This window comes from Hyla sarda, chromosome 9, assembly GCF_029499605.1.
Source record: "Hyla sarda isolate aHylSar1 chromosome 9, aHylSar1.hap1, whole genome shotgun sequence".
Lineage (NCBI taxonomy): Eukaryota > Metazoa > Chordata > Amphibia > Anura > Hylidae > Hyla > Hyla sarda.
The window spans coordinates 21442214-21573684 of NC_079197.1; the positions used below are offsets into that span (position 1 = coordinate 21442214).

Sequence of the window (131471 nt, forward strand, 5' to 3'; positions counted from 1 at the left end):
CCAAGTTGGGTGTGCTTCCGCAGCTGAGTTCCAAAGCCAAGTTGTAATACCACACACAACCTGGGACAGACGTTAGCTGTTTTTCTATTCCTGGATAACCCCTTTAATTCTCCAATGTTCCCACTCTCAGCTCAATTTAAAGGAAAAAGGTCACCCATTCACCCGCACTATAACCCGATATACCGGGTTATGGTGCGGTTAAAAAGGAGACCGATGTGGGGTCTCGGACTGCTATACCTAGCTGCAGTCCGGAGCCCCGATCCCCTGAAGGTCCCCCTCTTCCAGCACTGACTTGCGCTTTGAGGCGGGCCCACCAGCTAGATTTAAATATTCATAAGCGCAGGTCACGTGAGCGCTCAGTAGGCTTATGAATATTTAAAGGGTACCTCTCATCAAAAAAACTTTTGATATATTATAGATTAATGTATGCAGAATAACTTTACAATTGCATGTTATTAAAACATATGCTTCTTTCTATTTAATTTTCCACTTTGAAGAAATGACCACTAGGGGTCTCCCTACCAGTCCTGGCAGCAAGCATTTCAGACTCATGCTGGAGTCCTAAACACTACGAGCTGCCAGTCTGCTTTGTTCACAAAGGAGAACACTCAGAGCTGCCAGCCTGCTTTGTTCACAGCCTGTTTGGCTGTGAACAAAGCAGGCTGGCAGCTCTGAGTGTTTAGGACTCCAGCATGAGTCAGAAATGCTTGCTGACAGGACTGATCGGGAAAAATACAATAGAAAGAAGCATATTTTTCATTAACATGCTATTGGAAAGTTATTCAACATTCATTAATCTAAAATATATCAAAAGTTTATTTGATGAGAGGTACCCTTTAAATATTCATTCTGAGGTTTATGAGGGGTACCTTGACAGTGTATTTAAGGCCTGCTGTGCTACATATAGAACTGTAATTAAAATTTTCCCTTTTACTTTGTTGTGTTTTTTATGGGCTACATTTTTGGGTTTTTGTTTGATTTTTTTTGGGGGGAGGAATAACACACAACACAGAAAAGAACCCAAAAGGAGACAAGTACAGAAGGTTAGGGTTAGGTGTAACAATGGTGCCACAACTAGGAAAAGCGTTCAGCATATTTATTAATGTGTTACAAAGCAGTTGTGTTTGGAACAGTTACTTCAGTTTTGTTTAACAATACTAACTTCAGATAAAACATTTATCGACGTTGTTTTTACCCATCAAAATCTACACACAAATATAAAATTTTTAACACCACAGTTTTAACGGACTAGCAAGGAATTCAATGTCTTAAAACAAAATCAAAATAGGTTTTCTTTTTTTTCTTCTTTTTTTTGCTATTTTTTTGTTTTGTTTTTTGTTTTCCACTTAAAGGGAGTAATAACCTTGAGAGAGAGAGAGAGAGAGAGAGCGCGGGAAATTTAGGGAAAGAAAAACAAAAACAGGCACTAAGTTTGATACACATGGTAACAGCAGAACTGTACAGAGAAAGCACTCGGCATACATTGAATTAACAGTCCTCGTATATTTGGTCATATGATGTTCACTACAGATTTTTGAAGCAACGTCTGTTCTGTGCGGCTGTTATCGGAAGCTGTGAAGAACGGATCCCTGTGTCAACCGGGTGGAAGCCACCGGTAAGGAACAGATCCCATTTTGCACTTCTCAGTTGGCTCTCTTAACACTGTTCTATGGCCTAGTACTTCAACGTAAATATAGACAGAAAAAATAAACATGAAGACTATGAGAAGTCAAGGTATGATCAACCAAATAAGGAAAAATCCAGGTCATCTAATCCTTTAGGGAAGATTTAAAATAATCTGGTAAAGACAAGGAAAAACTCTGGTGAAGATAAAATTGTATATTGGAAAGTTGTACCGTTCATCTGTTCCCTTTACTGATATTAGGAAGAATAATTGTATATGCAATCCCCTTATATACAAGTATATGCTCCCTGAAGGTTGTCTTACAAACTCACGCTATTAGGACACATGGAGCCTGAGCAGACAGCTGCTCCCACTATGGCGGACACAGCATATCAGTGCGTGTTAGATGGATGCCATGTAATACAACTTTTCCCCAGCAGGTGTAATGAAGAAAACTGTGTCCCTGTAGTGGATTGTGACCCTCCGCACAGGGACACAGTTTTCTGCTTTACAGCCTGATCCCTCACTCCATCCCGTTACCCTCTCTCACGGGGACACAGTTTCTCCGCACATCTCCCAGTCTTCCTCCCACCCGCCAGTGCCGCACACATCCACCATCCTTCTGCTAGCTGTTCCAAGACTACAAACCCCAACATTTCCTCACTGTATGGGCATGCTGTGGGAGGTGTTGTCTTGCAACAGGTAGCGGGCGATGGTAGATATGCACTGCGGGTGTCACGATGCCGGCTGGCAGGTAGTGGATCCTCTGTGCCAGAGAGGGATTGGCGAGGACCGCGCTAGTGGACCGGTTCTAAGTCACTACTGGTTTTCACCAGAGCCCGCCGCAAAGCGGGATGGTCTTGCTGCGGCGGTAGTGACCAGGTCGTATCCACTAGCAACGGCTCACCTCTCTGACTGCTGATGATAGGCGAGGTACAAGGGAGTAGACAGAAGCAAGGTCGGACGTAGCAGAAGGTTGGGGGCAGGCGGCAAGGTTCGTAGTCAGGGTGGATAGCAGAAGTTCTGGTACACAGGCTTTAGACACACAAAACGCTTTCACTAGGCACAAGGGCAACAAGATCCGGCAAGGGAGTGCATGGGAGGAGGTTAGATATAGTCAGGGACCAGGTGGAAGCCAATTAAGCTGATTGGGCCAGGCACCAATCATTGGTGCACTGGCCCTTTAAGTCTCAGGGAGCTGGCGCGCGCGCGCCCTAGAGAGCGGAGCCGCGCGCGCCAGCACATGACAGCAGGGGACGGGAACGGGTAAGTGACCTGGGATGCGACTCGCGAGCGGGCGCGTCCCGCTGTGCGAATCGCATCCCCAACGGCCATGACAGTGCAGCGCTCCCGGTCAGCGGGACTGACCGGGGAGCTGCAGGGAGAAAGACGCCGTGAGCGCTCCGGGGAGGAGCGGGGACCCGGAGCGCTAGGCGTAACAGTACCCCCCCCCTTAGGTCTCCCCTTTTTTTTGTCCGGTGACTGCCTCCCCTGGGATGAGGACACCGGGAAGGAATGGATGGTTTCCTCAATGACAGGCAGTACAGCAGGAGTAGGAATGGGGAGGGAGGGCAGAGGGTGAAGCTTGGCACGGGGCAGGGAGACACAAGGACGGGAGCCATGAGGGGACACAGAGGCTTGCCTGAAGGGACTGGGAGGGGGGGAGAGGCATTTTCTGTGGCAGGCAGAGTCCCTAACGACCTTAGGGGGACCGGATACAGGAGGAACCACAGGGTCACGGCAGGGAGTACTGGGAACTGGTTTAAGGCAGTCCTTGGAACAAGAGGGACCCCAACTCTTGATCTCCCCAGTGGACCAGTCCAGGGTTGGGGAATGGTGTAGAAGCCAGGGTAGTCCAAGGAGAATTTCGGAAGTGCAATTGGGAAGGACCAAAAATTCAATTTTCTCGTGATGAGGTCCGATGCACATTAGGAGGGGCTCCGTGCGGTAACGCACGGTGCAATCCAACCTGGCTCCGTTGACCGCGGAAATGTGGAGTGGCTTGACAAGACGGGTCACCGGAATGCGGAATTTATTCACCAAGGACTCCCGAATAAAATTCCCAGAAGCACCAGAGTCCAGGCAGGCCACGGCTGAGAGGGAAGAGCTGGCTGAAGTAGAAATCCGTACAGGCACCGTGAGACGTGGAGAAGCCGACTTAGCATCAAGAGACGCCACACCCACGAGAGCTGGGTGCGAGCGTGCGTTTCCCAGACGTGGAGGACGGATAGGGCAATCCACCAAAAAATGTTCGGTACTGGCACAGTACAGACAAAGATTCTCTTCCTTACGGCGATTCCTCTCTTCCAGGGTCAGGCGAGACCGATCCACTTGCATGGCTTCCTCGGCGGGAGGCCTAGGCGCAGATTGCAGTGGAGACTGTGGGAGAGGTGTCCAGAGATCTAAGTCTTTTTCCTGGCGGAGCTCTTGATGTCTCTCAGAAAAACGCATGTCAATGCGAGTGGCTAGATGAATGAGTTCATGCAGGTTAGCAGGAGTTTCTCGTGCGGCCAGAACATCTTTAATGTTGCTGGATAGGCCTTTTTTAAAGGTCGCGCAGAGGGCCTCATTATTCCAGGATAGTTCAGAAGCAAGAGTACGGAATTGTATGGCGTACTCGCCAACGGAAGAATTACCCTGGACCAGGTTCAGCAGGGCAGTTTCAGCAGAAGAGGCTCGGGCAGGTTCCTCAAAGACACTTCGAATTTCCGAGAAGAAGGAGTGTACAGAGGCAGTGACGGGGTCATTGCGGTCCCAGAGCGGTGTGGCCCATGACAGGGCTTTTCCAGACAGAAGGCTGACTACGAAAGCCACCTTAGACCTTTCAGTAGGAAACTGGTCCGACATCATCTCCATGTGCAGGGAACATTGCGAAAGGAAGCCACGGCAAAACTTAGAGTCCCCATTAAATTTGTCCGGCAAGGACAGGCGGAGGCTAGGAGTGGCCACTCGCTGCGGAAGGGGTGCAGGAGCTGGCGGAGGAGATGATTGCTGCTGAAATTGCGACTGAAGTTGGTGCACAATGGTGGACATTTCCGACAGCTGGTGGGTTAGATGGGCGATCTGTCGGGATTGCTGGGCGACCACCGTGGTGATATCAGAGATATAAGGCAGAGGGACCTCAGCGGGATCCATGGCCGGATCTACTGTCACGATGCCGGCTGGCAGGTAGTGGATCCTCTGTGCCAGAGAGGGATTGGCGAGGACCGCGCTAGTGGACCGGTTCTAAGTCACTACTGGTTTTCACCAGAGCCCGCCGCAAAGCGGGATGGTCTTGCTGCGGCGGTAGTGACCAGGTCGTATCCACTAGCAACGGCTCACCTCTCTGACTGCTGATGATAGGCGAGGTACAAGGGAGTAGACAGAAGCAAGGTCGGACGTAGCAGAAGGTCGGGGGCAGGCGGCAAGGTTCGTAGTCAGGGTGGATAGCAGAAGTTCTGGTACACAGGCTTTAGACACACAAAACGCTTTCACTAGGCACAAGGGCAACAAGATCCGGCAAGGGAGTGCATGGGAGGAGGTTAGATATAGTCAGGGACCAGGTGGAAGCCAATTAAGCTGATTGGGCCAGGCACCAATCATTGGTGCACTGGCCCTTTAAGTCTCAGGGAGCTGGCGCGCGCGCGCCCTAGAGAGCGGAGCCGCGCGCGCCAGCACATGACAGCAGGGGACGCGAACGGGTAAGTGACCTGGGATGCGACTCGCGAGCGGGCGCGTCCCGCTGTGCGAATCGCATCCCCAACGGCCATGACAGTGCAGCGCTCCCGGTCAGCGGGACTGACCGGGGAGCTGCAGGGAGAAAGACGCCGTGAGCGCTCCGGGGAGGAGCGGGGACCCGGAGCGCTAGGCGTAACAGCGGGGATGGAGGGTGTAGTGGGAGAAAGGCTGTGGAGCGCACCTCTGGTTGCACTCCACAGTCTGTCTAAGGCTGGGTTCACATCGCGTTTTTGCCGTACTGTTTTCAATCAGTTTTTCTAAAGAAAACCGTATGGCAAAAAAACCTGGATGGAACAGTATGGGGAAAAAGTAAACCGTATGCGTTTTGAAACCGTATACTGTTTTTAAAAGTGCATACAGTTACGTCCATTTTTATAAAAAAAATAAAAAAACATAGGGGTGTTGGGTGGGGACATTAGGATGCAAATGTGCATGTGCAAAGTAAAAACCGTATATAGTTTCCCATAGGGAACCATATACATGTGCGTTTCCCATTGACGTGCATGTTAAAAAAAACTTATGTGTACAGTTTTTTTTTTTACATGGACATCAATGGGAAACGCACATGTATACGGTTCCATACGGGAAACTGTATACGTTTTTTACTTTGCACATGTGCATTTGCATCCTCAAGTCCCCACTCAAGGCCCCTGCCAATAAAAATGGACAAAATGTAAATTATTATTTTTTTTAAATAAAAACGGACAGAACTGTTTTTATAAAATCTGTAAAACCTCGCGCTCCCGTATGCCTTTCTATGCGCTCCCGTATGTAATTCCTTTCAATGAGCCGGCCAGAGTGAAACGTTCGGTCCGGTCGGCTCATTTTTGTGCCGTATGCGCTTTTTCCCCGGACCTAAAACTGTGGTCAACCACGGTTTTAGGTCCGGTTGTAAAAGCGCATACGGAGCAAAAATGAGCCGACCGGAACGAACGTTTCACTCCGGCCGGCTCATTGAAATGAATTACATATGGGAGCGCGCAAGGTTTTAGCTCCCCCCTGCCGTATGCGCTCCCGTATGGGTGAAAACGTGATGTGAACCCAGCCTAAGCCAGTGTTTTCCAACCAGGTTGCCTCCGGCTGTTGCAAAACTACAACTCTCAACATGCCCGGACAGCCAACGGCTGTCCGGGCATGCTGGGAGTTGTAGTTTTGCAATCGTTCGAGGCACCCTGGTTGGGAAACACTAAGCAGTCTAAGCGGTGTAGAAACGGTGTCCCCGTCCACCTGAGAGAGGGGAGCGGGGATGGAGTGAGAGGGAGTGGGCTGTAAAGCAGAAAACTGTGTCCCTGTGCAGAGGGACACAGTTTTCTCCACTACACTGGCTTCTGTTGCAAAAGGAGATGCTTTCATTACACAATGGCCCTGATTTACTATTGTAAACTCGACCTGCTTTCCTGGGTTGTGCGCCAAAATACATTGCATCGTGACACAAATTGCTTCTGCGCCAGAATTTGCAAAAATGGCAAAAATTCAAAAAAAAACAACCAACTCTTCATTCTACTTAGAAAACCACAAAAAAAGGGGCGGGATGCCAAAGAAATGGGACATGTTCCCGACATCTATAAACCAATGCTTCTTTGCCAGTTTTAAGCCCTAAAATTCAATCATTTAAGCACGGAGGGTGGAAACACAACTCTATCCACAGTTTGTGGACGCACGGTTACATTTCCTTTGTCATATTGTTTTTGTTTTTTTTTACTCTGTATTCCCAACATTATGTTCTTTTCAACTGAGAAGTGGAAAAATGAATATTGAAGCTCTAGTTCCTGTCATATGCCAGTTAACACAGCAAAGCGTTTTTCTACATATATATATATATATTTATATAGAAAGAGATATAGATAGATCGTATAAAACCAGAAAGGTTGTGGAGTTAACAGATTGGCTTTGACACACAGGCAGAGACTGGTGGGCAGTTGTAGTTACATTTCCCTTCATTTATCCTAGCGATACCAGACATATCACAAGCAGCTCGGATTATTTTAACCAAAATTTGGAAGAAAGCGGAAAGTGCACAAAAAAATGGAAGGAGTGGTGAAAAACAAACAAACATACAATATGATTAAAAAAAAGCGACAAAAACATTTTCATTTTAATGGTGCAAAAGACTAATAAACACAAAAAAGACACCAGACCCTGAAAGTGAATAATTCATTCATCCCAAAACGGTGAAGAGGTTAAAGGGGTGGAAAACATATATATATATATATTTTTTTTTTTTAATCAACTCAAATCAGAAATTTAAACAGCTTTGTAAATTACTTCTATTAAAAAATCTTTACCCGTCCAGTACTTTTTAGCAGCTGTATGCTACAGAGGAAATTTTCTTTTTGAATTTCTTTTTTTTGTCTTGTCCACAGTGCTCTCTGCTGACACCTCTGTCCGTGTCAGGAACTGTCCAGAGCAGCATAGGTTTGCTATGGGCATTTTTCTCCTGCTCTGGACAGTTCCTGATACAGGCATCAGGTGTCAGCAGAGAGCACTGTGGACAAGACAAAAAAAGAAATTCAAAAAGAAAAGAATTTCCTCTGTAGCATACAGCTGCTAAAAAGTACTGGAAGGGCAAAGATTTTTTAATAGAAGTCATTTACAAATCTGTTTAACTTTCTGGCACCAGTTGATAAAAAAAATAATGTTTTCCACCGGACTACCCCTTTAATGTCATGTATACAGTAATATATATTATCATTTACACTAGTGGTGGAAATTGTCAGATGGCAGATATTATTACAGCGTCGGAATAGAAGACTATGGTAGTCAAGCTCCAACATTTCACAAATTTCATATCGTTCATGGGAATAGTACAGGTATTGATATGATGTCAATGTTAATTCATGCTAAAGGAAACAAAGCCACTCTTGTCTATTGGCTGTATCTGAGAACACGAAGAGCTCACACTTTATAATGTAACACTAAAATACTGCTGCAAAGGAGCGGCTGTGGAAAATAATGGGTATCTGAGGACTCAATTACACCAGGATGACTTTAGTGACCACCTCTTTAGAAACAGTGATCAATGGAAAGTCTTATCATGGGCAATAACAGGATTTTCTTTTGCAAAGGTGAGGATGATTTTACAACTGTTACCATCACAAAATTCGATCAAAGAAAGAGGGAGACCACACAAGGCGCCTAGAGCATTATCCCCGATAAATCAAATAAAGCAGATGGATGGTATGTGCTCACCTGGAGCGCAAAGAATATGCGCATATAACCCATAGCAATGGGTAAAGGGCGTTCTATGGATTCCCTGGAGGAGTTGCGAAGCCGTGGGAAGGTGGATAAGGGCTGGTGTCCGTCCAAAAATGATAAGCTAAAAACAGTAAAAAAAAGTTCCCCTCTAGGCGCAAAACCCTCTCTGGATGGAATCAAGTTAGATGAAGATTTAGAATTAAAATTCTTTTTATTTAAATCTAAAACCAATGACGCGTTTCGGGTATGCACCCTTCCTCAGATTGGCATGCCAATCTGAGGAAGGGTGCATACCCGAAACGCGTCATTGGTTTTTGATTTAAATAAAAAGAATTTTAATTCTAAATCCTCATCTAACTTGATTCCATCCGGAGAGGGTTTTGCACCTAGAGGGGAACTTTTTTTTTACTGTTTTTAGCTTACCATCACAAAATTGACCCCCATATGTGTTAGATGTATTGCCAGGCCCAACATAATCAGCAGTTCTCGGCAGACATTTGACCAAGGTGTATGACCGGCTTTACAGTTAAAGGGTACCTCTCATCAAATAAACTTTTGATATATTTTAGATTAATGAATGTTGAATAACTTTCCAATAGCATGTTAATGAAAAATATGCTTCTTTCTTTCTATTGTATTTTTCCCGATCAGTCCTGTCAGCAAGCATTTCTGACTCATGCTGGAGTCCTAAACACTCAGAGCTGCCAGCCTGCTTTGTTCACAGCCAAACAGGCTGTGAACAAAGCAGGCTGGCAGCTCTGAGTGTTCTCCTTTGTGAACAAAGCAGACTGGCAGCTCGTAGTGTTTAGGACTCCAGCATGAGTCTGAAATGCTTGCTGCCAGGACTGGTAGGGAGACCCCTAGTGGTCATTTCTTCAAAGTGGAAAATTAAATAGAAAGAAGCATATTTTTTAATAACATGCAATTGTAAAGTTATTCTGCATACATTAATCTATAATATATATCAAAATTTTTTTTTGATGAGAGGTACCCTTTAAAAGACAACACTGATCTTGAACTACATTGATCCAGACAAGAGCATGTGGTAGTCTGGCCTCTGAAAGCTTTGTTCACACTTGAGACATGGCTCCTGTTTTTAAAGGATGAATGAGATATCCATATTATGGCGTATTCTATGGGTAAGTAATTTTTTTTTTTTTTTTTTTTTTTTTTTTTTGGGGGGGGGGGGGGGGGGGGGGGCGGTTATGTTGTTTTTAGTCTTTAGTATAGCGCAGTTGACTACAATGATAGAATAGAACCACTATGCCAGTGTGAATGGAGGCTTATATGGAAGAATGTATATTGTAACAAACTGTTTAATAACAAAACTATAAGAAACAAACAAACGGACCAATAAAATGCTGCCATTGCATGTCCTGTCATTCCTGTCAGTAAGTTGGATACTGTAGAGTAGCTGCTGGAAAACAAAAAGCAATTCTCAAGAAAAAGCACATACCTCAAAGAGGAGGTCACTATCATGATTAAAGGGGTACTCCGGCCCTAATACATCTTATCCCCTATCCAAAGAATAGGGGATAAGATGTATGATCACGGGGGTCCCGCCGCTGGGGACCCCCGAAATCTGTCATTCCGCACCCACCTGCCAGAGTAAAAGGAAATCCCCATAGCAAACATATGCTGTTCTGGGCAGTTCCTAAAATGGACAGATATGTCAGCAGAGAGCACTGTGCTCATGATGTCAGCAGACAGCTCTGTGTTTCAAATGGAAAATAATTCCACTGTAGTATTCAGCAGCTAATAAGTACAGGAAGGATTAAGATTTTTTAATAGAAGTAATTTACAAATCTGTTTAACTTTCTGGCACCAGTTGATTTAAAAAAAAAAAAAAAAAAAAGTTTTTCAACGGAGTACCCCTTTAACATTGCCTTTTCCACAGAGTTCCCGAGATTAAAACCAGACAATAGGAGTTCTTAAAAAAAAAAAAAAATTACCACAATGTCTTTAAAGGTATCTTATAGCAAAGAGGTATTTCAGCAATTAAAAACTTATCGATGAGGATTCGACCTCTGGGACCTGTCTATGTGAGCACCGAGTACCAGAGTATAACCATTGTCAGCTAGTAGTCTCTATATCAGTGCTTCCCAACCAGGGTGCCCCCAGCTGTTGCAAAACTACAACTCCCAGCATGCCCGGACAGCCGTTGGCTGTCCGGGCATGCTGGGAGTTGTAGCTTTGCAACAGCTGGGGGCACCCTGGTTGGGAAACACTGCTCTATATGGGGTCTATCCCTTGGTTATAAACATTTTATAGACTCGTAGTTACACACATAATGTCCCAGTCTCCAGCTGTTGGAAAACTACAACTTCAGGCATGTCTGGTGTTGTACTTTTGCAACAGCTGGAGGCACACTGTTTGGAAAACACTAATTTACACTTTAAGGGTAGGATTACATATAGCGTTTATGCAGCATATTTCACGCTGTGCAAAATTCGCTGCGCAGTTGAAAATACGCTGTGTTTTCTCTTATAAGCAGACACACAGGGCTACCTGGCACACAGAGCGTATTTCCCGCTGCGCAGCGGATTTTGCACAGCATGAAATATGCTGCGTATGTGCTATATGTGACCCTACCCTAAGTGTTGGTGTTTTTTATCTTCCAGTGCCGAGATATGACTTTTTGTTAATATACGCGGTGTTTCCCAGCACAGCAATATTTCAGAGTTAGCCAACAATCTTCTCTTATTATCCGCCTCTGTGCCCACTTGCATAAGCCTAACTTTGATTGACAGCCACTAGGCTTACTCACCACACATAGGCAGTAAATATGATAAGATGAGCTGCTTAAAGGGGTACTCCTCCCCAGACATCTTATCCCCTATCCAAAGGATAGGGGATAAGATGTCTGATCGTGGGGGTCCCGCTGCTGGGGACACACCCCCCGATCTCCCTGCGGCATTAATTTAGAGCGTCGGGTGCACGGTTGGAGGGTCGTGACGTCAGGGTCTTGCTCCACTCGTGAATTCATGGCCACGCCCCCTCAATGCAAGTCTATGGAAGGGGGCGTGACTTCAGTCACGCCCCCTCCCATAGACTTGCATTGAGGGGGTGTGGCCGTGACATCAGGAGTGGGGCATGAATGTGATGTCACAAGCCTCCGCCCGCATCGCAAGTCATCCGGCACGGAGAAAAGTTCGCTCGGTGCACCGGATGTCTGGGGACCCCCACAATCAGACATCTTATCCCCTATTCTATGGATAGGGGATAAGATGTCTAGGGGTGGAGTACCCCTTTAACTCTGGGCTCTTGCTGTGCTGGGGAAAGCCCCTGGGCACTTGAGCCTCATTTACATATTAAAAAAGAGGCTAACATTTTGGCACTGGAAAGGATTATGGAGATATAAAAGATATTACCCCTGTTTAATTGATGACAGGTCTGCTTTTCTTAGATAGCAGATAGATGGTCCTAAACCTAGAGTCTCTGAACATGTGTGACCACATACATCCAAAGGATAGGGGATAAGATGCCTAATCGCGGGGGTCCCACCGATGGGGACCCCCGTGATCTTTCACGCAGCACCCCGTTACTATAAGCCCCGTGATCGCGTCATCAGATCCGGAGCAAACATGCTCCGGGGCCTGATGGTAACAGGGTGCTGCGTGAAAGACCAAGGAGGTCCCCAGTGGTGGGACCCCCGCGATCAGGCATCTTATCCCCTATCCTTTGGATAGGGAATAAGATGTCTTAGCACTGGAGTACCCCTTTAACAGCAGAAAATCTCAATTGACCATGCAAGTGATTCGGCCTTAAATTGCAAAGCAAGCAGCAATTTCTCTTGTTTAAAGAAGAAGCATAATTTATCCATATTCATTTTTAAAAAAAATGTATAAATAATAATGCGTAATAAAAAAAAATGATCTAATTTAAAAGAAAGATAGCAAACCGGAAATACAAAGTCCTGTATGTACCCTGTGCGGTTTAGGCAGGTGAGCAAACCACAAATCTTAGCGTTCAGATACTTCCTGAGAAGTGCAGCTGCTGTGCCTGCCACTGCCTGTAATATGAATTTCAGATTAAGTCTCTATTGTTTCTTAGAAATTAATTGGTTGAAAAAATAAAATAAAATGTAGAAATATTTCAGGTAACAGTAATTCAGAATTACTGGCCGAAAGGACAAATCCTTCATGACCAGTTGTTCTGTGTATACATTTCAGGGGATGTAAAATTAAATCCAGCATGCCTGGAATTGTAGTTTTGTAACAGAATAGAGAACAGTGCTATTGAAACTATGGAGGTAAATATTGTGATATTAAAAATGGTGAAATCTTCACCATTTCATGTCCATTGCCCCCATTTCATGTCTAATCTTCCAAATCCATGTAAAATTCCCCCATTTCATCTCCAATATTCCCCTTTATGTACAATCCCCCCCATTCCATGACCAATCACCCCATTTTATGCCCCCTTTCCTGTCCATCCCCATCCTGTCCATTAAAGGGGTAATAACTTATTATTATTATTTTTTTTAAAATCAACTGGTGCCAGAACGTTAAACAGATTTGTAAATTACTTCTATTTAAAAATCTTAACCCTTCCAGTACTGTATCAGCTGCTGCATGCTCCACAGGAAGTTCTTTTCTTTTTAAATTTATTTTCTGTCTGACCACAGTGCTCTCTGCTGACACCTCTGTCTGTCTCAGGAACTGTTCAGAGCAGCATAGGTTTGCTATGGGGATTTGCTCCTGCTCTGGACAGTTCCTGAGACAGACAGAGGTGTCAGCAGAGAGCACTGTGGTCGGACTAAAGAGAAATTTAAAAAGAAAATAACTTCCTGTGGAGCATACAGCAGCTAATGAGTACTGGAAGGGTTAAAGGGGTACTCCGGTGAAAACCTTTTTTCTTTTAAATCAACTGGTGCCAGAAAGTTAAACAGATTTGTAAATTACTTCTATTAAAAAATCTTAATCCTTCCTGTACTTATTAGCTGCTGAATACTACAGAGGAAATTCTTTTCTTTTTGGAATTCTCTCTGATGACATCACGAGCACAGTGCTCTTTGCTGACGTCATTATAATAATAATAACTCATCATTTATTGTTGTCCTTAGTGGGATTTGAACCCAGCACAAGACCCCAGCACTGCAAGGCAGCAATGCTAACCACTGAGCTACCATGCTGCCCTTAGCATACATCTCTAAAATGGACAGAGATGTCAGCAGAGAGCACTGTGCTCGTGATGTCATCAGTGTTCCAAAAAGAAAGGAATTTCCTTTGTAGCATTCAGCAGCTAATAACTACTGGAAGGATTAAGATTTTTTAATAGAAGTAATTTACAAATATGTTTAACTTTCTGGCACCAGTTGATTTTAAAGAAAAAAGGTTTTCACCGGAGTACCCCTTTAAGATTTTTAAATAGAAGTAATTTACTTCTCCCGCTCAGCCAATTACTGGGCGAGACAAGACACCGCTACAGCCAGTGATGTTTCCCCCACGCCCCAGTACCATATTACACACATGGGTCGGGTGGGAGATAGCGGACGCCAGACACACGCGGGAATCAGGTCTGGGCCGCAGAAATTAAATTACAAGGTGATAATTTCAGCATTTTGCGTTGCGTACAGTTGCGTTTATCACACATGGCTAATATCGCGATTCGATTGCATTTGCGATTAATCATGCAGCCCTAGTTTGAATGCTAATATGCATTGCTACCAATGCACAGACTGGTCCTGCCACACAGTGGCAATGTAACAGACCCACAACACAGCACACTACAAGACAATGGAAACATGCAGTCCACTATCACATGCTGTCATTGTATCTGGGGGGTAGACTGGATAATGATCAAGTTGCCCACGGTTACCCACGAGTAGGTAAATATTTGTACACAATAAATTATAGGGGCTGACTAGTAGGGTTGAAAATCAAAGATCAAATTAATTAGAGCAGTGTTTCCATAGCAGCATGCCTCCAGCTGTTGAAAAACTACAACTTCCTGCATGCCCGGACAGCCTTTGGCTGTCCGGGCATGCAGGGAGTTGTAGTTTTTCAACAGCTGGAGCAACACTGGCCAGGAAACACTGTATTAAAGGAAAAAAAGGTGTTTCTGAGATTTAGAATCACTATAAACTAAACAGCATCACTTTTTAACTTAAAGTGGTACTCCGCTGAAATTTTTTTTTTTTAAATGAACAGGTGCCAGAAAGTTAAACAGATTTGTAAATGACTTCTATTTAAAAATCTTAATCATTCCAGTACTTGTCAGCTGCTGTATGCTCCACAGGAAGTTCATTTATTTTTGAATTTCCTTTCTGTCTGACCACAGTGCTCTCTGCTGACACCTCTGTCCATGTCAGGAACTATCCAGAGCAGGAGCAAATCCCCATAGAAAAACCTCTCGTGCTCTGGACAGTTCCTGACATGGACAGAGGTGGCAGCAGAGAGCACTGTGGTCAGACAGAAAAGAAATTCAAAAATAAAAGAACTTCCTCTGTAGTATACAGCAGATGATAAGTACTGGAAGGATTAAGATTTTTAAATAGAAGCAATTTACAAATCTGTTTAACTTTCTGGCACCAGTTGATGACATTTTTTTTCAGCCGAGTAACCCTTTAAGGCCATGTTTACACACTGCAAAAAAAAAAAAAAACGGTTGTGTTTTATTTACAGACTGCTGTTTTTTGTTTGTTTGTTTTTTTGAATTGTATGAACATGACCTAAAGGGGAATGTATCATCAGAAAGCATACTATTGAAATCAATCAAGTTTTTTTTAATTTTTTTATATTTTATCAAATAATCCTGAAATCTGGCCATTAAGCCTAATAATTAGTTCTCTGGAGAAATAATTTAGGCAGTCTTCTCCTTATCATCACAGACAGGATTACAGTGAAAGGCGATAACAGTGTGCCAATAAGACAGGATTGGGCCATTCGCAATAGGTAATAGTCAGAGCTTGCCTCCTCCACCATGACCTCTGCACAGGTTAGAATATTCTCTCCCACAAAAGGTCAATGGGGAGGATTTAGCATTGGTCACATTTTTGTGCAATGGTTGTAAAATTAGTAAGACTTAGGGTGCGTTCCCACACGGCGTATACGCAGCGTATTTCACGCTGCGCAAAATTTACGGCAGCAGCGGGAAATATGCTGCGTATTTCTTGCTCACTATACACACAGGGCTTTCTGGCGGCAGCCCTATGTGTGCAGTGAGTTTTGGAGGCGGAGCCGAGCGTCACAATCACGCCGACACACGGCTCCGCCTCTAAAACTCACTAAAGACATAGGGCTACCGCCGGAAAGCCCTGTGTGTATAGTGAGCAAGCAATACGCAGTGTATTTCCAGCTGCTGCCGTAAATTTTGCGCAGCGTGACATACGCTGCGTATACGCCGTGTGGGAACGCACCCTTAAGAAAACAACTTGAATGTAATGTGGCATGTTTAGCTTTTCTCTGTGGCTGGTGATTTATCAACTACAATTTTAAAAGCATAGAATGTCTCGGAAGATAAGAACCATTTGGTCATCTAAGTCTGCCCAATGAATGGTCCCTGGCCCTATCTTATGTGAAGGATAGCCTTATACCTATTTCTATCTTATATATATATATATATATATATACACACATATTTATGATGTTTTTAAAAGCTCACATTGGAAACAATAGATTGGAGCTTGGAATTTATCATTGTCTGTGTAAATTGTTCTTTTTTACCAGTTTGCCTGGTTATATGTCAGTGCCCTTTTTTAAAAGAGGTGCACATTCTTCCTCAATAGCAAAGTACCTTCTATGTAGACAAGTTTCTAAGTGTGGTCCAGGCCAGTGTGAGATTGCGCAAGAAATATTACTTTACTGAGAGAGTAGTGGATGCATGGAATAGCCTTCCTGCAGAAATGGTGGCTGCAAATACAGTGAAGGAGTGGAGGCATGGGATAGGCATAAGGCATAAGGCTATCCTTCATATATGCTGAGAAGCACAGGATGTAGATGTGCGACCATGTCTATTTTTCTCCATTGACGTTTCATGTAGCAGAAATTCTATAGTGGAAATGCTGTGTATTTCCACTGCTTCAAGATTAGAATCTGCAGCACAATTCACATGTAACATGTATTTGTGTCGAGAGCCACAATGGAAAAAATGTTTCCATGTGTCCATGTGTGTATTTCCCCTTAGGGGATGAAATACTGTAAAGATTTTCAACATGTGGAAGCGATTGGACTTAATATTTATCATAAAATGAAAGAGCCATAACAACATAAGGACAACACGCGGGTTGTTACTGTGGTGCTGTAAACGGTAAAATATATACTCCTAGGCTTCACACACAGGGCAGAGCCATGTCCACAGAGACTGTGCAGAGTGTCTGCAGCTCTATACTAAAGTAATAGGCTATGGCTTCCCCTACAACGATGTATTACAGAGCTAGCATTAACTGCAAAAAATAATTTAAGGGGGGGGTAGCTACAGTTGTAATCTGTATGCCTTGGTATGAAGATGGAGGCACATGGAAGTACAGTACGGCCCCTCGAAGGTTGTATAGGGTCATCATGTGGTAGCACAAGCTCTTACTTGCAGCAGAAATCCAGAGATTTCACACCTTGTGTATGTGGCTACACCAGTGTTTCTCACCCAGGGTGCCTCCAGCTGTTGCAAAACTACAACTATCAGAATTTCACTGGCCGTGCATGCTGGAAGATGAATTTTTGCAACAGGTTGAGATACCTTGGTTGGGAAACATTGGGCTAGACCAGTGTTTCCCAAACAAGGTGCCCCCAGCTGTTTCAAAACTACAACTCCCAGCATGCCCGAACTGCCTTTGGCTGTCCGGGCATGCTGGGAGTTGTAGTTTTGCAACAGCTGGAAGGTCCCTGGTTTGGAAACACTGGGCTAGACAGACATGTCAGAAGAATAAAACTAAAAATCACACCAGATTCTTGACCCAGATTAACATGACGCAGAGTGTTGCCCTCCTGCCTGTTCTGCAAAGTTTTCATGGAGAGAAGCCGCACATGCTGTGAGTCGACTGTAACATATATATATATATTAGTAGAAAAAGGTAGCACTCCTAGCAAAGCATGCATGGGTGCCTTCCACTGTTGATCTTGGTTAGAGATCCAAAACTGTATATTTGAAGAAAAGTCGGTGGTACTCCAATTGATGAAAAAAAGTGATGTTTATTCACATCCAAAAAGGCTATGTTTCGGCAACCCCACGCTGCCAGTCTCAGGCTTGAGAATGACAGTGTGAGGTTGCCGAAACGTAGCCTTTTTTTCACCAATTGGAGTGCCACCGACTTTTCTTCAAGTATGTATGTGTGTGTATATATAATAGCACTCATGCACAGAACATTGCCTTGGCAACCCTACCACGCAGTGCATGCAGCATCTCTGCATCCCGAACTTTGCAGAATGGTCGGAATACCAACTTTTGGTGTTACGCTTTAAATATTACAAAAAGCCCAGTTGAGGGCAACTCTTAAAGGGGTGCTCCCGTGGAATTTTTTTTTTTTTTTTTTAAATCAACTGGTGCCAGAAAGTTAAACAGATTTGTAAATCACTTCTATTAAAAAAATCTTAATCCTTCCAGTACTTTTTAGGGGCTGTATAATAAAGAGAAATCCAAAAAAGAAATGCATTTCCTCTGATGTCATGACCACAGTACTCTCTGCTGACCTCTGCTGTCCATTTTAGGAACTGTCCAGAGCAGAGGAAGATCCCCATAGCAAATATATGCTGCTCTGCACAGTTCCTAAAATGGACAGCAGAGGTCAGCAGAGAGCACTGTGGTCATGACATCAGAGGAAATGCATTTCTTTTTTGGATTTCTCTTTAGTATACAGCCACTAAAAAGTACTGGAAGGATTAAGATTTTTTAATAGAAGTGATTTACTAATCTGTTTAACTTTCTGGCACCAGTTGATTTAAAAAAAAAAAAAAAAAAAAGGTTTCCACAGGAGTGTAGTACTTTTCAAAAAAAAAAAAAACAGCAAGCATGGTGGACAAAGGAAAGAGCTATGGCCAATCTGCATTAAAAGAAACCTGTCATATTGAAAATGCAGTGCATTCAGCAGGAGGTGAAGGAAAGCAGATGATATCCTGATACATTTAGCCACAAAACGATATATTACTTTGCTTGGCTCCTCCTGCTGATTGCAGATTGGACTACATGCACAATGTGACAGGTCCCCTTTAAGGCTAGGGTTACATGGTGACTTTAGTTGCGCAACACAAATATCACACTGTCCCACTGTGAGGAGTCACATAACGTTAGTGAATGGTGTAATGTTGCGGCAAAGCACGATTGTGACGTCACCTTTGATGGATTTTAGGTCACAGGTTGCACGTTGCATGCATCTTTACCACCAAAGGCCTTGATAAAGCTGCAGCCTGCTTGTGACTTCTCTGCAATTTGGACAGTTTTTTACCCGCCAAATCCCAACTCTAATAAAGTTATGTGACAGAAAGTTGCAGACAAGTTGCACCAATATTTTTGATTAAGGTGCAATTTGTTCTCATGTGACACTTTGCTGTATGGCCCTAGCCCAAAATGACTTCCTTGGTCCCAAGAAATTGCTCTCATTTCACTTAACTAAAGAGGCGTTGACACTATTTAATACCCAGGAGATATAAGTCTTATCCCCAGCCCATACAAACCCACTTTGTTCTTAAATATTTTGCTATATTGGCATGGCGTGTATTTTTACACATCCATACAGTGGCCCCTATAGACAAAGTGTCTAAGGCTTCTCCTAACAATTGGTTTATAGCTTTAATGGGCATGGACAGATTCAAAGACTTTTTATACATTGTATATCTTGGCAAACATTAATCTTTCCAATATACTTCATACATTTCCCCCCCCCCTTTTTTATATAAAAAAAATAAAAATAAAACACCACTAGGGGGTCCCCATACCATCTAGGACATAATCCTGTCTGCCTGCAGCATCATCTTTGTCCAAGTTGAAGGACAGACAGGGACAAAGTCCAGAAAGCGAGGGCTGGACTAGTAATTCTCTGTGCTCACTCCTGTCCTATCCTGCAGCATAAAAGCAGGGAGGAAGAAGTTACAGAGCAACCTACATTAATTGGATGAAGAGTCCCAGCACAGCACACTCAGGGAGGAAGAGGAGTCATGCAGAATGAGGGCACGCCCCCTCCAAAGCACAGGATGACAAACCATGTGAGCAAAATTATAATTACCTGATATGGATTAGGTGCTAAGTAGCATATAATTTTTTTTTTTTTGGGGGGGGAGGGATATGCCTGTTTCAATGTATATACTTTTGTGGAAATGGATAGTGTAGCAGTCTACACCTTTCAATACTGTTAAGAAACATTATTCAGATATAAACCTGTCAAACACATGCCAAAATAACACTGCTTCAGCACATGTTTTGACTATAGAAACTGTATATATTACAGGATACAGGTGTATCCTTCTGACATAGACATGGGATATATACAGCCTGGGAGAATTATGATTTGGGATTGTTCGTGCTCAAGCTAAATATACAGTGTTTTTGAAGGCAAATTTTAAAGGGGTGTTCCCAAATTAAACAATATCAGATAGATGAGGGTATAACTTCTGGAACCTGCATTTATATGGAGAATGGGGGTCCCTCAAACTCACTGGTGAGGCAGCTGCATCCAGGAGGAGAATGAAGGAAGTTGTGGTCTTCCCTCACTCCTATGGGAATTATGGATACAGCCAAGAACACCTTCTCCACATTATTTAGGGCATATACTTTAGATATTATTTAAACATCTAAGTAGGGAATGCCCATTTAAGGCTATGTTCACATGGAGGTTTTCTGTGGCATATCAACAGTGCAACAACAGCAAAAGCCATGAGTTAATTACAAGCACACTGATACAAGTCCACACAAATCTGCAACAAATCTACTACATCTGAACATGGCCTACTAAGTATTAGAAGCTTTGATTACAAACTTGGTAATTTATGCAGTAGAGTTCCTATTTAAAAGGTGGGAAATAAAGTGCATTTCTTGACATCCATTAATTCAATTCAAGGGACCATAAATTCAGGAAATGCTTGTTTTTTTACAAGGTGAACTAAGAATTACACTTTGGCAGTAGGTAACTAAGGGTGCGTTCACACGCTCTTCGTTTTTGCGGGTTTTTCGCTGCGTATTTGAAAGGGTCGGGCTCTTCTCAGCTGTCCATAGCAGATTGTCCGCGGCGGAATTTACGCTGCGGAAAATCAGCCACAGTCCCTACTGACTTCAATGGGGCTTGCGGTGGATTTTCCGCAGCGTTAATTCCTCCATGGAAAATCTGCTGCGGATAGCCGAGTAGAGCCCGCCCACTTTCAAATATGCAGCGGAAAACCCACAAAAACAAAGAGCGTGTGAACGCACCCTTAGGGCCCTTTTAGACAGCCGACTGCAGGCAGATGCGCACCAATCTTGTTCGCATCACAAGGCTCGATTAATCGATACATCAAATTCATCACTGTCTGCCGCACATCCTATATACACGGGGCAATGTGCGGCCAACAGCGATAATTTAAATGGCTGCATAAAAGATCCAATCAGTTGCTTGTTCATTGGCTGATCGCCGTCCCTTCTACAAGAGCTGCTTATGGAGAATGAGTGTTCCTGTGAATATAATCAGAAATCATGATGCAATGCCAAGTCTGTCACTGACAAACATTGACAGATGAGATGGATTGTTCTGACTTATGAACTGCATTGCTATTTTTTCCATCAGAAACAATTACATTCTATTGAAGTCTTTGAAGCAAGTGTGAACATAGCCTTAGCTAAAACATTGGGGTCAACTAAGCTTAGGGCCAGTTTCCCACATGTGTACACCTATTAAATTTCTTCCTCCATAATACATTAGGCAAGTCTTGGCTGAACCGCAGGCCTCATGACCTAAAAAGACAGCACTTTAAGGGTCTATCATAGCTTTTTATGATGCTGTCAGTTTGATCATACGCCCAGCAGTCAGGACAAAACTTGTTGCCGCAATATGATTGCAGAGCTGTGATTATATTATGCTTGTTTAAATAAGGCCTAAGAATGAATATGATCCCTAACATCATACCGTCTCCAATGTGACTTTTGGTAGCACAAAGCATAAAATGAATGATCGGAGCCAGAGTTGGTTTGTGTATTTCATTAAGCAGAAATTTACACACATGATATCTGAAAGTATGGATGCAAACTCTTATCTATGATGACAGTATTCTTTGATTGACACAACTAAAGTGCTCACTATGAAAAGGCATTAGAGAAGGGCACTTGATTTTTTTTTTTTTTTACAAAGAAGTGCACATCTCTTGTTGAGCAAAAAAAAAAAAACATAAAGAAATAAAGTATCAATGTCCTGAAAATCACGTTTACTTAGCGGTCATCTGTGTTTAAACCAGGCAGCCTATGGAAGCAAAAATAAAACCTTGACAGCGTGCTCATTCCAGAGCTAGAAAATAGTCTCTAACTGTCGCTGAACTGTCAGATACGTGGTGGTAACCGGAAAATACGGAAGCAGCTTTTCTAGTTCATGGATTTCCTGCTTGTCTAAAGGATCAAACACTTTTTGATAGTGCTGAAATGAAAAAAGACAACGTGAACAGTCTGATCTGATGATGAACAACAATCCTATGTGAATTAATTCCAAAGATTTGTACAAGATAAAAGAGCAAACCGTGATACCTTGTAGTAACTGCAGAAGAGAAGATTGTGGGCACACGTGAGCACGGCCACCCTAACGCGTTTCATGCTGAGAGTCTGTAATGATCCTCAAACAATTGGACTATACACAAGGTGCTTTTTGGGTAACACATGTATGCAGTGGAATTCTCTGTAAATAATGGTATTCTTAATTTCTGAACAAACAGGTGTGGGACTTCCAAAGTTTGCCATGCCATTATAAGGATTATGTAATGAAATTATCGTATTATCAGATTTTCAATTATATTATATACATACTTTTTTTTCCTTTATATAGTATCCTCAAAAAAAATAGCTTTGGAATGAGCATGAAGAAAAACATGGTCAACACGGTCTGCCCATTGACACATACAATATTGTTTACCTATACATAAAATTCCTGTAAATTAAAATGCTGATATAATTATACACACACATACACATTATATATACATACATACATATATATGTACATATATATTATATGTATACATACAAAAGCAGCAGTTCCTAGGAGTTATGCACGTTTCTAATTGTAAAACCCATGCAAACTCACAGCGTCCTCACAAATATATATCTGATAAAAATCATTACGAAGGCCTTCACGTTACATGTTTGAAAAGAACAGAAAATAAAATTAAAATAAAGCTAGCACAAAAGTCACATTCACTCAGTTAACAGGGTCTGAGGATCTCACATATATTGCTGAAGAAGTTGTCCGCAAACTTCTAGTTGTCACTTAAGCAAGTGCTACTGTCTTTAAGTTTTTCTTTTTCTTTTTCAGTTTATTTCTGTTAAGGTGGAGTGGGAATATGGAGCTTGAGTACAGAATCCTATACTAGACAAAACAGAAATTAGTTTCTAACAGGAAGTCCTTATGAAACTGCAAAAACAAAAAACACAAAAAAGTCACAAAAATAGAAAAGTCACAAAACTTAGAGTTTCGCAGCTTCATGTAACTGACTGGATAAAAGAAAAAGAATCAAACATAATGTATTTGCATCTACATAACACATACAAAAAAGAAAAAAAATCCCTACCTTCATGCCTTTACCCTTGTCAACTCTGGTTTTGATTGTATGGATGAAAAGAGCAGTACAATATTGATTATTACTACAGAACATAAGCTACTTGTGTAACATTAACTGGAAGAACATGTCATCTAATTTTCCCATGGTATCTGAAAGTACAGATGTGTGTATGCCTAGGATACAGCTACACTGTCAGTAAAGGTTGTACGTACAGTATATACCTCATGTTCTCCTTATTTTTAATGGCTGATAGAACACCTTATTGCAGAGTTGCATCTGTAGCGTGGATTATGCAGAGAATTGGTAAGTGAGAAACTAGGGCTGTCAGAGAAAAGAAATGTCGGAAAGTTCCCGCCAATTCTCATTTAGTTCAACATGACCAGTTATGTAACCAATAGAGATAAAAATAACAACTGTGGGATGAAACCAGATGTCATAGTGAACTAAAGAGGGAAGTAATGACTTCATAAATTACTGGATAAAATACATTTTTTTTTTTTTTCTTCAAAAATTAAAAATTTTTGTATGCCCCGGCTCCAGTGCATGGGAAATGATCATTTGGCAATACTGTGGTCTACATTACGTCACCTGTCTATATGTTGATCACAGAGAGTGTAGCCGTATAAAGGTGTCAAGATGCTGTTCTGCAACAAAGTGAAGCCCACTAAAGATGGCACAGGAATTTAAATGTGCTAAACAGGAACAAAGCTTAAGTTGGCATACCTAAAAAGTTAAGGAGACAGCCCACCTTGGTCAGTAGTATGATGCAGAGTAAGCCATGATCAAAGGAGCCTATTTAGTATAAAAAAGTGCAAAGCTGCTTCTGGCTCTGTTAAAAGTCTTCACCCCTGACTGTGCTCGTCGGAATTAAAAAGATCCACATTCGACATTTACTCCCACCCCGAAGCTACGAAACTCCAAGCTACAGGAGGAAAAAATAGACTTTTCTTTACTTCATTTATAGGGAAGCTTTGTCAGAGCCCTACCCACAAGGAGAAAAAGACAACAGCTGCCTTTATATATATATATATATATTTTTTTTTTAACTGTTTTTTGTTACTCTTCTTAAAGTCAGCTAACTCTCTCCGTCACTGGTGTTCTTGTATCAACTGGTTCCTCCCTGGTCGGCCTTTGTACAGATGAAGAAACAATGTCTTTTCGTTCACCTTCCCCTCGGTTTCTGCACTTATCGGCAGGCTGCGTCTTAGGTGGCTCCTGAGCACATCCGTCACTTTCTGGTAGTTTCTCATCTTTGAAAATTTTGACACTTAAGTCCTGTGGTTCTTGGGCACTTATGCTGTCCTTAGAAGTCTCTGGCTCTGGGTTGGTAGTGGATGCTTTTGATTCGGAGTGGTGGTGGTGATGGTGGTGATGATGGTGATGATGCTGTTGTTCCTTATTCGGTAAGATGCTCCTACTTTTAGGACTACTTTCTATAGTTTTACTTTCTGGGCTTTTTGCAGGCTTCTGTATTTTAACACTTTTTTCCAGAACGGTGGAAGAATACTCCTGGGTCTCTGAGTCCATAACATCTACACTCACAGTTTCCCGTGTCTTGCGTTTCTTTATTGGTAATACGGTCTCTAAGAGTGGCCTGATGGAAGACTCTTTGATTGCTTTTTTCTTCGCAGCCTCTGCCGCAGCTACAGCAGCCGCATTGCCACTGCCTGGTTTACGGCCCCGTTTTTTGGGTGCTGCCGGTAGTGGATCAGTTTCTGATTTTCTTTTGCGGCCTGGATGTTTGATAACAAGGACCTGCTCTGATGTGGTTGCATCTGATTCTTCCTTGTTTTCTGAGAAAGGCATTTTCACCAAAAGCTTTCCTGGAGTCTTTTCTACGACCCTTTTAACCTGGACACCCTCTAACTTCACAGCTGGCTTGGCTTTCACACTTCCTTTAGGTCTCCCTCTTCCTCTACCCGTTCCAGCAGGTTTAGGAGCTTTGGGTTTTTTCGGTTGTTTTTGCTCCCTCCGAGATGGACTTCCTCTCCCCGTTACCGTGAAGTCAAAATCATTTGGATCAAGGGTTGTATCTCCTACCTTTTCGAAGTATGCTATAAGCTCAACTTTGGACCGAAAGGCTTTACCAGTTGGGCTATTAAAAAAAGAAAGAAAAGGACAACAACAACATTAATGGAAAGTTTAAAGTAGCTCTATATTGATAAAATTCTGTCAATAAAAATGAAAGTTCTAGACTGGCAGGATACATTAAAACTTCCTGGTCAATTTCACTGCAAGAAATCAGATGGATCCTTGAAAGTCTAAATCCGTAGGTCCCATACAAGTCATTGGAGTCCCGGTAATCCGTCAGAAAACGTGTGTGTCTCAAAGCAATTTTCTGGCTTCGGGATGGCCTGAGAAGTTTTAATGTATCTTGCCATCTGAGTGAATGGAGACTGACACTTTAAAGCCTATGGATGCCTTTGAATTTCTGTCTGTTTACTCTCTAGCAATCGTCTTTAAAAAAAAATCTAAGCTCAAGTCAAGTCAAATCAATTCAAATTTGAGCTTAGATACGGCAATCCATAAAAAAAAATATATATCCTTGCACTTGTGTAAACGACTGATATACATGTTCACCATGTGGTTTTATTGAATAAAAAATATTTTTTTTAGGGCCGTTCTGCTGTCTGTCCATGAGCAGGGCCAGATTAAGGCTGCCTGGAAGACGGAGCACTTCAGTATGATGGGGCCCCCAAACAACACCCCCAAGACAGTCCCCCCTCCCCTCCCACTGAGACTTGTTGCCGGCTAGCAGGGGTGGATCGACAACTTATAGGGCCCCCCCATTGCACCCGCACCCATATAGATGCCCTGCCCACATACAATAAATACATTTTTTTATTCATTAAAAAAAAAAGCTTAATAACACAATTATTGGAAAGTTTTTTGGGGTGTGTGGGTTCGTTTCTATGCAATATATTTTACGGTTGAAATTACACATTGGGGGATATTTATCAAAGCTGTCTATGTCCCGCATCAATATAGACCAAACTACAGAGGGTTAGGCCGGTATATTGTGCGCCTAATTTATCAAAGGCGCACGGCTCTTGATAAATTCTGTGCACAGACTTCGGGATCTATGCTTTAGTCTATATTTAAACCTGCTCCAACATGGTCTGACATTTCGGCGTACTTTCAGCCGATACGACTTGTCGCTGAAAAGTCGCATTTGATAAATTCAGCACCAATGCATTTTTCAATGCATTTCAGTCTAAAATTGCATGCATCATGTTCTAAAGATCCTCTAGAGTAAAAGTCGCACATATTTAGACTGCGACTTTCTGTGCGACAAATTTAGACAGGAAAAACCAGTCTAAATCCTTTGATAAATATCCCCCATTATCTTCATTCTGTAGGTCCATATGATTACAACGATACCTAATGAATGTAGGTTTTGATATATTTTACTGCATAAAATTTTCCCATTCTGAACCCTATAACACTTTTATTTTTCCATATACAAGGCCATATGAGGGTCCATTTTTTGTGCCATTTTATACATTTTTTTATGGTATAGGATGTGACCAAAAAGCAGCTATTCTAGACTTTTGTATTTTTTTTACATTTCCGGTATTCACTGTCCTCTCCTAATCTGATCACTGAGTGCTGATTGACATCACCCCCCAACATCACCACTGAGTGCTCACTGACATCAACCTCCAAGTAATGTAATGTATGTACACAGTGACCTCACCAGCAGAATAGTGAGTACAGCTCTGGAGTATAATACAGGATATAACTCAGGATCAGTACAGGATAAGTAATGTAATGTATGTACACAGTGACCTCACCAGCAGAATAGTGAGTACAGCTCTGGGGTATAATCAAGGATATAACTCAGGATCAGTACAGGATAAGTAATGTAATGTATGTACACAGTGACCTCACCAGCTGAATAGTGAGTACAGCTCTGGAGTATAATACAGGATATAACTCAGGATCAGTACAGGATAAGTAATGTAATGTATGTACACAGTGACCCCACCAGCAGAATAGTGAGTACAGCTCTGGAGTATAATACAGGATATAACTCAGGATCAGTACAGGATAAGTAATGTAATGTATGTACACAGTGACCTCACCAGCTGAATAGTGAGTACAGCTCTGGAGTATAATACAGGATATAACTCAGGATCAGTACAGGATAAGTAATGTAATGTATGTACACAGTGACCTCACCAGCAGAATAGTGAGTACAGCTCTGGAGTATAATACAGGATATAATTTAGGATCAGCTCAGGATAAGTAATGTAATGTATGTACACAGTGATCTCACCCGCAGAATAGTGAGTACAGCTCTGGGGTATAATATAGGATATAACTCAGGATCAGTACAGGATAAGTAATGTAATGTATGTACACAGTGACCTCACCAGCAGAATAGTGAGTACAGCTCTGGAGTATAATACAGGATATAACTCAGGATCAGTACAGGATAAGTAATGTAATGTATGTACACAGTGACCTTACCAGCAGAATAGTGAGTACAGCTCTGGAGTATAATACAGGATATAACTCAGGATCAGTACAGGATAAGTAATGTAATGTATGTACACAGTGACCTTACCAGCAGAATAGTGAGTACAGCTCTGGAGTATAATACAGGATATAACTCAGGATCAGTACAGGATAAGTAATGTAATGTATGTACACAGTGACCTCACCAGCAGAATAGTGAGTACAGCTCTGGAGTGGGAGCCAATCAGTTGCGGGTGTGGTTCTGCTTCAGTTCAGCTGTGTAGTGTCTGCTGTGCCTCCTGAGCTCCAGGGAATTACCACCTGTTCCACCTGGGACCTGCTTTCTCCTCCCCAGGGAGGGAGTGGGTTTCCAGGGATGAGTGAGGGAGGCGAGGCCCAGGCTTCTGCCTCCCCGAGTAGGCCGCAGGGAGGCAGGAGAGGCCAGCAAGCGGCCTGTACATCAGAAGATCTGGGGGTTAGGCGATCCACCCGGAGTCGCAGCAATGTCACTCCAACACCCCCCACAGAGGCAAGAGGCCGAAAGGTTTCTGGAAACGAGGATCACAATTTGGGAAAGCTGGGTGCTGCCAGCAGAAAGCCAAGGTCATCTGGAGGAAGGCAGAGTACTCACGGAGGTGAAGCCGACCTCAGTGAGGAAGGCTGGGGAATGCTGAGGACCCGGGAGTCTATTTCCACCTATACTACCCGGGTCGTAAGTCACCTCCGTGAGTATGAAGACGCCAGGAAAGCTGTGAGGAGGCTTCAGGAGGAACTTCGCCATGTCCGTTCTAGGCTGGAGGTTACCCCAAAGAAGAAGAAGCCTGAAGTCCAGGCACAGATAAAAGGTCTGATGGCTGAAATAAATGCTTTGGAGGAAAGAAAGGAGGAATTGCTGGAGATGAGTGGACCATTTAAAGAAAAGCTGAAAAATCAAGAGCGTTTCAGAGATATGGATGAAAAGAAACAGAGAAGGTTGATGGGGCTGCAACCTGAGAGCCAGGTGGATGATGAGGAGGAGATAGAGGGAGAACAACAGCCAGATCCACCTGGTGGCCTGTCGCAACAGCAGCAGGCCCCGTACAGTGGGCCCCCTGCACAGCAGCCAGCAGTATCACCTGCCGACTCAGGGGAAGACAGTGACAACAGCTACCAGGGAGGGGCGCTAATGGCCAAGATACGTATGCTGGAATCCCCAGTGTGTCCTCAGAATCTGGTGTTCGGAGATGAGCTGCCAGATGAGGCACCTGGGGGTAAGAAAAAGAAGACCAAGCCAAAGCAGCAAGAAGTGGTGAGTTACATCTACACCCCCCTCCCTGTAAACCCTGAGTCGGCCGCAGGGTCAGCTCATTGTGCAAGCCCCGTTACCCAGCCCAGCCCGTGTTCTGTGGTGGACTCGGTGCAAAGGAGCGGGGAGAGTACAGGTACTAAAAGGGCGCAAAACTCCATGCCTGTTTGCAGTAGCAGGGATGGAGTAGAGAAGGCACTGGCCGCAAGGCCGGACAGTGAGGGCAGCCCAGCAGTGGGCATAGAGGCAGACTCCGGGGCTGTAGTTCGCTCCCCTGTGGGAGGGGGGGGTGATTCAGTGCCTGAGGTAGTCGCGGTGACTACAGATGTAGCAGACGCTCCCAAAAGAAAAGAACAAATCTTATTTTGTATTGGCGCCGCTGATCCCATTGATCAGCGGCGCCCTGATAAGACTGGAGAAATTGCTGATGAGGCGGAGGGCACTAATAAGAACAGGGCTGGGGCCTCCTCTAGACTGGGTAAGCATGCTGCCCGGTCCCTTAAAGGGCCAGCGGAGGTTGTCCCAGCTCTAGTGCCCCGTGATGCCGAGGCAAAACGGAATGAAAATGTATCAACATCACCATCATCATTTGCCGGTTTACCTGTTGCTGGTCCAGCCAGTGTGAGTGATGGGGTAAATGGGGTTGGGGGATGTATGACTGGGAAGAGGATGGAGATTGATGTTACTGGGGAAGGTGTTTTTGGGGGAGGTGGTGACCATGTTATTGGAGTTGGTGCTAATGTTGTCATTGGGGGTGGTGGGGATGTTGTCATCGGCAGTGGTGTAGGTGCAGGGTCTGGTCCGGTTGCCCCCCCAGTGGTGACAGACCATAGGAGTTATGCCAATGTCACTGCTGGGGGAAGTAGAATACTTTCCTCGTCTCCTGACTCTAGGGACGGTTTATTGCAGCGACGTCTCCTGGAGGCTCTGAAAAAGGGGGAAAGGTCGATTAATATAGAGGGTAGAGCAGTTGATCTGTCCTTCTGGATAGAGAGACACGGTCTCTCTGCCTTCCGAGAGGAAAGAGGGGGCGATACTGTGTGGTCCCTCCCAACAGCCGGGGCAGGTAGTAACCGTAGGAATGTAGTCCGTCTTCGGTGGCAGGGCGAAGATATGTGTCCTTCAAGGACGAAAGTGGTTGAGCTCTTGCTAAAGATGGGCTTCAAGGCAGTTGATATCTTCGCCTTGATACATCCCTACGGTACTCCTGAATTCGATATCAGTTTTGTTCGGTCGGAGGGGCTTGAGCTTTTCTGGTCGAATTATGAATTGGTAAAGAATGAGCCCGGCTGGCGAGACTTTGCCATACAGGCATTGTCTCGCCAAAACGAAATCAAGAGAGTGACCGTTTTGACCCGTAACGAATCACTCTCTTGTGTTGACATCATCACCTGGTTAGGACGGTATGGCGAGGTAATGGGGGTCCCACAGAAGAACAGGGACGAGTTTGGCATCTGGTCAGGAGCCTGGACGTTTTTGGTAAAACTTAAACGTTCAGGAAATACAGTTACCCATATTCCATCCTCTGCCTTTCTCGGTAGGGATCGTATCCAGATTTTCTACCGGGGTCAGCCGAAGCTCTGTCACAGATGTGGTGACCCCACACACTTCAGTGCAAACTGTACGGTGCAGAAATGTGCCTTGTGTGGGGGTGTAGGCCATCTTGCCGCATCTTGTGCAGAGATTAGGTGTCACCTGTGTGGTGACTTAGGTCACCCATTCAGTCGTTGTCCTCGTTCTTTCGCTAATGCAGTCTTATCCCCAGCGGGTGAAGATCACGAGCCGGAATCTGCTGGGGGGGGGGACTAGCAGGGGTGGAGGAACTGAGGGGTCAGTGAGGAACAGCAAGAAAAAGACACCAGCCCAACTAAGACGTCTTGATAAACGCCAAAGGGATAGGGTGATGGGGAAAGCCCGGGTTACCGGGACAACCTCTCATTCTGTCCCAGAGGCCAACCTTGCTGCTGAGACCCTGAGGGATGGCGAGCTGAATGAGGAGGTCAGGAGGATCCAGAATGAGGAAGGTGCCATCTCCTCAGATAGCGTGGAGGAGGAGGATGTGGGATGGCAGAAGGAGACACGAAAGCGGGGTACAAGTAAAAAAAAAAAAGGGAGATTTGAGATCTTCTCCCACCCTGGTCCAGGTGCCACAGGAAGGCAAAACTGACTCCCCTCTGGTTGGCCTTTCCAATCGTTTCCGACCCCTCAGGGACATCTCCTCCTCTTCTTCGGAAGGGGAGGATGAGGGGGAGGTGGCAGAGGAGCTTCCAGGGGGCGCCGAGTCCTCTTCCCCTGGGGAGGTTATGTCCTCGGGGGAAGGGACTGGCCTGGAATCCGGAAACGAGGAAAGTAAAACGACGTCTGGTGAGATGGACACTTCTATTTCTCTAAAGAGGGTGAAGAGTTCTTCTGATGTGGAGGGTGAGAAGGGGAGTGGGAAAAAGAAAGCTGTTTAACTCAATCACCCTTGATGGCGGCACCCTCTCCATTTACGCTGGCGTCCATTAATGTCGCCAGCATTAAGTCAGATACGGCTCGATTTGCTGCCTATGATTTTTTTGCCCATATTAATGCTGATATTTTATTTTTGCAGGAGACCAGGCTAACAGACATGTCATCTATCTACAAGGCTAAAAGAGAGTGGAGGAATGGGCCCTCCTACTGGTCTCTTGGGGCCGAGCCGTATAGCGGAGTGGCGGTCCTTTTTACCGCAGCGGTAGAATGCCGACGGGTTATCGAGTTAGAAATGGGGAGGTGCCTGATCTTAGATGTCCTCATGAGGGGACAAGAACTTCGCCTTATTAACATCTACGGCCCACAGTCTAAGTGGGACCGGAAGTGCCTCTTTATGAGGATCAAGCCCTATCTTTTTACAAGTCGGCAGGTGGTCTTTGGAGGGGACTTTAATGCTGTCACGAGGCCCCAAGACAGGGGAGGTGCCAGAGACAAGCTGACTTATGATAGCGTCGCCCTTAATAGCATAGCGAGTGAGGCTCGCCTGGTGGATGTCCACATCCGGCACACCCCAGGCCACGCGGGATTCACCTATCATAGGGGTAGTTGTAGGTCTAGGATAGACAGGTTTTATTTAAAGGAGGAAGCCGTCTCTTCAGCAGTGTCTGTTGTTGAGGTGGAGTTCTCCGATCACTGTTTAATTTTGTTTTCTCTGAATGTCACAGAGACCCCCCGGATGGGCAGAGGCTATTGGAAGCTGAATTCGTCTCTCTTGGAAGAAGCGGAGATAAGACAGTCCTTTGAGGATTTTCTTCAGAGCCAGGTACCATTGCTGGGCCTTTGTAGCAGTAAGTCAGAGTGGTGGGAGATCTTCAAGGAAAGAGTTGCGAGATTCTTCCGCCAGCTCTCGGGCCTCAGAAGCCTAAACAGGTACCGTTTGTACCAGGGCCTGAGGAAGAAACTTGAGAACCTTGTCTCGACTGGAGGTAGTCGTGATGATATCTCCAGAGTGAAGTCCTTGCTGATGAAGTGCCAGTACGATAGGCACGCATCTTTGGTTTTTGAGAGGGATTACGGGAAGTACCGCTCGCCCGACCCTTACAGAAACTGCAAGATGTCAGTGAATAGTAAAGTAGTCTCAGGACTGATTGATAGTACGGGATCCTTGAAAAGGTCCAGATCAGGGATCCTGGAGGTCGTCAGATCCTCCTACTCGCACCTCTTGGGAAGGAAGGATCTAGATCGAGATAAGGTATCATCTTTCTTGGCTGAAACCGTCCCTGAACCAGGAGTAGACCCCTCTCTTGACGTTTTGACAGAGATGATCCGGGAAGAGGAAGTCAGGATGGCTATTGATGGGCTTGCCCTCAAGAAGTCACCCGGGCCGGATGGCTTAACATCTGAGTTCTATAAGACCTTTAAGGACACTTTGGTTCCCCTCTTGACCGCGGTTTTTAATGAGTGTCTATCCTCGGGCACTCTGCCAAAGTCAATGAGGAGGTCAGCGCTGATCATCCTGTCAAAGGGTAAAGACCCGTCCCACATTGAGAATTGGCGTCCCATAGCGCTTCTCAATGCGGACAGAAAGATTCTGGCAAAAGTGCTGTTTAATCGGCTGGTGGAGTTTGCACCCCGGCTCCTTTCGGGGGCTCAGCATTGCTCTGTTCCGGGCCGCAGTACATTCAGTGCTGTGCTCAGTGTCCGAGAGGCTGTGGAGCAGGGTAGGGCTGGCCACTGGAAGGGGTACTTGCTTTCCTTGGATCAGGCAAAAGCGTTTGATCGGGTTAACCATGAGTACCTCTGGTCTGTCCTTCTGAGATATGGCCTGCCAGGGGGGTTTGTTGATTGGCTTAAGACCTTGTATGTAGGGGCAGAGAGTTTCCCGCTTGTGAATGGTTGGATTGGCCGCTCTTTTGAGGTTGGGTCTGGTGTCCGTCAGGGTTGTCCTTTGAGCCCTTTGCTGTACGTGTTTGCAATCGATCCTTTCCTTAGAGGGATTGATTGTGGACCGTTGGCGGGGGTGAGAATGGACCTGGAGGTGCCGGATTCGGCTCTGAGGGCGGTAGCGTACGCTGATGATGTCACCGTGTTTGTCTCCTCACAAGAGGAGGGCAGATGGGTGATGTCAGAGGTGGACCGCTACTCGGAGGCATCCGGGTCAAAGATCAATCAGGATAAGTGTGAGAGTCTCTGGCTGGGAGGGGGAGATCCTGATTTTGATCTCCCGGACGCCCTTCCAGAGCCCCAGGAATCCGCAAAAGTCCTCGGCATCGAATTTGGTCAAGGGGATTACCCCAAACAAAACTGGGACAGCAGGCTTAAGATCGCCGCTCAGAAGGTAGATCAGTGGAAGGGTTGGTCTTTGACCCTCCGGGAAAGGGTTAACCTGATGAAAACTTTCCTGCTCCCTTTGCTGATATATCTGGGCAGTGTATGCATGTTGCCAGAACCTCTCTGGACCCGGGTCTACAGTGTGTTCTTCCAAATGTTATGGGGGAATAGACTGAACCTAGTGAAGAGGGAGGTTACTTACCGTACGAGGAGACTAGGGGGGTTGTGTATGGTCAACCCTGTGGTGTTCCTAGTGAATACCTTTCTTAAGACCAATATAGCAAACCTCTGGTCAGAGAGGGCTCCTCCGTGGGTATCCTCCTGTAGGGGATGGTTTCGGCCTTTCTTCCAGGAATGGGAGACAGGAGGGCAAGTGAAGGATCTTCGCACACCACACGGGCATCTCCCGGCTTATGCTACCCCGGTTCTGAAGGTTATTCGTCGGTGGGGTCTGGGGATGTGGGAGATTAGGACTCTGTCGAGGAAATTCCTTGACAAGAGGGTCCTGTCTTCTCATTTCCAGAGGCCATTGGCACTCAAGGACTGCCCAAGTCGGGATCTGGAGGTGGGTTTAGAGCTTTTGAATTCTATCAGGATCTCCTTGAAGTTTTGGGACTTGACTTGGCGCTGCTTCCATGGGAAACTGTGTGTGAGGGACAATCTGAAGTGCAGGAGCTCTGATGACCGGGGATGTCCCCGCGAAGAGTGTGGAGGCATGCTGGAAAGCATGGAGCATTTTCTGCTTCATTGTCCCTTTAACACAGAGGTTTACAACAGGGTGGGCGCTTCCATTGGTTGGCCTCGGCTGGCCAGTCTCTCCTATGCGGAATGGGCCTATGGGGCATTCAGAAACCTTGGAGGCTGGGACCGGTGCACTTTATTCCTAGTCAGCTCAGTGGTCAGGTATTACACGTGGAACGCACGTTGTTTAGTGTCGACGCAGCGTAAAATCCTCCCTGTGGGTGAGGTGGTTAGGAACATTCTTGGTGACCTGGTGAAGGTGCGTTCTCTGGAGTACGAGAGGCTGGGTGCTGGCAGGGCCTCTCGTCTGTGGAGGGGCTCTGCCTTTAAAGTGCCTTAGCCTGTTGTCTCCCCCTGGTGGTGGGCTGATGCTGGCACATTAGTCTTTTTGTTTTGTGCTGTAGATATATGGTGATATAGGGCTTGCAGGCACTGAACTTGAGCTTTAGGGGTTTGTGTGATTGAAAAGCCTTATTGATGTTTGTTGTTTGGTTTGTATTATTTTGTATATATTTGTTTTGTTTGTACATTTATGTATATGTGTATATATGTATATATATATTGTATTTTTTTCTAGGGGTTGTGTCGTGTTGGGGTTTAGTGTTAGGTTGGGTGGTGGGTAGATGGGGGGAGGGGGGATTCTGTGTGGGACTTTTTATTTAAAAAAAAAAAAAAAAAATCCTGGATTGGTTCATGGACGTCTGTTATCATGTACTGGGGGCATGGGATGCGGGACCAGCTCAGGGCCAAAAAAAAAAAAAAAAAAAAAAATATTTTTTTTATATAAAAAACATTGTATATTCGGTTTTTCTTATTGTGGTGTTTGTTGGTGGTTTGACACATATTTATTATATTTATTATTTTGGGTGGGGAAATGCAACCGGACCAGTTTTTAGTTATTATTGTTGTTATTATTATTACTGTAAGTATTATTATTATTGTAGAGTGTTTAGTAGTTGTTGTTATTATAGCGGTGTGTTTGGTGAGAATGAGGCTGGACCAGAAGATACTTGGTTGGACATTTTTGGACTAATATGGACTCATTTTTGTATATATTATACAGGTGTATGTTGTTTGTATTATTGTTATGGTGATGTTTATTCTTTTTGTAATGTTTTATATTTTTTAATAAAAGATCTACAGGATATAACTCAGAATCAGTACAGGATAAGTAATGTAATGTATGTACACAGTGACCTTACCAGCAGAATAGTGAGTGCAGCTCTGGAGTATAATACAGGATATAACTCAGGATCAGTACAGGATAAGTAATGTAATGTATGTACACAGTGACCCCACCAGCAGAATAGTGAGTGCAGCACTGGAGTATAATACAGGATATAATTTAGGATCAGTACAGGATAAGTAATGTAATGTATGTACACAGTGACCCCACCAGCAGAATAGAGAGTACAGCTCTGGAGTATAATACAGGATATAACTCAGGATCAGTACAGTATAAGTAATGTAATGTATGTACACAGTGACCTCTCCAGCAGAAAAGTGAGTACAGTTCTGGGGTATAATACAGGATATAACTCAGGATCAGTACAGGATAAGTAATGTATGTACACAGTGACCTCTCCAGCAGAAAAGTGAGTGCAGTTCTGGAGTATAATATAGGATATAACTCAGGATCAGTACATGTATGTAAACAGTGACCTCACCAGCCTACAGATGTTGCAAAACTACAACTCCCAACACCCCTAAACAGCCTTTGACAGGCTTTGGCTGTCCAGGCATGCTGGGAGTTGTATTTTTGCAACACTTGGAGGGACACTGGTTGGGAAACACTGATGTACTCAGTAACCCCACCAGCAGAATAGTGAGTGCAGCTCTGTATAGATTGTATATTAGTGTCTTTCAACCAGGGTGCCTCTAGCATGCTGGGAGGTGTAGTTTTGCAACAGCTGGAGGCACCTTGGTTGGGAAACACTGCTGTATACAGTGACTTCTCACCAACAGATTGCAGGAAGAACTCACCAAACTACTCTCCTGGCTGCTCAAGGAACTTTAGCACTGCTCCCCAAGTCACATGACTGTGACATCACCACAGGTCCTCAAAGCAATCACCCCCTCCAGCATTTAGAAGGTTACTGTTGCAGAGGGAGCCGGGCCCCCTTTCTTTCCTGGCCATGCAGGGCCCGGAGCAGGAGATCCAAAAGCTCCAATGATAATCCAGCCCTGTCCATGACACAGATGTATAGTCGCTTTCTTTGCCTGCTCAATGACTAAGATTACCACAATGCATTTTTCTCTCAGAGTCTCCCGGTCCTCTCCTCATCCAACTCATCGCCATCATATTACTTTAGAGCTGTAGTCACTTCATGTCTTTTACACTGCTCTGGCACCTCGACCCAGCAGCTGTGCCTTCTGTTAAGCCATTAGAGTGATATGGTGCTCCTACTAAGGCTGAGGCAGCTGACGTCAGCTCAGGGGCTGGCTCGAATAGCCAAGCCCTTATAGCACAGGAGAGTGATGACTTATTGTTTATAAAAAAAACATGAGCATGAAAAAGAAACCAGCTATACTACATAGTTTCCTGGAGATGCTGAGCATATAGTGGCTAGGAAAAAGCTTACATCTCAGCTGATTGAAGTAAATTACAAAGGTACATAACTTTTCATATGCAACTGATTTTTTTCTTGCCAAACTACCTTTTAAAAAAGTGTCCCTGTCATTTAACAAAACATCTGACATGTCACAGAGACTGGTCAAAAGTTCTGATCAGTCGGGGTCTGAACACACCTACTGATAGTTAGAACGAGCAGGGAGTAGCACGGGACTGTGCGCTTTACTCCCCTGCTCGCTAAGAAGAGTCTCCTTCCAGTAGACTTATAATGGAGCCAATCTAGTGGAACTGGACAGAAATTGCAGCAAACCAGAGAATAAAGCACACAGCTGCAAATTTATAACAATTACCGCCTGGAAAATAGCAAAAATTGTCACTTAGCTCTACACCAGCTCCAAACTGCTGTGATTGAGGGCGCATGGGCAGCCTGAGGTGTGCTGGGATTTATGTAGAGACATGCGCCTTTTACATAAATCAGCGTACGTGTGCACTGGCAGTAGATTTTTTTCTTTTTAAGACTGGCATGTCTTAAATATGTCCAAATTAATGTCTTTGTATGAGGTCCTGAACATAGCTACTGTATGAGCAAGACGTGTGTATGTGAATTTGGTTTTCAAAACCAGAAGATGTTATTGCTTTCCAGTGAAGCGTATCTTTTCACCCACGCTTAGATTAATTCTACTGGTTTAAGTGCACTGACATACTACATATATACATTCACATATCTTCTATTATTAGAAATACTTTGGATAACTTACTTTATTAAATAGACATCATATTTTCCAGCAGATCGCCCAGATTTTCTTTGTTTCAGTTTCCTTGTCCAGCCTTCAGGAAGAGTAGGGTCTTCGTACATTGGCCCCCTATCTCTGATAACAGAGCGCCTTTGCTTTGGGGAGGCAGAGGCTTCAGGCACCTCAGGCGCAGTCTCTGTGCTCTCTTGTACCTCTGCTTTTCCTGCTTCTCCGGGCTCTTCTGCCGGCTGTGCTGATGGATGAGCTTCTTCTGGTTTGTCTTCATCATACTTTTTATCCTTTTTAACTTTCCTGAGTTTAGGTGGTTTATCTTGCTGGTCTAAATCTTCTGTCTTTTCCTCCCTTAAAAACAAAATAAGTTTGGAATTGAAACAAAATACAGAATTTGTAGTCACACTGACATTCACACAACTATAGTATCTACTACGTAAGCTGTTTTATTTCTTTACTGCCTTATACTTATCCTATTGGGTGTTTTTGCTATAATCAACAAGATCAATAAAAATTATTTTCAGTCATAGAATTCAATATTCACTTTTGATAAACTGTTCCTTTGATATGTAATAGGAACTAGGGATCGACCGATATTGATTTTTTAGGGCCGATACTGATAATCATTGAACTTTGAGTCCGACAGCCGATACCTTATACCAATATTCTAGTATAAGTTATCGGCTACTCCCCCCCCCCCCCCCCCCCCCTGCAGAAGCCGCTGCAGATCAATGATTTAAAGCGGGCGCTTTAAATCAATGAACTGCAGCGGCTTTTGCAGGGCCAAAGACCTCCGCTGCCACCCGCTTCTATCCCCTTGCCTGTCCTGGGGTCCACCCTAGTTCAACCACCACCGCCGCTCCCCCAACCCCCCCGCCTATCCTTTGGCCAGAGAACACCGCCTGCCCGCTTCTCTCCCCCTGCCGGTCCTGAGTCCAACCACCGCCGCTGCCTCATTGTCTCCCCCATCCCAGGTTTTATAATTACCTGTTCCCTGGGTCCGCGCTACTTCTGGCTCCAGCGGCGTCCTGAGCTGTCACTGTGCGCACTGACGGTGACGTCGCATTGAGGACGTCACTCGTCATTGCGCAGCGCACAGCAATAGCGCAGGACATCGCATGAGCCAGAAGTAGCGCGGACCCCGGGAACAGGTAATTATAAAACCGGGGATGGGGGAGGCAATGGGGCAGCGGTCTCTGGCCGGGGAGGCGGGGCATTATCAGCATATCGGCAACGTAATTGCTGATACCGATAATGTCCAAAATTGTGAATATCGGACGGTAATATCGGCCAAACCGATAATCGGTCGATCCCTAATAGGAACCTATGATCCTGCTTGTTTTTTGCTGTGTTCACATCTTTGGGTTTTTAAATAAAGTTCTTGAATACAAGACCGTGAACAGATCATTAATGTAGAACCTTGTATTTAACTAAAAACCTGAGCATGAGAGCAAGTTTTACAAAGCATTTTTCCAGTGATTATGCAAATTGCTGTTAAATGGATTTGTTTTTACAACAATTTATTTGCATAATCACTGTTAAACAGTGCCTTTTTTCAGACATTTTAGAAAAATCACTGTAAAAATGCAATAAAACCACAACATTTGAACACCAATCATCTGAAATCATGTCAAAAACGCTGTAAACTCGTAACGTGTGAATATAACCTAGACTACTAAGATCAAGTAGTCCTTATCAATTAACATTTCCGCAACAGCATCTATTCCCACCTACTGGTATTATCCTGTTTTTACAAGAAAATAGTATCCAGCTCTCATGGTGCAGTAAAAAAGGAATACTTCATTTCAACCAGCAAGGATACAGAACAAAACATTGACGCGTTTCGTGTTGTTATGACTCTTAATCATGGCAGTTTTTGTTACAATTTCTGCAAAACTGAAACTAAACAAAAAAATGAACAAAATTTGCCGGTCAGCCTGTCCCTTATATTTCTCATTAGTGACACTTTAGACTGTCTTCTAGACAGGAAATTGAAAATACATAAGACTCCGTTCACACCACATATGACCATATGCCAGATGTACACATCAAAAAATAAATGATGTGAAGCTTGTTGTACAGAAGCCTAAAGTCTGTCCTTTATGCATGTTTGTCATGCCTACCTTGCATTTACATTTTCTTTTTAAGATATGGCGAGTACTTAATTTTCAGCTTTTTTCAGGTTAAAAAGTTTATACATCACAGTATACTACTATACATGTGAATGATAAACATATGCTAGACAAATACTTTGGAAAATGGATGCAATGAAGCTTAATACAGATTACTACTTATCTATCCGTATTTTAACCTCATAAAAAAGGATATTTTCCAAAACGTGAAAGTAGAGCGCAATGGATCTATTAGCAAGAAAACAGGGGTGTAAAAATCAGGATTCCAGGAATACTTTTTATTAAGGATATATAAGGCTTTTTGTTTATATGCAAATGAAGTGCAAGTATCCAAGAGGTGTTCCCCAGTCAAGCAAGAGCCCAAGTAAGTCCGGCTCAACTCCTCTTAATTAACACCCCCACACCCCTACTTGCATCTGCCTACCCTGTTTGACTTACTTTAGCTCTTGCTGCGCTGGGGAACACCCCTTGATCTTAACAAAAAAAGGCATTTCTTGCAGATGGAGAAAAGTATTAATATAAAAAAAGGTGTACCCAAAATCCCAGTGACTATTCCTATCTAGTCATGTGCTTATTATAAGGGGGTAAAGATGCCCAAGGGAAGTTCTCTAAAATATAACCTTTAATTATGTTTGCTTAAAATTACACCACAAACAATCGAGTGACCCATAAAAGTCCAATTAGATTATGAAACCTATTGTACCAAATATTTGGTCCCAACGCGTTTCCGCTGCAATCCACAGCTTCCTCAGGGGAATAGCAATGGTACATACAATACACTGGTAATTATATTATGTGTATAACCATGGTAGTATTGTGCCCAATAGGTTAATACAGAAATATGTTTAGACTAGCTGCCTCAATACATTTTTTTATATATATATAGCGGAAAGCAGCATACAAGTGTTTATGTGAAAATCATTATATGGGATATGATACAGAGTACAACACCGGACCAATGTGTTTCTGGTGAGCCCTTAGTTCACCAGGAAACTATTTTGAGGTCCGGAATCAGAGTAGGCAGCAAGCACAAACCCACAGTGGTGGGGAGCCAAGTTGTGGCTACTGGCGCCAGTGGTCTCTACACTGTTGCCCTCCAGATGTTGCAAAACTACAACTCCCAGCATGCCCAGACAGCTGTCATGCTGGGATTTGTAGTTTTGCAACAGCTGGAGGGTCACAGTTTGGAGATCACTGTGCTGTGGTCTCTAAACTGTAGACCTCCAGATCTTGCAAAACTACAACTCCCAGCATGCCCACTTAGCAGTTTGCTGTCTGGGCATGCTGGGATTTGTAGTTTTGCAACATCTGGAGGTCCACAGTTTGGAAATCACTGTGCAGTGGTCTCTAAACTGTAGACCTCCAGATGTTGCAAAACTGCAAATTCCAGCATGCCCAAACAGCAAACAGCTGTCTTAGCATGCTGGGAGTTGTAGTTGCGTACCTCTAGCTGTTGCATAACTACATCTCCCAGCATGCACTTCGACAATCAGTACATGGTGCGAGTTGTAGTTTTGCAACAGCTGGAGGCACACTGGTTGGAAAATGTTGCAAATGTTGCAAAGCTGTTGCAAAAGTACAAGTATGAGCTGCTGCAAATTGTTTGCCGCAGCACAAACTCCTAGCGGTAAGCTCACTGTAACCCGCTAGTGCGAATGTACCCTAAAAACCCTACACTACACTAACACATAATAAAGGGTAAAACACTACATAAACACCCCCTTACACTGTCCCCCCCAATAAAAATGAAACACGTATTGTTCAGCAGTGTTTTCAAAACGGAGCCTCCAGCTGTTGCAAAACAACAACTCCCAGCATTTCTGGACAGCCACTGACTGTCCAGGCATACTGGGAGTTTAGCAACAGCTGGAGGCACCCTGTTTGGGAATCACTGGCGTAGAATACCCCTATGTCCACCCCTATGCAATCCCTAATTTAGTCCTCAAATGCGCATGGCGCTCTCTCACTTGGGAGCCCTGTCGTATTTCAAGGAAACAGTTTACTGCCACATATGGGGTATTTCCGTACTTTTTCTCCTTTTACCCCTTATGAAAAGGAAAAGTTTGGGTCTACACCAGCCTGTTAGTGTAAAAAAAAATTTTTTTTACACTAACATGCTGGTGTTGCCCTTTACTTTTTATTTTCACAAGAGGTAAAAGGAAAAAAATTTGTAACGCAATTTCTCCTGAGTACGGAAATACCCTATATGTGGGTGTAAAATGCTCTGCAGGCGCATAACAAGGCTCAGGAGTGAGAGCGCACTATGTACATTTGAGGCCTAAATTGGTGATTTGCACAGGGGTGGCTGATTTTACAGCGGTTCTGACATAAACACAAAAAAATAAATACCCACATGTGACCCCATTTTGGAAACTACACCCCTCACGGAATGTAATAAAGGGTATAATGAGCCTTAACACCCCACATGTGTTTGACGAATTTTCATTAAAAATGGATGCGAAAATTAAAAAAAAAAAAAATTTCACTAAAATGCTTGTGTTCCCCTAAATATTTCATTTTCACAAGGGAAAATAGGAAAAAAAAGCCCTCCAAAATTTGTAACCCCATTTCTTCTGAGTAAGAACATACCCCATATGTGGATGTAAAGTGCTCTGAGGGAAAACTACAATGCTCAGAAGAGAAGGAGCGCCATTTCTGATTTTGAAGAGAAAATTTGTCCGGAATTGAAGGCCACGTGTGCTTACAAAGCCCCCATAGTGCCAGAACAATGGACCCCTCCCACATGTGACCCCATTTTGGAAACTACACCTCTCACGTAATGTAATAAGGGGTACAGTGAGCATTTACGCCCCACAGGTGTCTGACAGTTTTCTGGAACAGTGGTCAGTGAAAATGAAAAATTTAATTTTCCATTTGCTCAGCCCACTGTTCCAAAGATCTGTCAAAAGCCAGTAGGGTGTAAATACTCACTGCACCCCTTATTAAATTCTGTGAGGGGTGTAGTTTCCAAAATGGGGTCACATGTGGGGGGGGTCCACTGTTCTGGCACTACGGGGGGCTTTGTAAACGCACATGGCCCCTGACTTCCATTCCAAACAAATTCCCTTTCCAAAAGCTCAATGGCGCTCCTCCTCTTCTGAGAATTGTAGTGCGTCTGCAGAGCACTTGACGTCCACACATGGGGTATTTCCATACTCAGAAGAAATGGGGTTACAAATTTTGGGGGTCATTTTCTCCTATTACTCCTTGTAAAAATGTAAAATTTGGGGAAAAACCAGAACTTTAGTGCAAAAAATTTTTTTTTCATTTACACATCCAACTTTAACAAAAAGTTGTGAAATACCTGTGAAGTGTTAAGGCTCACTGTACCCCTTGTTATGTTCCTTGAGGGGTGTAGTTTCCAAAATAGTATGCCATGTGTTTTTTTTTTTTGCTGTTCTGGCACCATAGGGGCTTCCTAAATGCGACATGCCCCCCAAAAACCATTTCAGCAAAATTTGCTTTCAAAAAGCCAAATGTGACTCCTTCTCTTCTGAGCATTGTAGTTTGCCCGCAGGGCATTCTATATCCTAACATGGGGTGTTTCCATGCTCAGAAGAGATGGGGTTACAAATTTTGGGGGTCATTTTCTGCCATTACCCTTTATAAAAATGGTAAATTTGGGGGGAAAAACTGCACTTTAGTGAATTTTTTTTTTTCATTTACACATTCGACTTTAACGAAAAGTCATCAAACACCTGTGGGGTGTTAAGGCTCACTGGACCCCTTGTTATGTGCCTTGAAGGGTGTAGTTTCCAAAATGGTATGCCATGTGGGGTTTTTTCTACTGTTCTGGCACCATAGGGGCTTCCTAAATGTGACATGCCCCCAAAAACCATTTCAGAAAAACTCACTCTCCAATATCCCATTGTCGCTCCTTCCCTTCTGAGCCCTCTACAGCACCCACCGAACACTTCACATACACATATGAGGTATTTCTTTACTCGAGAGAAATTAGGTTACAAATTTTGAGAGGATTTGTCTCCTTTTACCTCTTATAAAAATTCAAAAACTGGGTCTACAAGAACATGCGCGTGTATAACATGAAGATTTAGAATTTTCTCCTTTATTTTGCTGTTATTCCTGTGAAACACCTAAAGGGTTAACACACTTACTGAATGTCATTTTGAATACTTTGAGGGGTGCAGGTTTTATAATGGGGTAATTTGTGGGGTATTTCTAAAAGGAAGACTCTTCAAATCCACTTCAAACCTGAACTGGTCCATGAAAAATTCCGATTTTGAAAATTTTGTGAAAAATTTGAAAATTGCTGCTATACTTTGAAGCCCTCTGGTGTCTTCCAAAAGTAAAAACATGTCTAGTTTATGATGCAAATATAAAGTAGACATATTGTATATGTGAATCAATATATAATTTATTTGAAATGTCTATTTTCCTTACAAGCAGAGAGCTTCAATGTTAGAAAATGCTAAGTTTTCAATTTTTTCATCAAATTTTGGAATTTTTCACCAAGAAATGATGCAAGTATTGACAACATTTTACCACTAACATAAAGTAGAATATGTCATGAAAAAACAATCTCGGAATTAGAATGAAAGGTAATTGCATCCCAGAGTTATTAATGCTTAAAGTGACAGTGGTCAGATGTGCAAAAAACGCTCTGGTCCTAGAGTGAAAATTGGCCTGGAACTTAAGGGGTAAAATGCGCATATTATAGACACATAGATTAAAGGGGTTGTCCTGGAGCAAATAATGTATCCTCTTTCTTTATCTCCCTGTATTCACTTCTGGGCAGCATGCTGTAACAGCCTAATGGCTTTCCCCTTACTTAAAAGGGATGGGTGCGCTGGGTCACCAGGTCATATACCACATTCACATGCAATGGTCACATGATTTTGCTGACATTGCTGCAATATTGTGTAGCCAATGATCGCTTCTCGGCCTTTTGGCTAAGATCAAGTGTAGTACCTTTCCTGTTAGTTGGCGGTGTGGAAGACCACCAAGGCAGGATGGGGAACCACACAGTAGGACGGGGGTACCAGGGATGGCTGTATGGGAAGCAGTCATCTCTGATGAGCCCTGCTGGATCTGGCCATAAGGTCCGGGTAGAGTGAAGGCCGAGGTGCACAAGTGCTCTGGGAGTGGTGACCCCAGGGTGCCAGAATTCACTTGGGATTTGCGACCCCACTTGAAGGAAAGCATGTAGCACGCACTTTATCTCTCACTCTTCTGGGCACTCACCCCTAGTATCCCAGCCTTCTGGTTAGGATCGGGGAATTTTTATAGATCCGGTCGGATGTCCAGGCAGTATTACACACTGCGCACATCCACTTATTTATTTATATATATATTTTTTTGTCACTGTGTCCACTTTTTGTGTTCGTTTTGTCCACTAGGATTTGGTAGGCTGCGGTAGCCCTTCTCGGTGTTCCTCCTGCCGGTCTAGGGGAGGTGTGTGTGGCCATTAGGTTCCTCACCTCCCTGCTATACTCCGTGGCACTTTGTTTCGGCAGGATGCCAAACCGGTTTTACTGGTTCCTTGGTGACAACCTGGTTAATGCCTAGTTGTCTGCTGGGAACACTTTCTGTCCCTGAGTAGCTTCGGTGAAAGGGGACATTGTACCTGGAACCTTGCAGGTGCCTTTTGTCCCGGAAGCGAAGGGTTTGGTTTGTTGGGGGACCTCTCTCCTTTCGGAGAAGGGCTTGCGATAGACCGCATCCTCGTGCACGTTTTTTTGTGTGAACACTTGCACTTTTTACGTGCACTTGGGTGATTTGAGAGCACGTACCTCGGCTTTCAAAAAAATAAAAAATTGTGTGGCCAATGACCAATGCATGCAATCACATTTCATGCACATGTGGCCATTCCGTTTTAGTACATGGTCTGGAGACCAGGTTCATCTCTTTCAAGCGAGAGGGAAGCTATTGAGCTATGTTAGCTCACTACCAAGCAAGGACAGCTACTAGGTTTTTCCCTCCCAGGCAGGGCCTTAATTACCATTAGGCACCCATGGGCCTGTGCCTAGGGTAGCAGTATGGGGGGAAGCATTTCTGTGAGTAAAACAAATAATAAGTTTTGTTGTAGCTGCTGCAGCCATGCTTTGGCCTGGAGAAACAAATACATTTTTCCTTTGGGCTGAATCCAAATAGGAGAACAGCTGCAAGATTTACCTACAGATTTATGCTTCACATGTTGCGGATTTCACCACGTTCTGTGTTCAGGGGTGAGGTCCACAGTGAATCTGAATGTAACACATACACTTTTTGCTCTGAATTTGTGACAGACCTGCTGTGTTTAGACCGAGTGGCTGAGGCAGCATAAGCTATAAATAAGGCTCCTGCTCCTAGGACAACCCCTTTAACATTAGTTCTGTTTTATGGACATTAACAAAATGTATGGAATACGGATGAAAAACACGCTCATGATTAAGTGGTTATAGGAACTAAAGCAGCTGAAACAAGAAAAATCATAAGGGGCTTAAGTGGTTTGTAGGAAGCTGGTGCTGAAGGTGGCTGAATGTAGATTTATGAATAAAGAGTTTCTAATAATCATCATCTGCTTTAAAGATATTGGCAGGAGAGCAGACTATTACTGGCAGAGGCTTTAAGTAGTTGGCATGACAGATTTATATTTGTAAGGATATTTATGATTCTGAACTACTCTTTGTTGTGAAACACTGGATAAGAATGCAAAAATATAAAGCCGAATTGCCACGTTCAAAGTAACAGAGTAGCAAAGCTCTGGGTGACCAGCAACAGTAACTAATGGCTGGCACTTTTTCAGCAGTAATTTGTTTGTTTTCGGGGACATTCCAGATGATTGTTTCCTCCAGAAAGGGACTAGCATTGGAGGCAGGAGCTGGTGGCTTCCAGCAGTGGAGTGCGGAGTTCTTCCTCTCGTACAATAAATAGTTGTTCATTCTGCACACTCTGCCTACACATACAATGAAAAGAAACCTGCAGAGTCCTTTGATCACTTCACTTTATTCCCTAAATATGACCTTCACTGTATTTTTTATATGCCCCACTGTTGAAGCAGCTGTGATGTCCAGTGAACTCAATTCTTGGAGGTAATAATGCTCCCCATGGAGTCCTGCTTATCTTAAAAGTATTCCCTATATAGGACCTAATTAGATATCCTTCAGACTCTCCATTAAAAAAAATTCTACCAAATTGTGAAGTAAGACTTTTTAACCACAAATAAAGCCTGTCTTTTATATTTTGTACTTTCATTATAGAATTGTCAAGTGGAAACCCGACAGGATGTATGAATCACCTTGCAGCAATTTCTACATCAAGAGCTTAGAGAGATTTGCTTTGTAATAACTGGGCTGGATGTTCCTGGGTGACTTTTTACACATCATTAGACCACGGTGCTGGGTTTAGAGGGTGCCTATCACTACAGCAGCTCATTACTCTTCAACAGAAATTGTCAAGATGAAACTACATTAGTACGGCCTTCACACATAGGCTTAAAGGGGTAGTCCGTTACCTTGCTGTCGGAGCTCTGCTTTCCAGCGTCTGGAAGTTATTGTTCCGAACGATGGGTGTGCGGGCTTCCGTGTTCAGGGCCACCCCTCGTGACGTCACGCCCGCCCCCTCGTGACGTCGCACCCCCTTCATATACACTTTCGTTGAGGGGGTTGCACACCCTTTGGAAAAAAATAACTGAAATCAGTCGCTTCCTATAACATCAATAAGCTTCTTACACCTCTCAGCCGGAATGTTGGACCACTCTTCCTTTACAAACTGCTCCAGGTCTCTCTTATTGGAAGGCGCCTTTTCCCAACAGCAATTTTAAGATCTCTCCACAGGTGTTCAATGGGATTTAGATCTGGACTCATTGCTGCCACTTCAGAAATCTCCAGCGCTTTGTTGCCATCCATTTCTGGGGGCTTTTGACATATGTTTGGGTTCATTGTCCTGCTGGAAGAACCAAGATCTCGGACACAAACTCAACTTTCTGACACTGGGCTGTACAGTGCGACCCAAAATCCATTGGTAATCCTCAGATTTCATGATGCCTTGCACACATTCAAGGCACCCAGTGCCAGAGGCAGCAAAACAACCCCAAAACATCATTGAACCTCCACCATATTTCACTGTAGGTACTGTGTTCTTTTCTTTGTAGGCCTCATTCCGTTTTTGGATGTGCTTTACCAAAAAGCTTTATCTTCGTCTCATCTGTCCACAAGACTTTTTCTCAGAAGGATTTTGGCTTACTCAAGTTCATTTTGGCAAAATGTAGTCTTGCTTTTTTTATGTCTCTGTGTCAGCAGTGGGGTCCTCCTGGGTCTCGCTGACACTGATGCTCCCTGCTTGAATATCTGTGGAACTTGTTTGGGGCTGCTTATCCACCATCCAGACTATCCTGCGTTGACACCTTTCATCAATTTTTCTCTTCCGTCCACGCCCAGGGAGATTAGTTACAGTGCAAATTTCTTGATAATGTTGCACACTGTGGACAAAGGCAAATCTAGATCTCTGGAGGTAGAATTGTAACCTTGAGATTGTTGATATTTTTCCCAAATTTTGGTTATCAAGTCCTCTGATGACCATGCTTAGTGTGGCACACACCGACACACAATGCAAAGACTAAGTGAACTTATCTCTTTTTTATCTGCTTTCAGGTGTGATTTTTATATTGCCCACACCTGTTACTTGCCCCAGGTGAGTCTAAAGGGACATCACATGCTTGAAACAATCTTATTTTTCCACAATTTTGAAAAATGCTGCAGTACCCCCCCCCCCCCCCTTTAGTTTTCTACTCACTTCTCCTCGGGGGGAAGGAAGGGTGAGCTGGTCCGGGCCATCTATGCTGCAGGGACCGTCCGGTGGGGAGGGTTAGTCATTCTGGGCTGTCCATTTTCACCGGGAGGGGGGGCCCTCTTCTCCGCGCCTGCCCCGGACTAGTGACGTTGCCCTGACGACGCACAGGGACGCACATGAACGTCCCTGTGCGGCGTCTTCAAGGCAACGTCACTAGTCCGGGGCAGGCCCGAAACGCGGAGAAGAGGGCCCCCCCCCCCCCCGGTGAAAATGGACAGCCCAGAACGACTAACCCTCCCCATTGGACGGTACCTGCAGCATAGATGGCCTGGTCCAGCTCACCCTTCCTTCCCACCGAGGGGAGGTGAGTAGAAAACTAAAGGGGGGGGGGTCTGGATGATGATGAAGGCTACAGTGGCCTTCAACCTGCAGACCTCCAGAAGTTTCAAAACTACAACTCCCAGCATGTCCGGACAGCCAAAGGGATTGACAAGCGGTGATGATGACGGGGGTCTGGATGATGACAGGGGTCTGGATGATGACATGGGGGGATGATGTATTTCCCACCCTAGGCTTATAGTCGAGTCAATAATTTTTCCTGGGTGAAATTAGGGGCCTCGGCTTATATTCGGGTCGGCTTATACTCGAGTATATACGGTACCTAACCTGCACACAGACACATCAGAAGAACTAGGCTAAAGAGAAAAACTCACTTCTGCTGTCTTTATCAGGTAGGAAGAACAATCGAACTTTTTGCTAAAAACATATCAATTTACAGTTCTGCTTTCTCGGCACAGATGATTCACTCTGTCAGCTAAACATGACAACAACAAGTAAGTGATCGCACCAAGTGCTCAAACAACTGAGACTGCAGCCGCCTACAAATACAGTGGTCCACAGCGGTTTCAGATTAATATATATATGACTTGATTCTGCATTTTCAGCAATCTGAGATTTTGTTTCACAGCTTTCTTTTCCAGAAAATTGATTGGAAAAAAAAATGTTGGTAATAGGATTTTATAACAAAAAGCGTACATGACAATGAGCAATTTACTCTAAACATGTTGTAAACTGCATGATATGACCTTGCTGTTTAAACATTTTTTAATATGACTGAATATAAAAAGAGGATTTCAAATTATTACTGTCATGATGGATGCACACTTTCTTTTTTATTTTTGCATTTGATGTACGTGGCAGGAGCTTTCATGGTGAACTCAGGGTACATGAGGGTCTTCGCAAAATGTTTTTATCAATTAAGGTCTCAGTGCTGGGACCCCACTAACAAGTAGAACGAGCGGTAGCGTGCTTTACTTCCTGGCTTGCAGTGCAGCTTCTCTGAACAGACACCTTTAAAGGGGTACTCCGGCCCTGAGACATTTTATCCCCTATCCAAAGGATAGGGGATAAGATGTCTCATCGCGGGGGTCCCGCCACTGGGACCCCCGCAATCTTGTATTTGCCACCCACCTGTTTGATCTGCACGCCGCGGTGCCAGCTCACAAACAGCCGAGTGGCGACCACGAGGCCGGAGTATCGTGACGTCACAACTCCGCCCCCGCTATGCAAGTCTATGGGAGGGGGCGTGATGGCACACAGGGGCGGAGTCATGACGTCACGATACTCCGGCTCCGTGGTCGCCACCCGGCTGTTTGTGAGCTGGCACCGCGGCGTGCAGCTCAAACACTGGCGAATACAAGATTGCGGGGGTCCCCAGCGGCGGGACCCCTGCGGTGAGACATCTTATCCCCTATCCTTTGGATAGGGGATAAGGTGTCTCAGGGCCGGAGTACCCCTTTAATGGGGCCTCTGGACAGAGATCGCTGGAGCCATTGGGTAAAGCATATCATTCCTCCTTCTCCTGATCGGTGGAGGTTTCAGCACTGACAACCCGACCAATAAAGACTTTTGACATGCCTTTTGACAGGTACACTTTAAATGGTAGTCTCATGTAGAAAACTCTTCTCCATATGTTCTGTTGGAGGATATGGGCATCACAGATGTCATACATGAGCTGATTGAAGGGGGTTAGAATTGATGGCTTTATATTCAAGTTGGGGTTGTCTTCATGAAAACAACCTAGTAAGCCTATCATATTCTGTACTTGTGCAAACATGTGTAGGGAGATGGTGACAAACCAATGCAATTTTAAAAGAAGAATAGATTGGGAATCACTATACAGTGACCCCCCCGACCTACGATGGCCCCGACATACGATAATTTCAACATGCGATGGCCTCTCTGAGGCAGCATCAACATACAATGCTTTTGTATGTCCGGGCCATCGCATAAACGGCTATCCGGCAGCGCAGACTGCTTCAGCTGCCACCGGATAGCCGTTTACGGTGCCCCGTGTGGTCCGGTGACTATCACTTACCTGTCCTCGGGGCTCCGGCGCGTCCTCTTCAGGATCCCCTGCATCGCCAGCGCTCTCCATCATCGTCATCACATCGTTGCACACGCCGTCCCGTCATCCAATAGGAGTGGCGTGCGTAGCGACGTGATGGCGGCGACGGAGAGAGAGGATGTTGGGGAAGCAGAGGCCTTGCCGGAGCGTCGGGGACACCCCGGGGACAGCGATGGACGGTGACATCCAGGGCAGCGGTGACGGTCCGGAGCAGCGGGGACAGGTGAGTACAACTTCCTATTAGTGCTGGGTGATATGACCAAAAATGAGTATCACGGTATCACGGTATTTCACGGTATATTTTTTTTTCACATTGAGACATTCATTGAGGTGGCGTAGCGGAACTAAATGGGCTTTTGGAACTAAATGATCTGAACACTGGGGCAGTGGAGTACCCTTTTAAATAAATGTAACATACAACCCTACAGCCTCCAGCTGTTGCAAAACTACAACTCCCAGCATGTTGGACTATATAGTAGTGTATAGTATAGGTTAGTGTTTCCCAACTAGGGGTGCCCCCATCTGTTGCAAAACTACTACTCCCAGCATGCCCGGACAGCCGCATGCTGGGAGTTGTAGTTTTGCAACAGCTGTAGGGCCTACTGTAGGTATAGTATATTATACAGACCCCTGTCCATTCCAGAACCCTGACTCACCTTCCCAGTTGCTGCAGGGACCGTCCGGGGAGGGTGGTCAGGGCCATCCATCCTTCCTGTAGTGTCCGGCGGCATTCCGGGTGGAGGGTGAACCGGTCCGGGCTGTCCTTCTTCTACGGGGGTCCCCTTCTCCACTCCGGGCAGGCTCCGGCCTAGTAACGCTGCATAGACGCCGCTGCGCAGCGACGCACCTGACGTCACGGCGTAGCGGCGTCTATGCAGCATACTAGGCCGGAGAAGGACAGCCCGGATCGATTCACCCTCCACCCAGAATGCCGCCGGACACTACAGGAAGGATGTTTAATTTTTTTTATTGACTCGGAGGGTGGGAGAGGGGCCCAACCGGTATAGTGGTATGGGCAAAAATCCATACCGTGGGAGAAAAAAAAATGGTATCCGGTTCATACCGGTATACCGCCCAGCACTACTTCCTATACCAGTGGTCTTCAACCTGCGGACCTCCAGATGTTGCAAAACTAAAACACCCAGCATGCTCGGACAGCCAACGGCTGTTCGGGCATGCTGGGTGTTGTAGTTTTGCAACATCTGGAGGTCCGCAGGTTGTAGACCACTGTCCTATACTTTACATTGCACGGATCCCTCAACACACAATGGTTTCAAAAAACGATGGTCCGTTTGGAACGGATTACCATCGTATGCAGATGACAGATAAAAGGTGTCAAATCCATACACATAGGCCCACATTTATCATTGTCTTTAGACAGTTTTTTGTGTCTAAAAAGGGGCAAAAAAAGGAGCAGGCAGGGTTTTTTTTTTTGCGCCTTTTGGTTTACACATTTCTGCTGATTTTGAGTTGCAATTCACTGATTTTGGCAATACACATGATATGGAAGGGTTTTATCAACTGCGCCTTTTTGTGAAAAGATGCAAAAAAAGGTGCAAAGCCACTGAAAAAAAGTCTCTAAAACTACACCAGCCCAGACTTAGTGTAGCTTTTTGGTGTATGTGAAGACAGAAATTTAAGAAAATGTGACCTGCACAAAATTACCAGCACACAAAAAAAAAGGTGTAAAAAAAATGCTTCAAAATGATAAATGTGGGCCATAAGACTGACAGCTACTCCTGCTGGGTTCAGCTAACATCTATCAGATGTGTATGGTCAGCCTTAGGCTGAACTCTCATGGTCACAATGCATTACTGCACATAGATATCCCAAAACAAACAGGTCATAAAACTGAACACTGCAAAACCTGTGCATGCAGGAGCATCAAGGTCTACTCTAAAAAACAAAATGAAAACAAGGCTTTGCATTCAGCTGCACAAACCAGAGCGACCACAAACCGAAGGCGACAGGTAAAATGCACAGACAGGTTCGTCAGTGCTAGAAGATCGAGGCTGTATATGTTTCAGAAGTATCAAAAACAAAAGCAAAATTATTTTCATTTTTGTTTTTAACCCACAGGATTTCCATCTGACAAATATTTATCACTGGGCAAAATGTAATAGTTGACATAATTATTAATCGTGTAAACCGTATGACAATCCAGAGGGGATCTAGCTTAAAGGGGTACTCCGGCGCTTAGACATCTTACCCCCTATCCAAAGGATAGGGGATAAGATGCCTGATCGCGGGGGTCCCGTCGCTGGGGACCCCCATGATCTTGCACGCCGCACCCAGTTTATTATCAGTCCCCAGAGCGTTTTCGCTCCGGGTCTGATTACTGTCGATCACGGGGCCGGAGTGTTGTGACGTCATGGCTCCGCCCGTGTGACGTCACGCTCCGCCCCCTCAATGCAAGCCTATGGGAGAGAGCGTGACAGCTGTGCAACGTGCAGCATGCAAGATCACGGGGGTCCCCAGCGGCGGGACCCCCGCGATCAGGCATCTTATCCCCTATCCTTTGGATAGGGGATAAGATGTCTAAACGCCGGAGTACCCCTTTAAGGAATTAAGGATGCAGACAATTTATGTTTTGCCCACCTCAGCTTCTAAGACAAAAATGGTATGAGGGCTTGGGGCCTTTTTGTGGGACCAACTGCACTTTTTAATGGCACCCTCCATTTAACAAAAAAATTTTTTTTTTTTATTTAAACCAATTTTGCAGCTTTAGCAGGCATTAGCCCCTGGCTGTTGTGACAACTGATTGCATCCTGTAAGTTTGTTGCAGGGAGTCTGATTGAACTCCAAAAGTGACCAGCGTGAGGCTTCTACCGAACCCCCCCCCCCCCCCCCCCCCCAGGATGCTGTGGTCACCACTGAGGACCAGTCCCTGATCATGGCTGATTGATAGTAGCTGCTAGCTGGATCAGTTCCTGAGCCCCATCCCCTGCACATATCCAATGAGGCAGAAGAGTGAAAGGGTTTCATCAGCTGAGATGAGATACAAGTTGAAGGGGTATTCCAGGAAAAAAAACGTGTTTTTTTTTTTTTGTTTTTTTTTTTATCAACTGGCTCCAGAAAGTTAAACAGATTTGTAAATTACTTCTTTTAAAAAATCTTAATCCTTCCAATATTTATCGGCTGCTGAAGTTGAGTTTTTTTTCAGTCTGGTAACAGTGCTCTCTGCTTGTCTCGGGAACTGTACAGAGTAGAAGAGGTTTGCTATGGGGATTTGCTTCTACTCTGGACAGTTCCCGAGACAGGTGTCATCAGAGAGCACTTAGACAGAAAAGAACAACTCAACTTCAGCAGCTCATAATAACTACTGAAAGGATTAAGATTTTTTAATAGAAGTAATTTACAAATCTGTTTAACTTTCTGGAGCCAGTCGATATATAAAAAATTTTTTTTCCTGGAATACCCCTTTAAGATACAAGTAAATATAGAGATACAAGAAGTCTGTTCTATTTCCTAAGCAGGCACCTGTATCGAAATTTATCTGCATGATATTAAGATGCAGCCGGCATTGGACGAAACACTTACTAGGATCTGCCATAACCTTATCATTAACCCCTTAAAGGGGTATTCCGGGCAAAAACATTTTATCCCCTATTCAAAGGATAGGGGATAAGATGTCTGATCGCGGGGGGCCCGCTGCTGAGACCCCCGCGATCTCCCTGCAGCACCCGCCCCCTCCTAGACATGAATGGAGGGGGCGTGGCATAAAGTCACATCCCCAGATTCAGCACACGTATAGAATGCTGGTGCTGCAGGGAGATCGTGGGGGTCTCAGAAGCGGGCCCCCTGCGATCAGACATCTTATCCCCTATCCTTTGGATAGGGGCTAAAATGTTTTTGCCCGGAATACCCCTTTATGGACCAAGCCAAGTTTGACTTTAAGGACCAGAGCATTTTTTGCAATTCTGACCACTGTCACTTTAAGTATTAATGATTCTGGGATGCTTTTACTTATGAATTTGATTCCGAGACTGTTTTTTAGTGACATATTCTACTTTAGCATAGTGGTAAATTTTCGTAGATACTTGCATAATTTCTTGGTGAAAAATTCTAAAAATTTATGAAATTTTTTTTAATTTCGCTTTTTTCTAACTTTGAAGCTCTCTGCTTGTGAGGAAAATAGACATTCCAAATAAATGATATATTGATTCACATATACAATATGTCTACTTTATATTTGCATCATAAACTAGACATGTTTTTACTTTTGGAAGACATCAGAGGGCTTCAAAGTTCAGCAGAAATTTTTCCATTTTTCACAAAATTTTCAAAATCAGAATTTTTCAGGGACCAGTTCAGTTTTGATGCGGATTTGAGGGGTCTTAATATTAGAAATACCCCATAAATTACCCAATTATAAAAACTGCACCCCGCAAAGTATACAAAATTATATTCAGAATGTTTTGTCAACCCTTTAGATGTATCACAGGAATAGCATCAAAGTGAAGGAGAAAATTCAAAATCTTCATTTTTAAACTAACCTGTTCTTGTAGACCCAGTTTTTGAATTTTTAAAAGGGGTAAAAGGAGAAAATGCCCCCCAAAATGTGTAACACAAGTTCTCTCGAGTAAGGAAATATCTCATATGTGTATGTGAAGTGCTCTGTGGGTGCACTAGAGGGCTCAGAAGGGAAGGAGAGACAATGGGATTTTGGAGAGTGAATTTAGCTGAAATGGCTTTTAGGGGCCATGGCGCATTTAGGAAGTACTTATGGTTCCATAACTGCAAAACAAAAAAAAAAACAAAAAAAAACAGGAAACTACACCCCTCAAGGCACGTAACAAGGGGTACAGTGAGCCTTAACACCCCACAGTGTTTGATGACTTTTCGTTAAAGTCAGATGTGTAAATGAAATATTTTTTTCACTAAAATTCAGTTTTTTCCCAAAATGTACCATTTGTACAAAAGGTAATAGGAGAAAATGCCCCCCAAAATTTGTAACCCCATTTCTTCTGAGTATGAAAATACCCCATGTGTGGATGTAAAATGCTCTGCGGGCGAACTACAATGCTCAGAAGAGAAAGAGCGCCATTGAGCTTTTGGAGAGAGAATTTGTTTGGAATGGAAGGCCATGTGGGCTTTGTAAACTACACCCCTCAAGGCACGTAACAAGGGGTACAGTGAGCCTTAACACCCCACAGTGTTTGATGACTTTTCGTTAAAGTCAGATGTGTAAATGAAATATTTTTTTCACAAAAATTCAGTTTTTTCCCAAAATGTACCATTTGTACAAGAGGTAATAGGAGAAAATGCCCCCCAAAATGTGTAACCCCATTTCTTCTGAGTATGAAAATACCCCATGTGTGGATGTAAAATGCTCTGCGGGCGAACTACAATGCTCAGAAGAGAAAGAGCGCCATTGAGCTTTTGGAGAGAGAATTTGTTTGGAATGGAAGGCCATGTGGGCTTTGTAAACACACATAGCCTTCAATTCCAGCCAAATTCTCTCTCCAAAAGCCCAATGGCGCTCCTTCTCTTCTGAGCCCTGTAGTGCGCTCACAGAGCATTTTACGTCCACATATGGGGTATTTCCTTACTCAGAAGAAATTGTGTTACAAATTATGGAGGGCTTTTTCCCTATTACCCCTTGTGAAAATAAAAACATTTGGGATAACACCAGCATTTTAGTGAAAAAATACAAATTTTTCATTTTCACGTCCAACTTTAATGAAAATTCTTCAAACACCTGTTGGGTGTTAAGGCTCACTATCCCCCTTGCTACATTCTATGAGGGGTGTATTTTCCAAAATGGGGTCACATTTTGTTTTTTTTATTTTTTTTTTATGTCAAAACCGCTGTAACAATCAGCCACCCCTGTGCAAATCACCTCAAATGTACATGGCGCTCTCATTCCTGAGCTTTGTTGGGCACCCGCAGAGCATTTTACGCCCACATATGGGGTATTTCCGTACTCAGGAGATATTGTGTTACAAATTTTGGGAATCTTGTGAAAATGAAAAGTATGGGGCAACACCAGCAAGTTCGTGTAAAAAATTAAATTTTTATCAAATAACATGCTGGAGTGGACTCCAACTTTACCTTTTCATAAGGGGTAAAAGGAGAAAAAGCCCCCCAAAATTTGTTAGGCAATTTCACCCGAGTACGGAAATACCGTATATACTCGAGTATAAGCCGACCCGAGTATAAGCCGAGACCCCTAATTTCAACCCAAAATCCCAGGAAAAGTTATTGACTCGAGTATAAGCCTAGGGTGGGAAATACCTCATCCCCCCCTGTCATCATCCAGACCCGTCATTAACATCCTCATCATCCCCTTGTCATCATCCCACACATCCCCCCTTCATCATCCCCTTGTCATCATCCCACACATCCCCTTATCATCCCACACATCCCCCCTTCATCATCCCCTTGTCATCATCCCACACATCCCCCCTTCATCATCCCCTTGTCATCATCCCACACATCCCCTTATCCCACACATCCCCCCTTCATCATCCCCTTGTCATCATCCCACACATCCCCTTATCCCACACATCCCCCCTTCATCATCCCCTTGTCATCATCCCACACATCCCCCCTTCATCATCCCCTTGTCATCATCCCACACATCCCCCCTTCATCATCCCCTTGTCATCATCCCACACATCCCCTTATCCCACACATCCCCCCTTCATCATCCCCTTGTCATCATCCCACACATCCCCTTATCCCACACATCCCCTTGTCATCATCCCACACATCCCCTTGTCATCATCCCACACATCCCCCCTTCATCATCCCCTTGTCATCATCCCACACATCCCCTTATCATCCCACACATCCCCCCTTCATCATCCCCTTGTCATCATCCCACACATCCCCTTATCATCCCACACCCCCCCCCCTTCATCATCCCCACCCCCCTTCATCATCCCCACACCCCCCCCCCCCTTCATCATCCCCACACCCCCCCCCCCCTTCATCATCCTCTTCTCATCATTCGCCCTCAGTGGTCTTCAACCTGCGGACCTCCAGAGGTTTCAAAACTACAACTCCCAGCAAGCCCGGGCAGCCATCGGCTGTCCGGGCTTGCTGGGAGTTGTAGTTTTGAAACCTCCGGAGGTCCGCAGGTTGAAGACCACTGCGGCCTTCAACATGCGGACCTCCAGAGGTTTCAAAACTACAACTCCCAGCAAGCCCGGGCAGCCATCGGCTGTCCGGGCTTGCTGGGAGTTGTAGTTTTGAAACCTCCGGAGGTCCGCAGGTTGAAGACCACTGCGGCCTTCAACATCATCCAGCCCCCTCTCACCCCCTTTAGTTCTGAGTACTCACCTCCGCTCGGCGCTGGTCCGGTCCTGCAGGGCTGTCCGGTAAGGAGGTGGTCCGGTGAGGAGGTGGTCCGGGCTGCTATCTTCACCGGGGGCGCCTCTTCTCCGCGCTTCCGGCCCGGAATAGAGCCGTTGCCTAGACAACGACGCATCTGCGTCGTTGTCAAGGCAACGTGACTATTCTGAGGCCGGGCCCGAAGCGCTTAGAAGAGGCGCCCCCGGTGAAGATAGCAGCCCGGAACTACTATCCCACCGGACCACCTCCTCACCGGACAGTCCTGCAGGACCGGACCAGCGCCGAGCGGAGGTGAGTACTCAGAACTAAAGGGGGTGAGAGGGGCTGGATGATGTTGAAGGCCGCAGTGGTCTTCAACCTGCGGACCTCCGGAGGTTTCAAAACTACAACTCCCAGCAAGCCCGGACAGCCGATGGCTGCCCTGGCTTGCTGGGAGTTGTAGTTTTGAAACCTCTGGAGGTCCGCATGTTGAAGACCACTGCGGGTGGGGGAGTTCACTCGAGTATAAGCCGAGGGGGGTGTTTTCAGCACGAAAAATCGTGCTGAAAAACTCGGCTTATACTCGAGTATATACGGTAACCCATATGTGGCACTAAACTGTTGCCTTGAAACACGACAGAGCTCCGAAGTGAGAGAGTGCCATGCGCATTTGAGACCTAAATTTGGAATCTGCAAAGGGGTGGACATAGTGATTCGCCAGTGATTCCCAAACAGGGTGCCTCCAGCTGTTGCAAAACTCCCAGCATGCCTGGACAGTCAATGGCTGTCCGGCAATACTGGGAGTTGTTGTTTTGCAACAGTTGGAGGCACTGCTCCGTGCCAGATGTTTTTCATTTTTATTGGAGGATGGGGGGGAGGGGGGGGTAACTGTATAGGGGTATGTGTAGTGTTTTACCCTTTCTTTTGTGTAGATGTAGTGTAGTGTTTTTAGGGTTCATTCACAAGGGAAGGGGTTCACAGCGAGTCTGGGAGTTTGAGCTGCAGCGGAAAATTTGCTGTATCTCAAACTTGCAGTGAGAAACTCGCTGTAAACTCCCGCCCACATGGGGGGGGGGGCAAACGGCCATCAAGGCCCCTCCCATAGAAATTAATGGACGGGGCATGGCGGAGGTTTCCGAAACTGGAGATTCAACACCCGCATAGAATGCCGGTACTGCAGGGAGATAGCGCGGGGGTCTCAGCAGCGGGCCCCCCGTGATCAGACATCTTATCCCCTATCGAAAGGATAGGGGATAAAATGTTTTTGGCCAGAATACCCCTTTAAGGTCCTTTTCTGCAGACGTATGCACTTTCTGTAAGCCCGGTTGGACCTGGAATACATATGCGACTTTTAAATGGAGATGCTACTTTTTTTCTTCATAAATAGCGACTATCGCATTTGATAAATACATGACCACTGCAAAGTACTTTGGAATAAGCAAAAATCAAAAAGTCGCAGCATGTATAGAAAAGTCGCACGTGCGCAATACGTGCAACTTTTTTTACACAAAAAAAATCTACTACGGAGCTTGATAAATCTCCTTCCTTGTGTTTAGTTTACTGAGCCCCTGGAGAATAAAAGACGTCACTCAACTGAACCTTTACGTATGTTCACAAGGCATGTTTTTTCCCAAAGGGACAAATATACCATGCAATACATGGAATAAATTCTGAGGGTGGCCATGGACTTCTGTAACATATTTTACTCGCTGTCATGGATGCAGATACACCAAGCACAACGATAGCTGAACAAAATGCTACAGAATGGTGACGTTATTTATTCTGGTGCGCAATTCACAGTGTGAAAAAATGGGCCCACATTGAAATAATTTATGGTTTCTCATTTTGGTTCATGACGTTCACCAAAATAAGCACAGAAGAAATCAGTGTGAACCAGGTCTTACTTCTATGTTAGGTAACTACATTTTGGGGGGAATTTATGAATCGTTTTACCACTTTTTTTTAAATTTTTTTCTTTGCTGTTCCGTGGCGCATTGATTTTTTTGTGCCAAATTTTTTGCAACTTTTGCTTTAGAAGGTTTTTCAAAAAGAACATATCAAGTTGTGATTTCAGTTGATATCATTCAGTGGTCAGGAATTTATGATGTGCGACTTTTCAGTTTGGCACATCTTTGGGGCACATTGGAGGTGCCTGAGACGCAAATCCACACCAGCCTTACAAAACTGGTAGAGGACAGCATTATTAAAAAGTCACACGGGGGGCATACTGAAGTCAGAAATGTGATCAGCACCATATTTATCACATGCCCTGCAGCATGTAATAAATTTGGTGCAGGTACACAGTTTCCACCACACAAATTAATACACTCCAAACCACCACAGGTAACAGCTCACCCCTTCCTGTAGCTGCACACTTGTGCAAGGAGCCTGCCGGTATCGTCGCCTGTCAACCACGGGATATAGCAAAAGGAAAAGTACAGCACTGCAGCATGCAATCCAAATGCCTTTGCTTTATTAAACGTGTTCATACAGGATACAAACAGGAAATAAAAACTTTTCTGACGCGTTTCGCGCTATCAGCGCTTAGTCATGGATTCTATGACTAAGCGCTAATCGCGCGAAACGCGTCGAGTTTTTATCTCCTGTTTGCATCCTGTATGAACACGTTTGATAAAGCAAAGGCATTTGGATTGCATACTGCAGTGCTGGACTTTTCCTGTTGCACACAAATTAATAGGGTAAAAAGACGTGCACCTACAGCACTCTTGATGAATTCCCCCCTTTCTCCTTTTCATTTCTAGCGTTCCAGGTTATAAGAAGGAAAAGGCACTGAGTAATGACATTACTATAGCCTTCTATTCTCACAGGTTCCATAAATGATGCAGAAAAATAACCATAGTGTAGAAAATAAAGTGGCACTGACCACTAAAAAAGGCAACCCTTTTTTCAAATCATGGACAAGCTCTCGGTCACGTTTTATCTGATGCATACACTGTGTACGGCTACTTTCACACTGCCGTTGTGCCCCGTCCATAAACGGCCATTAGGCTTTTTTTTTCCATCCATTAACGGCCGTTACCGGGACGGGGCATAAAGGGCAATAACAGGTCCCAATGGATCGCGTTTACTATAATGGGGTCCGTCAGGTGCTGTTATTTGTAGTGGGAGTAAAAGACGACGCAAGCAGTATTTTTTCTCTAGCTATTGTCCCCGGATCCCCCGACGGCCGTCACACTGCTGTGTCCTAACGGCAGTGTGAAAGAAGCCTAAGACGACATAAAGCTTTTTGCTTATTTCATTCTGTCCAATGATGATGAGTAAGTTAAATACAAAAATAAAAAACCTTCAGCATTTGGTTGGTCGCTTTAGTCATGAATTCACAGTTACCAAAATTCGCTCATATTAGAAATGGTAACATAAAAACCCATTAGCAAGATATACAAACATTAGTACATAAGATTGCATAACAAAAATCCAAACAGAGCAGGGAAAGTGATGTACGATCAATACCTATACTGAGCAGATCTAGAGGCTAAATAGCATTCAGATGAGAGTCCAACATCAGCAAAAAAAAAAAAAAAAACACAACCCCAGCTATATACATAATTACTCCTGTAGCAAATAGTTTGCTGCTGCTGCAGAATTGAGGGTATGCTGCACATTTTCACATCTGCAACACATCGTTTACACAGTGCAGATACAATGTAGATCAGTGGTCTCCAACCTGTGGACCTCCAGATGTTGCAAAACTACAACTCCCAGCATGCCCGGACAGCCGTTGGCTGTCCGGGCATGCTGGGAGTTGTAGTTTGGCAACATCTGGAGGTCCACAAGTTGGAGGCCACTGCTGTCGATTTTCTGTCCAGATTTTGCAGATGAACAATCTGCAGAAACAGCAAAATGAGGTGAGATTTTAACCAAATCACGTCCACAAGCTGCAGAAAAGAAAATCACTTCAGAATCTGGGCAGACATTGATGTGCAGAGTGGATTTTATACATGCAGCATGTAGCTTTGTGACAGGGATACAACAAAGGTTTGTGGAGGATTTTACTTCAATGGTTTTAAGTCAAAACCTGAAAAGAAAAAAAAATGTATTCAATGAACAATATTGCTGCGAATAATCTGAAGATCTACAATAAAATTAGCAACTTCAGTTTTAACCCCTTAAGGACTCAGGGTTTTTAATTTTTGCAATTTTGCTTTTTCCTTCTCCCCTTCTAAAAATCACAACGTTTTCTACTTACAGACCCACATGAGGGCTTGTTTTTTTACGCCACCAATTTTATTTGTCAATGACATCAATCATTTCACCACAAATTCTACCGCGAAGCCAAAATAAAATGATGTGTTGGGCAAAATAAAAAATGTTTTAAAAAATGGCATTTTGTAATTTTGGGGCTTCCACTTCTACACAGTGCACTTTACGGTAAAAATGATACCTTATCTGTATTCTGTAGGTCCATACGATTACAGCGATACCCAAATTATATAGGTTATATTTTGTTTTACTTCTTTAACTTGTATTTCTTGACAAAAGAAAGTGGATGTCCAGCCGGAGGATTCGTTAAGGACGCAGGGCGTACAGGTACGCACCCATTCCCAAGTCCTTAACCCCTTAAGGACCAGTGTTTTTTCCATTCTTGCACTTTAATTTTTCCTCCTTACCTTTAAAAAAAATCATAACTCTTTAAATTTTGCAGCTAAAAATCCATATGATGGCTTATTTTTTGCACCACCAATTCTACTTTGTAAATGACATCAGAAATTTTACCCAGAAATCTACGGCGAAATGGGGAAAAAATCATTGTGAGACAAAATTGAAAAAAACAAAACGCCATTTTGCAACTTTTGGGGGCTTCTGTTTCTACGCAGTACATGTTTGGGTAAAAATGACACCTTATTATTCTGTAGGTCCATACGGTTAAAATGATACCCTACTTATATAGGTTTGATTTTGTCGCACTTCTGAAAAAAATCATAACTACATGCAGGAAAATTTATACGTTTAAAATTGTCATCTTCTGACCCCTATAACTTTACTTTTCCGAATATGGGGCAGTATGAGGGCTCATTTTTTGCGCCGTGATCTGAAGTTTTTAGCGGTACCATTTTTGTACTCAGCTAGTATTATAAATATATAATATATATATATAAATGAAGCCCGACGCTGGATTAATGCTCATCCACTTAGTCTAAACCTTGAATATTTCACCCCCATACTAATCATTGTTTTTCCCTTTTTTTCTGTATTTAACCCCATCTAGTTCTATGCTTCAGCTTCATGCATCTCCATAAACCATCTCTTGCCTAAAGCACTTGAAACACCATCGAAAAGCAGCTGTCAGCGACTCCTTCATTATAAATATATTGTGGCCTGGGAATTTAAACTCCCAACACGTTTTAAGAGCGTTCCAGGTAAAACTCTGCTTGAATTCCGCTCCAATTCCGCTTCAAATTGATTTCCTTAGAAAAAAAAGTCCCATTGACTTCCATGGGCTTTTACAAGCAGATTCCGCCTGAAGAATGAACATGTTCTGTCTTCAGGCGGAAAAGAATTCAGCTTCATAATTCTGCTAGAATAAATTCCTCAGTGTGAACAGGGCAGCGAAAAGTCCATTAAAGTTAATTGAACTTTCATTGTTGGATGATTTGGAGCAGAATAAGCGAGAGGAATTACTTGAGTAAATTTCTCTCTTATTCCTTAGTGTGAATATACCCTCTGCGTTCATACGTCGGAATTCCGCGAGCGGAGCTTCCGCCTGGCGGCCGCCGCCGGAAGTACTTCGGCGCTAGGGCCGCGGGGCACTGAGCCGTCACCATTGACTGCTATGCAGTGCTCGCAGAATCCGCGCAAAGAATGAACATGTTCTTTCTTTGCGAGGAACACTTTCAGCGGCGGAAATGTCCGCCGCTGAAATTCCGCAGTGTGAACGGGTCTCACGGAAACCCGTTCACACTAATGTTAAAGTTCACACCTCGAAATTCCGCCCGGAAATTCCACGGGAATTCCGTAGTGTGAACGGGGCCTAAGAAAGAATATCCATGGATAAGATGTCCTGTTACCTGCCCTATCATCATAAGAGCAAAAGAATGCCCAGAGGCACCAGGAGCATAGCTGGCTGTAAAACAGGTCAAGATCCTATAAATGTAATTAAAGTGCTCTGGCTCAGCCCAGGGTCATGAGGTCCCAAAGGCTGCTTCTAGGATACTCGCAGCACCAATAAACCCACTCTGGTTCCCTCCCTCCTACCACTTCTTAGGCCAGGTTCACAGAGGGTGAAAAATGTTGGAATTTCCGCATGAAAAATATAATTTGACTAACCGGCAGGCGGTGGGACCGTCTCATAGACAGCAGTGCTTTTCTTTGTGGACTGTAGAAAGAACAGACTTGACTATTCTTTCTGTGGATGCCGGAATCTGAATTTCGGCACCATAAATTCTGTGGAATGTCCTTGCATAATTCTGCACGGACTTTCTGCTGTGTGAACATAGCCTTACTCACTGCTTTACCTTTACTACCATTAGGCTGACCAATAGGGTCAGGAAACTGCCTATTGCTTAATGATGTTCTTACACCCCTCATACAGCAATGTAGCCCAACTTGTGTCTCCCCAGCCCCAGCAAAACTGAATTTCCCATAGGCTATCAGGGCATGATAGTAGTTGTAGTTTTGCAACAGCTGGAGAGTGGCATAAAGTGTGCTAAGTACGCTCATCAATTGCATGTCGTGAAAAAAATAAATACATCACAGTGAAAACTTGATGACATATCACAAGCTTAAAAAAAAGTCAACGTAATTTAAAAAAAAAAATCTTTCAACTTTTTTTATATCATTGTGCATGAACTGCCACACGGTTTGCTACAACAGAGATAAGACAAGTATAGTTCTTTGGGAAAACACACTGCAGTACAGCAAACATTATAAGATAAAAACAGCAAAATGTGGCAAGGAATGTTATGCTTATTTCATATAGTAGAGCACAGTGGCATAGGGTGGGATGCCAGCACCTGGGGCAAGGACAGTATTGTGTTTCCTGAACCTGCCTGGTGAATGTAAAGTGACCAATCATGCTCACACACATTGTTACTCATACTGCTCATGTCAATATCATGACTTGCTATATAATGTACATACAGGAGCAGGGACTCCTATCATCGGACTCTCTGCTTCTGTACAGTACAGAGGGACAAGGCATAAGATGTATGCAATCGTATTTCCTTCACATTTGCCCGACTGGTTTAGGGGGCGCCGGCCAGCAGGCACCATAACACATCCTAAATATCAAGCATTTTTCATTGAAAATTTCACACACATTTTGTGCGTTTTGTTCTGTTTTCATGTTTTTGTAATATGCCTCTTTCTGCTATTTTGGTCTCTGTTCACAACTAATGTGGTGGGATCTGCTGGAAAGAATAGAACAGACCTCTGCGCTATTCCACCGAGCTGGATCCCACAATGTATATGTTTTTTTACTTTAGTATTTCATTCATAAAATTCCCTGCCATTCCAGCACCGCTGCTCCCCATTATTAATGCATCACTGATGTCATGTACATCAGTTATATGACAGCTGCAGACAATGGCTCGGAGGAGATGCTGGCATGTATGGCACAAGACTGATGAATGATGTATGTGATGTCACTGCTACAAAACCGCTGGGAGGATGGACAAGAGAGTAAAATGGTTATTTATTTATTTTTACTCAATAGTATTTTCTGCTCTCAGGCTATGGGGGGGGGGGGGGATTTATGGAGGGACTTAGGCTAGGATTCCACTAGTTTTTTGTGCAATTTCCTGCGTCTGATGTTTTTCCTGGCATTTTTGCATTCAAGTTTAAATTTCATTTTTGGCCCCTTTGACATTTTTTTTCAAAATTTGTTGGGTACCAAAGGAAGCAGTAGGGAAGAGAAAAAAAATTTATTTACCAAAATTTATTTTTTATAACGAAATTTTAATTAATTTTTAATAAAGTGTGTGTGTGTTTCACAGTTTCTTTTTATATTTTTTAAAATATTTTAGGTAGTACTTCTACTCCAGGCATGGAACAGACTAGTAGTACCTGTACTAATAGACATATCACCCCGGGTGTCACTCCTGACACCCGATGCGATCGTCCTATCTATTGCAGAGATGCAGAGCGGCTCTATACAGTGCTCGCCTCTCTGCTCTGTACTCCGGCCGGCCAGTGATGTGAATGGAAATTCACATCACTCAATCATATTTTCCGCCCAGAGTGGTGATTGGCCGGATGGTGGCAGCCAATCACAGCTCTCAGAGGGAAATATGAATGATGAGTGGCCGGCCGGAGTACAGAGCAGAGATGCGAGCACAGGAGAAAGCCGTCCACATCTCTGCAATACATAGGACGATCGCATCGGGTGTCAGGAGTGACACTTACTGTGATCTGCCCTTAACTGCAGGTACTACTGCTCCCAACATGGAGCACACTCTGCTCCATGCTGGGAGCTATAGTATCTGTACTATTAGACAGATCGCAGAGAGTGTCACTTCTAACACCTGTTGTGATTTATCTATTAATGCAGGTACTACAGCTCCCAGCATGGAGCAGTGTGTGCTCCATGTTGGGAGCAGTAGTACTTGTAGTTAAGGAAAGATCACAGCAGATGTCACTCCTGACACCCGCTGTGATCTTCCTGTATAATGTATAGATGCAGCCGGCCACTCCTCTATGGTCCCCTGCACTGACGTATATATACATCTATTCATATTTCCCACAGAGTTGTGATTGTCTGGAACCATCTGGCCAATCACAGTTCTCTGAGGGAAATATGAATAGGTGTTTATATATACGGCAGTGCAGGGGACCATAGAAGAGCGGCTGGCCGCACTTATACATTACATAGAAGGAACACACGGCATCTATGTGCACCTCAGCTATGGAGAGACTCTGTTATACCATCTTTTTCATTAGTTCCTCACATAGGACATCATTTTGTATCTATTCTACTCCCTCCTGAAGAACCCCAAAAGTACCTTAAATGGGGGGAAAAGCGTAGATGAAGTCTATGTTTTTACCTTTTGTTGTTATCAATATTATTTGAGCACATTATTTGCACTGTATTTTTACTAGTTTGTAAGTGGCGATGCATCATCATTAGGGTATCTCCTATCATTGAATAGGGCAATACAGGGCCATTCAGTGGACAGTCGACTTTTGAAGTGGGGGCTCATCCTCCACTGTTAGGTAGGGCAACTATAGGACTGTGATTGTAGGGATAATTTTATAAAATTTGTGTGGTTTATATACAATTCCTCATATTATCATTTCAACCAAATTTGCCTCACAACTGTCCCTCAGCCTACCAGTCGGACCTACTGTTATGGGCGAAAAACTGTAAGTGATCATTTACTATACATCTACTGATTGGTACATATATTGTATTTTTATACATACATTGGTTTTCAAGTGTAGGTTATAGAGCTCCTATATATCACTATAGAGGTACTATTAGTGACTGTTATATATCTCTGTGTTATAATGTTGCTTGCTTTATAGCATATATTTCTACTAGGGATGTAAGAAAAAAATCGATTTGCGCGATTATCGCGATTTTTCACTTGGTGATACTGAATCGATTCAAAATATTTTGAATCGATCCTTTTAGGGATGTGGAATTTGTATCTCCTAACACCCGGAACAGCATGTCCCGGGCATCAGGAGATACAAATTCCACATTTTTGGAGCCAGTCAGGCCGGATTTGACGCGGCCGCGCTCTGGGTGTACGGAGCAGGCTCCGACTCGTGCCCGCTCTGTACTCTGCGGCCCCCGGCTGATTTCAGTAGCCAGGGCCACCGCTAATATCCAGCATGCGGCGCTCAGCAGTATGTATGGAGCAGGCTCCGGACTCGTGCCTGCTCCATACTCTGCAGCCCCCGGCTGTTTTCAGCGATCGCCGCGGCTGGCTATCAACCCTTTAGCTTGCCGCTGTCAAAGCTGACAGCGGCATCATCTAAAGGGATCTGTGAATGCTTCCTGGTGGGCTAGTGGGGTGGATCATCCCCCCGCAGCGCGATTGGGGGCGGGCGATCCACTGTGGAGGTAGCCGGAGGGCTTACCTCTGCTTCCTGCTGTCCCGTGGCTCTGTCATTGATAGACAATGGATCGCAGATCAATGGAGTTCAATATAACTCTATTCATCTGTCTGAGGAATCTAATGATTCCTCCTAAAAGTCTAATAAAGTGTATAAAAAAAAATAAAGTTGTAATAAAAGTGTAAAAGACATTGTTTTTTAGACAGAATAGGGATATATCGCGATGTATTGCCACCTAGACGGTATTGCGATATATTGGGATATATCGAATCGCCACACTGGTATCGCGATTCACACCCCTAATTTCTACTCTATCCCCATGTATGTAATATTGGTAAATATATTATCTTGTCCTGATACACACCCGACAGACTTGTTTGGTGGTCTCATTGGTCATAAATAGTTTTATTAAAGGATCTAAATAAAAGTTATATTTTAAAGGAGTATTGTGCCACATATAGTTACACACAGAAGGATCGCATTAGACCCGGAGAGATCTGTCAATTAGTACAGGTACTACTACTCCCATCATGGAATAGTGTGTTCAATGCCGGGAGTAGTAGTACTACCTAAAAAATGTAAAAAATATAGAAAAAAGTGAAAAACACACACTACATTTTTTATTATTGTCTGCTACATTTTTAGTGCCCTGCCCGCCTACATAAATTGATCCCTGTTTAAAAATTAATAAAAATGTAGTTATAAAAAAGAAAATTTTTTCCATCACTACTGTATCTTTTTTATTATTATTTTTTTTAATGGTACCCTACAAAATGTTATTAAAAAAGGTATCTCCATCACCTTATTGGATCTCTAAAGTCCAAAAAAGAATAAAAATCGACTGCAAAAACACCAAAGTTAAAACCCACATGGCGCTTTTCTTGGTGTTTTTGTACTCCCATAGACTTCTATGGGAGAAAAATGCCACAATTTTAGGGCAAAAAACGCCACAGGCTCAACATGCTGCGATTTTGCAAAACCATCAAGGAGCTGAAAAAGAGTGGAAATATGACAAAAGGATTTTAAAAAACGCCAAACTGAAAGACACAAAGTGGAAAAACAATTTTGTGATTTCTCATTACTTTACAGTTAACATCTGGCCACAGGGTTTTTTGGCCGAAAAAACGTTATGTGGCAGAATTGGCGTTTTTCTTGGGGGCCCCCCCCTCCCCCCCGGGAGTCCCACGCACGTTGCAAGCAACTTTTTTTGCGATTTTCTTTGCCCACGGCAGCTTTAAGAGAAAACACTATGGACAGTCAAATCTCTGTTTGCAGATGCAGTGGTCAGGAATTTATCATTGCAAATTTTTCACAAAAAAAAGTCGCAAACCTTTCAAAACATTGCAAATCTACACCGCTCTGACGCTATGGCAAAACTACCAGAAAATACCATGCCTAGCACTACAGTTTTAAATGCAATACTGTATACACAACAACAAAAAACAAGGTAAGTAGGGTGTTAAAAATATCACCTGACTTTCATGTAACAGCAAGAAGCATTTATTTATTTTTTTCCAAAAATCCCTGTGTGTGAGATAACACTAACAAAATGTTCAAGTGGTTATAAAAACTGTATAAACAGCCTCCAAAACAGCTTTGAATTACCTTAAAGTGAGCGTCCTAGGAGAACTGCTCTAAAAAAGTAAAATCACTTCTTTTTAGGGTTGATTTTTAGGCTGTTTTAGGCATTTTCCATTAGTCAATTGGAGATAGAAACCCTGGGGGAGATTTATCAAAACCTGTGCAGAGGAAAACTTGCCCAGTTGCCCATAGCAACCAATCAGCTCCCTTCTTTCATTTTTAGGAAGGCCTCTGCAAAATGAAAGAAGCGATCTGATTGGTTGCTATGGGCAACTGGACAACTTCTCCTCTGCACAGGTTTTGATAAATCTCCTCCCCTGTGTTTTCCTGGGCCTTTTTTAGTCCATGTGGACATACGTATTCTACACTACTGTCACACACACAGATTGTTTTGCTGATAAGCTGCAGTTTTTGTAGCAGTCTTTTGTACATGTTATTTTTAGAGAAATCTTTGGCTGGACTCCAGGACAATATAAAGGAAAGAAGTATAAAGCACCAGCACCCACCAGACCCACTGACCTATAAGGCTCGGGTCACACATAGTAATTGGAATTGGTCAGCATTTTTGGCCAAAACCAGTAGTGGGTCCAAAACACAGAAAATAATGCAAATATTTCTATTACAGTTTTTTTCTGTGTTGGCTCTACTCCTGGTTTTGGCTACAAATCTTAACCAACTAAGTGTACAGCCAAGTCAGTTTAGGCTGCGTTCACATCACGATTTCTCCATCCGACCTGAGTACACGATTTTTATAACGTAAAATCGTATATAAAGTCGGATCCATTGACCTCCATTAAAAAATCGGATCCATTACACACATCCGATTTGATCCGCATCCGATTTCACACGATTCTTGTTTGGGTCTGAAATCAGGGTTGACCACGATTTAAGACCTGAACAAAAATCGTGTGAAATCGGATGTGGATCAAATCGGATGTGCTTAATGGATCCGATTTCTTAATGGAGGTCAATGGATCCGACTTTATATATGATTTCATACGATTTTAAGTTAGAAAAATCGTGTACTCAGGTCGGATGGAGAAATTGGAGAAATCGAGATGTGAATGCAGCATTAGCGCAAATGCCAGGAAAGGTCCGGGCACATGCCTAAAATGGACCCATATAATCGACAAAGCCAAAAAATTTGTCATTTTGGTCTCTGTTGGGACGTATGAAGTAGGGTCTGCTGGAAGAAATAACACAGACCTCTGGACTACTTCACTGAGCTGGATCCCATAAAAAACATGTATACCGCTCAGTATACGTCTTTTTACTTTTGGACCCTCATTCATGAAAACCCCTGCTATTCCAGCGCTGCGGCTCCCCATCAATAATGGATCAGTAATGTCAAGTACATCATTTATATAACAGGTAAAATCAATCACACCCAATGACTCCCTACACTCTTTCTTAGGCTATGTTCACACAGCGGAATTTCCCAGCAAAATTCCGAGGGGATATTCTGCTTGGAAATTCCAATTCCAATTGATTTCAATGGGACTTTGCTGCATTGTGCACACGATGGAATACCGCGGCATCTGCAGAAACTATAGACATCTATGCTTTCTGTGGATTCCGATAGGAAATGCATTGGCCTCTATGAGATGTTGAATTTCCAAGCAGTCCTAGCGCCCGCCGGAACATTCAAATGTGTGGAATGTCCGTCTGTGCTTTCTGGGCGGACAACATGAACATTTTCAGCCATGTGAACGTGGCCTGTCACCTGTTTATGCTGCCTAAATCACGGAAGGGAGCATGATCCTGACACACTATGATTTACTATGAAACGCCTAGGTGTTTCACAGAAATCAGCGATAGTCTAACCCCTTAAAGGGGTACTCCGGCGCTAAGACATCTTATCCCCTATCCAAAGGATAGGGGATAAGATGCCTGATCACGGGGGTCCCGCCATTGGGGACCCCCGTGATCTTGCACGCAGCACCCCGTTAGAATCAGTCCCGGAGCGTGTTCGCTCCGGGTCTGATTACTGGCGATCACGGGGGCGGAGCGTTGTGGCATCACGGCTCTGCCCCCGTGTGACGTCACGCTCCGCCCCCTCAATGCATGCCTATGGGAGGGGGCGTGGCAGCTGTCACACCCCCTCCCATAGGCTTGCATTGAGGGGGCGGAGCCGTGACATCACAATTAAAATACAATTAAATCCAATTGCAATACAATAAAAACAATACCCCATCTTTACACGCTTTACTATTAATGTACATTTAAAAAAAACTCAAACTTTTTAAACAAAAGAAGCATGTTTAAAATTTCCATATTTTGCCTAATAATCTTTAAATCTGCATTGTAAATCTGTGAGGCCATGTTCACATGTCTGGAATTTCTGTGTGGAATTCCCCATTGAAATTCCGCCAGAGATTCTGTATTCAATGGGATTTTGCTGCGCTGTGCACTCGGAGGAATTTCCATGCCAGATGTTTCTGGCGTGGAAATTCTGAATTTCTTGTCCATAGAAAGAAAAAAACCTGTCCATTGTCTATGAGACAATGCATTCCCATGCGGTCCTAGCGCCCGCAGTCTATGGAATGTCCGCACAGAGTTTTACCATAGCTAACATAGCCTTACATAGCTAAGGGTGAAATCTGCTGCATTTTTGGGGGCATGCTGCTTATCTGAAAATCATCAGCATCACCAACATTTTTGGTATATTTTTCCTTAGCATGTAAATGTAGTTCCCCTCCCAGTTTTGGTGGAAAAAAAATAAAAAGAATAAAAAAGAATGCCCACTGTTAGGTACTATACTATCTTTGTTAAGAGAGAAAGTTCCCCAGTTCATGAATATGAATTGAATGCACAAATCCCAATGTGAACAATTACTCCCAAGACAGCATGGCTGCTCAAAGAACGCGTTCTAGCACCCCAGGACTCTTTGAACACTTACCAGTCATTTACATAACATGCATTCAAGTCTTTGGGTTAATATTTCATCATATTTACATTAGAGCTGGGCGGTATGACCAAATATGTGTATCACGGTATTTTTGTAACTTATGGCGGTTCCACGGTATATAACGGTATTTCTCTCACCCCCACCCCAAATCATGTGACGTGCCAGTGCTGTTCTGTTCCCCCCCAAATCATGTGACCCACCAGCGCTGTTCAGCTCCCCCCCAATTAATTATCAGCACTACTCACATATGTCACCCGCAAACACTGCCCTCCTCCTCTTTGTTGGGGGCCACTTGCGCTGGAACTCACTGTACGCCAGTGGTCTCCAACCTGCAGACCCCCAGATGTTGCAAAACTACAACTCCCAGCATGCTCGGACAGCCGTTGGCTGTCCGGGCATGCTGGGAGTTGTAGTTTTGCAACAGCCGGAGGTCTGCAGGTTTGAGACCACTGCTGTACGCTGTATCCCTATGCCCGGGCTGCAAAAGATAAAGAAAATAAACCTACGTCGGCCTTACGCTGGGGACTGGAACGTCGGACAGCCGTCACCGGCCGGCTTCTTACATGACAGTGGGCTCAGCCTATCACTGGCCGGGGCGGGACATCGCTCCGGCCGGTGACAGGCTGACGGCTGTCCGACGTTCCAGTCCCCAGCGTGAGGCCGACGTAGGTTTATTTTCTTTATCTTTTGCAGCCTGGGCATAGGGATACAGCGTACAGCAGTGGTCTCAAACCTACGGACCTCCAGCAGTTGCAAAACTACAACTCCCAGCATGCCCAGACAGCCGTTGGCTGTCCGGGCATGCTGGGAGTTGTAGTTTTGCAACATCTGGGGGTCCGCAGGTTGGAGACCACTGGCGTACAGTGAGTTCCAGCGCCAGCGGCCCCCAACAAAGAGGAGGAGTGCAGTGTTTGCGGGTGACATTTGTGAGTAGTACCCCGATGGGCTGATAATTAATTGGGGGGGGGGAGCAGAACAGCGCTGGAGGTCACATGATTTGGTGGGGGGAGTAGAACAGCACTGGCGGATCACGTATGATTAGTTCCCCGATGTGGGGACAGCGCTGCGCTGATAATTCATTCCCAAGGGCGAGGGGCCAAACCGGTATTGCGGTATGGGAAAAATTCATATCGTGCAGCCCAAAAATTTTGGTATTCGGTATGAACCGTTATACCGCCCAGCCCTAATTTACATGCACATTTTACTCTATTACATTGACATACACATATATCGTCAGTAGTTCCCTCAAGTATATTTTACACTGCAGAATTTCAACCTTAATGTTATAGGCTGAGAAAGTCTGGAGCCCCACAGTTTGAGAAACACTGTTTCTGACAGCAACTGGTTTAGCTCAGAGTAAAACCTGTAATGTAAACGGACATATACGGTAAAACGTCTGTTGTCTACAATTTCCTTAACAACTTCAATTCTGCCTATACAAGCGTAGGGATCTTACTAAACAGGGGGTTAATATTGAGAGCACATGTAGTGCTGGACAAATTTGTGTTTGTGAAAGCTGAGCTGAGGGACCGCAGCTAAGGAGGAGGCAATGCATGTTCCCATGGCCGTGTCCATTCAAGCATTTAAACGTGTAAAGAACAATGCGACTGTAAATATAAAAAAAGTATTTATACATTTTTTGGTTTCTTTTCTAAAGCTTGCTGCAGGCTTTCTTGCTTTTCTTCCAGTAACACGTTTGGTCTGCTCCTATTTTTTGTTTCATTTTTAGTGTGAATACAACATATGCTGACGGCATGTAAACTAGGGATCGACCGATTATCGGTATGGCCGATATTATCGGCCGATAATCACGATTTTGGGCATTATCGGTATCGGCAATTACGTTGCCGATAAGCCGATAATGCACCCCCCCCCCCGACCCGCCGCACCGCGACCGCCCCCCCCACCACACCGCCCCCATTGTCTCCCCCATCCCCGGTTTTATAATTACCTGTTCCCGGAGCCCACGCTACTTCTTGCTCCTGCTGCATCCTGCGTTACGCTGTGCGCAATGATGAGTGACGTGACGTGCGCGACATGATGTCACCGTCAGTGCGCACAGTGACAGTTCAGGAGGACGCCACCGGAGCCAGATGTGGAGTGGTCCCCGGGAACAGGTAATTATAAAACCGGGGATGGGGGAGGCAATGGGGCCGGTGTGGTCGGGGGGGGGGGCGGTCGCGGGTGTGGCGGCGGTCGCGGTGCGGCAGTGGGGGGAGCGGTGGCGGTGATAGGTCTCAGGACCCCCGGAAGGGCAGGGGGAGAGAAGCGGGTGGCGGCGGCGGCCTATGGCACCGCAAAAGCCACTGCAGTGCACTGATTTACAGCGCCCGCTTTAAATCAATGATCTGCAGCGGTGTCGCGGGGGGATAAATAGCCGATAACTTATATCGGAAGTTATCGGCTATCGGCCCTAACCTCCACAGATCATCGGTATCAGCCCTAAAAAAACGATGTAGGTCGATCCCTAATGTAAACATACTGCAGTCATTTTCTAAACCGTGGCCCCAAGATCAAATAGGGACCACATTTGACTGTTTTCAAGCACTACCTCTGCTCAATCTATTAACCATCCTCTTATTTCCAAAAGTGAAATGTATCTATTGGTGCTTGGAAAGAGTTTAAGACCACATAAAAGACAACAACATCTAAAATCTGTTTTCGAGCACTTTGAACCACTACACTGAGAAAAAAACATCTGAATCTGTAGCTATCATATTCACCTAGTGCTTATATTCACCATTATAAAAGACGCCATCTGCGAAATTTAATATTTTGGAGATAAAAAAGTCATACAATTGTAGGGCTGGGCGGTATGACCCCCAAATTAATTATCAGCCCAGCGCTGCCCCCATCGGGGTAAATACTCACGTCACCCGCAAGCGCTGCCCTCCTTGTCCTCCTGTTCGTTGCGGCCGCCGGCGCTGACACTCTATACTGTGCGGTATCCCTATGCCTGGGCTGCAAAAGGTAAACAAAATCCCGCCCCGGCCGGGGATAGGCTCTGGCCGGCTTCTTACATGACAGTGGGCTCAGCCTATCATCGTATGAGGCGGAACATCGCTGCGGCCGGTGATAGACTGACGGCTGACGCGACGTTCCCATCCCCAAGAAGCAGATGAGGCCGGTACCGGACCAACGGGAGGGGAGTTAAAGTTCATTTTATTTATTTTTTGCAGCCCGGGCATAGGGATACCGCACAGTATAGAGCAGTGGTCTTCAACCTGCAGACCTCCAGATGTTGCAAAACTACAACTCCCAGCATGCCCGGACAGCCGTTGGCTGTCCGGGCATGCTGAGAGTTGTAGTTTTGCAACATCTGGAGGTCCGCAGGTTGTAGACCACTGGTATAGAGTGTCAGCGCCAGCAGCCGCAACAAACAGGAGGACGAGGAGGGCAGCGCTTGCGGGTGACATGTGAGTATTTACCCTGATGGGGACAGCGCTGGGCTGATAATTAATTGGGGGCAGCGCTCGCAGGTGGCATGTGAGTAGTTCCCCGATGTGGGGACAGCGCAGCACTGGGCTGATTCATTCATTCCCAAGGGGGAGGGGCCAAACCGGTATTGTGGTATGGGTTAAAATTCATATCGTGCAGCACAAAAATTTCGGTATGAACCGGTATACCGCCCAGCCCTATACAATTGTAAAATCTACAATTGCAGATCCACAACTGTGGGTTTTACAAGGTTATTTATATGTACATATATGGCCATAAATGTTGACCCCCCCATGAATTTTTCAAGAAAATGAAGTATTTCTTGCAGAAAAGGATTGCAGTAACATGTTTTGCTATACGCATGTTTATTCCCGTTGTGTGTATTGGAACTAAACCAAAAAAGGAGGAAAAAAAGCAAATTCGACATAATGTCACCAAACTCCAAAAATGGGCTGGAGAAAATTATTATTTTTTATTTTACTGCAATTGTGGATCCGGTTTTTGCAAAATTGCAGAACAGGACAATGTCAAAAATCCCCCATTATTACCAGACTAAGGGTGGGTTCACACCACGTTTTTGCAATCCAGTTCCCGTGTCACGTTTTTTTTTAAGGAAATGTATCGCTAAAAACCGTACTAAACCGTATACAACCGTATATGCCGAATTCCGGTTAAAAACTGTATTGTATAAAAAAAAACGGATATACGGTTGTATACGGTTTTACACTAAAAACACTCCCAGATAGAAGATTCTAGAAGCTGGTAGAACTTTCGGAGCCAACTGCGCATGTGCAGATTCGTAAACCATATTGTGAAAACCGGATGTAACCGTAAGTGTATCTGGTTGTATCATAGACCACCATTATATAAAAAAACGGATACGGTTAAAATACGGTTTTTCAAACGGACTTCAAACCGTAGTAGACTACGGTTTGAAGTACGGGAAATTAAAAGCTTTTAACCGTAACGGATACAAAACGTATGCAACCGCATGATACGGTTAACATACGGTTTGCAATACAAAGTCACTGAGTACGGTTTGCAAAACGGTTCCATAAGGTTTTGACGCTCAAACCGTATACGGGAACTGTATTGCAAAAACGTGGTGTGAACCCACCCTAAAAGAAAAAAAACTTGAGAGATTGTGCCTGCAGAGCCAGATCCCGACCTTCATGGACCCCTCCATCTCATGCAAAAAAGAATTGAAAAAAAAATCAGCTTGGAGGGGGGGAAAAAAAGGCTTTTTTTATCAAACAAAACATGCAACATTTCGGTAGTGTTACCTATGGAAAATGCTTGAAAGAGGAAGAACGGCACTGTCAAAATGAATTTGGCTGGGTTCACACTACGTTTTGTCCCATACGGGAGCGCATACGGCAGGGGGGAGCTAAAACCTCGCGCTCCCGTATGTGACCGTATGCGCTCCCGTATGTCATTCATTTCAATGAGCCGACCGGAGTGAAACGTTCGGTCCGGTCGGCTCATTTTTGCGCCGTATGACCACGGTTTTAGGTCCGGTTGTAAAAGCGCATACGGTGCAAAAATGAGCCGACCGGACCGAACGTTTCACTCCGGTCGGCTCATTGAAATGAATGACATACGGGAGCGCATACGGTCACATACGGGAGCGCGAGGTTTTAGCTCCCCCCTGCCGTATGCGCTCCCGTATGGGACAAAACGTAGTGTGAACCCAGCCTTAGTTTGGTAAAATAAAGCCAATTTAGCTTTTTTTCTCTTGTCTCCAAGCTGGTGCTGCGTTTTGTTTGTTTTTTCTTTCTATTTTTCTTGCAAGAAAATTAGTTCTATTCATCTGATATTTTTGCAGTTGCAAAAATGTGTACAAAAAAACTGCTAAATTTAAATTGACCCTAAAACTCGTACATCAATCATGTTCACATTTAATTAAAGGGGTATTCCGCCCCTAGAAATCTTATCCCCTATCCGCTGCTGGGGACCCCGGGGATCGCTGCTGCAGCACCCCGCTATTATTACTGCGCAGAGCGAGATCGCTCTGCACGTAATGACGGTCAATACAGGGGCCGGAGCATTGTTACATTACGGCTCCGCCCCTCGTGAAGTCACGGCCCGCCCCCGTCAATACAAGTCTATGGGAAGGGGGCGTGGCGGTCGTCACGCCCCCTGCCATAGACTTACATTAAGGGGACGGGCCGTGATGTCATGAGGGGCGGAGCCATGATGTCACGCTGCTCCGGCCCCTGCATCGCCCGTCATTACGCACAGAGCGAACTCGCTCTGTGCAGTAATGATGGCGGGGTGCCGCAGCGGCGATCCCTGGGGTCCCCAGCAGCGGGACCGTGGCGATCTAATATCTTATCCCCTATCCTTTGGATAGGGGATAAGATGCCAGGGGCGGAATACCCCTTTAAGTAAACTGGCCGAGAAGACTTCACTGTGGATTTTTGTTTTGCTACAACATGAATACTTTTTGTGTAATAATTCTTAGAATTGTATCAAGATATTTCTAGATGTTTCCTAAGAGCTGAGACAAATGACTTGGTGAATTTTTAGGATGTTCGTAAGATCTAAGACAATGTAGTAAAATGTCAACTAAGCATACGGTCGGCTTCACACAACATTTTCACAGCTACAAGTCCTGGCATGACCAGTGTCAGATTGGGTCCTCAGACCCGTGACAGGCTGGGACATTGGGGGAGATTTGTCACTGCCTTCCTGGCATTTTATTGGCTGAAATTTGGCACAAAATTTTTGCGCAGTAAGTTTTTGTACAACAAATTTTGTGCAATTTCTGAATATACAATTTTGGCAAAAGTGACTATGTAATACAGTGCTTCATTCTTGACTTTGCAGTGGACGAGACTTATTCAATACATCTTTTGTACAAAGGGGCAAAAATATTGCGCAAACGTAAAAAAAACGCAAATTCATACGACTTCTGCCTCGTCTCATAAAAATGGAATCCTGCAGCAATTTCTGAGGTGATTTTTTATTCATCAAGGTCTTGCACGGTATTGATAAATTTGGCGCACAGAAGAAAAAACACAGCAAAAAAAAAAGAAAAATTAAAAAAAGGCTGTGAAGTGGCTGCACACAGACACATATTCATAAATCTCCCCCAAAGTCTCCAAAACAGTGTGCCTGCAGGTATTGCAAAACTACAACTCCCAGCATGCCCCAACAGCCAATGGCCAAAGTTTTGCAACAGGGAGGCACCCTGGTTGGTAAACACTAGGCTAGGACTTTCAGCAGCGATTCGGACACGAATGAGCCTGAAGGACGATAACGACAATATTAAACAATGTACCACATCTGGATATCTACAAAAAAAACCTAGGGGACATATACTTCAAAACCTGCTGGAAACAAGAACCAACAACACAAAAAAAGATTTTTTTTTATTGGTTCTGTTCACATCTGTGTCAAAGCCCCCAGTGGGGATTCATTCACATTTGAAGATATGAGAACATTTCTTTTACGCTTTTTCTATTCTGCAATTAGTTTATATAACAGCAAACAAAAAAAATTTCAGATTGTAATGCTACAAATATGTTTATAAATCTTTTGGCAGACATGCATATGTATTTGCTGGATCTGATATTATCCAAGTACCAGATGGATCATTGTGAAGTGAAAACATGCCCTGTATGCACCACTTTTTTTTTCTGTCAAAATGATGGGCACCTTGGTGGAACCCGATAAACCCCAAGGTAAGGTAAAGGGGTCCATCAAGTGCTGTTGGAGTCTATGCTGAGACAGCCCCCTACACTAGGGCAGCACGATTTATTGCAAATAAGCCACTGGCAATTACTGCAAAAGCATAGAGATGACACGGGGACCGCTCAGAGGAGAATGGGATCTGCAGCAGACCAACAGGGCACTGGGGCTATGTAAGCATCTTTTCTTTTTTCATTTTTCCCCTGTGCTCCAGCCACCTATTAGATTTGGCATATTGGAATATTACAGTGGTCTCCAAAGTGTTGCCCTCCAGATGTTGCAAAACTACAACTGCCAGCATGTCCACAGTTTGGAGACCACTGGAATATTGGCTAATGGCCTGGATGAACATGAAATGGATGGGGGGGGTGGATGGCACATGCAATGGGGGAAATTGGGAATGAAATGGAGCGGATTAGACATGAAATGGAAAGGAATGGACATAAAATGAGAGGACTTCCCAATTTGTGTATTTTATTGCAATTGCATATCGAAAACGCAACATTTACCTCCATAATCGCAATATATTTTCCAGAAATCATGCAGCCCTAGCCCATATTGTATTATTGGTGAACAGAGCTTGAGGGTACGTTCACACATACGCAGATTTGATGCACAGGATATTCTGCTGCAGATTTCAATGTAAGTTAAATGACTGAGCACAACTTACTAATCAGCAGTTACAAATCCTGCGCATCAAATCTGCGCAGGATCCTGTATGTGTGAACGTACCCTTAAGGCTAAGTTTCTACTTGTTTTTTTGGCCTGCGTTTTTTGGTTTGAAAAAAAAAACAAAAACAAGAAAAAACGCCAGTGCAATTTCCTGCATCTGGCGTTTTTTCATTTGTGTGGAAATTGCATGTTTGGCCCCTTTGGCATTTTTTTTTTGGAACCAAAAATTTGTTGGGTACCAAAAAAGGATACAGTAGTGATGGGAAAAAAATGTATTTAACGAAATTTATATTTTTTTATAACAAAATTTTTTAATACATTTTTCACTGTTTCACTTTTTTTCTCTCTTTTTTGGAAATTTTTTATGTAGTACTACTACTCTTAGCATGGAACACACTGTGAAAAACGACAAGTGGAATAAGAATTTTGCGATTTCTCATTGATTTACAGCTAACATCTGACCACAGCGTTTTTTTTTGGCTGAAAAAAAAAACGCCATGCGGCAGAATTGGCATTTTTCTTGGCGTTTTTCAAAAAAAAAAAAAAAGAGAAGAAAATAGAAACTTAGCCTAAGGGAGCGTTCACAGGCTATTTGTTCTTGCGGGTTTTCCGCTGCGAGAAGAGCCAGCCGAGAAGAGCCCGCCACCTTTCAAATATGCAGCGGAAAACCTGCAAAAACAAATAGCGTGTGAACGCACCCTTAATGTCCAACTAAAGAATGATTTGTCTAACCTTAGGTCTACGTTTGCCAACTCCTTTAACAAGTCTTTATTCCCACCTGTTTTCAGCTAATGGAAAATGTATAAAACTAGCAAATGCAGCTTCTGAACTTTTATATTACTACAACCAAGACCTCTGTCTACCCCATCCTGTATAAAACTAAGAACTTCTGATATACCTGGTCATTTAGGTATAGATTTTTTTGGTTCCAACAATGAACAGAATTATTTTCCAGATTCTAATAAATAGAACTTGTTCAGAGTTGCCCTTTAGGATCCCCCAGTCTTATTCGTTTTATCATGTTATTAACTCGAAGGCTGACCTGCCAAATTCTCACTATCATTTTCTAATCTCTTTAGGTGTATCTCTGTTAGGAACAAGACTGATTTTTCCACCCAGAGGAAAATTTTCTGGAGATGATGCGTCAATCCCTGATGTCTGAGAAAGGACACTGCCATCATGTTGTCTGAATACATTTTAGGTGTTTTCCCATAAGATTAAACTTGAGCCAGATTGCTCAGTGAACAGATTGGATCAACAGGCTTATTTAGCATTGACTATAAATTCTGGACCATTCTCAGAAGTAGAAAAGACTCTAGAAGTACCCCAGAGAATTTAACCCGATTTAACCAAATGAACACTGATCTAATCACAGAAGTGGCAGCTATGGTGGTTTTTATACTATTTGCTCAAATTTTAAGAATTCTCTCAGCTTTACAGTACATAGGATCTTTTAATTTGGTCAAATCTTTAAAGGAAATCTGCCATCAGTGTCACCTGCACTAACCTGTCAGTGCAATGCATGTGACACTGATGTAAACGGTACTTACCTTGTCCCGTTCCAATCTGTAGTTTTTCATTTGTTTAAAAGCAGCGGGACCCAGCAGAGAACAGCAGTTGTGACATCACTAAGCTCGGCCCATGCTCCAAGTGACCGTCGGCCCATGCTGAAGATACAGAAAAACTACAGATCGGAACGGGACAAGGTAAGTACCATTGTCAACAGGGTCACCTGCACTCCCTGTCTGTACTGACAGGTTAGTGGAGGTGACACTGATGACAGATTTCCTTTAAAGGGTATGGAAGTATGTATTTACTACTATGCCAATTTTTGGGATTGCATCTTTAGGAAGCCTATTCACCTATTCTTAAATTCTCTGGCAACAGATCATCTCTATTCTGTATGAATCCAAAGATTGAACTGTATTGTTTCTTTTTTTTTTTTCCTCTAAGGCCTCCAAACATTTTATCTTAAACAGATTTTGTTTAGACTATTTCCTCAATATGCATTTATCATTAGCGCAGATTATGCGCAATGCAAAACCTACTGCGCAAGAGTGTGGTTTTGCCAGTTGCTACACAAAATGTATATGTTGTGCATATCACTTCATCAAATTTGCGAAATGACAAGAAGTCACTGGATAGTGTAAAAAACTCACACACATTTCTACGCCAGCTGTAGTCACTGGTGCACTTTTGCACAAAAATTTGCTCAAAAATAATTTTTACACAAGTGATAAAATCAGAGCACTCACGTGTGCATCTGCTAACCACGCTCCCTGGAAGCGCACAAGCAAAATAAAAAGTATACTTAAAAAAAAAAAAAATAGCACAAAATTAGGTAATTTCTGTGCAAGTGAATGCGGGAAATAAAAACACATGGCGCTTGCAATATGGCAGGTGTAAGCCAGTTGATAAATTCCCCCATTGCGTTACAGATGGCAGATAACAGAGAATCAGCATCACCAGAATGAAGATATTTTCTTTAATCGTCATCTCCATCTTAATCCGATTTTTTACCTTCATCCACCTCTACATCAAATGTGATCCTTATGCTAGTCAGATCCTCGAAGTCTGTGGCATTTAACTTGGAATATTTCTAGTAATAGGTTTAACCATAAAATACTTTTCTGCTGGGGAAGACTGAATCTCATCCATAATAAAAGATCTAATATTTTTAATATAAGAAAAGTTCCTCTAAAGGTAAGGACCTGATAAAGACAGGAGATTCCGTGATAACATTAAAAAACCTCCATTTTATTATTTTACCATTGTCCATTATTGGCTTAACCGCAGTGCTACCAGTCGTGGCCATAGACTATACAGTTGCAAGAAAAAGTATGTGAACCCTTTGGAATTATATGTATTTCTGCTCAAATTGGTCATAAAATGTGATCTGATCTTCATCTAAGTAACAACAATAGACAATCACAGTCTGCTTAAACTAATAACACACAAAGAATTAAATCTTACCATATTTTTATTGAACACACCATGTAAACATTCACAGTGCAGGTGGAAAAAGTATATGAACCCTTAGATTTAATAACTGGTTGAACCTCCTTTGGCAGGAATAACTTCAACCAAACATTTCCTGTAGTTGCAGATCAGACGTGCACAACGGTCAGCAATATACTTGGGATGTCTGGTATGAATCGCTTTCTTGAGGTTATGCCACAGCATCTCAATCGGGTTGAGGTCAGGACTCTGACTGGGCCAATCCAGAAGGTGTCTTATCTTCTGTTTAAGCCATTCTGTTGCTGATTTACTTCTATGCTTTGGGTCGTTGTCCTGTTGCAACACCCATCTTCTGTTGAGCTTCTGTTGACTAAATGTGTGTATCGCTGTATTTTTGTAACTTTTGGCGGTTCCACGGTATATAACGGTATTTCCTCCAGCTACCCCCCCCCCCCCCCAAAATTAATTATCAGCCCAGCGCTGCCCCCATCGGGGTAAATACTCATATATCACCCACAAGCGCTGCGCTCCTTGTCCTCCTGTTCGTTGCGTCCACCGGCGCTGACACTATACTGTGCAGTATCCCTATGCCCGGGCTGCAAAAGGTAAACAAAATAAACTAACGCATGTTCCGACGTCGACCTTACGCTGGGGACGGGAATGTCGGAGAGCCGTCAGCCTATCACCGGCCACAGCGATGCCGGTGATAGGCTAACGGCTGCCCAACGTTCCCGTCCCCAAGAAGCAGATGAGGCCATTACCGGACCAACGGGAGGTGAGTTAAAGTTTATTTTGTTCATTTTTTGCAGCCCGGGCATAGGGATACCGCACAGTATAGAGCAGTGGTCTTCAACCTGCGGACCTCCAGATGTTGCAAAACTACAACTCCCAGCATGCCCGGACAGCGAGAGTTGTAGTTTTGCAACATCTGGAGGTCCGCAGGTTGTAGACCACTGGTATAGAGTGTCAGCGCCGGCGGCCGCAACAAACAGGAGGATGAGGAGGGCAGCGCTTGCGGGTGACATGTGAGTATTTACCCCGATGGGGACAGTGCTGGGATAATTAATTGGGGGGCAGTGCTCGCGGGTGACATGTGAGTATTTACCCTGATGGGGACAGCGCTGGGCTGATAATTGGGGGGCAGCGCTCGCAGGTGACATGTGAGTAGTTCCCCGATGTGGGGACAGCGCAGCACTGGGCTGATTCATTCATTCCTGAGGGGGAGGGGCCAAACCGGTATTGCGGTATGGGTTAAAATTCATATCGTGCAGCAAAAAAAATTCGGTATTCTGTATGAACCGGTATACCGCCCAGCCCTAGATTCAGTTGGTTGAATCCTATGGATAAGACGTCAAATCGCCACGGTCCCGCTGGCTGAAGACCCCGGGGATCGCCGCTGCGGCACCCCGCCATCATTACTGCGCAGAGCGAGTTCGCTCTGTGCGTAATGACGGGCAATACAGGGGCCGGAGCATCGTTACGTCATGGTTCCGCCCCTCATGACGTCACAGCCCACCCCCGTCAATACAAGTCTATGGCAGGGGACGTGACGATGTTTTGATGTTGGTATGCTGTGCCTCTTTTTCTCCACACATAGTGTTGTGTGTTTCTTCCAAGCAACTCAACTTTGGTTTCATCTGTCCACAGAATATTTTTCCAGTACTGCTGTGGAACATCCAGGTGCTCTTGTGGAAACTGTAAACGTGCAGCAATGGTTTTTTTTTTTTTAAAGCAGTGGCTTCCTCTGTGGTATCCTTCCAGAAAATCCATTCTTGTTTAGTGTTTTACGTATCGTAGATTTGCTAACAGGGATGTTAGCATATGCCAGAGACTTTTGTAAGTCCTTAGCAGACACTGTAGGATTCATCTTCACCTCATTGAGCAGTTTGTGCTGTGCTCTTGAAATCATCTTTATAGGACAGCCACTCCTAGGGAGAGTAGCAGCCATGCTGAACTTTTCATTTATAGACAATTTGTCTTACAGTGGACTGATGAACAGCAAGGCTTTTGGAGATACTTTTATAACCCTTTCCAGCTTTATGCAAGTCAACAATTCTTAATCGTAGGTCTTTTGTGCGAGGCATCATTCACATCAAACAATGCTTCTTGTGAAAAGCAAACCCAGAACTGGTGGGTGTTTTTTATAGGGCAGGGCAGCTGTAACCAACACCTCCAATCTCCTCTCATTGATTGGACTCCAGTTGGATGACGCCTCACTCCAATTAGCTCTTGGAGATTACATTAGTCTAGGGGTTCACATACTTTTTCCGCCTGCACTGTGAATTTTTACATTGTGTGTTCAATAAAAACATGGTAAGATTTAGTTATTTATTTGTTATTAGTTTAAGCAGACTGTGTTTGTCTATTGTTGTGACTTAGATGAAGATCAGATCACATTTTATGACCAATTTTTGCAGAAATCCATTTTCTTGCAACTGAATGTGTTAATTCATCTCTAAGACATCTGTATGGTTCCTTTGATCGGACCATGGTTAGATACGGGCTGCATCCATCATATATGCCCACATGATTGTTGTTCCCACAGCACAACGAATCAAGGTGAGGGTAATACCATTTGTGAATACACACAACTTGTTAGGTTACAGCACATAGAAAGCCCCTCGTTTTTTTCTACATAATTTCTGGATTTTTTAAATAATTACAGGTCTTTGACATAATTGTTTCTTGCATGACTCCTCCAAAAGGCTTCATACAACACGCTTCCTAGGTTTTTTCTTTAGAGGAGAAACCCAGCCAAAATTAAGTTATCTTCTATCCACAGGAGCTGATCTTGGGGGGTCCGAGCACTGGGATCAGGATTCGGACTCTCTCAGTGAGTAGCCCGTATCGTCTACTGGTAGACAGCACACGCTCCATTTATTTCTATGGGAGCGCCGATGATGCCCGAGTGCTGTACTAAATGAATGGAGGCCGTACAGGAGAGCTTACTGAGAGCTCGGTCCCGTTCCCAAGATCAGCTACTTATCCTCTATGCTGTGGATGGGAAATCCTGTGCATAAAATCTGCGCAGAATACTTTGTGTGAATACACCCATAACTTCAAGGGGGTCGGAGGCGGATTTCCTGCCGCGGACATTATGCAGCCAGACATTTGCCACGGACAGCCAGCAGATAGTCTGCCCCCTCTCAAACTGGAAGAGGGAAACATGCTGCGAGTTTGTAGCAAAATCAGCTGGAAAAATTAAGGAAAATAGGCAGCAAATTCTGCATGTGTGAACATACCCTTACGGACAGTTCAAACGTCATTATTTTTGCTGCAAATTTCACTGTCCATTGACATCAACGGGTAGCAAATTTTTCTGCAGCAAAAAATAAGGATGTGTAATTGGACCCTAAGGCTAGGTTCAGACTACAGAATCTCCGGGCAGAAAATTTTTGTCTGGAAATTCTGAGTTCTGCCTGCGCCGACTGAATAAGTCGGCGCCAGGACCGTGCGGACACTGCAGTCTCCCATAGACTGCAATGTGTTCCGCAAGGAATTCTGCCTGAAGAAAGAGCACCGCCTTTCTTCAGGCAGAAATTTCTAAGCGGATTTTCCGCTTCACAAATTCCGAAGTGTGAAGTTGTTAACGGAAAACCATTCACTACACTAGACATTTTAGCAAGCGGAATTTCTGACGGAAATTTTACGACTGAATTTCTGTCGGAAATTCCGTAGTCTGAACCTAGCCTAAGGGCTCACTTGCGCAGGCAGATCTGATTGTGAGCTCCCAGCGTGTTTCTTGCTGTGAGTTTGAATGGAGGTGGGCTTTCCAAGGCAGATTGAAGTCAATGGGGTCTGCGGTGGATTTACCCTAGCGGAAATTAGGGTTTGTTCACAAAGGCATTTTTTCTGGCAGATTTTGCTTCCATTGACTTGAATTGTTCAGCAGAAAATAGTGACAGATTTGCAGACTTTCCATGCAAGAGTGCTAGAGACGTGGCTGGGTTTTAAGTGAAGATGTACATACCTGCCGCTGATCCCCCCCACTCAAAGTGTCCTTACCTCACCCAGTGACTGGCTGAGCTGATGGCAGTTGCTATGTGTAAGGATGGACAACAGGAAGCTTTGAGAAGTGGAGCAGCAGTGGTGGTGGGATCAGTGGCAGCTTCTCCCCCTCAGAACACATTTATTTATTAAAAACTAATTATACGGTGGACCCATTAAGTTCCCACTACAAATCTCTCCTTCCTTTGGCTAAATTTCTGACATATTTCAAATCTGCAGTGTGAACTACAGCCCCTCTTCTCACTATAATGAACTGGCCGCACACAACAAATGCAAAATAAAGATCACAATATGCTTATAAATAACCAACAAAAAAAAAAAAAAACACAATGAAACTACATCCTGCTTGGCACCACATTTGCGCAGCTATCCACATCTAGCTCACCTCCTCGGAGTACCACTGGTGTAGCGTTTGTAGCCTCTGCATTTTTTAATTATTTTCTTACGGACATCTAAGCATTTTGTTGCAGCTTTTTTGTTGCTAGAAACGGGTGTGGCCATGCGCAAGAAGAGACGTTGCGGCGATAATTGTGGATCCACTGAGCGCATGGCCCCTTATGTGTTCACTATTAGGTCACCGACAGTGTAGTGCAATGGTCTCCAGCATGCTGGGAGTTGTAGTTTTGAAATATCTGGAGGTCCACAGTTTGGAACTGAACAAAGTACGCACCTCCTTGTGTTTATTTTTTTTCTTATTAATTATCTCACGCCGTTCACATCTGCAAAAATAAATGGTTGCAGACGCCTAAACGTTTATCCGCAATTATTTTTGTTTATTAGAAAGGGGCGTGGTCATAGGGTCCCTTATAAACACCCTATTTACGCAAACATGTAATGGGTTAGAATAGACAGCGAGGATTCCTTGCCAAATTTCCGCAGTGTGTGCGGCACTTTACCTGGTCAAAATTAGGTCACTGATAGCGTAGCGCAATCGTCTTGCACATGCTGGGAGTTATAGCTTTTTGGTCCACCGTTTGGAGACCACGGGTGTAGAAATTTGCCTGAAACAGGGGTACGCGCCTCCTTCAGTTTATTCATTTGTTACGGAAATCTACATATATGGAAAACAAATGGTTACAAACACACGTAACGTTCCCCTGCTCCTTTTCTTTTGTAGAAAGGGGTGTGGTCATAGGTTTCCTCATAAATATGTTATTTAGGCCAACGTAATGCGCAAGAAGAGACGTTACGGCAATGATTTTGGGCAGAGCGGATCTGCTAAGGAAATTCCTAGCTGAATTTTCTCAGCGTGAATGGCGCCTTATGCGTTCAATACTGTAGTAGGTCACCGATAGCGTATCACAATGGTCTTAGGCATGCTGGGAGTTGTAGTTTTGCAACTTCTGGAGGTCCACAGTTTGAAGACCAGCGGTGTTCCGTACATAGAAATTTGCACCTCCTTGCGTTCAGTTTTTCTTTTTACCGAATTTTGACATCTACGGAAAATAAAGAATTGACACCTAAGGGTATGTTCACACTTCAGTGTGTGAACGGAATCTCCGCTCGCTGAATTCAGCAAGCGGAGATTCTGCCTGGCAGCCGGCAGCGGCGGTAGGACTGCGCAGCACTGTGCCGTCACCATTGACGGCTATGCAGTGCTCACGGACTTCCGCGCAAAGAATGAACATGTTCTTTCTTTGCGCGGAACAATTTCAACGGCGGAATTGTGGGTCGCGGAGACCCATTCACACTAATGTTAAGTTCGCACCGCGGAATTCCGCAGGGAATTCCGTAGTGTGAACATACCCTTAATGTCAAATATAAACTGGGTTTTTTTTTGTTAGAAAGGGGTGTGGTCATAGGTTCCCTTATAAATAGGCTATTTACACCAACATTTCTAAGACGTTACAGCGATTCCAGGTAGTGCCAATTCACTAAGGCAATTTTAAGCTGAATTTTCTCAGCATGCACGCGTCTCCAGGCGTTTTTTTGTTTTGTTTTTTTACGGAATTTCTCACGACACTGACATCTACGGAAAATAAACAATTACGGAGACCTAAAGGTTTTCCAGCAACTTTTTTCTTCAAAAAGGGGTGTGGTCAAAGGTTCTCTCATAAATAAGCTTTTTAGGCCAACGACTATTCCTAGTTGGCGCGGATCCACTGAGGAAATTCCTGGCCGAATTTTCTCAGTGTGCACTGCCCCTTATGTGTTTACCATTAAGGCAATGTTGTCGGGCATGCTGGGAATTATAGTTCTCCAACACACAGTTTGAAGACAACAGGCACTGCGTATGTAGAAATTCGCACAAAACAGGGTACACGCCTCCTTGCGTTTATTTATTTTAAAGAATTTTCTTACGCAGTTGACATCTACGATAAATAAATGGTTACGAACACCTAAACATTTCCTCTCAACTTTTTTTTTCGGGAGAAAGGTATAGGTTCCCTCATAAATACGCTATGAACGGCAACACGTAATGCGCAAGAATAGACGTTACGACAGCGTGCTGCGGTCTACGTGCTGCGGTCTACGTGCTTACTGTTCGCTGTACAGACGTATAAGATACATAGAGACAAGTACATGGAGGCAGCAGCACTTTCGCAGTCTGTGAGGAGAGGGGTGTGTCGTGCGGTGAAGTCCCCCCTGCCCGGGCCCCTCTCCCCTCAATATATGGAGGAAAGAGGGGGGGGCCTTACTGCTATGAGGGGACTTCAATGACGCACTGTACAATTGCCATAAAGTGCCCTCCGGCACCACCGCAAAATGCCCCACACCACAACCAGAGGGGAAAGCGACAGCAACTGACATTTTTATTCTCCCACAGCCCCGCCCCCCTCCAGCCTGAGGGATTCATCAAAAAACATACACCCTGCGGGGCCCGCCCCCCTCACACACAGGGACAGAATGGCGGGCATCTGGCAAGCGGAGAGGGCGGGAAGGGGAAGCGGAAGGGAAAAGGTTTGGGGAGGGGGAAACCCAGACCGGCTGAGACCCCCGCACTCACAGTCTCTCCTCTTTGCTCGGCGCGGCGGCCATTTTCTAACGGCTCTTCCACAGGCTGAGGAGGGAAAAGGGTGGGCAGGGCGCGAGAGCAAGCGGCGAGGTGACGTCACCGCGCCGAGCCTACCTGCCTCCTCGAATGCCTCTTACTCGCAGTGACGTCAGTTTTGTTTCATTGTACAGAGGATAGGGAGGAGGGGCGGGACCTAGATGAAGCCCCGCCTCCTCTGTGGAATAGAATTCTACGAAAAGGGGCGTGGTCTCGCCGCGGCGGGGAAAGGAGTTGAGGGAAAAAAAAAAAAAAAAAAAAGACTTGTGCGTCATGAACGCTTGTAGGCTGACTTGATGCAGTTACTATGAGCTGGGAAGTTGGGAGAAGTTTTTTCTATGTGTTTTGTAGACGAGATCTGTGGCTGTGTGTCTCCATTGGGGGGGAGAGAGTGGAATCCAGAAGGGGGGACGTGTGTTCTTGTTTCTAAGTCTGAAATAATTCCTTTAAAAGAATGAATGAGATTATTAAGTGTCTCAGGACCCCTCTATCTATGTGCATCAGTGCATTGGAGGGAAACTGATAGTAGAATCGATCCCATTTATTTAAAAGGGGCAGTTTACATTCATCCAGTGTCTCAAATGGACGCCAGGCAGTGGAACGCGCCACATTGGCGCTGGATAAGGGAGCGCATCTTGCTGCATTCATTCCCCTGTGAGGCATGCGCAATTAATGAACGCCAAATCCTAAACAGACAATGGACTTCTGTCATTATAGGCGACTCTTTAGAGGCCTGTTCACACTTTCCGCTCAAAATGGACATTTTTTTGATGCTGATGCATTTCTGTGGCGGAATTCCGTGTGCGCTGCATTGTCATCAATAGCCATGGCACAGGTCCAGTTTTGTTTCTGTTCTACTGAGAATCTCTGCATGGAATTTGTCTCCGGTGTAAATTCCTAATCTGAACGTGCTCTTATGGTCGGCAGATAATAAAAGGAAATTGGTTATATAGAGGAACCTGGGAGGTGGGGGGTTTGGTGATGTAGATTGATGATTTTTCTACATTTTTTATTTGTGTGGTGGTGATGTGTATGTGCCCACATTTTTTTATTACATAGTTGCATGACGTGATAACTATAATTCTAGTGTACTTTTTTGTAAAACTGCGTACCACTTGGTATGTCTCAAAACAGCAACTGAAACAAATCGTGCCACAAATCCACACCACAAAAAAAGAGTAAAACCAATCAAAACACCCACCACCACCATCCAAATATCTCTCTGTTCTTGGTTGTATTTGTGACAACCATGTTTAGGGTTAGAATACATTTAAGAAATTGTCCACTTTTGATGTTTCCTGTACGCTCAGCCGATGGTAAATTTTACAGCTGTTTGAAGAATATTCTTCGACCGTGGTATCTGTGGGTCCTACACAGGGGTAATATGTTTTTTTCTGCTCACGTATTGCTATTACAGATAGGAGATAATAAGCTTTGTAGAAGCAAATATGCTGCTAAATTACTACAGGCCACTTATGTTACGGTAGACACGTGTGCCAGTGTCCCTTAGACTGTTGCAAAAATGACAACTCTCATTATACCTGACAGTCGAAGGCTACAGCCATAGCCATTGATTATGGGAAGGTTTTTCCCCATTAACCCTTATAATTATTTTATTTTAAGAAAATTGACCGCACCCTTAGAGGTTCACTTTAATGTTTCATTTTGTCAGCCAGCCATAGATTCTTCCTCTTCACATTTAACCCTTTCCCACGTTGTCACGTGCGCATCACTTTTCCACGTACCAACGCACATGTATGTGACGGTGATCACGTCTGGAATATGGCTGTGATTGACAACCACCCTCTAGCACTATTGGATGAGACTGGAGAAAACTCTCATCGGAGCTGTTTAACCACTTCAATGACAATCCTAGTGCAGACAGAGAGAGCCTTCTTTTGCCCTGTCCCTGTCAGCCTCGGTAGTCACATTACCAAAACAGGACAAATGCATCACAAAAACCTATAACACTCCATATTATAAATCTACATTCGCTTTGCCCTATACATTAAATCTATATTCCCCATTCATTTTAAAGGTAAACACTGCAACAAAAAAAAGTAAAAGAAAAGAAGTTACTATGAATTTACCCACAAATATAAAAATGAATCTTCCCACAAAACAAGGCCTCAAATAGCTACGTGTCTATAACCCAGGTAATGTCCAGTCATTTTTCGGTGATTTATTCAGATATTTTTCTGATATTTTTATTTAATCTTGTACATCGAACTTAAACTGGACATTATACTTGTCACTGTGTTCCCTTTTATGTTAATATACCTGGCATTGCGATTGCTGAGTCCTAAACCAATGCATTTAGCCTGAATGTTATGGTGCCCCTTGCCGTCCCATTATTAGGAAATCATATAAATTTGATATCATTTTAAATCTGATATAATTTTAGGATTGTAGGCAAAAAATGAGCACCTTTTGAGAACTAAATAATTTTTTTAGAGATAACCGTAGGGGACACATTTTCTCTTCTGCAGACACGAGGATTTTTGCTCTGTATTGTCAGATTTAAAAAGTAATATGGCACATTTATACTTTAGCTTAGCTTCTTAATAATCTGATCTGATATACCAATAATTCCCCTCTCCTACAGATGTGATGGAATTAGAAGGTTGGCATCGGCAAATAAATTCTTATACCCCATGTTGTCCAGATGACACATATTTAGCTACTGCTGATCAAAAATTTGGATTTGTACGGAGTCAGCTCGGGGAAGCCTCTGATCCGTGATATACCAGCAGTGGCACAAATAATGGGTATGTTTAACCCCTAGTTTTCTTTTAGGCCTGATCTCAGCAAACAAGTACACAACAGAGGATATCAAAAAGGGACCGGGCCGTTATGTTTAGCTACTTGAGGGGAAGCTCTTCTATATGATAGTATGCATTAAATGGTTGCTGGAAAGAATAAAAAGGCTTTCAGCATTTTATCAATCATTTTACTTACGAAAATACACAGAGACTATTCTAATAATTATTTTAGTGTTACAAGCCTGCTTATATAGGCAAGTAAAATAAAAAAAAACTCATCAAAAAATACGATTCAACTGAAGAGTGTGAACACAGCCTCAACTTCTTCATGACCAAAGTGTTTCAGTCCTAAATGACCAGACAATTTTTTTTTACTTTGCTTATTCATTGATTTAATATTTCTATTTACATTTTTTTTTCGTGGTATATAGGGCTGTATTCTTTTTTTAATTTAGTTTTTGTTGCATTTTCTTAAGGATAAAATGTGAAGAAAATATATTCACAATTCTTCTTGAAATTTGCAAATTGCGATAAAATAAATTATTAAAATATTTTCCCTATTTGGTTTGGGCTGTTATGATACATAATGGCCCATATTTATCAATCAACCTGAAATCCTAATTGTCTGGTTTTTCCCAACCAATCACAGCTCAACTTTCACTTTACAAGAGCTTGTTAAAATATGAATGCTGAGCTGTGATTGATGACTTGAAAAAAAAAACAGACAATTAGGGTTTCAGGCTGATTGTCAAGGGAATGAGGTGGTTATGGTGACTGTTTGGATTGACATGGATGGTGTTTTTTTTTTTTTTTCTTTTCCTTTACTTATATTTCATTTTAGATTTTTTTTTCAATTATGGATGTAAATATTTTTCTTAGATACTATGGTATCGATAGGAGCCCCAGTTACATGGGTGTCTAGCCTCCTGATATTAAATTAGTGACTGGCAGAGCCCTTAGTTATCTTTAATTGCTTGATTTTAGAAGCAAGCGCTTTAAAGCAGTGATTCCAAAAGATATCGCTTGGGATTTGGGGTCTGCGATTAAAAGATAGTTTGCAGTTGTTAAGGGCTTTTCTGGCTGAGGGCTGCCACTAATAACCGGCACAAAGCAATATCCATTTATGGTTATAAACTGTTTAAATGCAGCTGTCAAAACTGACAGCAGCATTTAAACAGTGTTTGGGGCATGCCATTGGTGGTTCAGGGGTTGGATTGGCCGATCCGTTGTCATGCCAGCCTGAAGCCTGTATTAGGCCTCTGTGGTGGCCAAGACCAAGCTACTGTACAGTCTGCCATAGGCAGGCTAAACCAGTGGATCATTGATATAATGGATCAATCGAACGGTTGCTCATACAAATCCCATAGGGGGACTAAAAATGGGGGGGGGGGGGGAAGTTTCAATGCTTTTAAAAGTATTGAAAAATTCCCCTATAATAAAAATTCAAATGATCCCCCTTTTTCAAATAAAAAAATGAATAAACATATTTGGTATTGCACATGCAGAATTGTCCAAACTATCTGGAATCTGGAAAATCTGGAATGGGGGTTTGAATAATTGAATAAAAAACTATCAGAAAGTCTGATCTAAACCCAAAGTGTCACTAACAAGATCTGAAAACGGCGCAATGAACAGAACAGGGCAATTTTAAGCACACTAATAAAAAAAATAAAAAAAATTCATTTTTTAATACAAGTAAATTATAAAATAGACCATATAACTCAGGTATCATTTTATTCATATTGACTAGAGTTGAGCGAACTTACAGTAAATTGGCTCGTAGCAAACCTCGCAGCACGGCTGTTGATTATTTTAGTCTGCATAAATTATTACAGCTTTCCAAGGGCTCCAGTTGCCTGGAAAAGCTGGATACAGACCTAGGAGACCTAAGACTGTCATCCTGGATTTCCAGGCAACCAGACCCCTTGGAAAGCTGAACTAATTTTCGCAGATTAAAGTAATCAACAGCCGAGCTGCGAGGTTCGCTACGAGCCAATTTACTGTAAGTTCACTCAACTCTAACATAATACTGACTGAAGAATTAAGATGTAATGTCAGTTTGACCGCATGGTGATAAAAAAGAACAGACCCCGCCCTAATTTTGCATGATTTCTACTCAATTATTATTATTATATATATATATTTTTTTACAGTATATGAAGACATTAAAGTTGTCATTGCAGAGTACAAGTGGTCCGGCAAAAAACAGGCCCTCGTATGAGTGAGTGGATTGAAAAATAAAAGGGCTTTGTCTATTAATGTTATGTCTACTAAAAGGTAAGGAGGAAAAAGGAAAAGAAAATTGGCTGCATATTTAAAGGGCTAAATTTAGGATTATCCACCCAATAAATGTGTTTTCACGTGCGCATTTTGTTACCCATTGACTTCAGTGGGTAGGAAAATATGCAGCAGCAAATACACAGCAAAATACAGCACGTGTGACCCTACCCTTAAGCACATTTATGGATGGATTTTCAATTTTCTAAGAAAACATCACTACACCATTTTATTATTTTTTTTGAGCCAAAACCACAATTGGATCCCATAGAAAGAAGTATATGACCTATATTTCCAATTTCTTTTCATTTCGCTATTGTCTTTGGCTCAAAAAAACTGCATCAAAAACTGTGGTATCTAAGGAAAAAATATTGGGCCTCATTTACTAAGAGTTTCGGGTTTTTACTAGTGGGGAAAGTTGTTTCAGACTTGCAGGATTCCTCTCTATTTACTATTGGGAAAAGTCGGGAACATTTTCTGACCAGCTTTTTCTAGGTCCATATTTCCAGCCATTTACCCACAGGATTTTCTGTGAATTCCATAGTAAATCGGTTGGGTTGTGAAACCACGCCCCTTTTTGGCCGACCACGCCCCTTTTTCGGGTTTGGCGGATTTTTCAGGCGCACACTGGCGCAGACATGTCCCAGACATATCTCAGACAAAAACTGGTCGGTTTCAGCTTAGTAAATGAGGCCCTTTGTGTAAAGGATACCTAAGCATATTTTTTCTAGTTCTGGTATTTCTCATTTGGTTCTTGTAGCCAAGGCCAGGTATAGACACATTCAATAAGAAAACAGTATGGGGGTGAATTTGCCATTTACAGCATTTTCACCCCTTTTTTCTAGCTTGCGCTTTATAATTTTATAGCAGCTTTATTTGGGCAAAATTTATTATTTTGTTTATTATGCACTTTATTATCTAGTAAAATGTACAATAAAAATTTTTTAAATTAATTTTTAAATTTTTTTTTTTTTTAAGTTACTTACATGAAATTTTTCTAAACAACACCATTTAAACCAAGCAAAAAATATAAATGCTGAATATAGCAAAAATAAAAAAAATATTCCACATTGGCTTGAAATGAGCCATAAAATAAAAAAACATCCTGTTTTCTGGTGCTTCATGGTGCAGTTTTTGTGGCTTCTTTGTCAAAACATAGTGGCCCAGATTTATCAAACCGTGTGAGAGATTTACCTACAGTGACCAATCTTGATAGCTACAAGCTCTGGTAAAGTGAAAGCTGAGCTGTGATTGGTTGCTGTGGGAAAATCACTCTATTTTTTTCTCTCACACAGTTTGATAAATCTGGGCCTGTGAGTTCTAGTATTTCTAATGAAGAATGTAAAAAAAAAGAAAAAATTGCAGAAAAATGCAGAAAAAAAATAAATCATAATAATCCAGCACACATTATTCACATTATTTACACATGTATTCTTTAAGCAGCTAAACAAGCCTATGGCGGTCAATGGGAAAAAAATGCCACAAACTGAATGAAGAAACAAAAAGGTTAGAAAAAAGCCAACCCGAAAAAAAACAGAAGACTATCAAACCACAAACAGAAAAGCATTGAAGGTAAAGTGTTTTAATTTGACTAATGACTCCCAAAAATGATATTTTTTTGGAGATGTTTTTTCATGCTCTCGTAGATCATAAGTTGTTTACAGAGCCTATCAGATGGATTGAATGTTGGGCAGAGAGCACAGCACAAACAGGGCTCAAGTCCTGCAGGAACTCATGGGAACTGAGTTCCTGCACTTTTTCCACAGCTGGAACGCAGTTCCCATTAGCAGGAGTCCTGCAGGTCCATCCCTTAAAGGGGTACTCCGACCCTAGATATCTTATCCCGGGGGTCCCGCCGCTGGGGATTCCCAGCAATTCTTGGCTATGGCACCCAAGACATCCGGTGCACGGAGTGAACTTTGCTCCATGCCGAATGACTGGCGAAGGGGGGCAGAAGCTTGTGACATCACGGCCATGCCCCCTCAATGCAAGTCTATGGGACTGGGCGTGACGGCCGTCATGCCCCCTCCTATAGACTTGCATTGAGGGGCTGTGGCCGTGACATCATGAGCCTCTGGCGCTGCACCCAACGTTTTAAAAGAATGCCGGGTGCAGCAGGGAGAACGCGGTGGTCCCCAGCAGTGGGACCACTGCAATCAGACATCTTATCCCCTATCCTTTGGATAGGGGATAAGATGTCTAGGGGCGGAGTACCCTTTTAAGTGGAAATCTTGGGTGAGTTCCCACACTTTTTTTTCCCAGGACTTGACCCATGAGCACAAACAATCGCTGGGTTGTTTGTGCGGCCCTTTGTGCGCAGAATTTCCAGCAATTTTTTGCAGCAGAGTTGCGGCGGAATTTCTCTGTTCTCAGAACAAAAAATGATGCGGAAATTCAAGCTCTGTTAATTTCAATCGGTTTTCCGCTGCAGAATTCTGCAAAATATAAGACTGGTCATATATTTTTGCAGAATGCTTTTGCAGAATGGCAGATTTTCTGGCAGGATAAAGTAAATTGAATGAAATTTGCAGAAATCCATGCACGTACTGCAAAATATTCTAATGTCTGGGATGAATAATGTGTTTGAAAAAATGTCTGCAACAAATTTGCATGTGAACATACTCCTATAGGGTCTAACACACTGTGAGTTGTATTTAGCACATAGCGGGTTAAAATATTTTTTCAGAAAAATATATTGGCTATCTGAAAAAGGTTATAGGCCACTGAGATTTCTAAATACATTATCAAGCACCTATGCTGTATATGAAATGGGCCATGTATCGCTCGAAAACACTCGGTAATTGGATTTTTATGTGCTTGCAGAACTATTGGGTGATGGATTATAACTGCACATTGCATAAAATTAAAGAAAAAACATACAATTTGCACAGCATATGTTTTATTTAAAGGAAATGTACAGGTAGGCACCATTTGTATCATTCCAATGCATGTAGAAGAAAAGAAAGATGACTGGTTTGCAAACAGTATTATTGTAAATAGCCTACCTTTTTGTGTATGCAGCTTCTGTGCAGACCCATGTGTCCACATAGCTACAGAGCACAGAGAAAATGTCATCTGGTTTTGAAAATACGCAAGCAATGGGTCAGTTCTGTAGTCTGTAGTTTGTAACATATTAAGCGGCATAGGAGCTGTAGACACAAAATGGGGGGGGGGCAGCGGGGACACTGTTCCTTTTTGGAATTTACAGTAAAGGTAAAAATACCAAAAAGGATTTACCGTACTACAGCTTTTTATTGGGTTATAGTTTTTTGTTCCCTTTTTCTGTATTATCTCTTTATTTGTTGTTTTATATCTATTATGTTTTGATGAATTAAATAAAGTTTTCTCATATTTACCATTTGTTTGCTGTGCTTATATCTTTCTTTATCGGTGTGTTTAGTTTCATGCACAGTCACTTACCTAGGTGTAAGGTCTTTTTGTTTTTGGTGCTTAGAACTTACACTGTCCATCATTACTATGTTATCATGTTTTATGTTCATTTTACAGTTGAAAGGGGTACTCTGCCCTAGACATCTTATCCCCTATCCAAAGGATAGGGGATAAGATGTCTGTTTACGGGGGTCCCGCTGCTGGGGACCCCCGCAATTTCTCCTGCAGCCCCCCCAAGTCATCACTGCAAGGAGCTAAGTTTGCTCTGTCCGTGATGACTCTGTGCGTGACTTTACGGCTCCACCCCCTCGTTACATCACGCCCCGCCCCTTCAATGCAAGCCTATGGGAGGGAGCATGGCGGCCGTCACACCCCTCCCATAGACTAGGGATGGGGCATGTTGTAACAAGGAGGTGGAGCCGTAACGTCACAATATTCCGCCACCTGTATCGTGAGTCATCACGCCTGGAGTGATGACTCGGGGGGGGGGGGGGGCTGCAGGAGAGATTGCGGGGGTCCCCAGCAGCGGGGATCTCACTTTGCGCTCTCCAGTTTATTAGGTGAGTGACAATTTAAAGGGGTACTCCGGTGCTTAGACATCTTATCCCCTATCCAAAGGATAGGGGGATAAGATGCCTGATCGCGGGAATACCGCTGGGGACCCCCGGGATCTTGCACGTGGCACCCCGTTTGTAATCAGTCCCCGGAGCGTGTTCGCTCCGGGTCTGATTACCTGCGACCACAGGGCCGATGGCGTGTGACGTCACACCTCTGCCCCCGTGTGACGTCACGCTCCGCCCCCTCAATGCAAGCCTACGGGAGGGGGCGTGACAGCTATCACGCTCCGGGGACTAATTACAAATGGGGTGCCGCGTGCAAGATCACGGGGGTCCCCAGCAGCGGGACTCCCGCGATCAGGCATCTTATCCCCTATCCTTTGGATAGGGGATAAGATGTCTATGCACTGGAGAACCCCTTTAAGGTGATTTGGCTGATTTTGTGATGCAGATTTCAATGTAAATTAAATGACTGAACACAGCATCAAATCTGCAGCTTCAAAATCTGTGCATCAAATATGTACAGGATACTGTACATGTGGATTCACCCTAAGGGTAGGTCAATGGGCAGCAAAATCTGCAGCAGCATATCTGCAGTAGATCTCCAACAAAAATATGCACGTGTGAACGTACCCTTAGGATCCTTTCACAGATGCAAATTTTGCTGCATATTTTCTGCAGCTTATTTTCTGCTTTTTATTTTATCATTGACTTACTGGCAGAAAATAGGCAGCAGAAAATCTGCACCAAAATCTGCAGCAAAATTGGCATGTAAGAACGTACCCTAAAGGCAAAAGGGTGTATTTTGGTGGAAGGCAGCATGTTTACTGCTGCGGGATTGAATAGGGGCGGGATCTCCATTGACCACATTGACTTTAGTGGGATTTGCAGTGGACTTTCTGCAGTGGAAGTTCTGCTACCAAAAAACTGCTGCGAAGAGCTTGTGAACAAGCCCTAAGGATACATTCACACGACTGGTATTCTCCACAACTTTTCCACAGCCGAAAATCAGCAGCAGTCCAGATTGAGGTCAAAGCAATGTGCTGCGGATTTTCCGCTGTGGAAATTCCACCCCGGAAAATCTGCCTCTGGAAACCTGGAGCTGGGAATTTGCAGGTAACTAACCCGTGTGAACGTACCCCAAGCATATGTTCACATGGCCGGATCATCTGCAATTTTCCTAATGTGGGTTTAAGCCGTGTCAGGTTTTTCCGCATCAGAAAATGTGCAGCAGATTACGTTGACTTCAATGGGGTCTGTTGTGGATTTTCCGCTGCCAGGAAAACTTGCAGAAGACTCGCCCATGTGTCGTAGCCTAAAGCAGCTATAACAATCAATTCTTAATTTCAAGTGTACTAGGCTATAAGAGCCAATCATTGTTTTGCTTTCACTTTCAATAGCTTGTTAGAAAAAAAAGACAAAAAAAGAAAGTTGTATTGTATGTAGAAAATGTATGGATGGATGTATGTTAGGGTGTATGACAGGCGATGTGTTAGGGTGTATTCACACGTACAGTATTCTGCACATATTTAGAGCTACAGATTTGATCATGTGTTCAGCAGGGCCGGATCATCATTGCCCTGCGGGCACGGGGCCCCCGTCGCATTCGGGACATCCCTGCGTCCTGAAAAATCTTTTCAGGACACAAGGATGTCCCAGTGGTTACCTCTCTCCGGCGGCCCCCGCGTTAACTTTAAAAACGCAGGGGCCGCCGGGAGTTAGCGCACGCAGGGACGTCACTGACATCCCGTGCGTGCACCCATAGGAGAAAAGCGGTGCATTGAGGAGGACGCGTGCGCATGGTAAGTGACCAGAGGCACGTCATCTTCAGTGTTCCGACCTTCGGTCCCAGGACCTACTGCTATGGCCCTTAGGCCATAGCAGTAGAACCTGACCCCGGACCGGAGGAGTGGTTGTCGGAACACTGAAGTGGGGCAGTAAACAGGCATACAGCCTCCAGCCATACACTGTATATGGCTGAAGGCTGTATGTCTGTGGGCGAACTGTACTGCACCTAATGTGGGGAACTATACTGCACCTAATGTGGGGGAACTATACTGCACCTAATGTGGGGGAACTATACGGCACCTAATGTGGGGGAACTATACTGCACCTAATGTGGGGGAACTATACTGCATCTAATGTGGGGGAACTATACTGCACCTAATGTGGGAACTATACTGCACCTAATGTGGGGTAACTGTACTGCACCTAATGGGGGGAACTATACTGCACCTAATGTGGGGGAACTATACTGCACCTAATGTGGGGGAACTATACTGCACCTAATGTGGGGAACTATACTACACCTAATGTGGGGAACTATACTACACCTAATGTGGGGGAACTGTACTACTTCTAATGTGGGGGAACTGTACTGCACCTAATGTGGGGAACTATACTGTACCTAATATGGGGGAACTATACTGCACCTAATGTGGGGGAACTATACTGCACCTAATGTGGGGGAACTATACTGCACCTAATGTGGGGGCACTGTACTGCCAACCTAATGTGGGGGAACTGTACTGCCAACCCAATGTGGGGGAGCTGTACTGCCAACCCAATGTGGGGGAACTGTACTGCCAACCTAATGTGGGGAAACTATACTGCCAACCTAATGTGCGAGGACTTATACTGCCAACCTAATGTGGGGGAACTACAACCTAATGCGGGGGAACTATACTGCCAACCTAATGCGGGGGAACTATACTTCACCTAATGTGGGGGAACTATACTGCACCTAATGTGGGGGAACTGTCGGGGGGCCCATCATAATGAAGTGCTCCGTCTTCCAGGCAGCCTTAATCTGGCCCTGGTGTTTAGTCATTTAGTTTACATTGATATCTCCAGCATAAAATCTGCAGCTTCAAATCCTGCACATCAAATATGCACAGGATACTGTACGTACTTAGTGTCCAATTTTTAAAATGTATTTTTTCATTGCATTCTGTATGCAATTCTTGACAAATGTTAAATTATAGTGGTTCTCCATTCAGTGAAACCTCTCCAAAAGACCACCTCTTTGAGTAGACCACCTCCTTATCCAGACCAGTTGCACATTTATTATGTCTTCAAGATCATCCCCTAGAAGACAACATTTTTTAAAAATTTCAGGTGGTCGTTTTAAAGAAGCTTCATTGTAAATCAGTGTCTTTACAGCCAGGGTGCCTCCAGCTGTTACAAAACTACAACTTCCAGACTTCAACTGTCCGGGCATGAATTGTAGTTTTGCAACAGCTGGAGGCACACTGGTTGGGAAACACTGCTCTAAAATAATCATAAATATATATATATATATGTACACCCCCCCCCCCCCATATATACATATTTAAAATTCAGCAATTCATCCTGGCCTATTCTCAGTACGCAAACAAGGATAAATTGGGTTGCAGTATATGCAGTATTAAGCTGTGTTAGTTGTATTAATGAAGGGACGGATTGGAAGCTCCCCAAGGCTTTTCAGCAACCCCAGCATCATTTGGAATGCTAAAACGCTATGAAAATTGTATAAACGTATTCCGTCACAGGGCAAATATTGTACAGGGCAAATATTACTATACCTTTCATCAATTTATGAATTTTTAGCAGTAGTTTTATAAAACATCAATGCGTATAGTTGGAGTCATAAGTTTCCATCCATCTTAGCCACATCCATCCAGTAGATCGATTATAAAGACAGCGATTTATTTGGCTTTTACTTCAGTATGTTCCGAGTGGCTCATAAATTTACATACAGGTGGTAAGTATTCAATAAATTTGCCTTTACATCAGGGGTCTTCAAACTGCAGACCTCCAGATGATACAAAACTACGATTTCCGTTGGCTGTCCGGGTATGCTGGGAGTTGTAGTTTTGCAACATCTGGAGGTCTGGATTTTGGAGACCACTACAAAAGTTATACTACACTGTATAACTTTGATTACACACTTAGGGGCCTACAAGATGTTGCTAAGATTCTGTTCCTCCTGACAGAATGCCCCTTTGCATGCATAAGCTTTTTCAGTCCTGCCTATGACCCTTTTATAGAACTGAGGTCAGGGCTTTGTGATGGCCGCTCATTTCATTATCCTTAAAGCGGTACTCCAGATGGAAAAATATTTTTTTTTAATCAACTGGTGCCGCAAAGTTATACAGTTTTGTAAATTACTTCTATATTAAAATCTTAAAGCGGAGCAGCCCCTAGACATCTTATCCCCAATCCAAAGGATAGGGGAGAAGATGTCTGCCGCTGGGAACCCCCGCGATCTCTCTTGCAGCACCCCCTGTCCTGTGCCTGATGACTGGCGATGCAGGGGCCGGAGGATCGTGACGTCATGTCCCGCCCCATTGTGGGCCACGCCCTTTCCCCTTAATGCAAGTCTATGGGAGGGGGAGTCACGATTCTCTGTCCCGCATCGCCAGTCATCAGGCATGGGAGCGAAGCTTGCTCCGTGCACCAGATGACAGGGGGAGATCGCGGGTGTCCCCAGTGGCAGACATCTTATCCCCTATGACTACACTCTTTAGATATTTTTGCTCTTTACATATTTATTTTTAATCTGTCAGTTCCTTCTACTTATTTTTTTTTTAAGTAGATTTGCCTTGTTTTAGTATCATAAACTTTATAGATTTTACATTTAGAAAATTACGTTGATTATAACCTTTCAGCTACATACTGGATTCAGGATATATCTATATCTCCTTAGAAAAACTTATGACATGTTAAAAGAGTGCGTAGACCCTGACCGGTGCTTCGTGCTTCTCTTCCCGCTCTGTGTCTATGAGACCTGGACAGCCCCATTGACTTATATAATGTGTCCGTCCATGTCAGGTGACAGAGCTGGGAGAGAACGTGATAAGAGTGAACTTCTCCTGGCTCTTTCTTGTGATCAGTGGGGGTCTGCACACTCAGACCCTGACCAAATAAGACTTTTAGTATGTCTCTACGATATATTAAAGGTGTTTGTTTTCTCTCAATAACAGTGCCCCTTTACCCCTTTAATCACCGGCCATATTTGCGTTTTTGCATTTTCATTTTTCCCTTTTCGTATTCCAAGAGCCAAAACCCCATTATTTTATCGGTATAAGAGCTTGGTTTTTGCAGAACCAGTTGTACTTTTTAATGGCATCCTTTATTTTGCATTAAATTTGGATGCTCTAGCACATGCAGCCATTTTCAATAGATAGTCAGTAGCAACCTGTTCTTGTGATTAGTGGGGGAGGGGTTGGGGTTGCAGAGACCAGTCCTCAAAGGGTCAGACTTTTTTCTTTTTTTTAAAGAAATTCTTTATTTATAGTTTTAAGAGGGATACAAAGCTTATCACAAAAGGGGTGCAGAGAGAAGGCCAACCCAGAATGCAGGTTAGGATAACTGGAACACCATTATGTAGTACTAAAAAAGGAGTTACAAGAACGGAACTCAGGTCGGCTAGAGGTGACCTGCAGGTGCACCCACGTTTCTGAAGGCTGGTGTAAGGTGTCTGGGAGGCCACACTGTATGTAATTTGTTTGGTTACCCCCCAGGGCACATCCTAGCGTAGTTGCCAGGTGTAATGGAAGCCAGAAAGCCCTCATGGTAACATATTATAAGACAACACCAGACACAAAGGGCTCTGGAACAAGTAAAGGCAAAATCTCTCTTTACTGGATCCAAGTGCTATTAAGGTTATCTTACATTTTTGTAGAGACAAGGCAGCAAGGGTGATAAGTGACTAGAGCAAGGGAGCTCTTTTTGAGCTTTACCTTAGCAACTCTTGGCAGTCACAGTCCATTTTCGTATTCACTAAAGGAAGGTTACATCACACCATTAGTTCCTGGCTTTTGATATTTGTAGCACTTCATGACACTCTAAATATGCCCAAAATTGTGGTTTGCAGGCACTTGAGTTATAGCCCACCCAGCTACTCTGATGACTGGGTTCAGCCTGAAGGGCATTAGGACTTAGATTGTAGTAAGGCCCTTGTGATGCTTCTCCTCACTGAAGATGAGCCTTCTCGAGTACAAGTTCTGCCAAATGACAGAATAATTTATCTTCGACTCACACGCTATAAGATGAACTAAAACGTAACTTTTATTTTTGAGCCAAAAGTAAAAAACAACAGCAGGACCATGTCTAAATATTTTGTTACTAACTGTTTGAAACAACTCAACATAAATGGACCTGCAGTGTGTACACAGAACTGTTAATGCAGGATAGCTGTTAATTTAAAACATTTTACAAACATTTTTCATGCAGTGCCAGACGTGTCCCCCTACTTAAGCCAGTACATGTCCGGGCCCATCTGAAGTTTGCTAGAGAGCATTTGGATTATCCAGAAGAGGATTGGGAGAATGTCATATGGTCAGATTAAACCAAAGTAGAACTTTTTGGTAAAAACTCAACTCGTTGTGTTTGGAGGGGAAAAAATGCTGAGTTGCATCCAAAAAACACCATACCTACTGTGAAGCATGGGGGTGGAAACATCATTCTTTGGGGCAGTTTTTCTGCAAAGGGACCAAGACCACTGATCTGTGTAAAGGAAAGAAGAATCGGGCCATGTATCATGAGATTTTGAGTTAAAACCTCGTTCCATCAGCAAGGGCATTGAAGATGAAATGTGGCTGGGTATTCCATACACACCGCCTGGGCAATAAAGGAGTGGCTTCGTAAGAAGCATTTCAAGGTCCTGGAGTGGCCTAGCCAGTCTCCAGATCTCAACCCCATAGAAAACCTTTGGAGGGAGTTGAAAGTCCATGTTGCCCAGCGACAGCCCCAAAACATCACTGCTCTAGAGGAGATCTGCATGGAGGAATGGGCTAAAATGCCAAAAAACTGTGTGTGAAAACCTTGTGAAGACTTACAGAAAACGTTTGACCTCTGTCATTACCAACAAAGGGTATATAACAAAGTATTGAGATGAACTTTTGTTATTGACCAAATGCTTATTTTCCACCATAATTTGCAAATAAATTCTGTGATTTGATGTGATTTTATGGATTTTTTTTTCTCATTCTGTCTCTCATAGTTGAGGTTATAACCTTTGATGAAAATTACAGACCTCTCTAATGTTTTTAAGTGGGAGAACCTGCACAATTGGTGGCTGACTAAATATAATATTTTTTTCCCCCCACTGTATGACAAACCGGGGTATAATTGTAAGGTTCACTTTAGAATTAATCTTTAATTATATACCCTCTGTGATATGAGATATGAATGGTGATACTCATTTGCATACTTATTGCAAGAAAATAGGGGGAAAAAAGCAGAGACATGTAAAGGGCATTTGGATCTGGCAGTGACACAGATTCACCTTGGGATCTGAGACAAGCTTCTAAATCAGAGGCAGGAGCTTAGGGTGATTATCATTTCCACTGCCAACTAAAAGCAGGACACCAGAGCGCTGAGAACACAGTTTTCAAGACCTCATGCAAATAGACAAGACAAAGTAGGCAAAGGCTATAATAACCAGGGTGCAAGTGCTATCTGAGGTCTCTGGCTTCAGCCACTGAATGACAGCGTCATTTAGAAGAGATTTATGTAGATTTTGGTTCCAAAGATAATAATAAAAAAAAAAAAACTTTAAATGAATTAAAATTTTCAAATAATAAATTTTACTATGGATTCCTCAAGATAACTCCACTGCTGCTTCATGAATTCCATATCTTTTTTGGGCCTCTGCAATAAAGTAAGTAATTCACATCTTAGTTAAAGCGGTACTCCGGCCCTAAGACATCTTATGCCCTATCCAAAGGATAGGGGATAAGATGCCTGATCGCGGGGTTCCCATCGTTGTGGACCCCCGTAATTTTTCATGCAGCACCCCGCTATTATCAGCCTCCGGAGCGAACATCGCTCGGGGTCTGAGGAATCACGATCATGGGGCCGGAGTATTGTGACATCACAGCTCCACCCCCTTGTGATATCACACTCCGCCCCCTCAATGCAAGCCTATGGGAGAGGGCGTGGCGGCTGTTATGTATATGTAATGTGGGGTCAAAGGAGCCTTAGAGTTTATGGCCATAATATTTCTTTAAAGGGGTAGTCCACTGAAAAAAAAATATTTTTTAATCAACTGGTGCCAGAAAGTTAAACAAATTTGTAAATGACTTCTATTTTAAAATCTTAACCCTTCTAGTACTTATCAGCTGCAGAGGAATCTTTTTGAACTTCCTTTTTGTCTGACCACAAGTGCTCTCTGCTGACACCTCTGTCAATTTTAGGAACTGTCCAAAGTAGGAGTAAATCCCCATAGCAAACCTATCCCGTCTGGACAGTTCCTGACATGGACAGAGGTGTCAGCAGAGAGCAGTGTTGTCAGGCAGAGAGGAAGTTCAAAAAGAAACAAACTTCCTCTTTAGCATAAAGCAGCTGATTAGAACTGGAAGGGTAAAGATTTTTTAATAGAAGTAATTTACAAATCTGTTTAACTTTCTAAAAAAAAATGTTTTCCAGTGGAGTACCCCTTTAATGAGCAAAGGGGCTTTCCCATCTATCATATATCCACAGCATTAGAGATTATTTTCTGATCACTAAGGTTGGGACCCTACTGACCACAAGAGCCCATGATCAGACTGGCCCACCAGGATAACAGGGGATTCTCCGGTGGACACTAGCTCTGAAACAATAGTAGGACCCATTTAGCCAACATAGGTCAATCCCATTTGGAGCAGAAAATGGGGCCAACTATATGCTACTAGAGTTTATTTCTTATTGAATCTGTTTGGAATCAACTAGGCACTAACTAAATCAGTTCAGCTAGCCGAATGGAGATCATTCTTCAATGGTGGACTGTGCAGCGAAATCTCTTGACAGCAATGGAATTCTGTGGTCGGCCCAAAGAACCCAAGTCCGAAATTGCACACCAACATTCTATATTTGAACAGATTGGCATTCGGGCTACCATTCCTTGCAATTCTATGGGACTGACAGAGATAGCCAAGCACTGTTATTTGCTACCTTCTTCAGACTTGTAGAGGTAAATGATATGGCAGTGTGCATACCTGACCACAACTCTGTTCTCGTGATTGGTGAAGTTGGTGAGTTATGCTTTACAGCAGGCCCCATGGACATAGGCAACAATAGACTGGAGATGCTGCATTTACATGAATCGGAGAGGTGTCTGTGTGTGCTTTGTGACCTTTTCAGTGGTGATTGTACAGGTAGGAGGGGGAGGCTGATCTGTGATGTACCTCTGTTATGTATATCCTGGTGTCACCTTCCACTATCATCCTGTCTGTTATGATAAGGAGGAATTCTGTACAGAACGGGAAGTCTCAGCTTAGTTTTGGGCTTGGTGGCCAGAATTGAAAAGGCAAGATGTCAGGTTAATTTTAAAATATTAATATGAAAATGTAAATGAAAAAAAAACATCGCCAAAAATAATTTTTACATAAAAATGTGATTTAAACAATAGGTCATTTTCTAATGCCGATCTCCATGGGAAGATTTAGTTCACAGTGTGCCGCTCTTTGGAAGATTTTTCATTAAACTACAGAAAGGGATTAAATTACTTGTAACGTCTCAGGATTTCCTCCTTCAGTGCTGATTTTAAGATGGACAGGCTTTCTGTAAATATTTCTTACAAAGGAGGCCTTCACCACGGCTCTCAAAAATGGTTCTCACTCCAGAGGATTTAGCTCAAACATGTATTAAAGGGGTATTCCGGGCAAAAACATTTTATCCCCTATCTAAAGGATAGGGGATAAGATGTCTGATTGCGGGGGGCCCGCTGCTGAGACCCCCTGCGATCTCCCTGCAGCACCCGCATTCTATGCGGGTGCTGAATCTCCAGTTTCGGAATCCTCTGTGTTTCCGGGACGTGATGTCATGCCACGCCCCCTCCATTCATGTCTATGGGAGGGGGCGTGACAGCCATCACGCCCCTTCCCATAGACATGAATGGAGGGGGCGTGGCGTGACGTCACGTCCCGGAAACACAGAGGTTTCCGAAACTGGAGATTCAGCACCCTCATAGAATGTGGGTGCTGCAGTGAGATCACGGGGGGTCTCAGCAGCAGGCGATAGGGGATCAAATGTTTTTGCCCGGAATACCCCTTTAAATGGTCGCTCAATGACTTTCACAGTCACTGTGTAAGAGAATGTTCACACTAAGGAATTGACGAAGAATTAACTTGTGTAATTTTAGTATATAGCTCCAATTCCGCCTTGAATAAAAGTTTCATTGGCTTTAATAATCTTTTCGCTGCTCCATTCACACTAAGAAATTTACGCGGATAAAATTCTGACACTGAATTGTGTTCCGCCAGAAGATTGAACATGTTCATTCTTCTGGTGGAATCCGCAGGTAAAAGCCCATTGACATTAATGTAATTTATTTTTCCTGACAAAATGAGTTTGGAGCAGAATTGATGCTGAATTTTTGTGTGGATCAAGCCCCAAAGTGGCTGAACTTCCTCCTCGGAATTTCCTGATCCTTCTCCTAAATTCCTCATTAAATTCCATGTCAAATTCCATGCCATTTCCCCACCAAGCAGAAAATTGCATATTTCCTGAATTTCCTGAACAAAAATGATTCCTCATAAATTTTTCGTCAATTCCTCAGTGTGAACATACCCTAATGCTGCTATTTACTTGGCAGCATTGTTTAGGTTCCCTCAGGCGACCCAAGTGTTGCAACTGAAATACATAAACTAAAATACAACAGCTATGTGAAACCATCCTAAAATAACTTCTCTATTCTGTACAGAAATAAGAAACATCTCTTGACCTTCATATGGTTACTCTTCTTGCCTCCAAAAATTGTCATTAAAGGGGTTATCCAGGAAAAAAACTTTTTTTTATATATCAACTGGCTCCAGAAAGTTAAACAGATTTGTAAATTACTTCTATTAAAAAATCTTAATCCTTTCAGTACTTATGAGCTTCTGAAGTTAAGGTTGTTCTTTTCTGTCTAAGTGCTCTCTGGTGACACTTGTCTCGGGATCCGCCCAGTTTAGAAGCAAATCCCCATAGCAACCCTCTTCTAAACTGGGCGGTTCCTGAGACAAGTGTCATCAGAGAGCACTTAGACAGAAAAGAACAACCTTAACTTCAGAAACTCATAAGTACTGAAAGGATTAAGATTTTTTTAATAGAAGTAATTTACAAATCTGTTTAACTTTCTGGAGCCAGTTGAGATATATATATATATATATATATATATATATATATATATATATATATATAAGTTTTTTCCTGGAATACCCCTTTAACACCTACACATCATGGATTCTTTCCCTAAGTGATATCATTCCTTCTTAGTATAATACATTACCAGTCATTGCACGTTTATAATACATCTCAGTTATCAAGTAGAAAATATTTGTGAATGCAGAATTTCGGACTGCTGTATGTACAGCTTTATCCATAAAAAGTAACGTTTAGTACTTAGAGATTGTTGCATCATATAAATTTATACAGCAACTTACTGTTTATTTATGTAAGCCTATAGTGCCACCTAGTGTTTATGCAAGTAAATGTGATGAAGACAAAATTATCGAAGCTACGTTTATAATCTGGGCTCAATTTTGACTAGTCACCCAGAATATATTGAGGGTATTGGTTAAATTCCCAATTAGCTAATACTTTATCATTGTCTGAAACATATCCTTACTATATATATATATAATTGTCTAATATTAGGCCCCTTGCACACTATGGAATATCTAGCCAACATTCCACATGCAGCAAGCACTGCCGTAATTAATTGGTGGTAGGACCGCACAGACATGGGCCACCCCCATTGACTGCAATGCATTTCCGAGCTGAATTCTTCAAAAGAACATGTTTTGGCATACTACGGCATACTACGGAATTTGAATTTCCACAGTGGAAATTCAGCAGTGTGCACAGTGCTGCAGAACCCCATTGAAGACAATAGGAGGCTGCTGTACTGGAAATTCTCTAGTGTGCAATGGGCATAAGGCTAAGTTTCCACTTGTTTTTTTTTTTCTGGCAGTTTTTGTAGATCTGCCGCTGCAGTTTTTGAGCCAAAACCAGAAATGTATTCAAAAGGAATAGGACATATAAAGGAAGGACTTGCACTTCTTCTCCCTTATGGATCCACTTCTGACTTTGGCTCAAAAACTGCAGTGGCAGTATTCCAAAAACTGCCAGAAAAAAAACAAGTGGAAACCTAGCCTAAGGGTACGTTCACACGTGCGGATTTTCACAGCGTATTTAACTGCGGATCCGCTGGTGAAGGCCCCGCTCTGTGCTGGCTTTACATGTGCCTGCTGGTAACGGCAATACGCCACTAGGAGCAGACACACTGCAGCGATGTGTGCGGCGTACTGGCACGTCGTGGCCGCTCTCCCTGCTCTGAGCTAGGCAGAGAGCTCCCGTGATGTATACTGCGACTCGCACATCGCAGTGTGCCTGCTGGTAGCCGCCTATTGCCACTACAAGCAGGCACATGTAAAGCCAGCATAGAGTGGGGCCTTCACCAGCGGATCTGCAGTGTAAAATATGCTGAAAATCCACGCGTGTGAACGTACCCTAAGGGTACGTTCACATGGGTGGATTACCTGTGGAATTTTGCTATCATTGACTTCAATGGGTCAGCCAAAAATCCACAATAGAGGCAGATTTGCATTCAGGCCCATTGAAATTAATGGCAGCAAAATCCGCTGCAGATTTTCTGCAGAAGATAGGCTGTGGAAATTCCGCAGGTAATCCGACCGTGTGAACGTACTCTTAGGGTACGTTCACATGCGCTAATTTTTAGCAGGTTTTCCGCCGCGTATTTAAAGTGGACGGGCTCTTCTGGGCTGTCCGCAGCAGATTTTCCCCCGACGGAATTTATAATGATGCGCTTCATGTGATCTTCTTGTATAGAAATTCAGTCTCTCCAAGCGCTTTATTACTGTTTACTAAGAGACTTTTGTGCTTTTATCCCTGTTTATACAGCTATATATCATTTTACTATTGCCTAGATCAGTGGTCTCCAACCTGCGGACCTCCAGATGTTGCAAAACTACAACTCCCAGCATGCCCGGACAGCCAAAGGCTGTCCGGGCATGCTGGGAGTAGTAGTTTTGCAACATCTGGAGGTCCGCAGGTTGGAGACCATTGGCCTAGATGCTCTTGGATGCCCCCTATGATTTCATTTGCTTTAGGTTTGCTTTTACTGTGTGTGTACGTCATATTTCTCAAAAAGATAACATTTTTTTTTATCATATTCTTTAATAACCCAGTACTTTGTAGTTAATAACCCAGTTATTGTAGCAAACTAGTAGAGAGAGGTTTGTGCTGCTGCCGTATTTGGCTCACAGAGCATTGTCTCCACTGGATGCAACCGATTGAGAACAGGACAAGTCATGTACCAGATTATTGCCTCTGAAGGTGAAGAGTGTTCTCATTCACTGACAGCAAACAAATATCTTCAAAATGGGGAAGAACTGAAACACAAAGTATATTGGAAAGTTATAGAACTTTTTAGGGGACAAAAAAAACACACAACTGTTGCAGCTTCCATTAATGCAATGATATTCTTCCTTTACTTACAATTAGAAAGTGATGTGATGTATTTACAAACCACAATGCAATGTGATTGTGTGTTTTCACCATTAGGGTACGTTCACAAGGGCAGATTACCTGCGGAATTTTCATAGCGTATTTGCTGCAGAAAATCCGCAGTGAATTTTGCTACCATTGACTTCAATGGGTCAGCAGAAAATCCGCAATAGAGGCAGTTTTGCAGATTTTCCATCGAACCCATTGAAGTTAATGGTCGCAAAATCTGTTGCGGATTTTCCGCAGCAAATACGCTGCGGAAATTTTGCAGGCAATCTGCCCTTGTGAACGTACCCTAAGGGTACATTCACATGGGTGGATTGCATGTGGAATTTCTGCAGCAAACTGACTTCAATGGGTCAGCAGAAAATCCACAATAGAGGCAGTTTTGCAGATTTTCCATCGGACCCATTGAGGTTAATGGTCGCAAAATCTGTTGCGGATTTTCCGCAGCAAATACGCTGCGGAAATTTAGCAGGCAATCTGCCCTTGTGAACGTACCCTAAGGGTACATTCACATGGGTGGATTGCATGCGGAATTTCTGCAGTAAACTGACTTCAATGGGTCAGCAGAAAATCCACAATAGAGGAAGATTTGCAGATTTTCCTTTTGGACCCATTGAAGTCAAATGTAGCAAAATCCGCTGCGGAATTTCCGCGGCACATACGCTGGGGAAATTCCGCAGGTAATCAGCCTGTGTGAACGTACACTTATACTGAGATTACAGAGAGCCTGTGGCTTTAGGGGCGTAATTGTAGGGGGGCAAATGTGGTATTTGTTACCTGGGTCTCCCTTTCTTATAAAAAGAAACCAGCTCTATAAATGAAGCATAATAATTGGGGGCCCTGTTACAGATTTTGCATTGGGGCCCAGCGTCTTCAAGTTCCATATCTGGTCCTCTATAAGTACATGAAACCACAAAACCTCTTTAAGGTTATGTTCACACACGCAGTATTTTAGGCTGTTTTTAAGCTGTAAATGTCTGTTTTGCATATCTAAAAACAACACAAAATAAGGCTGAGTCAACATAGCTTCTAGCTTGGTTCACAGGCTATGTTCACACAGACTATGTTTTTGCTGGATTTTCAGCCAATTTTTCAAGATTTTAAGGCTAATTTAAAGGGGTACTCTGCTTGAAAACATTTTTTTTGTTAATCAACTGGTGCCAGAAAGTTAAACAGATTTGTAAATTACTTCTATTTAAAAATCTTAATCCTTCCCGTACTTATCAGCTGCTATATGTTCCACAGGAAGTTCTTTTCTTTTTGAATTTCCTTTCTGTCTGACCATAGTGCTCTCTGCTGACACCTCTGTCCATGTCAGGAACTGTCCAGAGCAGGATAGGTTTGCTATGGGGATTTGCTCTTACTCTTGACAGTTCCTAAAATGGACTGAGGTGTCAGCAGAGAGCACTGCGTTCAGACAGAACGGAAATTTAAAAAGAAAATAACTTCCTCTGTAGTATACAGCAGCTGATAAGTACTGGAAGGGTTAAGATTTTTAAATGGACGTCATTTACAAATCTGATCTGTTGTTTAAAATTATTTTTTCTTCTGTGGAGTACCCGTTTAAGGCTAATTTTACACAGTGTTTGCATTCTTTTTGGGGCTGTAAAACACCTGCACAATGGCCAAGTTCTATTGAACTAGAAAAGGCTGTCTGTTTACACATACATTAAAGGAATTATGTGGTCCAGGACAACTTTGGATAGGGGATAAAGATCACGGGGGGTCCGACCCCTGGGACACCCAGTGATCTCCTGCACGGTGCCCCAGCTCTCTGTAGGGAAGGAGCTGTGTCCTGTATCTCCACCTTTCCTATAGAGATACATGGATGGGGCATGTAGTCCCCTGCTTCATGTGGACAGTCTCCCTGCACAGAGTGAATATTGCTCTGTGCACTAGAGAAGCGGGGTGCCATGCAGGGGATCCCAGCAGTCAAACCCCCTCTTCCCCCCTGCAATCAGACAACTATCCCCTATGCTTTGGATAGGGGTTAAAGTGTCCTGCACCACATAACTCCTTTTATTTTATTGCCATAATTGTTATGGCTACAAGATGCTTGCCTTTTTCATCAGTTGTTTACTGATGAGTGCTGTGCAACTCTGGATGGTCCAGATGGATGGAGTAGTGGATGCTTGGTGGACGGCCATCCTGTTCCAACAAGACTGCGACGTCAGCAAGGCAGAGGTGGAGTCATGTTTTGGGCCTTAATCATGGGAAGAGAGCTGGTTGTCCCCTTTAGGATCCCTGAAGGTGTAAAGATGACCTCTGCAAAGTATGTGGAGTTTCTGACTGACCGCTTTCTTCCCTGGTACAGAAGAAAGAACTATGATTTCCGTAATAAAATCATCTTCATGCATGACAATGCACCATCTCATGCTGCAAATAATACCTCTGCATCAATGGCTGCTATGGGGTTAAAAGGAGAGAAAGTCATGGTGTAGCCTCCATCCTCCCCTGACCTCAATCCTTTTGGGAACCTTTGGGGCATCCTCAAGCAAAAGATCTATGAGGGCGGGAGGCAGTTTACATACAAACAGCAGCTCTGGGAGGCTATTCTGACATCTTGCAAACAAATTCAAGCAGAAACTGTCCAAAAACTCACAAGTTCAATGGATGCAAGACTTGTGAAGCTGCTATCAAATAAGGGTCCTATGTTAAAATGTAACGTGACCTGTTAAAATGTTGAAAAAGTTAAAATGTTGTTAAACGTTTGATTGAAATAGCTTTTGATTTCAGTAAATATGCTGCAAACACAACAAATGACAATTTTCAGTTCTTTACAACCTATAAAGGGTTTTAAAACTTACTGCGTCTAATAATTTGGAACAGTGAATTGTACGTTTTTTTATGTTTAAAAAAAAAATACTGTTATCATTAGAAGGTTTGTCCACTAAAATTTTAATTGTACTCCTAATAGTTGATAACATGAGAATTATGCTGACTGTTATTATGTTATCAATGTTATCAATTATTTAGATAAATGAGAAAAAAATTGCATAATAATTTGGAACAGGGTGTTTAGTGGACTATTGGTCGAATTAAAATTGCTGTTTATTGGGTTGTAGGCTTTGCTGTAGCCTAAAAAAATGGCTGCAGATATAGCTGAAACATGGCGGCAATTATAAGGTGAAAAAAATGATTAAATACCAGGCCCAGAAGAAAATGCTCAAAAACATTTTAGAATTAAGTCATTTGTGAGCCTCAAAATGAGACAGGATGCAAAACCTAGCCCAAGGCATGGCATTCCCTGATATATATATATATATATATATATACACACATATATTCTGGTTTTTATTTTAGCAGTCTAGTGTTGTGTTATATAAAAGTTTTTGCATTCTACTATTAAGGCTAGTGAAGCCGTATGATGACACATATACTTGTCATTCTGGTAGGGTATGGAAAGGTGTGCCAGCAGTCATAATAAGTATCTTAAAACACTAGATTAAAGCCATCCGTCTGCTTTAGGTGATAGTAAAGGAGATTGCCTTGAAGATTATCCCTTACCACCTTCCCAAGCAGGTCCGCCATGATGACTGTATAATGGGATTAAGCCCAGCTTTTCGTTCTTAAGTAAGATTATGAAGAAAAGAAAAATTGGGGTCTGTGCCAGACCTTTTCTTGCTTTCCTGACTATAAAAGAAACTCATCCATCTTAACTGAATTGTACTGTAGGGGATACACTCTGTACCGGGGGCCAACAACATTTGCAGATCGAAGGGTATCTCCTGTATGAGCGTGTAGCCATCTCTTCTTCACTGTCCCATAAATTCCAAAATGAGCAAAGGCCGTCCAGATTTGAGGATGGAGATGCCAGATGAATTCTTCATCCCCATTCCTCTGGAAACTACTAATGTTACAGCTTTAAGCCCATTTCTGGTACCCCAAACGCATCTGGGGACCCCGGGCATCTTCATGAGCATGTCGGCCTTCATGTTATTCACCATCATTTTTGGCTTTCCCCTCAACATCCTGACCGTCATCTGCACTGTCAAGTACAAGAAGCTACGATCCCACCTTAACTATATCTTGGTAAATCTGGCTGTTTCCAACCTCTTAGTCATCTGTATTGGCTCCACCACTGCCTTTTACAGCTTCTCTCAAATGTACTTCGCCATGGGACCATTGGCGTGCAAAATAGAAGGTTTCACAGCCACACTGGGAGGTAAGAACCTTTTATCTAGAACTTTTTCTATTGCTGACATCGAATGGAGAACCTAAACTATCATATTGGTATTTTACATGAATTGAAATGAGCAATAAATATATTGAATTATATTACAGTGATCCCTCAACTTACAATGGCCTCAACATACAATAGTTTCAACATACAAGGGTATTTTCTGGACCATTGTAACTTGAAACCAGACTCAACATACAATCCTTCGGACAGTTCAGATCTGTGATACCTGTCACAACTGGAGGAACTGACCAATCAGAATAGGCATTTTACTGGTAAATCACCTGTATTACTGAAGTGCATGCACTGACTGGCTGTCTGGTAGCGCCCCCTACAGTACAGGGAGGAACTACAAGTTCTGTACTACTCCTTACCTGTGCCAGGGTTAGCTGCTCCTTTGGACACCAAGTAAGGGCGGCTCCATTTAGGACACTGTGTACTGTATAGAACCCTGAAGAAGCTCCTGTCCTCTACATAAACCATTGTTTCCCAACCAGGGTGTATCCAGCTGTTGCAAAACTACAACTCCCAGCATGCCCGGACAGCCGTTGGCTGTCCGGGCATGCTGGGAGTTGTAGTTTTGCAATAGCTCGAGGCACCCTGGTTGGGAAACACTGACATAGACAGCTCTTTCTTACTTTTACATGTAAGGATTTGCTTTAGTTATCTTCTTATTTATCTTTAATCCTCACTTTTTCCTATTTTTGGATGACATTTTGGTGGCTTCAGAACCAATTAGCAGGTTTCCATAGAGTTCTGGTCTCAACATACAATGGGTTTCAACATACAATGGTCGTCCTGGAACCAATTAATATTGTAACTTGAGGGACCTCTGTATTAACAGTAATAAAAATGTGTTATTTAAATAGTTCTTTTTGCAAGAACCAGTCCATCACGTGTTGACGTAGTGAAAAGCTTCAAACTGTGACCTGCATTCTGTGGATTAATAAGTTAGCAGACACAACTTAATGCTACATAATTCACTTGGATGGGACTTAATACGTAGTGCAGCTTCTACCTCTTCACTCAACTGATCTTTTGGGGGGGGGGGGGGGGTGCTGGTTGTCGGACCTCCCACCCATGTGATATTATTGGCTTATCCTAAGGAAAGGGCGTCAATACTGAATTCCTGGTAAAATCCTTTGAATGTTATTTGCATCACTGATGTAAATTACCAAAGGGCATTAAAGGGGTACTCCGGTGAAAACCTTTTTTCTTTTAAATCAACTGGTGCCAGAAAGTTAAACATATTTGTAAATTACTACTATTCAAAAATCTTAATCCTTCCAGTACTTATTAGCTGCTGAATGCTACAGAGAAAATTCCTTTCTTTTTGGAACACTGATGACATCACAAGCACAGTGCTCTCTGCTGACATCTCTGTCCATTTTAGCAACCGTGCATAGCAGATGTATGCTAAGGGCAGCATGGTGGCTCAGTGGTTAGCACTGATGCCTTGCAGTGCTGGGGCCTTGGGTTCAAATCTCACTAAGGACAACAATAAATAAAGTGTTATTATTATTATAATAACGTCAGCAGAGAGCACTGTGCTCGTGATGTCATCAGAGAGCATTCCAAAAAGAAAAGAATTTCCTCTGTAGTATTCAGCAGCTAATAAGTACAGGAAGGATTAAGATTTTTTAATAGAAGTAATTTACAAATCTGTTTAACTTTCCGGAGCCAGTTGATTTAAAAGAAAAAAGGTTTTCACCGGAGTATCCCTTTAAAGTGTATGTGTGCTTATAATGGATCCCAGTGAATTAGGGAATCTACTAGATACTTCAAAAGACTCGAGTTAGTAGGTGATTTTCACCCACCAAGTAGCTTCCTGAATGGCTGATCAAAGAAGTGAGGGAATTGCTGTTGAGCTTTGGTGCCCTAAAGAACCTTCTTCCTGATAAGATTTAACTTCAGTCCTTATAGTAAAGTTTGTGTTAGGCTGGGTTCACACCACGTTTTGTTAAATACGGTTCCCGTATACGGCTGGGAGGAGGGGGGGCGGGCTTAATCGCGGGGCCCGCACTCAGCCGTATTCGGCAACCATATTTAATGCATGTCTATGAGCCAACCGGAGTGAAACATGTGCATTTGAATCCTAAAGTCCCCACCCAAGACCCCTCCCATTAAAAATGGACAAAATTTTCAAAAACGTATGTTTTTTTTTTCTATAAAAACTGACGGAACTGTATGCAGTTTTAAAAACAGTATACTGTTTAAAAACGCATACGGTTTACTTTTTCCCATACTGTTCCATCCGTTTTTTTGCCATATGGTTTTCTTTAGAAAAACGGATTGAAAACAGTATGGCAAAAACGTGATGTGAACCCAGCCTTAGGTAGTACTGCCCACTGCCTCGCACTGAGGCCTCTCCACCAGACCACACTGAGCGCGCCCAGATGATTCCTTTCCAGGCTCTTCTTACAAGAAAGTAAGATTTCCTTCTTATCCATTGGGACTCAGTGAGAGGTGCCATAGAGTATTTGCAAGTTTGTTTTTTCATGTATTCATTTCTGTTGCTTATATAGCACCAACATATTCCATGGTGCTGTACAGAGATCATCATCATTCACATGAAACTCACATCTAAATGTTCTGTCTCAAGCACATATATATACACACCCTATAACCAATTGACTGGAAGCCATTTTTTTGTGGTATGGGAGTAAACTGAAGAACTTGATGAACACCCACATAATCATGCAGGGAGAATATACAAACCTTGTGACTACATAATCCTTGTGTATATTAGTGAGTTTTGTAGGTTGGTTATATTAGATTTCCCCCCATTCCCTTTTGACATGTGTCTTATGTACCTCTCCTCTCACCATCTTGCAGATGTCCTAGTCTTAAGGTGTCTCTTATTATTAGAGCTGGCCATACACACGTGGTTTGGTTGACATTCAGATGATAGCTATTTTTTCTGATCCTTCCATACACATGAAGGTTTGGCTTAGCCAATTTTTTGAACATGTCCTGAATGTACAAGACGCTGGCAGACTCATCTGGAGGAAGCTTATTTATTCCAGAACAAAAGGATCGGACAATGAAATCTAACAGATGATGTCAGTGGGAAGTTGGGAGGCCCCCATATATATTATAAAGTCGTCTTGTTCCGTTGATTTGGATGAATTTTTTCTAATGTGCATGGAGGTCTTAAAGCTTTACTATCATTTTAAAAAAAAATTTGACTTCTTGCATAGACATGTCAAAAGTTATGGTTGGAGTGAGACCCCCTCCAATCCTTAATATAGTTGGGTGAAGCACACAGCAGCGTCCTTTACTCCCCCCCTGTCTGTTGCAATGAGCTGGACTGAGTGCTGAGCCAGAAAGTGAAGAGTGCAGCTGTGAGCATCCCCCGGCTATATCTGACCCTGACCAATGTAAACTTTTGTTTACTTATATGACAGTAATGCGTTAACTCTCTTGGCTAGTATCACATAAATAAGTATATTTGACCACTATGTAATGCATGTTAACCTCCATCTTTTTTTGTGTGTCCTGACTCAGTAGCCCCCAGGCATCTATTGTGTTTTGGGCAATATTTCTAATCCATTTATAAAGATTTTTCTAAAATAAGCAGCATCAAAGCAGTTGGTGGATGTCATAATACCTCATTCTGTATGGATCAGTCAAACATGTACATTTCTTGCATGTATATTGCAATCTTAAAGGGAAACTATCATTAGTTTAATTCTGCCTGAACCACCAGTCTTCAGGGTGGTCCCTGGGGAATTATCCCTGGCCAACCAGTCATTGTCGAGATTGATATATCTCTCTATGCCCAAACTAGAAGAGATCTATTAATGACGGCTGGTGAAATTGGGGAGAAGTTGCTGGGGACCAACCTGATGACTCTTGGTTCAGGCAGCATAAAAGGCATGACAGGTTCCCCTTAAAAGGTTTGTGCAGAGAAACCCGCTGTGAGCGTGAGATGTAAGCTGGGGAAGTGGGCGTCATTGCTCTCATTGGCCGGCCATCAGATCCGACCATTTCCCTGTGTAGAAGTCCATGCACAGAAAAGGTCTGATCTGCCGGTTGGCCAGGTAGTGAAGTGCAATGCAGCCTCCCTCCCTAGCTAATAACTGATGATCACAGCGGGTCTCCAGAGTAAGACCCGGTGTGATTAACAACTTTTGACATGTCTGAGAAACAAGTCAAAAGTTGTTTTTTGTTGAGAGTAACTGGGAAAAAGTTGATGCATTTTTCTATTTCTGTAAAACCCCTTTAATAATGTTAGCATGCTCACCTCTTATCATTAGAGAGGTCGGAGTCGAGCATTCGCTTGTCATATACGGATTAATGTATTTTGCATCTTAATCTCTTAATAACATTTTAGTGTAATCTCTTAACAACTTTGCAAATCTCTTCTGTCAGCTCAGTGTGGATTAATGGCACAACTGTATGGGCATAATTCATAATTATGGTCTTCCATGGTTTTGTTCACTTTTTTGAGGTTGACATGTTTAATGATCTGCTTTATTAACACAGTACCTGATACTTTCTTTTACCCTTGACTCTCATTCTTCTTGGGGAATGTATATATGTTTTTTTTTTTTTTCCCCCCCCTAGGAATGGTCAGCCTGTGGTCTCTGGCTGTTGTGGCCTTTGAAAGGTTCATAGTGATCTGTAAGCCTATGGGGAGCTTCACATTCAGAGAGAGCCATGCAGTACTGGGCTGCATCTTCACCTGGGTCATTTCCTTAGTGGCAGCTGTCCCCCCATTGCTGGGATGGAGCAGGTAGGAGGATGTTTTGTATGCAAAATTGTTAACAGTATTCTGTATACTGGTTCTTATTTGAGCCCCTGCAGTTTTCATATCACTAGAATGGAAACAGAAGACTAATATAAGATCTGCAGGAACTCTAGTTTGATAGAACATAAAGAAACACCCATGAATACCCATAGAAAGAACAAACAGTTCCATCAACAGCAGCCTATTAATAGTTTCCAGGTAGAGAGTTTTACAGTTCTATCAACAGCATTTTACTAATAGCTTCCAGGTAATAATTTTTTTCCAGTTCCATCAACAGCATCTTACTAATAGTTACCTGGTAGAGATTTATTCAGTTTTCAGTTTCGTCAACAGCACTTTACTAATAGTTTCCAGGTAGAAATTTTTTTTTGTTCCATCAACAGCAGTTTAATAGGGCAATTTTCATTGCTGTTGTGCTCCATTTTGTTCTGGGTCCTTTTGGGTCTTTTGCACCGAACAGAATGCAACTAAGCACAGAGACACTATTTTTTCTCTGCTAAAAGGGGTACTCCACCCCTAGAGATCTTATCCTCTATCCAAAGGATAGGGGATAAAATGGCTGATCGCGGTGGTCCGGCCACTGGGGACCCCCGCAATATAGCATGCAGCACCCACCTGTTACTGCTCCGGAAGCGCTGGAGGGTCTGGCTCCCGACCACGGGGACGGAAGATCGTGACGTCTTGACTCCGCCCCCGTGTGACATCACGCCCCGCCTCCTCAATGCAAGTCTATGGGAAGGGGAGTGACGGCTGGTGGGACCCCCACGATCAGATATCTTCACGATCTAGGGGTGGAGTACCCCTTAAACACCCGGATGAAGCAGACAAAGCTCCCTTTAACGGAACCCAACAGCAATGTGAACCCAGCCCAATAGCATACAGGTAGATATTTTATTTCCAGTTCCATCAATAACTACTTTCTAATAGTTAGCTTTTAAAGAATTTTTCTGTTTTTCAGCTCCATCAGCTGCAGATTACAAATAGTTATCTGGTAGAGAGTGCTTCAGCTCCATCAACAGCAGTTTACTAAAATTTTTCAGGCAGAGACTTTTTTAGTTCCATCAACAGCAGTTTACTAACAGTTTCCGGGTAATTTTTTTTTAAGTTCCATCAACAGCAGTTTGCTAATAGTTTCCAGGTAGATTTTTTCTTAACTTTGTCTCCTGCAGAGGTAACGCAGACCACAGGTAGCCATTATTACAATATCCATAAGAATCATTCAGGCAGCCCCTAAGTAACATATATATTTGCATTCTAAGCCATACAGGTTCTATCTATACATTTTGAATTTGTGCTCCTCATATTTCTGTTCCTTACACCATTTCTTACAGTAAAAATGGCAACCTTGGAATGAACTTCTGAGCGGAGGCCAAAAGGAGACCTATGGAGCCATTTGATGTATGTGCCAGAAACCAGATCCCTGGTGCACAAGTCAAAAGCTTCCAAAAAACCAGTGTAAATTGAGCCTAAAGCATACAGGTATATAGCATTATATCTTTTCTTTCTTTGTAGATACATCCCAGAAGGCCTGCAGTGTTCCTGTGGACCAGACTGGTATACTGTCAACAACAAATGGAACAATGAGTCTTATGTACTTTTCATGTTCTGCTTCTGCTTTGGATTTCCTCTGGCAGTCATTGTGTTTTCCTATGGGCGGCTGCTTCTCACCCTTCATGCTGTAAGTAGTGTTTTCCAGAAGCATAACAATAAGTGTAACAGAGTTTGTGGGGCAGAGCCAAAGGCTGTCTGGGCATGTCAGAAGTGGGGCAGAGCCAAAGGCTGTCCGGGCATGCTGGGAGTTGTAGTTTTGCAACATCTGGAGGGCCACAAGCAAATAACACTCTTCTCTAGTTTATGAGGGTCCTGAAAAAGGGATTTCCAAGTAGAGTACTTGAAATTGGGTTTCCTAAATTAGACATTTCTTTTAAGTCAAGATGTTCCTTGATAACATTAAAAAAAAACTAAATCTAATGTACCTGTAGATTGCAGCATTAATCCTGATAATGTAGTTTGTCATTTTTAGGCAGCAAATCTGGTGGCTAAATGAAGGGATTCCACTACTACACAAGGAGCTTCTTGATACTTGTAGCAAAAGGAAATATATATATATATATATATATCAGCAAATTCACAAAAAAACTACACCTACAAAGGCGACCACCCAATAAAATGCTAAATAATGTTGCCTATACATATTAAACTAGTTTTTGGACAGGTATACTTAAAGCGTACCTGTCATATCACCAGAAAAAAAAATAATGCATATATAGTTCCTCACTAGGTCATGCAGATTCTTTACATGTCTTTTTTATGTGTCTAGCTTTTGTATTTGGCCCACAAATCCCTCTGTTATGCTGCTCACTCATTCTGACATCAACTGCTCAGAAAGGGACATGTCCAAGGCAAGCATTGAGCCCACCCTAACTCACCATGCATTCACTTCCTCCCTGAGTCTACTGTGCTGGATCTCTTCATTCAATCACTACAGGCTGCTCTGTAACCCCCTTCTTATGCTGCAGTCTAATACAATGGGAGTGAGCACAAAGGAGTGCTAGTCCCACCCTCACTTACTGGACTTTGTTCCTTCCTGTACTTCAGCTGGGACAAAGATGATGCTACAGCTGGACAGAATTATGTTGTGGATGGTATGGGGACCCCTAGTGGTCTTTTTTATGAGCCATGATTTCTATAAAAAGGAGATACATTTTTTATTGTGGTTTATTAGAAAGGTTAATGTTTCCCAAGATGTACAACAAATGAAAAGCTTTTGATTCTGAAAGTGCCCATTTAAAGGGGTTTTTCTAGGACTTAGGACAGGCCACCAATATCTGATCGGTGTAGATATGACTCCTGGTCCCTTACCGATTAGATGGTTGACACTACAGCAGCAGTAACCTAGCATGGCTACTACCCAATATATAGAGCTGTCTGTTTTTAGTTTTTTACTGTGTATATATATATATATATATATATATATATATGTTGGTGCCATGGATTTGGCAAACAGCTAGGGGCTGTGTATTAGAGCCCAAGAATCAGATATTGCTGTGTATTAGAGCCCAAGAATCAGATATTGATGGCCTATCCTAGGGATAGGCCATCAATAAAAAAGTCCAGAAAATCATTCAAACCTATAAGATGCTACAAGACAATGATGGTTATATCTTTATCCTGGGCAGGTTGCCAAGCAACAGGAACAATCGGCCTCCACACAGAAAGCTGAGCGAGAAGTGACCAGAATGGTGATTGTCATGGTTGCTGGGTTCCTAGTATGCTGGCTCCCTTATGCTTCCTTCGCTCTTTGGGCTGTAACACATCGTGGAGAAGTATTTGACTTGCGTATGGCCTCCATCCCCTCAGTATTTTCAAAGGCCTCCACAGTTTACAACCCATTTATTTACATTTTCATGAATAGACAGGTGAGTTTATCTTCATAACTGAAAACCTTGTATGATATCTTTCTGTCCAAATAGTTATGGGATGGTACATGTCTTAAAGGGATTTTTTAGTCACAGTGGTTAATCCTGTCATGCCTCATCTCGAGATGAATGTTGACACCCCTCCTCCACTGATGGAAAGGTTTTTTAAGGATATAACATTGAAGGCCAATTCATGCCTGTGCCTACCAAAGGAAAACTTGGTATTTGGGGGGTTGGTCTACCCTCAGTACAATTCATAATTCAATAGATGTCTTGTTTCACATAAATTCCAACCTGTACCATGTCTACTGTTCATGACTATGAAATGCTCTCCCAAACACAAGCTCTTACCTTTCATACCTGTAAAAGTCATATTTATTTTTGCCTTTTTCTCCAGTTCCGATCCTGCATGATGAAGCTGATCTTCTGTGGAAAGAATCCATTGGGTGATGATGAGGATACATCTGCCTCTGGGTCTACCCAGGTGTCTTCAGTATCCAGCAGTCAGGTGGCTCCGGCATAACGCCAACCTCATCCGGCCCCTGTTTTGCCACGTCTGCTGCCACGGCTGTGTGCCCTCAAAAGCTTCCAGGTGACACCACTACCTTCCAAAAATCCTCACCCAGTTATCCCACAGCCTCTATGAAAATACGTTTTTCAACTTGGCTAAGTAGATGCTACATCTTCATGAGTCATCTCAACTTTTCCTCGACCGATAGCAAACTTGGAACTCTCCATTTAACAAACAGTATCTATATATGGTTACAGGCCATCAGAAGGTATAATAGCTACACCAATGGCACTGAATATGGTTTAGATGCTAGATTCAAGGTTTTTATGTTGAGGGCCCCAAAAGTTTACCCCCCCCCCCCCCCAAGTGAGAAGAGGAAGTGGTTCCACATTTACAGATCATATACCCACAGCCCACATAGCAATTTTTAAACCACATCCAAAGTCTTTGACCAAGCTATATACTGGTTTAGTTCCCTCATGTTCCTATGAATAGTAAGGGATGATATTTTAGGAGACTGAGAACTATTGAGATCTATGTTTGATAACATGCTCCTGCTATATACACAGATAAACTTTTCTTCAATAGTTTATTTTTTGGGAAAAGTATTTTATATGTAGGCTTTTCTTTATACCAGAACCTCTCCAGATGAAGATGGTTACACCTAGATGGAAAAAATTAAAAATTTGGTAAAAATAATGTAGCTGAAAACTCTTTTGAATGGTTGAGATATGTAAGTTCTTTCTAATACATGAGTTCTGAATGGTCCCGCTTTAGATTGCAATGACTGACGTCATATATACAATGTGCCCCTTATTATGACTAATATTACACTTTAACTATATAGATATCTCTCCTTGTCAACCAAGTAGAAATAAAAATGTTTTGTAAAAATGAACAGAAGGGTCTTACCAGGGCCTTCTGAATGTTTTGTTCTTCCCAAACATGGTACCATTATATGACCTGTATTGATATGGTAAAGTCAAAATTCAATGAGGTTAAATATGGAAACACCTTTGTGCAACATGTTGTCCAAAAAATATGTGATCTTTGCTATGACCCCTATTAAAAATGTGAAGGAAGCCTAATATAAAGGAGAATTCTCTGATGGACTGTGAAAATTGTGCACATTTTTGGAATTATTAGAAGTCTTAGCTCCTTCTGCATTTCATAAAGATCTAAGTCTTTCTTTTTTATAATATGGAGCAAAACATGACTGAGATATGTGGACTTTCGTCTTCACAACTTACAAGAGTCAAGATGGCTGAAATGATAAAGAAGACAGATGTGTTAATGTCCAAATCATTCATGGAGACAAAGGCGGGAAATGTTTCCTATAGAAAGCAATGTTCGGAAGATGTATTCTTGACTGTCCCATGACCATCCACCCTTCTCATACTCTAGCACTATCATCATTCTGCATATTTTTGTGATGGGAATACCTGTTCCATATTGTAAATAATGTTCCTTGGGGTTTCCGGACTTATATCTGTCTCTCTGTAGGGAGTAGTTTAGCTTTGGGCACCTGTCATTTCATTAAATAAACATATCAGCTGCATCTCTGACGCTGCTCCTTGCTAAATGTGTCCACTTCTTTTTACTTGGCTGGTCAAAAAAGGAAAACCATTCACATCTTTACTTGTGGCTTGCCTTATGATACGTTTTTACCTAAGGGTTTATCAATTTATGGTGAACAATGGCTATGTTAACCCTAAAGGAGAACTCCAGCGAAAGTAAACTTATCCCCTATCCACAGGAGGTATAACCGCTGGGACCCTCTGCGATCTCCGGGACAGGACCCCAGCTCTCTCAGTGAGGAGCACGTGTTGTATACTGGTAGGCTGCACGCCCTCCATTCATTTCTATGGGAATGCCCTCCATTAATTTCTATGGGAACGCTGATGATGCCCGAGTGCAGGTTTTTCAGCGCTCCCATAGAAATTAATAGAGCTCATGTTGCCTTCAGAACAGTCTGTCCTCACTAAGTGCTGGGTCCTTTCCTGGTGATCACGGGGGACCCCAGCACTCGGCCCCCCTCGATCATCTACTTATGCCCTATCCTGTAGATAGGGATATGCTTATTTTTGGCGGATTTTCCTATAATGTTCTCAAATAAGTTGAGGCATCATAATATTGTTTAAGCAGGACACATACCTGAGTGACCACATTGGTTGTGGTATGATGAAAAAAGACCTCCAAACCATAAACTGGATTAACATTGGATCTGTTGCCATCTTTTATATCTTTTATTGTGTTAAATGTTGTATGTGCTCTGAAAAACACTAACTGATTAGCATTTTAAGTGTTTAATCACTATTGTAGGAAAGAAATCTGTCATCAGAATCACTTGGACTACTGTACGGGCTTGTGTGGGTTACACTGATGACAATGTGGTTTAACTGTCCCAGGTTTGTGCCTCCATTCTGCAGCAATCCTTATTTTTTGTTATATGGAAGTGAGCTGCTTAGTGCACAGGAGTACCCCCCCCATGAATGATGATGTCGAGCTGGCAACCCACAGAGTAACTCCTCCTCCCCTGTGCTGAGCCGCTGAAGGTTCCGCACAAAGAAAATGTGCATAAACAAAAATGTCTTTAAAAGAATCATCTGTAAATATTTGTTATTGTATAACCTCCAACAAATGTCTATAGTCTACCTCCAATTACAAACTATTTTCTATACAGCAATAGTATAAGAGAGAGAGGAGAGTGAGAGAGAGAAAGAAAGAGTAGAACACTTACTAGAAGCAGCAGCAGTGCCTGTTTTTGTGTGTCTCTTTTTCTGCAGCTGCTCTCTCCTCCTCATCTTCTTTCCATAGAATTCTATGAACAGAAGCTCCAATGTGATCGCTCAGTAAAGCTCAATATCCTTCATTAAAGATTAGAGTTTATTAGTGAATTCCGAGTTAGTGATCAGTGCAGAAAGCATGGGAAGGAGGAGAGAAGTTTCATAAAAAAAATCTTTAAAAGAAAATGGTCATCTTGTTCACCCACACTAAACCCAATACACTGGGTTATAGTGTTGGTGAAAAGGAGTCCGTTGTGGGGTCACTTACTAACATATGTGCCTTAGGTCCGGAGTTATGTCCCACCGAAGATCCTCTTCTATCATCACTGAATTGCGCGCTGGAGGCGGGCCCCGTCGATTGTATTTGCATATTCATCTGCGCTGGTCTCCTTGTCCTAGTGCTGGTCACGTGAGCGCATGCGCCGCATGACCAGCACTAGGGCATGAAGACCAGCGGTGGGACATAACTCCGGAAATAAGGTACGTATGTTAGTAAGTGACCCCTCAACGGACTGTTCACCCAAACTATAACCCAGTGTATTGGTTTAAATGTGGGTGAACAGGATTTTCTTTAAAAAGCCTCTTATCTTAGTACTATTTATTTATGGAAAGTTTAAAATTCGAGGTTCCCTTTCAAAGAATTCTCATATGAAAAACCACATATATTCATGGCTCTTAAAGGTAACTTGTGACATAAAAAATTAATTACAGGCTACAGGCATCTTGTTATAGAGCAGGAGGAGCTGAGCAGATTGATATATAGTTTGTAGGAAAAGATTCATTATAATTTATGATTCATTGAATGAAATCCCTGTTCATTTTAGGCTTGGGAGCCCTGTGGGTGGTGTTGAAAGCCTTCCCTGTATAAGTATAAGCTGTCAGTCACTAATAAGAACCGCCCAATAGACTTCTAAGCTTAGAATGAGCAAAGATTTCAATCAATAAATTCTAAGTGATACTAAATCTTTTCCCACTAAACTATATTTCAATTTTCTGACTTTTTCCTGCTCCAAAATATTCTACTGGCAGATCAGATCTCGTGTAAGACAATAAGATGTCACTATTGAAGTATATATTGTGATACAATGGGCATGCCAACCTTACCTGAACAGAAAAACTTACAACAAAGGCAGAAAAATTTACGGTAAAAACAAGGCATTCCATGTATGAAATTTTGAAAGAAAAGTTATTTATGATTCCGACTAGAGATGAGCGAACATACAGTAAATTTGATTCGTCACGAACTTCTCGGCTTGGCAGTTGATGACTTATCCTGCATAAATTAGTTCAGCTTTCAGGTGCTCCCGTGGGCTGGAAAAGGTGGATGCAGACCTAGGAGACTCTTTCCTAGGACTGTATCCACCTTTTCCAGCCCACAGGAGCACCTGAAAGCTGAACTAATTTATGCAGGAAAAGGCGTCAACTGCCGAGCCGAGAAGTTCATGCCGAATCAAATTTACTGTAAGTTCGCTCATCTCTAATTCCGACTTTCCATTGGTGGTACATCTGAGATGTGAGATGTTTCTATTTTGCTATGAAATATCCATAACAATTTACAAATGTTGTATGTTAGACTGATCTGCCATAGACGACCACATTTTTGCTCCATCCTTCTAAGAGTGCCCTTCGACGGAAGAGTAACTAGAGTGAACAACATCTTTGAGCATACACATTAGGCTTGGCCATGCTTCCATATAATATTTATGGATTTGAATTCTCCAAAGGAACAGCTCGCCCCTTCCCCTTCCTGCTATCGCACGCCAGTGCACGGAAGGTGCCGGAATCGTCATCAGCCCAACACAGGATACTACAGAGAAAGAAATCCAGCACTGTTCACTTGTGATCCAAAAGCCTTGTCTTTATTGAACGTGTTCACACAGAATACAAACAGGAGATAAAAACTCTACTGACGCGTTTCGCGAAACGCGTCAGTAGAGTTTTTATCTCCTGTTTGTATCCTGTGTGAACACGTTCAATAAAGACAAGGCTTTTGGATCGCAAGTGAACAGTGCTGGATTTCTTTCTCTGTAATATTTATGGATGGTGAAGAGTTATGCAAGACACCATCTCTTCTAGTCCCTCAAGAGAATAAAAAGAGTAATAAAAAAAAAACTACCTGAAAATCAATCTGCTGTTATGAAGGACCCCACAATAGGCGAGTATATACTGGTTAAATATTATTAAATAACTGAGTTAACTCTATCACCAGCAAATTGAAGTCATCCAGTTTATCTGTAATGTTCTTTTTAGTCATCTCTCTGTTATACTGTAGCAGTGGTGCCTTGCGACCCCTCTGGCACCAGGACCTGGGTACGACTGGAGCTGCTGTGCCCCCTTTACACACACCTCTGGGTCTGCCTCTGTCCCCATACCTATTTTATGTGTAATCTTTCTTTAATGGCACAAAATAAAACATAGCAAAAAAAAAGGTGCTAATCCAAACAAGTCAAAAACGTGTCACAACGCATAACAAAACAAAAACAAAAAAAAGAACAATGACATTTAGTCGAATAACAGTGTATAAAATATAATGACAAATTCAATTTTAGTATATAGAATGATGGCATCCTTAGGCCCATAAAAGGCAAGTGAAGTTATATAATAATTATTTTATTTATATAGCGCACACAGATTCTGCAGCACTTTCCTCTTAAATTCATCCCTGTCCCCATTGGGGCTCACAATCTAAACCTATCAGTATGCCTCAGTGTGGACGGAAATCGGAGTACCTGGAAGAAACCCACGCAAACATGGAGA

General features: G+C 43.2%; 2 protein-coding genes and 1 long non-coding RNA gene across 4 annotated transcripts; 2 read left to right on the forward strand and 1 right to left on the reverse strand.

Annotated features, from left to right (window-relative positions):
• Positions 1 to 20787: 20787 nt before the first annotated feature.
• Positions 20788 to 90711, reverse strand: MECP2 (methyl-CpG binding protein 2). 2 transcript variants are annotated; one of them, XR_008847603.1, is made up of 4 exons: positions 90556 to 90711; positions 37799 to 38137; positions 22169 to 25291; positions 20788 to 22061 (listed from the first exon to the last, which is right to left on the reverse strand). XR_008847603.1 is itself a non-coding variant. In XM_056538072.1 (3 exons), the coding sequence occupies exons 1-3, from the start codon at positions 90585 to 90587 to the stop codon at positions 24268 to 24270; spliced, it is 1395 nt and encodes a 464-aa protein (XP_056394047.1). In that variant the 5' UTR covers positions 90588 to 90711; the 3' UTR covers positions 20788 to 24267. The 2 variants fall into 2 exon arrangements, 1 of the variants encoding a protein (XP_056394047.1); XM_056538072.1 differs by having other exon boundaries at positions 20788 to 25291.
• A 140-nt stretch (positions 90712 to 90851) lies between these two features.
• Positions 90852 to 97582, forward strand: LOC130290441 (uncharacterized). Its single transcript, XR_008847604.1, has 3 exons — positions 90852 to 92756; positions 95516 to 95639; positions 97083 to 97582. It is a non-coding gene; the product is annotated as an uncharacterized LOC130290441 (long non-coding RNA).
• Positions 97583 to 116842: 19260 nt separating this feature from the next.
• On the forward strand, positions 116843 to 127486 carry LOC130290440 (blue-sensitive opsin-like). Its single transcript, XM_056538073.1, has 5 exons — positions 116843 to 117230; positions 121815 to 121983; positions 123511 to 123676; positions 125178 to 125417; positions 125815 to 127486. Exons 1-5 carry the CDS (start codon positions 116843 to 116845, stop codon positions 125938 to 125940), a joined length of 1089 nt encoding a protein of 362 aa, XP_056394048.1. The 3' UTR covers positions 125941 to 127486.
• Positions 127487 to 131471: the final 3985 nt, after the last annotated feature.

Bases quoted from the DNA above. Each gene is read 5' to 3' on its own strand.
- MECP2 (XM_056538072.1), bottom strand. From the start codon at position 90,587: ATGGCCGCCGCGCCGAGCAAAGAGGAGAGACT. The intron at 38,138-90,555 runs GTGAGTGCGGGG...TTTGTTTTTAAG, and splicing joins CCGAGCAAAGAGGAGAGACT to GGAGGAAAAGACAGAAGATT. The intron at 25,292-37,798 runs GTAAGTTATCCA...TTTTTTTAATAG, and splicing joins TATGATGTCTATTTAATAAA to CCCAACTGGTAAAGCCTTTC.
- LOC130290440 (XM_056538073.1), top strand. From the start codon at position 116,843: ATGAGCAAAGGCCGTCCAGATTTGAGGATGGAGATGCCAGATGAATTC. The intron at 121,984-123,510 runs GTAGGAGGATGT...CTTTCTTTGTAG, and splicing joins CCATTGCTGGGATGGAGCAG to ATACATCCCAGAAGGCCTGC. The intron at 123,677-125,177 runs GTAAGTAGTGTT...TATCCTGGGCAG, and splicing joins TGCTTCTCACCCTTCATGCT to GTTGCCAAGCAACAGGAACA.